The sequence below is a fragment of the Eubalaena glacialis genome, chromosome 17, assembly GCF_028564815.1.
Source record: "Eubalaena glacialis isolate mEubGla1 chromosome 17, mEubGla1.1.hap2.+ XY, whole genome shotgun sequence".
In the NCBI taxonomy this organism is placed as follows: domain Eukaryota; kingdom Metazoa; phylum Chordata; class Mammalia; order Artiodactyla; family Balaenidae; genus Eubalaena; species Eubalaena glacialis.
This window is the reverse complement of record NC_083732.1, coordinates 55,099,095-55,243,273: the sequence shown is the minus strand read 5'-3', so window position 1 is coordinate 55,243,273 and position 144,179 is coordinate 55,099,095. Positions and strand designations below refer to the sequence as shown.

The window sequence follows — 144,179 nt, the reverse complement described above, 5'->3', positions numbered from 1 at the left end:
TCAAGCAGACAAAGAAGCTTTTCTGAGGAGGAGCCAGTGAAGCCTAAAAGACTAGGAGGAACCACCTGGAAGAAAGGGAGGGAGCAGTATTGGGGAAGGTTCTGAAATGGGAAAAAGCTTGACGTGCTCAGGTATCTGAAAGATGAGCAGTGTGGATGCAGCATATGAAGGAGGGAGAAGATGGCTGAGAGTGAGGCCAGGGACAGAAGCAGGAAGGCCTTGTCATGTAAGAGTGAGGAAGAAGAGGGTGAGGAGGGAAGGGAAGGATAGCTGAGATTTACTGGGCACTTGCTATGTGCCAGCACAGTTCCAAGAGTTTTACATTCATGAACTTACAAAAAACTGTAGACAGGAGGTCTGCTATTATAGGCCATGGAAAGGAGTTTGTTTTTATTTTGAGTGCAATGGGAAACCACTGAGAGATTTTAAGCGGGAGAGATACGATCGGTTTTAAATTTTGCAAAGCCCCTGCTGCTGTGTTGAGGAAGGATCAGAGATGAGCAAGAGTAGAAACAAGTCATTACATATCCAGCCACCCTTTTGCTCTTCCCCCATAACTTGACGAGTTGTTGTACATAAAGTGCTTTCCAATGAATGTATAAATTTATTATGGAAAGTTTATTGCAAGTGCAGCAGGAGAGAAAAGCAGAAGTAAAAATGTAACAGCTGCAACATATGATTGTTCTATACCTTGTATACAGCCTTGTGGGTGAAAAGTTTCTATTGAGATAAGAAGTCACGTTTTGAGAGAGTAAAAAAAGGATGATGCTGATTCTTTGGTCTCCTAAGAATGGGACCTTACAGAATAGTAATCAGGTTTACATAAAGAGGGTCAATTGCACTTCTTCTGCAAGTCAGAAAAGAATTTTTTAAATGAGTCAAAGCTGGCTGTATAAGGTGCCTACAATGGCATGAGAATCAGTCTAGTGAAATGTACAGTACTTCCGGGATCTAACGTACAGCATGGTGCCTATGGTTGACAATATTGTATTATATACTTGAAAGTTGCTATGAGAATAGATAGATCTTAAATGTTTTCACCACACCCACACAAAATGGTAATTATGTGAAGTGATGGAGGTGTTAACTAACCTTATTGTGGTAATCATTTTGCAATATATATACGTGTATCAAATTATCACTGTTGTACACCTTAAATTTACACAATGTTATATGTCAATTATATCTCAATAAAGCTGGAAAATAAAATACATTTTTTAAATAGAAAAATAAATAATATAATAAAAAGAAAAAAAAAAAGTGTGGTACTTCCCCAAGTGTGTCAATGCCACCACTGATGGATGGGGCTATCAGGGTGCTGACCAACTTGCTGAGTCTTAGCAGAAGTACCGCTTCATCAGGAGAAATATTAACTTTAATATCTAACACTGGTTCCTTACACATGCATAATCCAATTTAAAGAATTTAATGCGCATGTCTGAGTTAAAATCAAGGACTGACTACATTGAGATTTCATGGTTTACTTTCCTCCCTCCATGCTTGATTTAGCAAATTAGTGACCTTAGAATTGAGAGTATGTCTGCCATCTCTTTTCTACCTTACATAGTGAATTAATTTTTTAAGGCTTAAATAAAAGTTCAAAAGGAATGGTTTTGAAGTTGATTTCTTTGAAGATATGTGAGAATTTGAAGACTCCTTTCTTCTAGATTGTGTTTAAACCTCTTAGTACGGCAGGACCTGGGTCTCTGGTTCTAGCAATCTTCGCAAGGCTCAGGTGATTTTACTGTGTCTAGTGTTTCGATTTGTAATCTTTTACGGTGAGATATAGTACTGGGGGAGACTAGTTAGACCATAGAAAGATCACCATGAATTTAAAGCCTGTTTATTTCCATCTGCTAGAGAATCAGATTTTGCTTTTGTTGTATACAGAGTTAGAGCCAGGCTTACTGTTCTGACTGAGAGGAGGATGATGTCATTTCTCTGCTGACTGCAGTAATTGTTCAGGAATGTATTGATATGGTTTTCTACAGCTGAGTTTATAAGTGTTTGCTTGTAAATGGCAGAGGTGTACAAGGGCATCTTTGCCTAGACAGGCCTTTGCACCCATGGGAAAGCTCTGCTTTTCTTTCTCTCCTGGTCCCTGAGTTGTGCACAAACTCCTTTCCCCCTTCCTTTACCATTTCTTAAGCCCTGTGATCCAATGTCCTGGGATTTATCAGTCAGGATTTAGTTACAGATAACAGAACACTCTTTCACTGGTTTTAGCAGAAAGGGATTTACTACAAAAAATTAGGTTCTTATAGAACTTCTGGAAGGGCTGGAGGGGCAGGGTCTAGGCTAAGCTCCCCAGGGATGAGCTCTAGTTCAGAGCTGACTTGGCCAGGGAATTGCTGTAAAGGAAGAGGAGAAAAAGTTAAGCTCTTGGTCAAAGCTTTTCCCATGAATTTGTCATTGATTAAATATATGGATCAACATCATTGCTTTATTATGGTGACGTTGGGGAAAAAACTGACCTATCTCTTAGGTAGTACAACAGGTCCACAGACCTGTAGCATCAGATCCCTGGGAGCTTGCCACAAATGCAAAATCTTGGGCCTCCACCCCCATTCCTACTGAGTTAGAAGCTCTGGGGTAGCCCAAGAATCTTGCTTAACAAGTCCTCCAGGTGATTCTGATGCAAGGGTGACCCACTGTCCTGGTTTCCCTGGGACTGCTGAAAGGATTCTTGGGACACAGGACTCATATTGCTAAAACTTGAAGAGCCCTGGGCAAGCCAGGACAAACTGGTCACCTCAGATGCAGCTCAGATTTGGGAACTACATCTTAGGCCATCTATGGAGCTGCCTGTAGGCAGGGAATGGGGAGGGTGTTTGTGAGTCATAGATATGAGGCACAATATTATTGAAGCAACGTGACAGCGAAATTCTGCTCTCTCAAAATAACTTCAGTTGAAACAGCAAAACACTCATTTGTCACTCCTTTTCAGACACAATTGAAGAAAGAAGGTGTCAAAATTCTGAGCTGAATGACTTCTGAGTGTGAGATCTGACAAACTGAGAACGTGTGTGTTGCAGATAAATTTTCTCAAGTCATACACTCAGCTATATACATTCCTTTTCCTATAACTGAGCTTAATTTCATCTCAGGTCCCCATTCTGCCTGATGGCAGACCGTAATCCTCGCCATTCCGAAGAAAACTTAGTCAAATCAGAGTTTTCTCATTCAAAGCAGGTGGGTTTTTTTCAGTCAGTTCATGGTTTTCCCCACCACCCCCCATTCTCTGGATTAGGTCTAAATTCCGGGGAGCATTCACAGAGCCACAGTGTTGAAGGAGGGGGAGGCATCTGTCCCTGCCGGCATCTATAGAGATGTACCTCATCCCTGCAGGAAATTTCTAGGACATCTGGGCTCTCCAACTGGTCTCTGGTGGTTAGTCCAGGAAGTTCACCCTGCATCCCTCTCATCTCAATTTCAAAGCATCTTCAGGCCTGCGGGCCTCTCTCGGCTGTTCTTCCCCTCATCACACAGTCCAAAGGATGCTTATCTCATCTGGGGTGAGAAAATTTGCTCTTGCATAACCCTATTCTCTATATTTATGGTTTCAACTTTACACCTTGAGTTCTTCAGGAATGTGGCAGAGATTGCTATTTGCAACATTATATTCATTCTCCCTTTCTACTTCCCTAACACAATATTGATTTTATTTAGATCAGTTTTGTGCCCTACAAAAGATTATATTTTCTAGGCTCCCTTGCAGCTAAGCATGGCCATGTGACTAAATTATGGCAAATGAAATGTAAGTCTAAGTGTTGTGTGGGACTTCTAAAATGGCCATGTAAGTGAGTTGACTCAATGGGAAGGGGCTTTGTCTTTCCCTAGTTCCTATTTCTTCAGATGTGGATATAATGGTCGGAGCTCTAGCAACCATCTTGTACCAGGACGTAATCTTGCAACTGCAAGGAACAAGGACTAGGAGGGAACTGAAATATAGAGGAAGTCTGAGGATCTGATGACAATACCAGCTTTACACTACCAGACTGCTTTCATAAGAAAGAAATAAACTTCCATATTTACTATATTTACGCCTTTTCCATTTTTTTTGTTTGTTTGTTTTTCTGTTTTCTGTTTCATGCAGCTTAACTAACTCTAACAAGGGATTTGGCTTTTGTTCTTGAAAACCCTTTTCTCTCAAGCTACTTTCTCTGTCATTCATTTCAAAGGTCTACATTGAAACTTAAAAGCTAAAATCAGATTCCCTTTGTTTCTTTGCATTTATATTGTAACAACCCTTTCCATAAGGAGGACATCTTCTTGCTGCCGGAAGGAGTAGAGAGAAAGAAGCAAATGTTAATACTTCCAAATGTTATTATCTTCACACATGAAATTTATCCAGACTGTCACCATGTCTCGGATTAAAGCCTGTAATTTAGAGCTTTACAGATCTAAGAGAAACCACAGAGAGAAATGAAAGATTTTCAATAAATTTGATGAGGTCCAAAATTTTCTCAATAAATTTGACAATGTCCAGCTCTACAGGAGTTTGTTTGAAAACAGTGGCTGCAGATGGCATATTCTGACCTGTCACTCCCAGCCACTGCTACTCAAGCCTAAGAGTTCTCCCCTCAACAGTTGAGGAGTCAACATCTGTATCATATTTCTCTGTATCTCCTGCTGAATTTCACAGTGAGCCCTTAGTTCACATTTCCTTATTGATCTGGGGCTTGTCAGTTTGCCCCTTCGTGGCACAGATCACCAACCTCATGAATAACTGCTGCTCCTCTGTGTTGACGAATGTAGCAAATATTCTACTCCTTCTTAAGGAAGTAATGGTTATTCAACCATGGTTAACTAAATTCAGTTTCCTGAAATAGGTATGTATGACAGGGCATGTCTATCATTCTTAATTTTATTTTTCTGCAAGGTTGTGATGAATTTGGTTACCTAAGTTGATGGAATGGATGTTGATTTAGCTCTGGAATCTAGAGAAATAGAATTAATTCCAATAAATATTCAGTTTGTATTAGAACATAGTAAAATAAAAGTAAAGATATTTATGTTTCATCTCCAAGATTATATTCCCCCTTTGAAGGTCTACTCCCCTTCCTTTTTTAGATATTTATATGACCTAACTTCAAGTTTTACAGTATCAATTTACATGAATTAACTTGATTCTTTGATCATGCACCAGCAGCATGACCATGTAGACAAGGAGGCTGTGTGACATTTTTTCAGGACAGTCTTGATTTTTGTTTAATTATTTTATACTCCACCCCATTCCACAAAGAATACGACACCACTCACAAAAGCATACACAATACTACCAATAAAATTCAAATACAGAATCAGGACCAAGGAAAATCAAGTTCAGAACAAAGAAAACTTAAACATATAAAACCCAGGAATCTGAGCCAGCAATTGTCCCATTTGTCTTTGAGCTTCCGGAAAGCCAAAGCAAAAGACAAGGCACAGTAAGTCACATAATTCTCATTATTAGAAAAAAGGAAGCAGACAACTTCCTCAGGAGGTGCATATTTTGTCCTGGAACCAAATTCTCAGAGAAATTTATCTTTTTATTTATTTATTTATTTATTGACTGTGCTGGGTCTTCGTTGCTGCGCGCAGGCTTTCTCTAGTTGTGGCGAGCAGGGGTTACTCTTCATTGCAGCGTGAGGGCTTCTCATTGTGGTGGCTTCTCTTGTTGCGGAGCACAGGCTCTACGCACTCAGGCTTCAGTAGTTGTGGCATGCGGGCTTCAGTAGTTGTGGCGCATGGGCTTAATTGCTCCGCGGCATGTGGGATCTTCCCAGACCAGGGCCCCAACCCATGTCCCCTGCATTGGCAGGCGGATTCTTAACCACTGCACCACCAGGGAAGCCCTGAGAAATTTATCTTCTGGGACTTTATAAGGGGCCCCAAGTCGCATGGTGGACAAAATCCTCAACAATATTCACAAAGTAGCAAATTGTTTGTGACTCATTTTGTTTTACTTTAAAACAAAGCTGAGGAAATAACAGTTAAAATTCTGTGAATGACCTCTCAAATTGATATTCTAGGGAACAATGTTCTGAGAATATTAGTATGAGTGTAACTTAAAAAAAAAAATGTGTTTCACGCTCAAATAAGTTTAGGAAAAACTGAGTTAATCAAAGTCAAGCAGATTTCTTGTTGCAGGATTTCTCACAAGCTTTGATGTGTAGATGTGCGTTGTGGTTCTCAAAAAAAAAAAAAAAAAAAAAAAAAGGACTACACAATGCAGTGGCTCTTATTTTACCATGGAAGCTTTTCTTCTGAGATTCACCTAAGAATAATCCCCAAGTTCTGTGACACATAGTTTGGAAAAGATGAGCCATGGTAAACTGATAGAAATACAATGATGCGAGAGTAGGGCAGCTGCTTTTGTGATTAAGAGCATGTGCATTGGTGTTGGGTAGATTTGGGTACAGATCCTGTCTCTGACATCTACTGGTTGCATGACTTTGAAAAAGTTACCCAAGCTCACTGAGTTTTAGTTTCCCATTTATAAAATGAAGTGCATTAATTAGAAATATGTTTGGCTACAGGAACAAAAAAATCTGTCAGAGTTACTGGGGATTTATTTTTCTGAAATAAAAAGTCCAGGATTGGTCCATCCAAGAACCAATGAAGCTATTAATGAATGTTGTCTTGCTCCAGGTTCACTCTGTCTTTCTGCTTTGACATCCTTAGCATGAAGGCCTCTGTCTTCATGCTTATTGTCTAATGGTTGCAAAATGGCTGCTGTACCCTCATTCTCAAACCAGCATTTCAGTCACGAAAGAGGAAAGGGATGTAAGTTACTTTTGAGTAGCCATTCCACAGGGTCAGCCATAGGGAAATAATAAGAGACTCTCCCTCAAAGAATTATTTTGAGAATTAAGTGAGATAATGAGTATAGAGTGCTTACACAGTGCCTGGCACTAGTTAGTGCTCAATAAACATGAGTTATTAATATTCATATATAGCTTTGGATTCAGTGTGATACAACTCTAGCAATTAGAGTTCTGAGAAGACTGAAGAACACATTCTTCAGCCAGCGACCAGGGACCATCTCTTTTCTCAGTGGGGCTTAATTAGAAGCAAAAGATCAGACTGACACTATCTCTTCTTATAAGGCTCTGGAATACTGGCAGGTAGAGATGCTGTCTGAGAGCAGGTACTCTAGGAAGTAGACAAGCAGGAGGAAAGCTGGCATCCTATTGTACAAACAAGGAACCTACCAGGACTCTCCTTGAGAGGAGACCCATCCATCTTTAAATAGAGGCACGCCATGGGTTTCCTAGGTCAGAATTTGATTAGGAAGCAATTTTGATGACAAAGCTTGGTCAAGTCCAATAAATATCTATAGCACAGTATGTAGTCAGGATGATTTGAGGACGTCTCAATTCTAAATTTTCTGTCCCATTGTCAGACCATGGATATAATGACGAATCCTGACTTTTGGGTCACAAAATAAAGTAACTGTATATAGAGATAACATTTTGAAATATTAACTAACAAATACGTATTGAGCATTTACCGTGAATCCAATATTGTCTCATGGTAATGGGGAACAGATTAACACTTTTTTGAGCCATTTTGGGAAATACTGGGATAAATATAGTACATATTAGGAGAAATTCATTGGCAATTAGAGGGAAAAGAAAGAAAAGTATTACAAAAATAGCTTAACTTGGGGCTAAACATTGTCATAGGTAATGAAATTCAGGCTAGTATGGTGATGAGGAGGAAGAGGGTGATGACATTGATCATAGCTGAGAGCAATGAAGCTGTCTTTTTTTATGATAATGAGATGACTTGGACCACTCCTAAGGATGGGAGCTGGTTGCCAGAGGAACCACCACGTGATTAGAGGGAGGGGCTTTCAGTCTCACCCCTAGATCTACTGCAAAGGGAGAGGGGCTCGAGACTGAGTTCAATCACCAATGGCCAATGATTTTAATCAATCATGCCCATGTGATGAAGCTTCCATAAAAACCCAAAGGATGGGGTTCGGAGAGCTTCTGTGTAGGTGAACACATGGAGATTTGGGGGGAGCAGCAAGCTTGGAGAAGGCGTGGAAACTCCAAGCCCTTTCCCCTTACCTTGCCCTATGCATCTCTTCAATCTGGTTGTTCCTGAATTATATCCTTTTATAATAAACCAGTAATCCAGTAAGTAAAATGTTTCTCTGAGTTCTGTGAGTTGTTCTAGCAAATTAATTGAACCCAAGGAGGGGGTGTTGGGAACCTCTGATCTACAGCAGATCTGTTAGAAGCACAGGTGACAACCTGGACTTCTGGTTGGCCTCTGAAGTGGTGAAGACACTATCTCCAAGTAGATAGTGTCAGAATTGAGTTGAATTGTAGGACACCCAGCTGGCATGGGAGAATTGCTTGGTGGTGTGAAAAAAAACCCCACACGTTGGAGCCAATTACTCCAAAATTTGTATCTCCAGGCCTGACCATGCTCTCCTACCCCCAAGCCACAGACTTGAACACCCAGCTGCCTTTCTGACAATATCTACTCGATATCTAATAAGCATTGAACACTTCAGTCCCCAAACAAACTCTTCATTTCTCTCCCAAACCTGTTCTTCCCTCTATCTTCTCTTTCTCAGTAAATGATAGCATCAACCAGTCGATTGCTCTAACCCAAAACCTAAGAATCACCTTTGATTTCCTCACTATTCTCTGGCCCAATTCTAGGCCCAAAATCAAATTTTGGGGGCTTAACCTCTAAAGTGTATCCAAATCTATCTACTTCTCAAATCAGTAACCAGAGGGACCTTTTAAAAACAACACTCCCCCCACCAATTCCTTGCTACAGCCCATGAGGCTTTGCCAACCTGGCCTCGGCCTTGCTGTCCCGTCTCACCTCCCTCCCTCAGCTCCAGCCACCTGGCCTTTCCTAATCCTCAACCACACTCAGAGCCTTTGCACTTGTCCTTGACTTTGCCTGGACTCCTCTTTGCCCTGATCTCCATGCAGCTGGCTCCCTCTTGTCACTCTGGTATCAGCTCAAACATTCCTTCAGTAGAGAGGCCCACTCTGACCACGCATTCTGTACCGGGACAGATTCTGCCTGGGGAGCGAGAGCTGGGCTGGAGCCCTTTGGACTCCTGCTCAAGAGGACAGCTTGGGAGGGTGATGGGCTGCAACAGAGGGAGTCCATGGAGTGGACCCCTGGAACCAGAGGCAGAGTGGGGAATGGCAGCCACACAGCCCCCAGCACAGGAGTGGCAGTTAGAGAGGCCCAGCAAGGGAGTTTATGAGGACACAGAAAAGTGCTCAGGCAAAAACAACAACAAGGAAACAAGAATTTACAGTGTCAGAAGACCCTGACAACTAAAACAAGCTTTTAACTGTCAAGTAAGAACTCTCGATTCCTTTCCCCTTATTATTCGGCAAATTCTGGAATAGGGGAGTGAGCAGGGAAGTGATGTGAACTGAACAGAACCCCTCCCCTACAGCAGGTTAGCCACTTCCTGCAGGCCCTAGCAAGGGGGAAGGCGAGGAGAAATCTCTGAGTGCAGACTGACTTGTTGATACCTTTGTAGGACTTGCCATTCTGATTTCTGAATTGAGACCAAGTTTACAATCTTCAGTGACTATAGGGCTTTTTCTTACCTAAGAGTGCTCAAAAAAGTCTTAGGACTGCTGGAAGTGGCAGGAGAAAACCTTCCCATTTAGGATACATTTTAAAGGAACGCCATATTGTAATCATGTCCCAGGAGCTGTGCTACCCACTGTGCTGCTTACACTGACAAGCAGCCCAGCCTGGAGCTGAGCCTGGGTCTGTCTGTCTCCCAGGCCCCTGACCTGAGGCTGTTAAATGTGATCAAGGCTTCAATAGTAAATGTAGGGTTACCAGAGTTTCACCCACTCTGCTTTGTCCAGAGGCATTCCCATGTTTCAACCTTGAGACAAAATGAAAGGCAGAGGACTAGGTACCAGGTGAAGGAACAAGATAAAACCCCAGAAAAACAACTAAATGAAGTGGAGATAGGCAACCTTCCAGAAAAAGAATTCAGAATAATGAGAGTGAAGATGATCCAGGACCTCAGAAAAAGAATGGAGGCAAAGATCGAGAAGATGCAAGAAATGTTTAATAAAGACCTAGAAGAATTAAAGAACACCTAGAAAAGTTAAAGAACAAACAGAGATGAACAATACAATAACTGAAATGAAAAATACACTTGAAGGAATCAATAGCAGAATAACTGAGGTAGAAGAACGGATAAGTGACTTGGAAGACAGAATGGTGGAATTTACTGCCGCAGAACAGAATAAAGAAAAAAGAATGAAAAGAAATGAGGACAGCCTAAGAGACCTCTGGGACAACATTAAACACACCAACATTTGCATTATAGGGGTCCCAGAAGGAGAAGAGAGAGAGAAAGGACCCGAGAAAATATTTGAAGAGATTATAGTCGAAAACTTCCCTAACATGGGAAAGGAAATAGCCACCCAAGTCCAGGAAGTGCAGAGAGTCCCAGGCAGGACAAACCCAAGGAGAAACATGCCGAGACCCATAGTAATCAAATTGACAAGAATTAAAGACAAAGAAAAATTATTAAAAGCAACAAGGAAAAAATGACAAATAATATACAAGGGAACTCCCATAAGGTTAACAGCTGATTTCTCAGCAGAAACTCTACAAGCCAGAAGGGAGTGGCACGATATATTTAAAGTGATGAAAGGGAAGAACCTACAACCAAGATTACTCTACCCGGCAAGGACCTCATGCAGATTCGACAGAGAAATCAAAAGCTTTACAGACAAGCAAAATCTAAGAGAATTCAGCATCACCAAACCAGCTCTACAACAAATGCTAAATGAACTTCTCTAAGTGGGAAACACAAGAGAAGAAAAGGACCTACAAAAGCAAACCCCAAACAATTAAGAAAATGGTAATAGGAACATACATGTCAATAATCACCTTAAATGTTAATGGATTAAATGCTCCAACCAAAAGACACAGGCTTGCTGAATGGATACAAAAACAAGACCTGTATATATGCTGTCTACAAGAGACCCACTTCAGACCTAGGGACACATATAGACTGAAAGTGAGGGGATGGAAAAAGATATTCCATGCAAATGGAAATCAAAAGAAAGCTGGAGTAGCAATACTCATTTCAGATAAAATAGACTTTAAAATAAAGAATGTTACAAGAGACAAGGAAGGACACTACATAATGATCAAGGGATCAATCCAAGAAGATATAACAATTATAAATATATACGCATGCAACATAGGAGCACCTCAATACATAAGGCAAATGCTAACAGGTATAAAAGAGGAAATCGACAGTAACACAGTAATAGTGGGGGACTTTTAACTCCTCACATACACCAATGGACAGATTATCCAGACAGGAAATTAATAAGGAAATACAAGCTTAAATGACACAATATACCAGATAGATTTAATTGATATTTATAGGACATTCCATCTGAAAACAGCAGATTACAGTTTCTTCTCGAGTGCACACGGAACATTTTCCAGGATAGATCACATCTTGGGTCACAAATCAATCCTCGGTAAATTTAAGAAAACTGAAATCATATCAAGCATCTTTTCTGACCACAGCGCTATGAGATTAGAAATAAATTACAGGGAAAAAAACTTAAAAAACACAAACACATGGAGCCTAAACAATACGTTACTGAATAACCAAGAGATCACTGAAGAAGTCAAAGAGGAAATCAAAAAATACCTAGAGACAAATGACAATGAAAACACGATGATCCAAAACCCATGGGATGCAGCAAAACAGTTCTCAGAGGGAAGTTTACAGCAATACAATCCTACCTCAAGAAACAAGAAAAATCTCAAATAAACAATCTAAACTTACACTTAAAGGAACTAGAGAAAGAAGAACAAACAAAACCCAAAGTTAGTAGAAGGAAAGAAATCATAAAGATCAGAGCAGAAATAAATGAAATAGAAACAAAGAAAATAATAGCAAAGATCGATAGGACTTCCCTGGTGGTACAGTGGTTAAGAATCCGCCTGCCAATGCAGGGGACACAGGTTCGAGCCCTGGTCTGGGAAGATCCCACATGCCGCGGAGCAACTAAGCCCATGCACCAAAACTACTGAGCCTGCGCTCTAGAGCCCAAGAGCCACAACTACTGAAGCCCATGCACTTAGAGCCCGTGCTCCTCAACAAGAGAAGCCACCTCAACGAGAAGCCCGCGCACCACAACAAAGAGTAGCCCCTGCTCGCCACAGCTAGAGAAAACCCGCGCGCAGCAACGAAGACCCAACGCAGCCAAAAATATAAATAAATAAATAAATTTATTTAAAAAAAAAAGATCGATAAAACTAAAAGCAGGTTCTTTGAGAAGATAAAATTGATAAACCATTAGCCAGACTCATCAAGAAAAAGAGGGAGATGACTCAAATCAATAAAATTAGAAATGAAAAAGGAGAAGTTACAACAGACACCGCAGACATACAAAGCACCATAAGAGACTACTACAAGCAACTCTATGCCAATAAAATGTACAACCTGGAAGAAATGGAAAAATTCTTAGAAAGGTATAACCTTCCAAGACTGAACCAGGAAGAAATAGAAAATATGAACAGACCAATCACAAGTAATGAAATTGAAACTCTGATTAAAAATCTTCCAACAAACAAAAGTCCAGGACCAGATGGCTTCACAGGTGAATTCTATCAAACATTTAGAGAAGAGCTAACACCCATCCTTCTCAAACTCTTCCAAAAAACTGCAGAAGGAACACTCCCAAACACATTCTACGAGGCTACCATCACCCTGATCCAAAAACCAGAGAAAGACACTACAAGAAAGAAAATTACAGACCAATATCACTGAGGAATATAGATGCAAAAAGCCTCAACAAAATACTAGCAAACAGAATCCAACAACACATTAAAAGGATCATACACCATGATCAAGTGGGATTTATCCCAGGGATGCAAGGATTCTTCAGTATACGTAAATCAATCAATGGGATACAGCATATTAACAAATTGAAGAATAAAAACCATATGATCATCTCAATAGATGGAGAAAAAGCTTTTGACAAAATTCAACACCCGTTTATGATAAAGACTCTCCAGAAAGTGGGCATAGAGGGAACCTACCTCAACATAATACAGGCCATATATGACAAACCCACAGCAAACATCATTCTCAATGGTGAAAAACTGAAAGCATATCCTCTAAGATCAGCAATGAGACAAGGATGTCCACTCTTGCCACTATTATTCAACATAGTTTTGGAAGTCCTAGCCAGCAATCAGACAAGAAGAAGAAATAAAAGGAATACAAATTGGAAAAGAAGAAGTAAAACTGTCACTGTTTGCAGATGACATGATACTATACATAGATAATCCTAAAGATGCCACCAGAAAACTACTAAAGCTAAGCAGTGAATCTGGTAAAGTTGCAGGATACAAAATTAATGTACAGAAATCTCTTGCATTCCTATACACTAACAATGAAAGATCAGAAAGAGATATTAAGGAAACAATCCCATTCACCATTGGAACAAAAAGAATAAAATACCTAGGAATAAACAGACCTAAGGAGATAAAAGACCTGCATTCAGACAACTATAAGACACTGATGAAAGAAATCACAGCTGACACAAACAGATGGAGAGATATACCATGTTGTTGGTTTGGAAGAATCAATATTGTGAAAATGAGTATACTACCCAAAGCAATCTACAGATTCAATGCAATCCCTATCAAATTACCAATGGCATTTTTTACAGAACTAGAACAAAAGGTCTTAAAATTTGTATGGAGACACAAAAGACCCAGAATAGCCAAAGCAATCTTGAGGGAAAAAAACGGAGCTGGAGGAATCAGACTCCATGACTTCAGACTATACTACAAAGCTACAGTAATCAAGACAATACACTACTGGCACAAAAACAGAATTATAGATCAATGGAACAGGATAGAAAGCCAAGAAATAAACCCACTCACGTATGGTCAACTAATCTATGACAAAGGAGGCAAGGATATACAATGGAGAAAAGACAGTCTCTTCAATAAGTGGTGCTGGGAAAACTGGACAGCTACATGTAAAAGAATGAAATTAGAACACTGCCTAACACCATACACAAAAATAAACTCAAAATGGATTAAAGACCTAAATATAACGCCAGACACTATAAAACTCTTCGAGGAAAACATAGGAAGAGCACTCTTTGACATAAACCACAGCAAGATCTTTTTTGACCCACCTCCTAGAGTAATGGAAATAAAAACAAAAATAAACAAATGGGAACTAATGAAACTTAAAATCTTTTGCACAGCAAAGGAAACCATAAACAAGACGAAAAGACAACCCTCAGAATGGGAGAAAATATTTGCAAACGAATCAACGGACAAAGAATTAATGTCCAAAATATATAAACAGCCCATGTAGCTCAATATTAAAAAAACAAACAACCCAATCCAAAAATGGGCTGAATACCTAAATAGACATTTCTCCAAAGAAGACACACAGATGGCCAAGAGGCACATAAAAAGCTGCTCAACATCACTAATTATTAGAGAAATGCAAATCAAAACTGCAATGAGGTATCACCTCACACCGGTTAGAATAGGCATCATCAGAAAATCTACAAACAATAAATGCTGGAGAGGGTGTGGAGAAAAGGGACCCTTCTTGCACTGTTGGTGGGAATGTAAATTGATACAGCCACTATGGAGAACAGTGTGGAGGTTCCTTAAAAAACTAAAAATAGAATTACCATATGACCCAGCAATCCCACTACTGGGCATATACCCAGAGAAAACTATAATTCCAAAAGACACATACACCCCAATATTCATTGCAGCACTATTTACAATAGCCAGGTCATGGAAGCAACCTAAATGCCCATCGACAGAGAAATGTATAAAAAAGATTTGGTACATATATACAGTGGAATATTAGCCATAAAAAGGAACGAAATTGGGTCCTTTGTAGAGACGTGGATGGACCTAGAGACTGTCATACAGAGTGAAGTAAGTCAGAAAGAGAAAAACAAATATCGTATATTAACGAATATATGTGGAATCTAGAAAAATGGTACAGATGAACCGGTTTGCAGGGCGGAAATAGAGACACAGATGTAGAGAACAAACGTGTGGACACCAAGTGGGGGAAAGCGGCGGGGGTGGTGGTGGTGGTGGTGGTGGTGGTGTGATGAACTGGGGGATTGGGACTGACATATATACATTAATATGTATAAAATCGATAACTAATAAGAACCTGCTGTATAAAAAAAAAAATTCAAAAAAAAAAAAAGTTAGCCTTGATTTTGCTCAAGAAGTAGTAGGTGAACTGTCCCTATTCTTCTTTTAGAGTTCTCAAAGCTGTTTTAGAAGGATCTTTTCTTTTAAAGGATTAATTTTCTGTGCTCATTCAAGTGATATATTTGAATATACATATTTAGTTGAATCTTTCCTGGTTGTGACAGCCAGGGAGAAAGCTGGGATGTCTTAAGAACAGACAGAAACAAACAGGTCTGCACAGGATCTGCAGGGGTGTTGCCAGCTTTGTCCAGTATGCTGGAATGGGGCATTCTGTCTTCCTAGAGAACAGCATCGCATATTTGATGCCAGCGGCTGGACATTATTAGTGCCAAGGAAAACTGTGGAAACCCCAAATCCATGGCTGTACCACTCCTCACACGGGACTCCTTTACATCTAAAATCATGTCTCACTTGCTAGTTACCAATCTGGGGACGACTACCCTCCGGAGAACTTACCAATGAAAGCTCAGACAAGTTTAAAGGGACAGCATAAAGTTTCCAGAACCCAAAACTAACTAAGCAAGCTTTCTTCCTCTGCATTATCCTGGGTCAGTTCTCCTGCCCAGAGTAAAGCACAGGCTCCTTAGGAAGATTTCTTGAAGATGGTTGCTGTCTTCATCTCATGATGCCCAAGGTACATTTTGTATTGGATAAGAAGTACTTATCTTGGGAAAAAGGTACATTTGTGGTGCATGAGAAGAAACAAAGTACTTAAGTAAGGAGCCAGCTCTCTGGTACATTTACCTTTAAGAGCTGAATTTTATATGTCAGGCCTTGCCCATGTCCTGGAATTTTCAGGGCTGGATAACAGTTCAACAATAATAAACAACCTTGTGTTTATCCTCATATGCTGGGCACTGTGCTAAGAGCTTTACATATATCAATACATCCTTACTAAATCCTCCTGCTATCATTGAGACAGGCTGGGACTTGGGACCATTTGCTGCAGTGCTTGCACCTGAACAAACGTCTGCTGGAGCAACAAAATACAGAGAAACTATAAGGGACTAAAAATAACTGCGTGCACACTCAGTTGGGCCAAATTATGAACAACAAGATACAAAAAGACCAAAGACTTGACTGCCACTTCTGAGGAGCTGGGAGCAAAAGCAGGGGACTGTGCATGCACCCTGCACACAGCACCACCAAGGGGGTGGGCAGACCACCTAAGCTGCCCCTCCCGCCGACCAACCAATCAGCCCCCATCCTCACCCCATTTAAGGGACCAGCTCACCACCCCCACTTCAGGCAGGAAGCAGGGGAACCTGTTACTTGTTCTGGCTCCCCGCTGCTGAAGCAGGAGCCCCAGTAAAGCCTTGCCTGAATTTCTTGTCTGGTCTCTTATCAATTTCTATTGTTTAAGGAGGCCAAGAACCCTGGTCAGTAACACCATGAGATACTCTTAGCTTCATTTTATAAACAGGCAAACAGGAACATGAAGAGCGTAAATGACTTACCCAAGGTCATAAACCTAGTAAGTGGTGAAACCAGGATCCAAACCCAGGGAGTCTGATTTAAGACCCTCTTAGAGAGTTCTGGAGACACTAATTCTGTCTGTGATCTGCTAAGGCACTGGTTCTAAATCCTAAATGCGCGTTAGAACCGTCTTGGGAGTTTTGAAACATCTTGATATACAGGTTGCACCCTAGACCAATTAAATCAGAATCTCTGGGGGAGGGAACAGGCCTGAATAGTCTTTAAAGCTTCCCAGGTGATTCCAATGTGCAGCCATATTGCAAACCTTCAGTGCTAAGCAATCATAATTCTTTCCACCTGCTAAATTTTTTTTTTTTCCACTAGAAACTAATTCTATTCCATTTCATCCCTTTCTATAAGACACAGTGCTGCCCTTTCTCCTGCGGGACCCAGCTAGCCCAGGCCTTCATCTTCCTATTCTAGAACAAAGAGGAAGGAGTGATTACTATGATAGATCTATAATACTTAGGTTTGCAATACATTTTAGAAAGACCCCATAATTTACTAGTATTACCTTCAGAGGAATTTTAATATTGTGGCACAACCAAAAGATGGCTACTGCCTTTGCTGCTGTTAAGAAAAAAGTTTAAAAGAAGCAAAGATGAAATTTCACAGATTTGTATCCAGGGTGCTGTCATTGATCCTGGCATTAACACGGACAACTTGGAGGTGCTGAGACACCGATCCTATAAAAAGGGCTGTGAAGTCACTTGCCATCCATCATGACAGGAGAAGATTAACACATTCTAGGTACTTACTCATGGTGCAGTGGCCAGAGCAGGGGTTTTCCCAGACAGGCAGACATAGGTTCAAATCCCAGCTCTGCCGTTTAGTAGCTGCGTGGCCTTTGACCTTCTAGTCTCCATTCCTTTTATCTGTAAAGGGGGGCTAACAAGGCTCATGTGGCGGACAGCTTTATTGATTACAAATCGTGTGTGTGACACACCAAGCACTGTACCTGGCACAGGGCTGTGATTATTATTACGTGGCACACAGTATGTTATCTACATGTGTTATCTCACTTAATCCTCACAACACACTCTCAGAAAGATGCTATTATTTCCCCTGAGAGTCTCCACCATTTGCCCCGGGGCACAAAGCTGTTAGATGCCAGGTTAGGATTTGTCTCCTGCACCTGAAGCCTGTCTTCTCTGCTTTTCCTGGCTGTCTGGCTGCAGCCCCTTATTTCAGAGGCCATCCCATGGTTGATTTATCTATTAGAACAGAGGGAGACTTTCTCTGGATAATAAAATTTAAAAAGCGAACAAATTCAGCCACCTCCTTGGCACACGGCGATGTTATGAAAACGGCTATTTGGATCAGAAAGGGCAATATTATTTACCCTTTTTCCTGTTAACATGAAGTCCTATCTGGGGAAGGTCTAGTTAAGAAATTAAAACTGCAACGCTCACTCTGGCAATATGTGCCCAGACTTAGCTCTCTGTTGGGTTGCAGTCTGGGTGATCCATTGTCTGATAATGTCAGGATCGTTTCACTGTTCCATATTCCCAAGAGAATTAAGTATACATCCCTTCTGATTCTGGCTTTTATGGTCTTCCATCAGGGATGGTTTTAAGGAACAATTTGAAGTAATTTAAGGAGAATTAAATATTGCTGAAGTAGTTTAGGAACTCACAGCAAGGGAGGCTGGTAAACACGGCCCAGCTGAGAGAACCACCCGCCCTGTCAAAAAACCCAAACAAGTTTTTTCACTTCATCTTATACTATCTTACCAAGAACCCTGTTGATCAAAAAAAACCTTAGGAATCACATTGGTTTGTCCCTTCTCTTCATTTCCTACAACCGATCCACGAGCAAATCTTAATGTTTCTATTTCCAGAATGTACTCAGCATCCATCCACTTCTACCCGTCTTCACAACCATTATTCTGTTCCTTATATCTCTCCCCAGGGCTGCTGCAGTGGCCTCCTAAATGGTCCCTGCTTCCATTCCTGCCTCCCTCCAATCCATTCTCCTGTTAACATTTTTTTTCAGCATTCATCATCACCTTAAATTATCATAATAATTTCTTTCTTTATGTCGTTATTGTCTGTTTTCTCCACTAGAACACCAGCTCCACGAGGGCAGGGTACAAGTCTATTTTATTCCTCACCATATCCCACCTTCCGACCCATTGAACTTCTTGATAAATATGTATGGAGTAAGTGAAAGGGGAAGTGAATATAGAATGTTAACCATTAAATCATGTTTGTAGTTTGCCTACACAGAAAATTCTCCTGAGATTGACTTTCCAGAATGTGGAATGGGGTAAAAGGACCTTCTATATTTTGATGACTCCTAAAAAGAACATGAGAACAATATATTGGGAACACAGTTTGGAGCAGGGGTTGCAAACACAAATGTCTCAGGGCTCCAGCAGGTTAACAAATGGGGAGGCTGCCGTGTGTCAGCCACAATGAGTGGTGGGGGCCCTCACGAGCTGGAGACCCCCAACTTCAGCTAACACAACCTTATCAGCTCCGGCTTACTGTATGTGAGTGACAACAAGGGCCCAAGGATGAAAGGTCTTCCAAGTTTTCAAAAGAAGATAGAAAGTTTGTATATTAATTAGAATTAGGTTTGGCTGTGAGTTATGACCTGAAAAAGCAGCTTAAATGAGGTAGAAGTATTTTTCTCTCTCACAAAAAGAGGTCTGGGATGTATGGTCCTGGGCTCATGGAGACTCAATGGAATCAGGGATCCGGGCTTCTTCTAACTTGTTGCTCAGCGTGGCATGTCTTCCATTTCCAAGGTTACCTCATGATCCTGGGGACTGCTGTGACTCCAGCCATTACCTCCTCATTCCAGGAAGCAGGAGGGAAAAAGGGGAAGAAAGGGCCTGATCATTCTTTTATAAGGAGACTTCCTGGATTCTTCCAAGCCTCACTCATTTCATTGGCCAGAACTTAATAACTTTAAAGGAAGCTAGAAAGTATAATCTTTATTCTAAATGGGCATGTGCCCAGATAAGGAAGAAGAGGAGAATGGATACTGGAGTTCTAAACTAGGCGTCTCTACCAGAGCTGACTTTTTCTGTGACATTCTCAAGCTTTAACACCATAACAGCCAAACAAAGCACGCCTGCCATCTGGTTCAGCAGAGCTAACAGTTTTGTGAACCCTACTTAGGGGAGCAAATAAGGATGGGATACATTTCTGTGGCATGTGTGGCAGCCAGTGAGCAGGGCTGGTGAGGGTTGTAAACAGCAGGGCTTAGACAGGGCGTGGAAGCAGCAGCGTGTTCAGGTGGCCTGGGAGGTGGGGGTCGGGTGGGAGCACTGGGGGGGGGGGGCGACAGCCGGGAAAGGATGAGGAGGTACAGCCCTTCACCTGGGCACTCAGAGAGCGCTCGGGTGTTGCCAGAAGTGGCTGCCCTGGTTTCCATCTCCTTTAGGTCTTAGCAGCTCTTCTGAGGGGGGCAATTTCAATCTCCTCTGAATCCTAAAGTCTCTCCTCTTTCTGACCTTCACTGAAGACGCCTCTCACACTAGGTCAGGGTCACCCTCTCTGGAGGGAGAAGGGAGCCTGGCCAGACCCAAATGCCCCAGGAACTCACCAGCCCTCTCTTGTCATTGCTGTCACCCTCTTAGATTTGTGCCCAGCTTAATCTCAGCTCCGTGGCAATTCCCCTCCAAATGAATCTCCCAGCCACGCTAGACCTTCCTGCTGGGAAAGGCCTCATATTATACAGTAGAAAAAGCACTGGATGTGCCAGCAAACTTCCCTCACTTGAATCCCTGCTCCTCCACTTACTGGATGAGTGGACCATAAATACTTTTTAAACTGTAAATGGGGGCTAATTGTGTTCCCCTTACCTATTTCACAAGGCTTTTTGGAGAATTCACAGGTATCACTTAACGTAAAAGCCCTTTGTTTAAAAGAAACAAAAAATCTAACCAGCTCTACACACAAATTTAAGGTTCCAGTAAAGATTCTCTGTAACTGTCCATGTGTTTGAAATTGATGACTTTACTGACACAAACTTTGCAATAGAAAGTGTTATGCTAATAGGATGGTAAGAATCAGTTCCTGTATCATACACACATGAAAAAGTTGCCAGATGAATTTCCAGTAACATGGTTTAACTTCTGGTCTTGGTGAAATCCAGATTGTTCTGGAGAGGGGAAGATCATATATGCCCTTCATTCTCCTCTCCTCCAGAAGTGAGAAACTGTTTCTATATAAGACAGAGACACCCTCTCAAGTTGATAAATTCCAAACAACAGTGCCGCAGTTAAGTGATGCAAAAGCAAGGTTGCAAAGAGGAACGAGGCTTAGCTGGTGACTGGCTTAGCTGGTGAAGAAACACTCTGCACAAAAACACAGTGCACGTGCCCTGGGACAGCAAGTCCTTGAACTTGCAGGATCAATGCCAAACTCTGGCAGTGGGTGGCTCCTGCTGAATCATACCAGAGGGGTCGTGGAAGTCACAGCTGTTGCTTTATTATTATATTTAAAAGTTTCGGAACATGAAGTTTCCTAAAAGCCCTTTCTCAAAGAATCACAAAATGACAAAGGTTTGGGAAAGTGTAGTTTTGTGCATAGTAAAGGCTTGGACAGTGGTTAGGAGAATGCCCAGATCTGGAGTTTAGGACAGAAACCTATCCTGGCTATAAAATTAAGATTAGACTGCAGAGCAATTCACACCATACACTATACCCCAGCATCTAAGCCAGGCCCCTAGTTATTAAGTTCACTGTCAAATTCAGGATATACAACCATGACTGGCCATATTCCAAATCTCTCAGCATCTGCACGGTGCCTGACACAGGGTTGGCATTTAATGTTTACTGAATAAATATACAATCTATGGAAAGAAGGAAGGAAGGAAGGAAGGAAGGAAGGAAGGAACGGGCATTGCCCACTTGTGTTTGAGGAATAACAGAGTTGGCAGGTAAAGAGGCCAAGTATCTGAATTTTTAACCTTCTCCGGACTATGATAGATAAACACACACCATCAGACTACCTATTTCTGCTAAACATGGAGTTTATTGGTATCATTCGCTACAACTTTAGTCCTACCTTTCCCAATTCCAGGCATGTTAACAGTCCTTTAAAAATCATGCTACATTACTTCGGAGGAAAATACTTCCACCTTAACATGTTTAAAGAAATGCTAGAAAATTTTATTCCTACCGATTTTGTTTTTTTTACTGCCTCAGCTACAGATTTCTAACACAGTGCATGTGGATCTACTGTCCATGTGAACGCACACCAACTAGATACTGACTTTTTAAAGCGATTCCTTTGCAGATACCAAATGACACAGTCCTGGGCTGTGCAGCGAGGCCAAAGGGAAGCCAACATGTTCCAGATTTTCTCCCTCTTGTGAGCCTGGTCTTTGATTAACAACTGCAAATGGCCTTATTGGAGAGAAAAAACTCCCAAGAACACAGGCAAAGGGAAGTGGAAAGCTGGAAAAATGCAATGTCTCCTGAGCCTTGAGGGCGCCGAGGTGACCACTACTGTGATATTACGGTTCAGAAGCTGATGTGGACCCTTGCCCGGGGGGAGGCTGAAGGCAGATGAGAGAGAAATGGGTGTGACTGTATCGCAGAGGCCCTCCCTGGGACACACCATGGGTGTTGGTGGGGTTAGTTTGTGTAAAATTGGATCTGAATCTGTCTCATCCTGAGCTAAGGAAACAAGAGTAACAGAGAGTTTTCCTGTGTCTTGATTCCTCATACATGTGGGTGTAGAGTTGGGTGAAAGCCAACTTTTAAGTGAACACGGTAAGCTTTGAGATGGTGGTATTTCAAAAAGGAAGAATGAAAGAATAAGCTTGCCTGAAACAGTGCGCACAACCATGGCCAGGAGAGCTCAGAACCGACTGTGACTCTTTCAGCCAGGAACCTACTCCTTCTACTTTTCCGTTTCCTAAACTGGCCCGTGCTTTTGCTTGCCACTTTTCCATCAGACCACACTGCAGCAGTTGCAAGGGGCAAACTGAACATACATTTGCAGTTTATTACCCTATGGGAGTACTCTGCCAATATATTTACGTGATAAATAGGAGGCTGAGAACGTCCCAACAGGCTAAGACAGTCTCCCAAGGCACTCAGCAGCGTTCCCACACAGCAAGGGCCACCCACGTCTTCAAGGTTCCGCGATGGGGTCCAGGATGAGAAGGGCACCAAAGAAGTCCCTCTGCCCTTCAACTGGTTGAACACTCTGCTAGTTGACGCAGTTCTTTGTGATTCTTCGACTTCTGTCCACCTGTCGGATGCTGTCTGCGACGTTAATGGTGACTTCTTTTCCAGACGTCCGCTTAGCGTCTCTTTTAGCCTGTTAAAAAGTTTAAACACGTTGAATTGAGTTACTAGGTAATATCCAAAGGTCCTGACATTTGCATTAATCTCTTGAAGTTGTTACACACACACACACACACACACACAGATGCAGGAAGAACGACCCACAAGGATACATACACATATACTCCTTTTCATAGGCTGCTCTGTTGAATCTTTAATACCACCCTAGTGCAGAGCTTGGCATAGAAATGCTCGGTAAAGCACCGTTGAATGAATGGATGAGTGAATTGGCGAAGGTCCATCAAAGGGCAATGTGATTCCATATGTATGAGTCAGCATACGGTATTTGTTTTTCTCTTTCTGACGTACTTCACTCTGTATGACAGACTCTAGGTCCATCCACCTCACTACAAATAACTCAATTTCGTTTCTTTTTATGGCTGAGTAATATTCCATTGTATATATGTGCCACATCTTATTTATCAGGAATAAAGAGGTAGACATAGAAAATGGACTTGAGGACATGGGGTGGGAGGGCGAAGCTGGGGCGAAGTGAGAGTAGCATCGACATATATACACTATGGAATGTAAAATAGTTAGCTAGTGGGAAGCAGCTGCATAGCACAGGGAGATCAGCTCGGTGCTTTGCGATGACCTAGAGGGGTGGGAGAGGGAGGATGCGAGGGAGGCTCAAGAGGGAGGGGATACGGGGACATGTGTATGCATACGGCTGGTTCGCTTTGTTGTGCAACGGAAACTAACACAGTATTGTGAAGCAATTATACTCCAATAAAAATCTATTTTAAAAAAAGGGCAATGTGAGAGGTTTCACAGCTGGCTTTGGTAGAGCAGCTAAGGGTTTGAGCTTTGGAGTCAGACAGACTTTGGTTTGAACACTGACTATATAATTTCACTGTGGGCAAGTTTTTTCTAACCTCTCTAACTCTTAGATGAGTTTCCTCATCCGTAAGATGGAGGATAATTATAGTACCTAACGCATAATGTTACTATAAGGATTACCTAAGGTAATGAATGTAAGGTACTTAGCACAATGCCTGTCATTAATTAAAAATGAGGGGAAAAAAAGACTTGGTAAGTATAATAAGTAAAAAGTAGGATATATTATCCATTTCTTTTTTTCAATTTTTTTATTGAATGAAAGATTCTTTAAATTCCATAGTGCCTTACAATTTTCAGAAGTTTCACCCACATGATTTCATGTAATCCCATAATAACCCTTTTTTCCCCCAACCTTATATTGCCCCTCCCTCCTTACCTCTCCCCACTGGTAACCGCTAGTTTGTTCTCTAAATCTGTAGATTATCCACTTAGAAGTGAAGATAAGTGAGGAAAGTCCAGAATCTATATTAAATACTAAAGTATTGACTAAATTGCAGGTTCTTCAAGCATATGTGCACAATCCTCCCATTCCCCTTCAAGAGAAGACAGCTGGACCAGTGGGGGGTCATTCTGTGCCCGTTCCATTCAGTGATCATGTGCTCGGAGTGAGCCTGAGACTGGCCTCACGAGTTGTCTCCATCGGGGATGGACAGAGATGTGTGCCCCCAACCCCACTCCAGGAAGGCCCTCTGCCCAGCTGCAGGGGGTGCAGCAGGCAAATAGCCTCCAGCTGTCCCTTCAGGGCGGTCTCAGCTGCAGAGAGACCCCTCACCCAGGGCCTTCCCTTCCTAGGTGGCCCAATGCAGGGGTATAAACGCCTGGCCATTTGACCCAAAGCAGGCCAGCTCTGACCTGCCATTTAGCTTCAGAGTTTCCCATGGGGTGGGGTCAGCCGAGGCTGTGGGCGGGCCTGCATTGTGGCTCCACTTCTCCCTCTGCCCGCTCCTGCTTCCGGCCCTCCCTCCCGCAGTGTTGACAGGGCACTTCCCAAAGAACATCTCATATAATGACATCTCAGAGTCAGCTTCCCGGAAAACAGTCAGTCTCAGATCTGTGGGAGCATCTCCCACGGTGTGAGCATCTCCCCATTCTGGGTGTGAGTCTAGTGTTGATAGATGCAGATTTTTCATACAACATGGTCCCTGCACATAAGCCAAGTATCAATACTTCATCTGTAGTGCATCCCAAGAAATGGTGGTCTATCACACCACTGGAGAAAAATAAATTGCTCTATTGTATTTATTAACAAATGATATGCAGGTTTCTAACAGGGCACATATATCCTGTGTAGTAGCTGCTGGTGATACCCCTTTCAGATTCCGTTTACTTGGCTGGTGCATCCATCCCTCAGCTGCTTTGAGTTTTGGCTGCTAATCACTCAGAGCTGCACCCTTCTTTTGAGACTTGCCCTCATCTGATCAGAGCCACCTCATCCAGAAATACCAAAGAGGTTATACCCTAATTTCTGGAGACAGCCTAAAGCCAATGCCTGATTATTGGGAATATAAAAGCTGGTCCTTTTGCTTCAAGGGGGTATACATCTATGATGCCATTCATGCTCTGGAGTTCCCTTTGAGATCAGGCTGAGGCTACACTACAGCTGTTCAGTTGAGCTCACATATTTGCTGAACTCGGTCCTCTGCCCTACCCTGTTTCCCACTACCTTAAGGGTTTCTTTCACCTGAGACTATGCTTTCACTCACTTACTTGCACAAGAACCCTCATCTCAGACTCTGCTTCCAGGGACCCTGACCTAAGATAATACTCTATGGGTAATTTGAGGGATATTTAAGGACCATTTTGACTATATGCAACTTTAGCCTTATCCATTGATTTCATGAGATAGGATTTCATTGTTTTCCTCTTCAAGTTCCCAGTGCCTAGCACAGTCTGAGACCTAAGAGGCCCTCCATTTTTTTTTTAATTGTTATTTTATCCAGTGTTTATTTAGTACCCATATATTTACTGCTTTTTTTGTTCTTCATTCCTTGCTATATTTCTGAGGTTCTATCTGGGATCACTTTCTTTTTGCCTGAAGAACAGTGTTTAAAATTTCCTTTAGTAGGTGTGTGCTGGCAGTATACTCTCTCAGGTTTTGTTGGTCTGAAAACGTCTTCATTTTACTTTCTTTATTGAAATGCATTTTTTCTGGTATAGAATTCTAGAATTCTAAGTTGACGGTTACTTCCTTTTAGCATCTTGTAGATCTCTTTTCACTGTCTACTGGCTCCCAAAGTTGCGAGTGAGAATTCAGCTATCATTCTAATTATTGTTTCTTTTAGGGTAAAAGATCTTGCTTTTCTGGCTACTTTGTTTTTTTTTTTAACATCTTTATTGGAGTATAAGTGCTTTACAATGGTGTGTTAGTTTCTGCTTTATAACAAAGTGAATCGAGGCCTTCTATTTAACTTTGGTTGAATAAATGGATGAATGAATGAATAAACACCATGCATTTCTTAATGCACCCCTGCTTTAACAATCAGAAGTCAATGCTGTCTAAGGACTTATTAACGCTCAGCTCCTCCAAGCCTGAACTGGCACCAGGGCCTAGCAGTGACTTTTATGGGTTTATTTTCCCCTAAAAGCAGAGAACTCATAAAGTCCCACAACCAAGTTTGTTTCCGAAAGAAAACGGTGGCAATCATGAGGCTAATTGCATCTGATTTCCATTTCGGGTGTTATTGCATAAAAGCTTCGAGGACTGGGATGTGGAATAGAGACACAGAGGCCTTATTTGAAATGAGCCAAGTTGAGGGCAGCATTCCCCTCAAACCGGTGGGCAGTGAGAGAGCTTTCCAGAATGGAAATGTAAACTTTCTGAACTGCATAACTGCTTTTCTTTAGAGTTATTGGCAAGATTTCACAAAAAGTTATTAAAGATTCTACACAGAAAGTGCTCTGCTCTATGTTTCAGTCTGCATTCATAAGCTTAAAAATTCAAGCAAACATTCAATAGTTGGATGATTCTTAATTTTTCAGCCTGTTTAAGAATCAAAGGCTACAAAATAGTCATTCCCAGAACAGCCACAGAATATGTATGGTTTGCATCTCAAGTATAGTGGGGCAATCTCTTAAATCTGTGTAGCAAAAGCCTGACAATGGAGATGTTCAGAGGACAAGCTTTGGGGCCAGGCAGACCTGGATTTGGCACAAGGCTTTGCCATTAGTTAGCTGCATGAGACATTGCTTTAACCTCTGAATCTCAGTTCCCTCATCCAAAAGCGGGGATAATGCCTACTTCTTAGTGGGTTTTTTTGTTTGTTTGTTTTTGGGGGGGAGAGAATTAAGCACGTCACTTAGCATTAATAGGGTGATCAACTTCTCCTGGCTTGCCCAATGCTGTCCCGTTTTCAAACAGAAAGTCCCACATTCCAGGAACCGCCTCAGGCCTCTGCAAACCAGGACAGTTAGTTGCCCCAATTATATAATAGCTTTTGACATTAATTCTATTCGCAAAATAATGTCAGTCAAACATACCAAATTTAAATCAAAAACTTTCTTGTTCTACTGAAACCATGACTATTGCTACGACTACTTCTAAAAACCAATAATAATAATAACTCTACAAGATCCACATTTGGATAAAGAACAAACTGGAGTTCTGTATTCTAATCATGGGCACAGAAGGTTCCAAGCCATAAACAAATCCACTTTCAAATAATTACACTGTATTTAATTTGGCAAATTAAACAACCAGAACAACAATGCAATGACTTGAAGGTGTTTTATAAAAGAGAAACTTCCGAGTCCGAGACCTCAGAGAGGCACCCACCCTTTTTATAGCAGCGCGATTATCTAGGAGGTTGGTAGTTGCTGAAATCTAGTCACAACTTGGAAACCTCAGATTTGAAGCCCAAATGAGAGGGACAAAGATGAATGAGAAAGAGAACCACAATGCCAGATAGTTTCTCTAGAAGTTCCAAGAAAGAAGTTGCTTTGCCCTCCTCTGAGAAAAGAGCTATATAGATACACGGAACAATTACACCATTTGTACCTCTGGGACTATGACATTTTGTATGACATAGATATTTTCCCCTCTGATATGGTTTTTAGCCAGCCAAACCTTTTAATTTAGCAGTCAACCCTCTTTATTCAATGACAGGAAAAGAAAATGTGTCCCTATTGCAATTACTGTCTTAAAAAAAAATCTTATACTTCCCAACTCAATGCTGAGAGAAGCCTATTTAGTACCTTTTCCTTTTGCAGCTGTCTGCTAATTTCACTTCTAAAATTCTTGTTTTGTGAGTTTTATCACCATTGATTTTTGTTAATGGGCCACACTCTTGTTTCTCACCTGGTTTTACAGCTTTTCTATTCTTCCCTTGCCTCATTTTAACTTCTGCAGGTTTAGAATCATAGACTTTAGTCCTCTTGATACTGCCTCTTTAATTAAAAGTCATTTATTGGCTGCCATTTCTCAAAGGTAACCAGATTGACTGTGATAACTTCCTGGCAGATGGACATGTTTCTCTTGGGGTTTAGAAGTCAACAACCCAGCTCATTCTCGTGGAAGGAGGCCCGGACCCAAGAGGGCAGCTAAGTCAGCTCACCTTTTCTCATTTTCTCCCAAATGGAAAGAACGATGTTCTCTGCTTTAATTTGACTGCACAAATATACCTAACACAGGGCTGCACCAACCTTTCCACAGTTCCTTGTAGACAACGAAGAAAAAAGGCTTACCGAGTTCATGATTTATCAGACACCAATTTTCTGCATAACTAGTATTTTTAAATTATAGAAATGATACATAATTATGGTAAAAGAAATTCAAAGAGTAGAGAAAAGCACAGTGAGAAGTAACACTTGTTCCCATGCTCTGGCCACGCTGTGTTTTCCCCAGAGGTAATCACGGCCAGTCATTTCCTAGGGAGCGTTGCAGGGATTTTCTAAGCAGACACAGTATGGGGCCGCCTTATTCTCTCTCCCGGTATTCTGTACTTTCTTCTTGGCCTTTAACCAGACTTTGGATTATATATTTATTTGCTTGTTTACTTGCTTATTTCTACATCTTCATCAGATTAAAACTTCAAGGAGGGAGGGACCCAGTCTGTTGTGTTCACCACAGTGTCCTCAGCATCTAACTTAGTGCTCATCACATAATAGACCTGACAAATAATTTGATGAAGAACATGTGTGTGAAGATACATCTTCAGAAAGAAAGAGAAAAAAATCCTGGGGAACAGAACCTGTCTGCATTGCCCTGCCTAAACATTCTAGAACTTTCCTAGGATTTCAATCTTGCTCGTGGATTGATTGTTCCTTGCACCATCCCTGAGACACGGCCAGGAATGTAGCTGTGTTCACTTTTCCCGACGAGGCAACTGAAGTCACTCAGGCTAAAGCAATTTGCTTGAGGCCAATGTCAACAGAGGTGGTGAGTTGAGCTAAAGATGGTGGGAGGCTGGACGTGGGCTGTGGGCCTCACACCCAGCCTCCCACAACCGCCAGTGCTCACACTAAATTCTCCACCGTTTTGCTTCAGGAAATGAGAAGGAAGATCATGAGGTTTAGAGGGAGACAGACCTGGGTTTGAACTCCAACACAGCCAAGTCACTACTCCCTCTGCCACGCTGGCCAAATACTTAACCTTCCCGAGCCTGTTTTCCCAGCTGGGGAATGATGCTACTTACCACTCAGAGCTGTGAGGGTTAAAGAGGATGCCATCTACATAGCGTGTCAGGCTCACAGCAGACACTCTGACAATGTTAGTTCCTTCCTCTCTGCCTTCCTGAAAGATTAAAGCCTGAGCCTTGTCAGCTGCAACTCAAGACATTTTTCTTCTTTTCAGTCAAGTCCCATTAAAAGGAGACACACAATAACAGACTTCGAGCTGTTCCCAAATTCCATGAATTTATTTGCTGCTGCTTCATTGGCATTAATGAGAGGTCATTCAGGAAACATTTGATCTTAGCAACTCCACCAAGGGCCAGGATGCTAGCCTCCAGAGGCAGGGATCAGACTATGCCTCAGGCAAAACTCTCAAGAACTCCCCAAACCTCAAGCAAATCCCGTGCCGATCACAGCCACTTGTACTTATTCAGGCTAACTCAGTCTAGGGGTTTTTATTTATCAGGTATCGGATGCCAAAGGGAGTTGTTGCTTTTCAACTTAAACCTCAGATAGATCAACTTAAACCTCAGATAGATCAAACCCTAGGAGGGCAGTAGAACCTGCTTTAGAAGAGCAGTTGGGCTCCAACAGAACAGTCATCGATCACTAAAGGTGGGGAAGGGGGTGAGTGGGGAGTGGAGCCATGGGAAATTTTTCTAATCTTTTTTTTTTGGCTGCGTCCAGTCTCAGTTGTGGCACACGGGAATCTTCGTTGAGGCCTGTAGGATCTTTTGCTGCGACACATGGGCTCTTCGCTGCGGTGCGCGGGCTTCTCTCTAGTTGTGGCGCGCGGGCTTCTCTCTAGTTGTGGCACCCGGGCTCCAGGGTGCGTGGGCTCAATAGTTTGTGGCACTCAGGCACTCTAGTTGAGGTGTGAGCTCAGTAGTTGTGGCGTTCAGGCTTAGTTGCCCCGGGGCATGTGGGATCTTAGTTCCCTGACCAGGGATTGAACCCGCAGGTGGATTCTTAACCACTGGACCACCAGGGAAGTCCCAATTTTTCTAATCTTAATGAAGTCCTAGGCTGACCTCATTCAATCAACAATCAGTGAGTACATACTAGGTGCATACCCCTGAAGCAGGCTCAGTGGGCAAGGGAAGAATACAAAGAAGAAGGAGGTCTCTGCCCTGAGAGTCTTCTGATCGAATTGGTTTTTCTGCAGACCCTTAGGTGAATACTGAGTTTTGCAATTCTTTGTCTACATAAGGTAACAGCTGATATATAGATGCATTGTGGAAATCACCACACACACACACGCACACACACACACACACACACACACACACACACCACATCTCTATGCTGCTACATTGCTTCCTTTTCCCAGGCTTAAACTAGAATATGCATCAAAGTGTCCTTCTAACAGGTTTCCCTCTCTGGTTGTCCTCAATGGTTTCTTTTTTTCGCTCTCCTTTTTTTTTTTTTTTTTTTTTTTTTAATTTATTTTTATTTATGGCTGTGTTGGGTCTTCGTTTCTGTGTGAGGGCTTTCTCTAGTTGCGGCAGGTGGGGGCCACTCTTAATCGCGGTGCGCGGGCCTCTCACTATCGCGGCCTCTCTTGTTGCGGAGCACAGGCTCCAGATGCGCAGGCTCAGTAGCTGTGGCTCACGGGCCTAGTTGCTCCGCGGCATGTGGGATCTTCCCAGACCAGGGCTCGAACCCGTGTCCCCTGCATTGGCAGGCAGATTCTCAACCACTGCGCCACCAGGGAAGCCCTTGCTCTCCTTTTAATGTCATGTTTTTGCTTCTCTAGGAGAAACTCATATTTACTTTCTAAACTCTCCTCACGGATCTCGTATTACCACCAACCAGGAGAAATTCTGGGCTGGTCCCATCCTCCTTTCTGGATTAGGCCTCTCTCTTTGGTCACATCACGTCTCTGAGGCTTCACCTACCTTTCCTGGACCGCACCAAGCCTTGCTGACAGTCAGACACTGGAGGGGGTGAGGGGGAGGGGTGGGCAGGAAGCACAGAAGGCGGAGGCTACTTAGCTGAGAATCAGTCCAGGCATCAGCTCATTTCTTTGGCAAGGTCCAGCCACTTTGCCAAGAATAATAAAGCAACTAAAAACGATGCAACTTCTGAAGACGTGAAGGCTCACTGGGAGGCCAGCCACAGACTCAGAGCTCCGTCTGCCCCGAGCTACATCCACCATCCACTTTTCTACCTTAGCTGAATACCTGAGGCGATACCTCTGGAGGAGAAAAACAAGAGTCCTAAGCCTGAAGAAACGGCACATTCACGTCGGAGAGTAAATGTCTGGAGGCAGCCCAGAGTTCCTGAGCAATTAATTAGCAGGAGAGAACAAGCAGCTACAGAGCTTCCCCTCGCGTTGTTTGTTGAGCTCAGGGAAGGCGGTGGGGGAGGAGACAGTCGATGATTTATCAGATGCTGCACAGTCAAAAAGGTCCCAAGTGACTGGAGCAAATCAAGGTTTACTAGAGAAAGAGCGCCCCACTGAGACAGTTCCAGTGTGTGAGACATCATTTTGCCACAATCTTTCCGCTAGTTAGCACCTATTAACACTGGGCATGAGACAGGGGCCAGAGGGAGTTGAAAGATGTGGTTTGTTTGGTGAGACAGAGAGTGGAGAAGGGCTCCGAACGCCACTGCTCACAGCTGCTCACAGGCATCAGCAACGTCAGCTGCCCCTCATGGCCCTTTGGAAAGTGATCTGAACTGTGGACCACATCTATGTTAAATCGAGTAGTTGCTATTCCCTTCCAGGGGCCTTTGCTTTCCTTCGCAGCACCATTTCAAATCTATCTTCATTTATTCTGTATTATCTGCCTCCCCAGGCTCAGCGCCATTAAAATTGGCAGCTGCTGGCTTTGCAGGAGCAAAGGGTGTGTACTGAGAAGACTGCAGAAAACAGGGAGACCAAGCACGGTGGAACCAGATGACAGGCAGCATCAAAAAGGACAGACAGAGACATTTGGATTCCGAGGAAGTAGCACCACATTGCTCAACTCCAAAGGCAGCATCCGCATTGCAGGCTGGACTGCCCTGTGCGCACAGTGCAAGGGAGTGGCAGAAGCTGCTTCCTGAAGTTGCACAACAGAGGCCTGAATAGAAGACCCTACACGGTCCCCGTGGTTTCACTGAGCACCTACTATGCACAACATCCTGAGCTGGGCACATGTTCCAGAACCTGGGAGAGTTCAAGGCACATGCTGCTGCTATATCACGTGCCCCTTCGTCCCAACCCTGGTTCACCATTTTCACCTGGCTAGCCCTCCCTCTTCCTTCTCCTGCTCTCAGATATGGCTTCTCTTCCCCCAGAAAGCTTTCTCTGACATCCAGGTTGGGTTTATTCATTCAATCCCTTGACAGACTTTTGTTGCTCCCCTGCTAAGTGCCAGGCGCTGTACTGAGCACACAAGAGGTGCCCCTCCTGGGGGGCTCCCTCAGCATCACATGACCCCCTATATAATAGCACTTACCACACTGTGTTATAATAGTGTATTCACTGCTATGTCTCTTCTACTAGACTGTGAACTCCTTGAGACCAAGGACTCTATTTTATTAAACTGTGCCTTTCTAGAACATCAAAAAAGAAAGAAAATTGGCAACTGCTTCAGAGCAAAGGGCATGTGTGCCTGTTCCATTCTTGGATCCTTGGCATCAGAACAGTGCCTGGCACCCAGATGGCACTCAGTGGACAAACATCAGATGAAGGAATCCAAAGAGTGCTTATAGGACCTGATGAGGAAATTTTCCAGGCCCAGTGAGGACTGGACAAACTTGGTCTATAAATCTGAACGGGAACACTGTGTAGACACGTGCATGAGGATGCATGCTTTATGAACGGGTTCTTCTGGAGAAGGAAAGCTTTTAAAAAAGTGCCCAAGAACCATCAGCCGGTGGCCCGATGATGTCCAGGGGAACGCGGTGAAGTGCTAATAGTTCATCTTGCGGGAAGCAAAGGCAGACCGGAAGAGGTGAGCCAGACACTGCCTGAGCCAGACACAGAAAACGCAGGAAGCTCTAGCCTGGAGTATGAAACAAGCTAGGAAGAGACAGTATGTGAAAGGCCCTGGACGGAATAGGAAGAAAATTATTTTCCTTAGGCAGATTTTAGGCAGCCGAGATCTGTGTTGGTACGAGATAGCTCTGCTGACAGAAGCTTCAATCAGAGGTTGACTTGTCTTGTAAGCTGACACCTTAAGTAGAAACCTTTGCCTTTGAGGAAGTCAGGATGCCTGGTGGCTGGTGAGGTCTCAGGACAGGAAGACCCCTGATGCATTTCAGCAATTGTCTGAAGGCTTAAAACTGAAGCGATCTGCTCCCTGATCTTATTTTGGAAATACATACAACACAGCATTGTTCACTGAATCGTGAAAACAAAATTTCACAATTTTGTTTTGTGGCCAGCTTATCAGTGTGTGACATCTGCCCCCTGGTGCTGTGTTGGTCAGGTGTGTGGTCCTCACTCCCCTGCGACACAGTTTTCACTGTGGCTGGAGCCCCGGGCGGGCTGGCTCCACCCGACCCCATTTTAACTACCACACAAGCTCCCAGAGTGCACGCGTGTGTGGTGTGCGGAGAGCTTTCCTGAGCCGCCTGAGTCTCCATTCTTATCTGTGAACTGGAGACAACAATATCAACACTGTAGAGTCATTGTGAGGATCAAGTGAGATAATACAAGGAAGTGCTTAGCACCCCAGGCGGCACCTAGAAGGCTGCTCTCACGGGCCTAAGAAAGACAGGACTAAGCACGACTTACTTAAATTCTTATGGTCCATAACTGGAACTTATCTGCTGCCGGTTAGCATGTAAAGTGGTATAACCACTTTGGAAAACTGTGTCAGTATCTATTAAAGTCAAATATATCCCCATCCTATGAGCCAGGAATTCTACTCCTGGGTATATACCCCAGAGAAGTGAATGTCCACCCAAGGGTACAAGAATGTTAACAGCTATATTGTTCACAATAGCCCCAAACTGGAAACAACCCATATGTCCTTCAAGTAGAAGGGTTAACTTGTGGTATATTCATTTAATGAGATATACATAGCAATGAAAATGAGGAAATTTTTGCAACTCACCGCAACATGGATGATTCTCACTAGCATAATGTTGAACAAAAGAAGCTGTACACAAAAGAGCAAATACTGTATGATGCCATCTATAAAAGTCAAAAATAAACAAAACTGGTCTATAATGCTAGATGTCAGAAGAGTGGTTATATTGTTGGGGTGTGGAAAGTGACTGGCACACCCCAGTCACCGTGGTGAGGGGCACACAGGGGATTTTTGGAGTAGTGATACTGTTCTGTGTCTCCATATGGAAGATGGTTACATGGGTGCATCACCTTATTAAAATTCATTGAACCTATGACAGACTTGTACATTTTTCTATATATATGTTATATGTGGTAGATTGCACTATTGCCCCTAATCCTTTCCTGTCTCTCAACCGGGGACAGGGTACACTTCCTTGTCCTACTGATGTTGGGTTTGGCCAATAGGAGGTTAGATGGTATGGTGTGAGCAGAGACATGAAATGTGTTTGCCCTCTTGGGTTTCTGCCATAGCCATGATAATATACCTCAGAGAGCTGCTGCTCTTTTAGTTTGATTCACAGAATAAAATACACAGAACAGACTGAGCTAGACCTGGAGCCTGGAGCCTGAAGTCAGGTCTAGCCATTCAAATTGTGGCTGACTGTGAGGAGAAAAAGATGGTTGTTTTAAGCCACTGAATGTTGATTTGCTTTGTCATGCAGCATTATTGTGGCATTAGCTGACTAATACACTATTCTTTGACAAAAAAGTACTTTAAGATCTCTATGCTCCACTTTTCTAAGAGTCACCTGTTTCAATTTAAAGTTACCAACACCCATCTCTAGCACTTATATGACTTGTTCATGTCATCAATCAAGTGCATCTCAGTTTCCTTGTCTCTGAAATGGTATGACGCTTACTTTACATGCTCTTGGGAGGATTCAATGAGCCAGTAGGCCTAAAAGCGCTTTGTAAATTGCAGAACACAACTTTAAAGTGATGGATGATGGAAGTGAGGTTGGAAAGCAAGCATGTGACAGGCAAAGCCACTTCCTCCCATTCATGGAACATCTTGGCTCAAAAGGTGAGGGCACAGTGTGGGGAGGAGGTTAGGGTACAAAAGTCAGGGCCTGCCCTAGAGCAATGACCAAGCTTCTGAGCATAGTTCTGTGGGGCCCAGACTGCCTTGGGAGATGGCAATGATGCTTGGGCCTCTAGAAGGCCAGCTTATGCACAGACAAAGCAGGCAATACAGGACACCAGGAAGGCCACTGCTGCCCTCGGATCTACCCCCCACCCACGACCTTCTACATGGCTGAAGAGCCACCATCAGTGTTTCCTTTAATTGGTTTGTGGTGCTGGGTGCCTTACTGCCTTTCTCACAGCACCTCTCAGTTCACAAAGAACAGGCCCACCTGTTCTCTCATCTTGGTACTATTTCCATTGTGTGGATAAAGAACCTGAGACTCTGGGAGACCGAGTGATACCTGCAAAGCTACTTAGTTAATTGAATTTGCAACAGGTTTTCTGACCAAAGCTTAGAAAGGGAACTCACTGATGTGGGCAAGAATTCCATCATTAGATAACCTGGCTGGATCCTCAGAAAAACAGATGGCGCTGGCCTGAGGGACAGGACCAGTAAGTTTTGACAGGGGAGAGGGGAAAAATGGATTTGGAGTATTGGGTAAGTAGTGGACTTTGAAGGTGGGAGCTAGAGGGGATGGGGAAGATGAGGAAGCGAGAGGGAGGAACGGAGTGGGGAGAGGAGGAGATGGCAGACCGCTGCGCTGGTCTGCTAAGGAGCGGTCAGGGGCAGCAGGGGAAGCACTTCCCAACAACAGCTCTGAGAGAAAAGAAAGAATCAGACAGGATGCCAGCTAGGTCCAGGGACTCCGTAGCCCTGCCTCATCTCCAACAGCAACAGTGTGGGGTGATGCTGTCACCACATTCTGCAACAAGAACCCCCCTTGCAGACCCTCCCACTGCCCACCTGGTTGGAGGGGGTGAGGTAGAACACCAGGCTTGTCTCCTACCACGCTGGTCTTCTTCTCTGCCAACCCCTAAGATGGCCGACTGCCTGGCCTGAGACTAGTTCCCGTAGCCAGTACAGACCTCACTATCGAGATGCTGAGAGCTGCGACAGCAAAGGAGGTCCTTGAACAAAGCTGTATTTAAACAAACACACACTTCCTTTAGAGCGCAAATATCAAGGACCCATTTCCGCTGATTCAACGAAACACAGCAACCCTCAAGGCAGGGGGTGGGGGGTGGAGCCTTGCTATTTTCTTTGCAACAACTTTCACACGGGTGGGTGGAGAATTTCCTTTGGCAAGGTGAGCTGTCTCTTCTCCTTCCCTGGGTGCTGTCTCAGCTTGGCTCTGCCCTGAAGCAACCTTCTCCCCCTGCCTCCGGTCCCAAGTCTGTTCTGGGGCTGCGACCTACCTCTGTGGTCCGGAGGCCATTCTGTTTCTGGGTCAGGAGGCCTGAGCTGAGGCCCTGGGGATTTGGGCACTGGGTCCCACAGCTCATCTTCTTCTCTGGGTTGGATATTCCACTTGGGGCTGTCGATCGGGGCACACTGTTGGAGGACACGCCATCTTCCAGCCCATCTAGGGGAGGGAAGCAGAGGATGCGACTAGAGTCTTGCACATAGCAGTTACTGAAAACAATCTCCAAGAGTGTGGGAAAAAAAGACAGCCAAAAAGAAGAAAAAAAAGTCAAGCAGAAATCCCACCATGCAGAGCTACCATTTTCTATAAGAACATGTGTGGTTATTTTTTTTTTTTTACAAAAATGAGACTGTAAAATAATTTTGTAACCTGAAATTTTTATTTAATAATACATCAATGACATTTTTCCATACCCTTAAATATCCTGCCATATTATTTTTCACATACTTACTCTGTCATTGTATGGATGTGTCACCATTTATTTAACTAAACCCCTCTAATTGGATATTTGTTTTCACTTTTTCATATCAAATGTTACTGTGATGAAACTCCTTGGGGTTAAAGCTTTATTCTTTTTTTTTTTTTTAAACATCTTTATTGAAGTATAATTGCTTTACAATGGTGTGTTAGTTTCTGCTTTATAACAAAGTGAATCAGTTATACATATACATATGTTCCCATATCTCTTCCCTCTTGCATCTCCCTCCCTCCCACCCTCCCTATCCCACCCCTCTATGTGGTCACAAAGCACCGAGCTGATCTCCCTGTGCTATGCGGCTGCTTCGCACTAGCTATCTATTTTACATTTGGTAGTGTATATATGTCCATGACACTCTCTCACCCTGTCACATCTCACCCCTCCCCCTCCCCATATCCTCAATAAAGCTTTATTCTTAATTACTTCCTTAGGATAAATTCCTAGAAGTGGATTACTGGTTTGAAGGTTATATATCATTTTTTACATAATTCCACCTCAAGGTATTGGACTGAGCATGTGTTCCTTCCATGAAATGCCAAGAAATGACAGAATGAAGTTTAAATATAGCCTCATTGAAAAGCAAGAGGAGGGAATTCCCTGGCAGTCCAGTGGTTAGGACTCTGCACTTACAATGCCAAGGGCACGGGTTCAACCCCTGGTCTGGTCAAGGAACTGAGATCCCACAAGCCATGTGGCATGGCCAAAAAAAAAAAAAAGAAAAGCAAGAGGAGGACTACAGAGAGAAATTCATGGATAACGAGTATCTGATTGAAAAGATAAAAGGCGGCCCAGGGAGCATGAGGGCGAGTGCCAAGTGGGAGACGAGAAGCCAGCAGAGGCTCTGTCATGGCCACAGGGAGGCCAAGGGCAGCCAGGTAGGTCAGTCATTCTACTCCTCCACCAGCTGAGGCCAGTCAGCAATGACGGAGCAGTCTGTGAGGGTAGGACATTGTGATATAAAAAGAAATATATATTTGGTCTTTGTCCCCAGTTCCTGGCATAGAGTTCCTAAATCTCTTGCCATTTCCTGAGTAATAGGGGTGACAGCAGCATCTTTTGTTACAACATTTGGTATTTGCTCGCACTTCATGACACAGAGCTCCCAAATTCCTTGGAATTTCATGAGTGATAGGACAGAGAGGGCACTATTTGTTATAACAAGGCAACTCCTGGTGGCCCCCTAGATAGCTTCAGATGGGGGCTGGTTGCCAGGAAGACCTAACCTTGATTAGGAGCTTGGAACTTTCAGCCCCTCCTTCCAACCTCTGGGGAGGGGAGAGGGGCTGGAGATTGAGTTAGTAATTGATGATGCCTCATGATGAAACCTCCATAAAAATCCCTAAGTGATAACGTTTGGGGGAGCTTCCAGGTTGGTGAAAGCATATATGTGCTGGGAGGGTGGCACATGCCAACTCCACAGCATCAGAAGCTTGTCAGAAGCTCCTGCACTTGGAAATCTTTTGGAGTTCTATGTACCTCTTTATCTGGCTGTTCATTTGTATCATTTATAATATCTTTTACAATAATCTGGTATACATAAGTAAAGTGTTCCTGAGTTCTGTGAGTCATTCTAACATATTACTGAACCTGAGGAGGGGGTATGAGAACCCTGATTTATAGCCAGCTGGTCAGAAGTTCAGGTGGCAGCCTGGGACTTGCAACTGGTGTCTGAAGTGGGGGAGAGGCAGTCTTGCGGGACTGGGCCCTTAACCTGTGGGTCTGTGCTAACCCCAGATAGTTAGTGTCAGAATTGAATTGAGTAGTAGGACACCCAGTTGGTGTCTGGAGAGTTGGAGAATTGGTTGATTTGGGGGATAAAAACCCACACATTTGGTGTCAGAAGTATAGTGAGTAGAAACAGCACAGAGAGGGCCTTTGCTCAGAGAGAAGGGCAGTGCTCTCAGGGGCTAGTGACACCTGAGAGAAAGAGAAAAGGCATGCCAAGAAGGCTGGCTTTCTGAAAACAGTACCAGTAGAGTAAGCCAATAGTTGTTTTCATCCTTGCCTTCCAAGCTGTCTTCTTAAATAGATGCAGCTGATGTTCTAACAGGAAATTTCAGTGACAGAAATTAGTACAAAAATAAGAATATACAAACAGTTGGAGAAGGTCAACACCAAAAAAGAGAGACAACAAACTCTATAATGGAGACCTCAAAGGAAATGGAATTAATACAGGATGTAGCACAGAATTTTAAGTAAGTGTATTTAATCTGCTCAGAAAAATAAGGGAAGATAATATGAGGACAAGAGTGACCAAAAAGGTTCAATCAGAAATATTTGGAATAATATTTCTTTTTTTAAAATATTTATTTATTTGTTTATTTTTGGCTCTGTTGGGTCTTTGTTGCTGCGCGTGGGCTTTCTCTAGTTGCGGGGAGCGGGGGCTACTCTTCGTTGTGGTGCACGGGCTTCTCATTGCGGTGGCTTCTCTTGTTGCAGGACACAGGCTCTAGGTGCGCAGGCTTCAGTAGTTGTGGCTCGCGGGTTCTAGAGCACAGGCTCAGTAGCTGTGGCGCACGGGCTTAGTTGCTCCGTGGCATGTGGGATCTTCCCGGACCAGGGATTGAACCCGTGTCCCCTGCATCGGCAGGCAGATTCTTAACCACTGCGCCACCAGGGAAGTCCCTGAAATAATAGTTTTAACTGTTGTAATGAATTTTAAAAACTCAATAGAGAAGCTGAATAGCAGGACAGACACAGTTAAAGAGCAATTTGGTGAACTGGAAGAGCAAGCCAAGGAATTCTCCTGGAAGGGGTAAGTGAACGTATGAAAAACACATTAGGAAACACAGAATAGAAATCCAGAAATTACAACCTTAATCTAAGAGGAGTTCCAGAAAGAAGGAGCAGAAAAAAATTGAGCAGAAGCAATACTCACAGAAATAATACTAAGTATTTCTCAGAACTGAAGAAAGACATGAAAGCCCAAATTGAAATAGCCTACCAAGGGAATGTAAATTGGTGCGGCCATTATGAAAAATAGTATGGCGGTTCCTCAAAAAACTAAAAATAGAGTTGCCATGTGATCCAGCAATCCCAATCTTGGGCATATACCCAGACAAAACTATAATTCAAAAAGATACATGCACTCTTATGTTCACAGCGGCACTATTTATAATAGCCAAGACATGGAAACAACCTAAATGTCCATCGACAGATGAATAGATAAAGAAGATGTGACATATATATATATATATATACAGTGGGATGTCACTCAGCCATAAAAAAGAATGAAATAATGGCAACATGGATGGACCTAGAGATTATCATACTTAGTGAAGTCAGAAAGAGAAAGACAAATATCATACAATATCACTTATATGTGGAATCTAAAATACCCCACAAGTGAACATATCTATGAAACAGAAACCGACTCACAGACATAGAGAACAGTCGTGTGATTGCCAAGGGGGAGGAGAGGTGGGGGAAGGAAGGATTGGGAGTTTGGGATTAGCAGATGCAAACTAGTATATATAGAATGGATAAACAACAAGGTCCTACTCTATAGCACAGGGAACTATATTCAACATCCTGTGATCAACCATAATGGAAAAGAATATGAAAAAGAATATATATGTATAACTGAGTCATTTTGCTGTACAGCAGAAATTAACACAACATTGTAAATCAACTATACTTCAATAAAATTTAAAAAGTATGTATGAAATAGCCTACCAAGCACTTGGCAGGACAAGTAAAAAGAAAAACGCAACCCAGACAGATCTTAGTGAAATTTCAGAATGTCATTGATAACAAGAAAAGTTTCAGAAGAGGGAAAAAAATCAAGAATGAGATTGACATCAGGCTTTTCATCAGCAACTAACAGATGTAAGGAAACTATGCAACAATGTCTTCAAGATTTCAAAAGATATACACATTTTAAAGTCTTTTGCAATTCATGGCCAGATTTCTCTCTATAAGTCTTTCTCCAATCACCCTATTGCCCTTCTGCTAACAGTATATGAAATGGCAATGTTCCCAAAACCCTCACAAACACTGAAGGTTTTCTTGCTGCTTATCTTTGCCAATTTAAGAGGCAAAATAAATTATCTCATTGCTTTGGTTTATACTTCTTGATTTACTAGAGATATTATTTATGTGCCTATTGGCTAATTGCGTGTATGTGTTTTTTAATTGTCAAGTCATTTGCCTATCTTACTTTTGGGGTGTTAGCCTAGGTTTGCTTTCAATCAAACTTAAGGAAAACAAACAAAATCCTTTCCCAGAGTGTTGAGCAATTATTTACCATGAGGCAGGCACAGTGTGTCTGATATACTAAGGGAGGGAGGAGCAGAACTGATGAGGCTGCAGTCCCAACGCAGCGGAGGGGGTAATGATCCAAAGGACACACATGTCCACATGTCACCCACCTGCTCTGCAAAGTGCAGGCTCTCGACCATGGCCATGGGATAGAAATCAGAATTCAAAGCATTGTAAGTCACAATAGAAGATGCCTGGTCCAAAGTTTCCTGACTGGCATGCACTGTGATTAAGTTCCAGATGTGCAGAGAAATGGATTCCTTCAGCTGGGCTCGCCCCAAATCTTTGTGCCCCTCTTCCTCCACCAGCTGGCAGCCTGCCCCCCTTCTCTTCCCATCCTCCCACCATCCTGTATCAACAGCGCCTCAAATGCATGTGTATAGACACCCCAGCACACATACTCAATCTCCATCCCCACTGCTCCTGCAAACAGCTGTCCCTTGGCCTAGGGAGTGCAAACCCGGAGAATGGATCGGGTGAAGAGGCCCATGAAGACCCTGGAAGCAGGTCTGGTGTGATTTGGGCTGGTAATTCCAGGGTCCTGGCACCCACAGAAGAGTCTAAAACAAAGCTTTGGGACTTCCCTAATGGTCCAGTGGTTAGGACTCAGTGCTTTCACTGCTGTGGGCCCGGGTTCAGTCCCTGCTCTGGGAACTAAGACCCCGCAAGCCATGCAGCATGGCATGCATAAATAGATAGATAGATAGATAGATAGATAGATAGATAGATAGATAGATAGATAGATAAATATAAATAAAATAGAGCTTCTCATTGTGGTCCAGGCAAACTGTTGTTACCGGTCTGCTGTGGGATAAGTATAAAAACTGAACACAAGCATTTGGAAATATCTATGGCAATCTGACATTGCTGGAACACCCAAGATTGAACTTGTCTGATCGAAGAGGGTATAAGACCAGTACCAGTGTTGTCAAACTCACATGGTGAGTCACAAGTGCTGTGAGCTGTGTATTAATCACGCACATAGGATCACATATTTGTCTGTGATGGACTGGGGGAAAAAAGGCAACTGGTTCTGAAGGAGGGATGGAGGCTTTGGTAGGTATGATCCCTTGGCCCCTGGATAACTTGCCCTGTATGGAAGGGTGGAGCCTGGGGGCGGTGGGCAGAAAGGCGGGCCTCTAAAGCACAAGACCAAGGCAGATACCTTGCTTACCTAAGTGTAGGGTGCTTCCTGCCCTTGGGGCTGCTGAGTGGGATTCAACATTGGCCAGTACTGCCTTGACTGTTTACCGCAAGGGGCCATATGGATGTTACCATTTTCTCTGTGGGTCATAACCTGGTACCTGGGTTGAGGGCAGGTAAGAGGCCCTACCGAGCCATCCACTGAATGCACCATGGTGCTTCCAGCTTGTGTCCAGATGACCCCCACTCTGTCCCACCCTAAGACACTTCAAGATGCAAACCTGACCCCAGTCCTCCCCTTGCCCATGGCCAGGTCCCTAAGGGGGTTAGAGGACATGGATCACAGCTCCCTTCCCCCTTCCCCCACAAGGTAACCCAGTTGTTGACCCAGGAGGAAGGTGGCAAGGCAGGAAGGGGAGGCTGAGGGCACCAGGGGCCAAGAGAAGACAGTGGAGAACACATCGAGGGAAGCAGAGAGGCAACAGGAAGTGGGACCAGGCATGATTTAGAGCTCCAAGCCCCTGGCACATGTGCCATTGTTCCATAGTATTTCACATACAAAACACAAATTCAAAGACAAAATTATTAAGAATTTCAAGATGGCGACTGCAGAGCATTAAATCCTAGGCACAGGCCCCTTCTGAGCCCGGCAGGCCCTGTGGGGCTGCACTGGTTGCACACCCATGAAGGCAGTCCTGACAACACTTAAAAGAGATCAAGGCAGAGCTGCTGTGGCTGAAGTACAAATAGGCAGTCCTTCCCTCTAAGCAGCCCAGTTATTCCCTGGGCATCTCTACTGAGCCTCAGGGCTTCTAGAAACACCGCTGGAAAGTCACTCATTTGGTCTAGTGTTTTCAGTTTTCATTGGTAACTGAACAAAAGTTAGAACTCTGTTTCCTTTTTTTTAATATTAATTTTTATTGGAGTATAGTTGTTTTACAATGTTGTGTTAGTTTCTGCTGTACAGCAAAGTGAATCAGCTACACGTATACATATATCTCCTCTTTTTTGGATTTCCTTCCCATTTAGGTCACCACAGAGCACTGAGTAGAGTTCCCTGTGCTGTACAGTAGGTTCTCATTAGTCACCTATTTTACAGATAGTAGTGTATATATGTCAGTCCCCATCTTCCAGTTCATCCCACCCTCCCTCCCCCGCTTGGTATCCATACATTTGTTCTCTACGCCTGTGTCTCTATTTCTGCTTGACAAATAAAGAACTCTGGTTTCTTAATCCCCAATCTAGGGACTTCCTCATTGATTAAATGGGAAGAACAATTCCTACTTCACGGGCAGTTGTAAGGATTAAACAAGACAATGTATATTAAGGTTCTAACGTGTTTGGCACATACATTGTACTTATTATTACTTATGGTCCAACACCAGCTGCCTCGTCTCCTCATGGCATCTCGCTCCATTAGCCATATTAGTTACATTCTTGATTTATGAGTCACACAAGCAGGCCCTGTGAAGTGCTAAAAGACTGGCCCACTGAGGGTGATACACAAGCAGGAAAGCTCTGACCATAAGCAGGGAGACAGGGCCAGGCTTGGGGCTGGCATTGCCAGCGAGCAGGAACATCTGCTCAGTGTGGTCAAGAGTTCACTGCAGGGGGTCAGGAATATGGGGTCATTTACTGTTACTTCTGCCTGCAATAAATCAGGTGGTTTTGCTGCATGGATTTAATTTGACGTGTATTTTCTAGTTCCAAAAATAATAAACTCAATATTAGAAAACCTGTAAACTATAAAAGCGCACAAAGGAAAAATAATTTTTACCTCATCATGCAGAGATAACAAGGAGGTGATGTCCTTCTGACAGATGCTATTGGTGCCCCCGCCAAGGTTCACTTACCCGACCCCCTGCACGCATCCCCCAGCTGTGGTGGATGCTGGTGGCTGATAGCTCAGGCCTGCCCTCTTCTCCTAAGGCTTGTCCTTGGCCAAAGGAGGCCCCCTCACGGGCAGAGGCTTGGCTGATTATGTCAGGTACAGCCCATGGCCCATAAGTGTCTAAAAGTGTGTGGGTGGGATAGGTGGGGGAGAGGTGTGTGTACGACAGCCCAGCCCCCTTGCCCCCGGGGCAGGACAATTTCTACAAAGCAACTTTTCTCCAGAGTAACTCAGGGGATCAGGCCGGGGCTAGACTGATCCTGAAACTGCATCTTTGCCCAGCTCCCGCCCCTGGCCCATCCTGCTTCCCTTGTTCCCTCCCTCACACGGTTCTCCTCCAAGGAGCATCTCCAGGAGTCACTCGCATAAAATGCCCATGTCGGGCTCTGCTTCTAGAGAACCAAACCTAAGACAGCATATATACCCTTCATGCTGGATACGTTCTGTCTGCCCCTCCACACTCACTCTCCCCTCCTCTTCACCCTGCTCCAGGTCCCAGAACACTGACTTGAAAGCACCATATTAACAGGCTCCCTTGCCCACTGGCTTCTAGTTGGGTTTGCCAGTGGGCATCACTAGCTACTGAGGTGGAGGCTCTTCAGCAGCATTCTGAGGTCAGGTCTTTATTTTCTTAGCTCCCTCCGGCAGGGTTTCCACCAGTGCACCGTGTCCTCTATACACTCCTCCACCAGAAAAGGGTAGAGAACCAAGAAAATCCAGGGAGGTTGTGCCATTAGGAGGTTCCTGAGGACTTCAAGGAGAGCTCACAGGAGTGGTGGGAAGAGAGAACAGATGGTAAGTTGCTGAGTAGGGAGGTACAGATGCTGTATCAGTCAGAGTGCATAGCTGCAAGCAACAAAATTGACACTGGTGAATTAAAGTAGAAAAGTGGCTCATTTAAATGATCTGAGGTGCTCAAAGAACATCTGGAAGGGCTAGAGGTTGAGACACAGAGGCTATCAATCAAGGAACAATGTCCCACATCCTTCTATGGAGCTTGTCCCACCAACCCCTGGACCCTGGAAACTCACCTCAGCATTGCTGCCACACTTATACTAAAACACTGTTGTTGTTTTTCTGAAATTCAAGTTTAATTGGGTGTCCTGAATTTTATCTGGCAACCCTACTGGGTGCCAAGTGCCCCAGACTGGGGGGGACATTGTTGTGAAAGTTGCATTGTACTAGACCCCGAGCTCCATCTGCATCTCTACTCCACACCACCCCTCTCATGCCTAGTGCGTGGAGGAGTGACCCTTATTTTATAGGAGAGAAAAACTGAAGTTTAACTCAGGTTACGTATAATTCCAAAGTTTGTGGTCTTAGTAAGTATTCACATTTACTTTGAGGCAAAACTCCCAAGCAGGCAGTTCTCAAATTTTAGTGTGCATGAGAGCCACCTGAAGTGTCTTTTAAAATACAGGTCCTTACATCTAATCCCCAGAACTCCTGATTCAGTAGGGGCCCAGGAACATGCACTTTAACAAGTTCTTTCCATCCTTCTTCACCTCCAGTGATTCTGAAGCAGGGAATTCTAAAGACTACACTTTTAGGCTCCTGACATAGAGATCAACACTCCTACTGGTTTTGAAGGTTGCCTGAAAAATGTCCATCTCTATTTCTTTCCACAGTGGTAGTAAATTGAGGGACATTTGTGTGCCCCTAGGGTATGTCTTTTTTGGACACCCTTCACAAAATGTTCATTCCACCCAGAAGACAAGCCAAATCACTGACTTTGCCAAAAGATGGGAAACAGCTGTGTCCAAAGCTTGATTGATAAATTGCAGCCAAGGACTTCTTGCCAGTTTCTTGCTGTTTTGGAAATGGAGCTGGGAGAGGGGCAGAGCATAGAAGTTAAAGATGATAGCCAGAAGCCATGTGGGGAGCAGGACAAGGGGCAATTCCTCCTTAGCCCTCAGTGAAGGTGATCACAGATTTCAGTCACTAAAACCACCTGCAAGTCATTCCCTCAATGATCAAAATCCAAAGTATAAGTCATCAGCAGTCTGTTTGGGAAGAATCTCCTAATGTCACATCAGATAAAATTCCGGCTCATCAAACACTATCTGGGCTCAGGCTCGGAACACATAGGTGATGGTAATTCTGTGTGAACTGAGTTACAAATTAAATAAACTGCAACTACCCAGCCACTTACTGAGAATCTGTTTCCTCATTTTTCAAAATGAACTAGAATAGGAAGGTGTCTGTCATTTCTTCAATCTGATGAGTAATTTTTGAACATACACAATGTGTAAGAGGCTTATACAAAACTTTTTGTATGGCTAGTATAAGAAAATCCTTAAAAATGGTGAGCAACCCTTACATTTACTGTCAATTGATTTTGGGCAAGGGTGCCAAAGCAATTCAATGGGGAAAGAACTGTTTTTTTCCAGTGTGTAGGATAACTGAATATCTACACGCAAAAGATTGAAATTGGAACCCCACCTCGCAATATATACAAAAGTTAACCCAAAGTGGATCAAAGATCTAAATGTAATTGCTTAAACTATTAAACACTTAAAAGAAAACATAGGCATAAATTTTCACGGCCTTGGATTAGGCAATGGTTGCTTAAAAATGACCCCAAAAGCATAAGCAACAAGAACAAAAAGTAGATAAACTGCAGATCATCAAAATTTAAAACTTTTGTACTTCAGAGGACACCATGAGTAAAGTGAGACGACAGTTCACAGAACAGGAGAACAATTTTTGAAATTATGTATCTGGTAAGGGATTCTTACTCCCCAAAACTCATACAACTCAACAATAAAAAGACAAATAACCCAATTAAAACATAGGCAAAGGAGGTGAATAGACATTTCTCCAAAAAAGATATGCAAATAGTTAATAAGCACATGAAAATATGTTCAACAGCACTAGCTATCACAAAGATACAAATCAAAATCACAATGAGATATCACTTCACAACCACTGGAATGGCTACAAAAGAGACAGATAATAAGTGTTCACGAAGACGTGGAGGATTTGGAACCCTCATACACTGCTGGTGGGAATGTAAAATGGTGCAGCCACTTTAGAAATCAGCCTGGCAGATCCTTCAAAGATTAGACATAGATACCATACGACCCAGAAATTCCACTCCTAAGTATATACCCAAGAGAAATGAAAACCTACGTCCACACAAAGACGTGCACATGAATGTTCATAGCAGCATTATTCATAATAGCCAAAAAGTTGAAATACCCTAAATATCCACCAATTGATGGATGGATAAATAAAATAGGTATATACCTACAGTAGACTATTATTTGGCAGCAAACAAAATGAAATACTGATACATGTTGCAACATTGGGAAACCTTGAAAACATTATGCTAAGTGAAAGAAGCCAGTTACAGAAGGCCACGTATGGTATGATTCCATTTACGTGAAACGTTCAGAAAGAGGCAAATCTACAGACAGAAACGTGAATTAGTGGTTGCCTGGAGCTGGGGTGGTTGGGGGTGGGGATGAGGAGCGACTGTTAATAGACACAGGATTTCTTTTTAAGGTGATAAAAATGTGCTCAAATTGTGGGGATGGTTTCAGAGCTCTGAGACTATACGAAAAACCATTTAATTGTACACTTGAAATAGGTCAATTGTATGGTATGTGAATTATAGCTCAATGAAGCTGTAATTTAAAAAATGGTGAGCAACTCATTTTGGAATGTTATACTGTCTAGAGAGAATGAAGCACATTTGGATTTGAACAGCAATAGTCAGGGAGAGGGACTGACCAGTGGATTTCAAATCTATACGGACACCTGCAGTACTAGCCTCACACTCCCCAAAGGTCACGGGTCCTGACTAGGAGGGCACTGGAGATGAATCACCAGCCTGTCACATCTGCCCTTGGCCGTGGGGCTTGGTGCTGGAAATGGCTCCGCCACCGTGGTACCCAGCAGCGTGCAAGAAAGACGCCTGCTGAGAGCAACAGCTGGAACGGAAAGGACCACGAGAAGGAAGGGAAGTCCCATCTGTCCTTGGTGAAATCAGGCTTGACTTCTTCTCTCCCCAAAGAGACACCCAGGAGGCAGCCCAAAAGGAAAACTCAAAACCTCACTTTTCTTCTCCCTACTGATGCCCTTACAACCTGTCAGTCTTACCCTTCCCTCTCTCTTTGATCCCCTCAGTGGCACCTCCCTTCCTTGTGGCTTCCACCTCTGCTCTGAGATCGTTACAGAGCAGATTCTCCAGGGTGGGTGAGGGCCATATCTCTGCGTTAATTACCATGCGGATGTCTCGAATCTGTAATGAAAACTCAGTTCTCCCTCCCATCAAAGATCTTATTGCTTTTCTCTTCTGACTTACTTCACTCTGTATGACAGGCTCTAGGTCCGTATATGTATAGCTGATTCACTTTGTTATACAGGAGAAACTAACACACCATTGTAAAGCAATTATACTCCAATAAAGATGTTAAAAAAAAAATCTTATTGTTTCTAAGGTAGGCAATACTGCTATGACCATAACAATACCTTATGCTTTTCTGAAGCCTTCCTCCCAAATTGCTCAAAACACTTCTCTGATGTCCTTCCCTGTCCTCTTTGTCTTTCCTTGAACAATTCTCTTTTTTTTTTTGGTGGCTATAAGGTTACAGGTTATTTTTGTTTGTATTGAAGAAATATTTTTTAATTGAAGTATAGTTGCAGTACAATATTATAAAAGTTACAGGTATATTGAATAATTATCTTAGACTTTAAAAATGTCTACCTTGTGTATTAGTTTGCTAGGGCTGCCACAACAAAGTACCACAGGCTGGGTGGTTTAAACAACAGAAATTTATTTTCTCACAGCTCTGGAGGCTAGAAGTCCTAGATCAAGGTGTCAACAAGGCTGGTTTCTTCTTCTTCTTTTTTTTTTTTTTTACATCTTTATTGGAGTATATGCTTCACAATGTTGTGTCAGTTTCTGCTTTATAACAAAGTGAATCAGCTATACATATACATATATCCCCATATCTCCTCCCTCTTGCTTCTCCCTCCCACCCTCCCTATCCCACCCCTCTAGGTGGTCACAAAGCACTGAGCTGATCTCCCTGTGCTATGCGGCTGCTTCCCACTAGCTATCTATTTTACATTTGGTAGTGTATATATGTCCATGTCACTCTCTCACTTCGTCCCAGCTTCCCCTTCCCCCTCCCCGTGTCCTCAAGTCCATTTTCTACGTCTGCGTCTTTATTCCTATCTTGCCCCTAGGTTCTTCAGAACCATTTTTTTTTTGTTTTGTTTTTTTGTTTTTTTAGATTCCATATATATGTGTTAGCATATGGTATTTGTTTTTCTCTTTCTGACTTACTTCACTCTGTATGACAGACGCTAGGTCCATCCACCTCACTACAAATAACTCAATTTCGTTCCTTTTTAAGGGCTGGTTTCTTCTTAGATCTCTCTCCTCGGCTTGTAGATGGCTGTCTTCTCCCTGTGTCATCCCTTTGTCTATCTGTATCCTAATCACCTATTCTTTGAAGGACACCAATCATACTGGATTAGGACCCATCCAAATGACCTAATTTTACCTTAATTACTTCTTTAAAGGGTCTATCTCCAAATCTAATCACATTCTGAGGGTACTGGTTGTTACATCAATATCCCAATTTTGAGGGGACACAGTTCAGCCTGTAACACCTTGCTTTTCCTTTTATAAAATAATGTTTCTATTTTGCTGATATAAGAAATAGATGTTTCATGTAGAAAACTTGACTATATTGGTAAGAAAAATATAAGAAAATGAAAATTATTCATAATCCCACCAACCAGGGATAGCTGTTAGTTGATGTTTTCCCTACTATGTCCTCAAACATTTTTCACTGCATTGACACACATAGTTTTTAAGAAATGAGATTATACCCTAAGCCTGTTCCATTTTCCCCCTTATCTATCACACCATTTCTACTCAGGCTCATTCCTCCTTCATCTGTTTCTTCCTCTTCATAGATCACTTACTCTTTTATCATCCGTCTTTCAATTATCCCAACATTTGAAAAATATTTATTCAGTGCCTGCTATGTGCCAGGCGCTATGCTGGGTGCTGGGCTTATACCTGCGACTGAGAGTCCAGTAGGGCTGCAGTCTCTCAGCTCAATCCTCCCCCCACCCACCTTCCTTTTCCTCCTGCCTCTCCCGGTCTCTTCTAAGTCCCCGAGTTCCACACCAGAGAGGATCCCGAGGATAGAGGGAAAGATTGAATTCTCATTGATGGGAGAAGGAAGACAAGAATTTGAAATGGTGTTGACACAATTCTCTGTGAGAGATGGAGGGCGAGGCAAGGCAGAGGACACTTAGAAGACAATAAATCAGATCCATCATGTATCTGACTCTGCCTTCCTCATCCACGTGGCCCAGTCTGGAGCCCACCTTCTTATTCAGGCTGAAACTGCCTCTCCAGGGAACTGTTCACCTGAGCAACTGCAGGCACCTTGACAAGCGGTGTCCTTCCCATGGAACACTCTCTCAGGGAGATGCACTGATGCCTCAGAAGAAAGTCCCACGAGTCGGGTGGGAGAAGGATGCTCCTCCAGTGGCTGGGGCAGTCCTTGGCCACGGCCCTGCCCCTCGTGATCCCATTTCTTGGTAAGTAAGCTTGAATGGGGAGGCTTACTTTGATCTTTTTTTCTTACCTCATTTCCTTATGTGTCCAGACAGGCATCCTGCTTGTGGCCTGGCTTCTTTCTACAAAGTCTGCCGATCTAATCAGTCAGGGATTTAAAAACACCTGGGGGGCTTACACCTCACACTGCTCCAAAGGTGGCTGGCTCCATGCGAGTCTCCATGGCCTGCCCTAGACTCTTGCTTAGTCAGTGAAACTTGTCCTCAGGGAAAAAGTCTTCCAATGCAATTTTCTTTTTGCCTTGGTTCAATCACTTTTGGGGTGGTTAGCCCTTTAAGGAAGTGGCAGCTGGCTTCCTGTTTTTTGTTTTAAACTCCTTGACATTTTCTAAGTTTAGTACAACCAGCTTCATCAGCAGGCTCTTTCCAGGCCAGCTGTAGCTGGTACTAAATTGTTCTCTTAGGTGGACATTAGAAATTTCGTGATAAAGCCTTCTTAGATGTAAGAAGTATATTTGGGTCAATCAGAATTAGGAGATTTAGGTCAATTGAATTGAAATTTTAATTCTTGAACATTTAAAATCATCCAAAGCAATCTATCAGTCCTCTAGCATCTCTGAGTGCCTCCCCTGTGCCTACTGGCACTGGGCTGTCCTTAGGGGATATAAAAGACTTGCCTGCCTAGATCCTTCCTGCTTCTGTAATTTAATTGGAAATTTAATAGCTTATTTAAGAATTACTGGAAAATAGAGCCATGCAAACTTTAAATAACAAGGTATCATTTCTTACCCATCAGAGTGGCAAAAGTTAAGAAGTCTGATAATATTAAATGTTGAAAGGGTGTCGGTGAATGAGTTCTCTCATATATTACTGGTGGGAGGGCAAACAGAACTATATATTTTGGAGGACAATTGGTAGAATCTACGCAAGTGTAAAATGTGTGCACATCATGACTCAGCAATTTCAATCGTCAGTATCTACTGTAGAAAAGCACTTACCAGAGGCCTGTCAAGGATGTTCTTTACACCCCCATAACAGTAAAAAATGGAATCAACGTAGCCATTCATCAGTTGGATAATTACTAAATTAACTGTGTTTTATCTATACAGTGGAATTCTATACAATAATTTAAAAGTATACGGATTTATGTAGATAGAAGTCCAGTATATAATAACGAATGGAATAAAGCAGTAGAGGATAAATATGTACAAATGACAGCTTTTGTGTAGGAAAGAAAAAACTATATTACATACTGTGTTATTATTATTTTTTTGCATAATGATACATACACACATATAGATGTGTATAAATATCTATCTATATGTATATACGTGTGTGTGTGTGTGTGTGCGTGTGCATGTGTGTGTGTGGTGTGTATACACCCAACAAACTGATAACAATGTTTGTCTCTAGGGAAAAGACAGGGGACCAAGATCAGAGGGTGGTTATGGGGACTTATCTATTACAGTTCTACTTTTTAAATATATTACTTGTGAAATAAAAATGATTTTTAAAAAACTAGAGCTAGGTCATATTCTGTCTTTTCTCCTTGGTAATGGCTTGGGACCCACCCAGAATATTTGGCTATTTGGCTATTTGTTTATTTATTGGCTGCTGCTCAGCTTGCAGGATCTCAGTTCCCCCACCAGGGCCTGAACCTGGGCCACGGCAGTGAAAGCACCAAATCCTAACCACTAGGCCACCAGGGAACTCCCAGAATATTTGGCTATTTAATTTTTAGTTGTTAGATTACATTTAATCATCAAATATGCTATCAAAAATGGTAATCAAATATAACGACGCCCAAGAACAAGGACGATACACAAGAATTACTGCATTGCTATTAGCCTATTCTATAAAGGCAGTTCAACCACTTTAAAATCAAGGGGTGAGGGACTTCCCTGGTGGTCCAGTGGTTAAGAATCCACCTTCCAATGCAGGGGATGCAAGTTCAATCCCTGGTTGGGGAACTAAGATCCCACGTGCTGCGGGGCAATTAAGACCGCGCTCTAAAGCCGGCGCGCGGCAACAAAGATCCCACGTGCCGCAACTAAGACCTGATGCAGCCAAATAAATAAATTTTTAAAAAATATTAAAAAAATAAATAAATAAAATAAAATCAAGGGATGAGATGTCTGACTCTCTGTGGGGCAGTCAGACAGTTCACTGAGGCACCCTGACAGTAAATGTGGATAGAGCAAATTATAGATATTGGTAAGAACCTGGGGATTACTCATGTGACTGAGTTCAGATGTGGTTAGTCCTCACAGGAGAGAGGATTCTTGAGCAGTGTTTAAAAGGAAAGACTGGGCGGTTTTGGCATGAAGGGTAATAGAAGAAATGAAACAAAATTCACATTTGTGGGCTCCCAATAAGTGCCAGCCCCATGCTCAGAGCTAAAGATATAAAGATGGAAAGACTCCTGAAATAACTGGTAGCTAAGAGCATAGGTCTGGAATTTGATTCCCAGCTCCACTTCACTATCGCACCAAGCTTCAGAGTAGGTGTTATGATCCTCCCCCCTCCTTTTTTTTTTTTTCCAGAAGAGGAAACTGAAGTTCAAGGAGGTTAAGTAACCTGCTTGAGGTCAATACCAGGCTTCTACCCAATGTCAGTCAGACTCTAGAACCTTTGCTTTCACATGCATTTGTGTTTACTCACATCATTTAAAAAAATCTACAACGAATCATATTCTCCCTTTTCAGTGCTAGGCAATAACAAGGAGATGTATGGTGCCATCGAATTAAATGAAAGGCTTTTTGTTTGTTGTTTTATAGATAATCCACAGCTCAGAGAGGTCTTACTCCTCCAGGGTGGAGCAGGTCTTTGGAATACTTCAGAATACAAGTAACTTGCCAGCAGAATCAAGGTCACACTGAAGCACAGACAGCGAGGAGATGAGTATATTTAATTAAACCACCTTTGTGCATTTTCTACCCGTCGGACTCCTGATACTGTCCTCTTGCCAGGTGCACAGCCCTCTGGTCCCCCATGGAAAATTCAGCGTCTATTCCCTAACACTCATTTTCTACACTCAGCACCTCCCGTTTCAGGGATGCAGCCAGTTGGCCTTGGACAATCTCTACTCCAGGTGGGAACATGACTACTTGCTTGGGGATGGAAAATAATTCCAGGGACGCTCACAAAGCCAGGGTGTTGCAGGCATCTGGTGATCCAAGCAACAGGGCAGAGAGAAGCAGCCAAACAAGGAGGAGAAGGGATGGTGGCCTGTGGATCCATTCCTCACCAGGCAGCCGGAACAATCTTTTAGAACCACGAATCTAATCCCGGCCTACCCCTCCACTGACTTCTCACCGCCTTTAGGCGAAAGACCCCAATCCCTACATGCCCACAAGGCTCTTGGTGAGTTCTCCTGGCTCCTTGGGCTTCACGGGTTCATGTGTGCTATGCTCCTGCCCTGTTGTATGCAAAAGGTGCCTCACCCCCTATACACGCTCTCCCTTCTACTCACAATGCTCTTCCCTCGGCCTGGCTGATTCTCTGTCTCAACCTGAGCGTCACTTCCTCGGGGGGCCTTCCCAGACTCCTCCCTCACACTGACTTGGGTTCCCCTGTTTCCCTCCCAAAGCACCCTGTACGTCTTTGAAGCATTCATCACTGTTGGAATTTTTTGTTCCAGACCTCCCTGCCCCACTAGTGTGGTTGCTCCACGAAGCCAAGGACCATGCCTATCTTGTTCATGACCAGGCCTGGTATGTATTAGGTATTCGAGAAATGTCTGTTGGAAGAGTGGTGAACCACTGAGCAGGTTGCCAGAGCTGGTATCATCACTCAAGAAGAAGCTGCCATATAGACCTCTGTGTATTTAGTGTTTTCTCCCTTAGTGTACTGAACAGCTGAAATTCCAAAGAAAGCAAGTGCAAACGTGTAACATGCCAGCAGTTCCAATGACTGTGGAGGTATCAGGGAATAGAGGAAAGAGCTCACATAAACAGTATAATCAGCCCCCAGGACAGACGTGTCAAATGCTGCCAGCCACTCACCCCACACTCCTCTTCAGGTTACTGTGACTCCCAGGGGCTCCCAAGGCTGCCGTCTTTCCAGGATTTGGGGCTGCGTGCAAACCCAAAGGCAGTACTGTAGGTCTCCCCAGATTCCATTTGCCCTCTGGGGGCTCGTGCTGCAGGAAGGAGGGATGGCTTCCCCTTATCATGAATGTCACAGCCCTCTGGCAAAAGCAGTTCTCCCACAACCTCAGCCCAGTAAGGTCACCCTGTACCCACCTACAGGAAGGGCTGGTGACCAGACTGGGCAATGCTGCCTGGGGGCTGGCGACGGTACAGGCGAGAGGTGAGTCACACCAGCTTTTCCTTTCCCCTCTCTACAGATGGCTGCCTCACTGCTGGGAAGGGGAGTTTTGATGGTGGGGCCTGGGAAAGGTGCCAAGGGCCTGACCCCTGGGCCTTTTGAGTCCAGGCAGGAAGGTCTACAGGGCCAGCTTTGTACAGAAGAAGAAGAACCCCCCAGCCTCCAAAGTGCTCCCTCTTTTCCACCGATGCTTGAAATTCCTTACCCAGGGGACAGTATCGTTTATACTATGATTAGTGCTAAGGTTTAAATTTTAGTTCCAGGAGAGAGAGCATGGTAACCTAAATTCACCTCTCTCCAACTCTCCCAATCTTTTAAAAGCAGAGAGGACTCTTGCATGCTAGAATGACCTCATGGCTTGCTTCTGAGTTGAAGAATCCAGGTAATTAACGGGTAGAAAGGAAATCAAAGAACAAGAAGACATTAAGTTGATTTACTTATTAGGGTCTAGGCGGAGAAGGAGCAAGAAGCAGAAAAGCCATGTCAGGGACAGAAAGAGGAAGGAGAGAGATTTAGGGAGAAGGGAGCCACTGCCTGGTTTGTAAAAAATGTCTGAGTCAGAGGATTTCAAAGAGGTTTGGCTGTGCATAAAAAGTAAACTCCTTCCAAAATCCTGCCATTTGTGACAACATGGATGAACCTGGAGGGCATTTTGCTTAGTGAAATAAGCCAGACAGAGAAAGACAAATACTGCATGGTATCACTTATATGTGGAATCTTAACAATAATAACAAAAAGTTAAACTCATGGAAATAGAGAGTAGAAAAGTGGTTACCAGGAGCTGAGGATGGGGGAAATAGGGAGAGTTTGGTAAAAGGGTACCGACTATCAGCTGTAAGATGAATAAGGTCTGAGGATCTAATGTATAACACGGTGACTGTTATAATCACCATATAATACTTTATGGGTGGGTGATAGTATTATAGTGGGTGATAATACCATATTGTATAATTGAAATTTGCTGAGAGTAGAACTTAAGTGATGGGTATGTGTTAATTAATTTGATGGGGGGAAATTCCTTCACAATGTATGCATATATCAAGTCATGTTGTACACTTTTAATATCTTACAGTGTTATTTGTCAATTATACCTCAGCAAAGCTGAAAAAAATAAAAAACTCCTTCTTTTGTGATACTTTTCTTGTAAGATAGAGCAGGACTTGAATTGCTTTTTTTCCCTTCATTCCATATCTCTGAATCTGCCTCCATTTTGAGACTGAACTTCTTGGGGCCCTAAGTGCCTGTGAGCTGAATGACTTAAGTTCATAGTCATTCAGCAAGCGTCACTGGTGGCCTGCTGTACGTCCAGGACACGCGTGCTACAGTGGGGCAGCATTGGAGCCAGGCAGGCCTGGGTTCAAATCCCAGCTCTGCCCCTTACAAGCTGTGTGACCTTTCCAAAGTGACTTAATAATAACGTTCACCTTTTTTTCCTTTTTAGGCCTACCAAGTATCAAACTCTCTGCTATAACTATTTCCATTTTACAGACTAGGACACTGCCTCGGAGAAGCCACGAAACTTGCTCAAAGACAAACAGCCTGCCAATGGCGGAACCAAGACTCAATACTCAGATCTGTGTGACTCCAAAGACATCTTGTTCCCATCTTCTGTCTGTGTCATTGCCCCACTACTTAGCATCACTAAGCCTCAATTTCCTTGGGTAAAGGATGAGAATTATGATATCTGCATCAAAGATTGGTGATCAAAGGGAAAAAGGGTAGGTGAGCCTCGCTCTGGGCCTGGCACACAATCAGGGTTGATTTCTCAACTTCCCACCCCCAGGCACAACAAGAGCTGATATCAGATCTTTTCTTAAGAATAAAGGGATGCGGGGGTACTAGGTGGGTGAAAGAAAATGGAGAAAAGAGATGGGGAGAAGAGAGTATTATCAAAGATCAACTGTGCCAATTCTACAACTTTGTCCCAGATCCGGTCAGGGCACAGCAACTCCTGAAGGGTGTAGGACCCAGAGACTACAGGGCCCCAGGAAGCCCATCAAGAGGTCAGAAGGTTGAGCTAATGCAGGAGCCCCAGATTACAGAGCTGACTGGTACATTAGGGTCTCTTTACTATATGTTATCAGAGGGCTGATATGTGACACATGTGACAGGGATAAAAGATAAAACACAGTATCCACAAGCCCTCACTGGGCCTCACCTTCTTTAGAAGGACAGATCATTTGGTGTGTGGCCAGCTATGGGCCTTTGTTGTGCTGAAGAGAAATGCACAGAGCCAGAGAAAACAGGTCATGGACCAGCGGTTCATGAATATTTACTGCACTTTTCCGACGTGCCAGGCTCTGCTCTAGGGCTGGAACTCAGCAGAGAAGGAGAGAGAGACTCAGTCCTTGCCCTTTGGTGGAGATGTTCAGGATGCAGGCAAGAAAGATGTCCAAGAGGTATTGTTGGTGGCAAAGGACAAAAACAAGCCAAAGAGAGGCAGAGGCCAAATCATGGGTGGTCATAGATACCTTGTCAAGGAGTTTGGACAGTGTCCTGTGGGCAATAGCAGCCTGAGAACAGTGTGGAGGACCCACTGGAAGGGCTTGAGCCCGGAGGCAGGGAGTCCAACACGGAGAGCCTTGCCTTTGGGGCTCTGCCCCCTTCTGGAGACTCCCTTAGCCCTCTGAATGCATTTTTAAGGTGATTATCTTCCCAGCTGGAGTCACCAAATTGGAAACCACTCTCAGAAGGCTGCGACTGGTAATTATGCCACTTCAGAAAGATGCCTTTTGCCGAAATACACAACTGACAAGTGCAATTGAATATTTAGAAAGAAAGGGGCAGAAAAGGAAAACAATAGTAAATTAATTAGGATAATCAACTGTAACCACAGTCTAGATGAAAAGGTTTTCAGTAACAATTTCAAAAGGACACAGCCAGAATGGACAGGATTAAGCTTCACAAGCCATTTTCTACAGCTCACTATGAATGTTTAAGTAGTTGGTGAGATCTAGAATCCCTCTGCAGCAGTCACATAAGACAGATACCATGAGATTTCTATCAGAAGCAGAACTAAAAACTCCAGTGGGGCTGCTTTGATTTTGTATTTCTAAAATGCACTAATTGGCTCTTATATCCCCAGTTCCTGTCTCTGATCTTTCCCTGGATAGTTTTAAAAGCAGGTTTAAGCTTAATTTTTTCTTCTTTGAAGTCAAGTTCAAGCTTCCCACCCTCAACAAGTTCCTGCAAGGTTCCAGGAGTAGGTGCAGTTGGCTTTGCTATAAATCACATTACCATTCTCGATATTTACAGACGGAGGTGGCTCTTCCAGTGGAAGGGTTTGGCCCACGTTACCTGTAAAGTCAGTAACCTGCTTGTGTGACCTGATTCCATCCCAAATGCACGGATTCCATTTTGAAACAGGTTCTGCTGAGTTTGGTCTAATAGAACCAAGGGATGTGAAGCCTGAGAAAAATCAAAATCCCTTCTAGGGATTTTCTTCATTGTAAAACAATAGCAAAACTGATTTTTCTCCAAGCTTCCCAAAGTATCTGGATCAGACCTCAGGAACATACCAGAAGGTAGGTAGCCCTGTGGGAAAACTTCATGAGCCCAAGGTCAGGCAGGGACTTAGACAGATGCAGTCCTGGGACTGGCATACTCAGGCCACTACTGACCCCTGGCTCTGTTGTTGCTGTCCAAAAAAATCAGCACATGGTGGCTCATACTTCACTGAGAAGATGGAAACTCTAAAAATCCTTTCCGGGGTGGAGCCCGTGCAGGGTGGCAGGGCGCCAAGGCCCGAGCCATGGGACCTGATCGAAGGCGGCGCTGAGGCCGCTGGGCCCCAGCGGGCCGACCTAGCCGCTGCCACGGGCATCAAATTTTTACAAGTTATCAAACCTTTCTGGGCTGGTCTAACCAGAAATTCAGAAACAAAAGGAAAATCCAGTTTAGAGAGAAGGTACTACGGACTGCTATAACCTTCTTCATCTTCTTACTATGTTGTCAGATGCCACTATTTGGAATCATGTCATCAGATTCTGCAGATCCTTTCTACTGGATGAGGGTTATTCTTGCATCCAACAGAGGAACTTTAATGGAATTGGGTGTCTCCCCAGTTGTAACATCTGGTTTGATTATGCAGTTTTTAGCAGGAGCCAAAATCACTGAAGTTGGAGATACACGCAAAGATAGAGCCCGATTCCATGGAGCCCAGACACGTGAGCATCAACACCATTAAAGAGCGTTTTCCAAATTTGAGAAAAAAAAAAAAATCTTTTCCCTGTTCTGTTATAATATATTCCTCTCTCAGAGACTACCTCCATCTTCACCTTCAATTTCAACTTCATCTTCAACTGAGTTAAACTTCAGTTTAACTCACATCTGATATCCAACCCTCTGCTGCTATCTGTTCACCTCAACCAGTACCTGCTGAACCCAATACATGCCAGACATTTCACCAGACCCTGGTGCCTCACAGAGACACAGTTACAGTCTTCACCCAACTGGTACTCACATTGAGTGAGAGAGTCAGATATGGAAATCACTGCAGTCCTTATGTATCAAGTCATCCTTGTGCTCCAGTCTCAGAATGACATCAGACTGAAGGAAACCACGTTCAACACTCCTAAATTATTAGAAAATAATCTAAATCCTTTACTTGCTTTTCTCAGAGATAAGCAAAAGGAGTTCCAGTCATAATCTACTGCAACACTTTATAATATCCCTAGATCCATACTGAATTAGTAATTTGGGAAACCAAATTATGGGCATAGTGGAAATATGAGGAAAAGTTCAACGACACGGAAGATGATGGATTAAAGAGGATGAGACTGGAGGAAGGAAACTTGGTTAGGACTATTACACTCTCTGGAGCCAGGAGGGGATGAGGACTTCAACTCAAACAGTGGGGTGGGGAGTGGGTTGAACGGGATGGATTCAAAAGATAGTTAGGGGAAACGAGAGGGTGAGACTCAGGAGGAGATGCCCACGGTCCTGCAGAACCAGCTGCAGTCCAACTTTTCTACATGGAAGTCCCTCAGGTCACGTTAGACTCAGCATATACAAAGTGAGCTTACCATATTACCTTCGATCTAGTTCCCTTCCTGACTCTCTCATGTATGTCAGTTATGCCATGAATTTTCTATTTCTAGCCTCTGGTCTTAAAAGCTTGTGAGTTATTTCCGTTCTCTTTTTCTTCTTCCCTATCATCAAGTCTGACACTAAGCTTTGTCATTTCTTTCTTTTATGCATCTTCCCAAATAGCTCTTGACTCTCCTTTTGCTCCCATTGGAGAGGTCCGGCTCACCTCTCCTCTAGATTACTGCAAGAGCTGACAGCTGGCCTCCTTGATTCCAGTCTCTCTCCACTGTCCAGAACATCTATATCATGACAGAAAGACGAATCTTCCCAAAGCCTGGCTTTCCTCCTCATGCCATATTGCCACACTGCATCAGATCCAAACACCTCTGCCCTGCTCTAAAGAGCTCCATTGTGTGGGCTCACTGTCATTACACAGCTTGGTTCTAACTACACCCCTTACCCTCCAGGCAGGCTGGCGTCCTTATATTCCCCAGAAGTGCCAAGCTCACGCCGACCTCGGTAACACTGCTCAGGGTGATCTCTTCCCTGCAGGGCTCTCCTTCCCTCCTTCACCTTTCCAACCTGGTGAGGGACAACACGGACCAGTGCTTGCTCAACAACATCCACACCTGTCATCAACATCCCCCAGTTCAGCACTAAATGATTCCTTGTTTATTCCAAGTGCCAAGGTATTCTCTCCCTAGCTACGATGTTCCTTCCCTAGGGAATAAAGTCTGTCACTTTGCCCAGCTACTTCTGCTAACCTAAGAAGAAGAAAGATCTCAAGGGAGCTTTGGCATTTTAGTTTTGCTCTCATTTTAAGAAAAAAACACTATGTTTTTCTTAAATAAAGCATGGGGAATATAACAATAATTTTGGAACAAATTTGCACACAATTTGTTCTCTAATTCATTTTTAATTATTAAATTACATATTTTATTTAAAATGAAACTATAACATAGGTTTAAGTCTTATAACCTCTTAGAAAACATGAATATCACCATCTCTACAAACTATAGTGGATATAGTCCATTTTTTTTCCTTCATCAGAATTTTTAATGGTCCCAAAAAGAATCAGAAGGGAGTTTCTATTTATAGAGAGCCTATTACATGTCAGGTACTGACTAGTTGCTTTCTTTTAAGCCTCCCTACTATACTGAGACAGGTACAAAGGCATTTTTTTCTTTAAAATTGACTTTTATTTAAAAGATATGCTTAAAAATAGCACTTGGGTATGAAGTTGAAGAAATGCAGTTTAAAGTCTAATGGAAATTAAAAGTACTTCAATTGCCACATTTTAAAAAAAATTAATTAATTAATTTATTTTTGGCTGCATTGGGTCTTCGTTGCTGCGTGCAGGCTCTCTCCAGTTGCGGTGAGCAGGGTCCACTCACCCCCACGGTGCACAGGCCTCTCACTGCAGTGGCCTCTCCTGCTGCGGAGCACGGGCCTCAGTAGTTGTGGCACACAGGCTCAGTAGTTGTGGCGCACGGGCTTAGCTGCTCCGCGGCATGTGGGATCTTCCCAGACCAGGGCTTGAACCCGTGTCCCCTGCATTGGCAGGCGGATTCGGAACCACTGCGCCACCAGGGAAGCCCCAATTGCCACAGTTTGACTTTTCAAAGAAAATAATGAAACATTGTTTTAGAAAGTTGCCTAATAAAATAAAGATGTGAGATTTCACAAGAAATTTTAAGAAAAACATTTTTTAAGCATGAATAAATTAAGATATAGAAAAATATAAGTGTTCATCACAGTTGAATACATTGTGGCATATTATCAAGCAAATATCAAACAAAGTGTTTATACATTTCATGTATTGAAAGGTTGAGGCAGGGGAGGGTGTGTCAAATGCAGGGACTCTATAAAGAGCATAACTGGAGGAACATGCAGGCAATACTTCCTTTCCATCAGAGGTTCCTTTAAACTCCCTGCACCTTCCCAGAACCCATGCTCCCCACACTGTGCAGTCCAGTTTGCTTAAGCATAAAATTATCAATCCTTTCTCATTTTAAAATGATATATTCTTCATTAGAGATTCTCTCCCTGATCTCTGTAGTAATCCCACAGCCCCTTTGATAGAACCTAAGATTATAAACCACGGCAGTCGGCTTGTCCCCCACGGCTACAGTATCTTTTTCCCAGTAACCTCACCCTCCCACCTTCTGACTGGGTCATCTGAGTTGGAGCATGTGACCAAGGGCAAAGCCAATCAACACTCTGCATTCTCAGGGACCATGGGATTGGCTCAGGGGTATCACATGACCCAAGCCAGAAACTCTCAGGACCTCTGCAGGAGCTAATGGAAGAGGCTCTCTTTCCCACTGGACTTGAATCTGGGAGCTTTGAGGTGGGGTTGTGGCAGTGCGAGGGAAGACCCTTTCTGAGAATGGAGCCCACACAGAATAAGGGGCTTGAGAGACGGAGAGGGAGACATGGGGTCCCTGACATCATGTAAGCCTTGAACCCAGTCTCACCGCAAGGCAGTCCTACACCTGGCCTTTCTGTTACCTGAGCCAATTACCGTCCCTTTTTTGCTTAGAGTTTTATCTTGGTGGATATTGATCTGTTTGTTTATTACTTGCCACCAAAAGAGTCCTAACTGACTCACAGTGTAGATCTTCAATAGCACTCATCCAAGTTTTGTTCTGAGTTGACTGGACATCAACTCACAAAAGATTCTCTCAAGTTCGAGCTTAAGCTGGGACCGGCACTGGAGTTCAGACATGTCAGGGCCAACTGGTGGGAGCTAGCAGCATATTTGCATTAGCCTCCCCCAAATAACTCACCCTAAGGGAAGAGGAGCCAGGCCCAGCAGGCCTCACCCAGTAAGGAGAGCCAAGCCTCAAGGTCGGAGGGGAGGAGCAGTTTTAAAGAGAATCAGCCTTTAGCCCCGAGATCTGTCTTCTGTCCACAACCTGACCCAAGGGAGCATAAGCAAAAATTCAGAAAGCTGCTTGTCAAAAATTTATCTAAGTCATAGGGTACAAACAACACCACTGGGGGACCCCGCTAAGATTACAGCATAACACAGAAATGGGAGAGAAGTCTTCTTTCCTACTTGATAATATAACTCTGCTCATTCTGGACATCCCGGGCCTAGAGCAGGGTTTCTCGGCCTCAGCGCTATTGACATTCGGGGATGGATAATTCTTTGCTGGGGTGACTGTCCTGAGCATTGCCGGAGGTTTGGCAGCACCCTGGCCTCTACCCACTAGATGCCTACAGCACCGCCCCCGAGTTGTGACAACCCAAAATGTCTCCAGACCTTGCCAAATGTCCCCTAGGGGGCAAAACTGCCTAGTTGAGAACCTCTTCTTTACAGTCTTAGTGGTTGTGGCCATAACTAAGAGGGGACCTCAGTGCCCACTGGAAGTGGTGGTGATGCCCAGTTGCAAAAATAAAGGTACTTGGAAGATATGCCAGTGCCCGGGATATGGGTGTGGGGAGTGAGGACAGCAAGTGAGGGGGAAGTTTCTAAAACAGAAGGTTAAAAAAAAAAAAAACCCCAAAAGCAAAAACAGGACCCCAAGCTAGCAGAACAGCAGCTGGCCAGCCCCACCTTGGGGACACCCTGAAATACTTTGGGAGACTGCAAAGGGCTAGGGGACCGAGAAAACAAGTAAGCAGTGGTGAGAAACAGTGAAACATGCTCTTTGTTTTTCCTGTGAGCTCCTCTGTACCCAGAGGCCAGTGAGACCTGAGGCTCTTTGGATTAAACCTGGAAAATTCCATAACTTTGAACCATACCAAATAGTTTTGGCTCAAGATTACCCACTGCTATTCTCTCGGTCACAAGTCAATTTACCCACAGCCAAAGGGGAATAAACTCCAGACTCTATTTCTGGGGTGTGGACATTCCAGTATGTGCACTGGCAGACAGAGAACGCAAGAAGGTGTTTCCTAGGCAAAATTAATCAAGAGTCTCCAGGGCAGCAGGAAGATTAGCTTGGGTGAAGAGGAGGCATTGAGACAGAAAACAATCCCTGGGCAATGGAAGTGAAGCTTGGTGACAAGAAGCAAGGCCCCTTGGAATTTTCAAAAGGAACCAGATTCATTGACTCACCACATTTTCCTTGGCCTCTTATGTCTGATGCTGAGGTGCTACAGTGTCATGAGAATTGGCTTTACTGTCAGACAGAGATGGAGTCCAAGCCCTTCAACGTCACCTATTTGTTAAATGATCTTGAGCAAGTTACTTCTCTAAGTGTCAGTTTCCTCATCTAATAAAGCAGCTAGAGCAGGCCTGACACTAGAGCAGGTACCTTACGACATGCTAGCTGACTTTCCCCAAAGGGAAGCAGGAGGTGACTCCTGGACATTCCTTCAGTGGATAGTGATCACTGGGTGCTGTTACTTGATGGACCCTGTGGGGGAATCACAGGCCAATGAGGCTTGGTCCCTGCCCTGAAGGGGCTTGACATCTCATTCTTCAATCCCACTGAACAAACATTTAAATTATGTGCAAGTATAGGAGTGGGCATGTGGGCTACAGTGAGTGCTAACACAAGACCCTGGCAACAAGCAGAGGAAAGAAAAGAGGACTCATATAAAAAGGAAATGGAGGGTGGGCCCCACTCTCCAGGCATGTAGTAAGTGGGGAAGGAGACAAAGTAGTGAACCCAAGCTTCCCACAAGTGTCCACTCCCATGGTGCCTTGTATTTCAAGTTCAAAGCCCTTTACACACTTGTGACTATTTTATTAATGACTTGGCTACTGTTTGTCTCCAGTGTTAGAGAATACGCCCCATGAGGACAGGGACTGTGTCCAACTTGCTCTACACTATACTCTTAGCACCAGCACTTAGAAGATACTCAGAAATAGTGTACATCTTGATATGATACTATGCATAGAAAATCCTAAAAAAGCCCCTGGAAAACTACTACAGCTCATCAATGAATTCAGTAAAGTTGCAGAATACAAAATTAATACACAAAAATCTGTTGCCTTTCTATACACTAACAATGAACTATCAGAAAGAGAAATTAAGGAAACAATCCCATTCACCATCACATCAAAAAGAATAAAATACCTAGAAATAAACCTACCTAAGAAGGTAAAAGACCTGTACTCAAAAAACTATAAGACAATGATGAAAGAAATTGAAAATGACACAAACAAATGGAAAGATATACCATGTTCTTAGATTAGAAGAATTAATATTGTTAAAAGAAGACCTAAATAGACATTTCTCCAAAGAAGACATAAAGATGGCCAATTGGCACATGAAAAGATGCTCATCATTGCTAATTATTAGAGAAATGCGAATCAAAACTACAAGGAGGTACCACCTCACGTGGGTCAGAATGGCCATCATTAAAAAGTCTACAAGGCTTCCCTGGTGGTGCAGTGGTTGAGAATCTGCCTGCCAATGCAGGGGACACGGGTTCGAGCCCTGGTCTGGGAAGATCCCACATGCCGCGGAGCAACTGGGCCCGTGAGCCACAACTACTGAGCCTGCGCGTCTGGAGCCTGTGCTCCGCAACAAGAGAGGCCGCGATAGTGAGAGGCCCGCGCACCGCGATGAAGAGTGGCCCCCGCTTGCCGCAACTAGAGAAAGCCCTCACACAGAAACGAAGACCCAACACAGCCAAAACTAAATAAATAAATTAATTAATTAAAAAAAAAAAAAAGTCTACAAATAACAAATGTTGGAGAGGGTGTGGAGAAAAGGGAACCCTCTTACACTTTGGTGGGAATGTAAATTGGTGCATCTATTATGGAAAACAGTATGGAGGTTCCTCAAAAAATTAAAAATAGACTTGCCAGATGATCCAGCAATCCTGGTCCTGGGCATATACCCAGACAAAACTATAATTTGAAAAGATACATTCACCCCTATGTTCATAGCAGCACTATTTACAATAGCCAAGACATGGAAACAACCTAAATGTTCACTGACAGATGAATGGCTAAAAAACATGCAGTATGGGAATCCCCTGGAGGTCCAGTGGTTAGGGCTCCATGCTTCCACTGCAGGGGGCACGGGTTCGATCCCTGGTTAGGGACCTAAGATCCCACAAGCCACATAGTGCAGCAAAAAAAAAAAAAAAAAAGAAGAAGATGGGGCATATATATATACACACACACACACACACACACACACACACACACAATGGAATATTAGCCATAAAAAATGAAATAATGCCATTTGCAGCAATATGGATGGACACAGAGACTATCATACTTAGTGAAGTAAGTCAGAAAGAGAAAGGCAAATACCATATGATATCACCTATATGTGGAATCTAAAATACAACACAAATGAACATATCTATGAAACAGAAACAGACTCACAGACATAGAGGACAAACTTGTGCTTGCCAAGGGGGAGGGGTGGTGGGGAAGGGAAAGACTGGGAGTTTGGGACTAGCAGATAGATGCAAACTAATATATATAGGATGGATAAACGACAAGGTCCTACTGTACAGCACAGGGAACTATATTCACTATCCTGTGACAAACAATAATGGAAAAGACTATGAAAAAGAATATATATATATATATATAAAACTGAATCACTTTGCTGTACAGCAGAAATTAACACAACATTGTAAATCAACTATACTTCAATAAAAATTTTTTTAAGAAGTATGGTACTGGCACAAAAACAGTGACACAGATCAATGGAACAGGATAGAGAGCCCAGTAATAAACCCACACACTTATGGTCAATTAATCTCTGACAAAGGAGGCAAGAATATACAATGGAGAAAAGACAGTCTCTTCAATAAGTGGTGCTGGGAAAACTGGACAACTACATGTAAAAGAATGAAATTATTATAGAACATTCTCTAACACCATATACAAAAACAGTCTCAAAATGGATTAAAGACCTAAATATAAGACCAGAAACCATAAAACTCCTAGAGAAAAACATAGGCAGAACACTGACATAAATCATAGCAATATTTTTCTGGATCTGTCTCCTAAAGCAAAGGAAATAAAAGCAAAATAAACAAATAGGACCTAATTAACCTTAAAAGCTTTTGCAAAGCAAAGGAAATCATCGACAGAATGAAAAGACAACCTATTGAATGGGAGAAAATATTTGCAAATGATATGACCCATAAGGGGTTAATATCCAAAATATATAAACAGCTTATACAATTCAACATCAAAAAACCAAAATCCTCAACTGAAAAATGGACAGAAGACCTGAACAGACATTTTTCCAAAGAGGAAATGCAGATGGTCAACAGGCATATGAAAAGATGGTCAACATCACTAATCGACAGGGAAATGCAAATCCAAACCACAAAGAGGTTATCACTTCACACTTGTCAGAATGGCTATCACCAAAAAGAACACAAATAACAAATGTTGGCAAGGAGGTGGAGAAAAGGAAACCATCGTACACTGCTGGTGGGAATGTAAATTGGTGTAGCCACTGTGGAAAACAGTATGGAGGTTTCTCAAAAAACTAAAAATAGGACTTCCCTGGTGGTGCAGTGGTTAAGAATCCGCTGGCCAATGCAGGGGACACGGGTTCGAGCCCTGGTCCAGGAAGATCCCACATGCCATAGAGCAACTAAGCCCGTGCGCCACAACTACCGAGCCTGCGCTCTAGAGCCCATGAGCCACAACTACTGAGCCTGCATGCCACAACTACCGAAGCCCGTGAGCCTAGAGCCCATGCTCCACAACTAGAGAAGCCACTGCAATGAGAAGCCCGCACACCACAGTGAAGAGTAGCCCCCACTCGCCGCAACTAGAGAAAGCCCGCGCACAGCAACGAAGACCCAACACAGCAGAAATTAAATAAAAAAATAAATAAATAAACATTTAAAAATAAATGGGGCTTCCCTGGTGGTGCAGTGGTTAAGAATCCGCCTGCCAATGCAGGGGACCCAGGTTCAAGCCCTGGTCTGGGAAGATCCCACATGCCACGGAGGAACGAACCCCATGAGCCACAACTACTGAGCCCGCGCGCTTAGAGCCCGTGCTCCGCAACAAGAGAAGCCACCGCAATGAGAAGCCCGTGCACCACAACGAAGAGTAGCCCCCGCTCACGGCAACTAGAGAAAAGCCCGCGTGCAGCAACAAAGACCCAATGCAGCCAAAAATAAAATAAATAAATTTTTTAAAAAACACCAAAAAAAATTAAAAATAAAAATAGAACTACGACATGACCCAGCAATTCCACTCCTGGGTATATATCCGAAAAAAACAAAAACACTAATTCGAAAAGATACATGCACCCCAATGTTCATAGCTGCATTTACAATTGCCAAGATATGGAAGCAACCTAAGTGTCCATCAACAGATGAATGGATAAAGATGTGGTATATATATACAATGCAATACTACTCAGTCACAAAAAAGAATGAAATTTTGCCATTTGCAGCAACACGAATGGACTTGGAGGGCATCATGCTAAGTGAAATAAATCAGAGAAAGACAAATACCATATGATATCACTTATATGTGGAATCTAAAGAATACAACAAGCTAGTAAATATAACAAAAAAGAAACAGACTCACAGATATAGAAAACAAACTAGCGGCTACCAGTGGGGAGAAGGAAGTGGGGAGAGGTAATAAATATAGGGGATTAAGAGGTACTGTTATGTATAAAATAAGCTACAAAGACATATTGCCCAATACAGGGAATATAGCCAATATTTTATAATAACTATAAATGGAGTATAACCTTTAAAAATTGTGAATCACTATATTGTATACCTGGAACATATAATATTGTACATCAACTATACTTCAATTAAAACCAAAAGGAAATAGTGTACATCTTGAATTCCAAACAGCATATTTTTGTTTCTGATATTAGAGTATATTTTTAAATTGATGCCATATTTTATCCTCTCAGTGTTTTCCCCTCTTAAAAGCTGTTAAGCTCATCTCACAACCTGCAGAGTTCTTAGAACTGCAGAAAGGTGTTTCCTAGCTAACTGAACAGTGCAAGCAGGGAGCGGTAAACTGCTCCAATCTCCTCTCCTCCCTTCAGAGGTGAGGGATGGGTTTCCATTCCAGTTCTAGTGCCCCCCAAAATTCAGCGATTGAGATGCCCCACCATTCAACCATTTCTAAGAAAGACATTGTTTCCCACAGGTGTATTTGGGAAGGAGAAACAAACAAACACAAATTTAAGGCAGGTGCACCTGATAAAATAGACCTCTAGGTCAGCACATATGGCACCTTTGGAATTGCAATACCAAGCTATTCCTTGGAGGTAAGATGTGTTCCATGGAAACGCAGCTGACCTTCAAGAACAGAGTCCCAGCGCTGGAAGGATGCACACCTGGCTCTTGGTAAAAGGCACACTGGTTTCTGTTTTCCCAGACCACGTATGAGGCAGTAATGCAGGCCAGCTGGGTCGAGAAGCCCTGGCATAAACTAAAGTATAATGCTTTATTAGGGGGAAAGATAGTCTCTTAAGTAAATGATGTTGGGAAAACTGGATATCCACACGCAAAAGAATGAAACTAGACCCCTGTCTTATACCACTCACAAAAACTGGAAATGGATTAAAGCCTTCAGTGTAAGACCTAAAATTGTATAACTCCTAGAAGAAAATACAGAAGGAAAGCTCCTTGACACGAGTCTTAGTGATGATTTTTTGCATTTGACAGCAAAAGCACAAGCAGTAAAAGCAAAAATAAAGAAGTGAGACTACATCAAGCTAAAATTCTTCTGCACAGTGAAGGAAACCATGAGCAAAATGAAAAGGCAACCTACAGAATGAGAGAAAATATTTGCAAATCATGCATCTGACAAGGGGTTAATATCTAAAATATATAAGGAATTCACATAACTCAACAGAAAAAACAAACAACCCAATTTGAAAATGGGCAAAAGATCTAAATAGACATTTTTCCAAAGAAGATATACAAATGGCCAACAGGTAAATGAAAAGGTGCTCAACATCACTAATTATCAGGGAAATGCAAATCAAAACCACAATGAGATATCACCTCACACCTGTTAGATATTTAAGAGAGAAATGAGCGTTGGCGAGGATGTAGAAAAAGGGAACACATGTGCACTGTTGGTGGGAATATAAATTGGTACAGCCATTATGGAAAACAGTATGGAGGTTCCTCAAAAAAATTAAAACTAGAACTACCATATTATCTAACAATTCCACTTATGGGTATATTTGAAGGAAATTAAATCACCATCTTGAAGAGATATCTGCACCCCCTGTTCACTGAAGCATTATTCACAATAGCCAAGATACAGAAACAGCCTAAATGTCCATTGGTGGATGAATGGATAAAGAAAATATAGTATGTACACAGACATACATAATGGAATATTATTCAGCCATAAAAAGAAAAAATTCCTACCATTTGTGACAACATGTATGAGTCTTGAGGGCATTATGCTAAAGGAAATAAGTCAGACAGAGAAAGACAAATACTGTATGATCTCATTTACATGTGGAATCTAAAAAAACTGAACTCATAGAAACAGAGTAGATGGGTGGTTGTCATGGGTGGGCGTGGGGAGTGAATGTGGTCAAACTTCCAGTTATAAGATGAATAAGTTCTGGGGATTTAATGTATTGACACATCTTAATGACTATAGTTAACAATACTGGATTATATACTTGAGAGTTGCTAACAGAGCAGACCATAAACATTCTCACCACAAAAAAAAGGTAACTATATGAGGTGTTGGATGTGTTAACTTACCTTATTGTGGTGATCACTTTGCAATATACATATATCAAATCATCATGTTGTACACCTTAAACTTACATGCTATATGTAAAGTTTATATTATATGTCACTTATATCTCAATAAAGCTGGAAAAAAATAAAGTATGCTTCATTAGTACCATGGAGGTTAAACCCTTATGTTCAAAAGTACCCTTCAGATATGGATTTTTTCACAAATGCATTAGAAAGGATTAGTATACTTATTATAGTTAAACTTATTAGGTTTATTAGTATACTTACTCTATTAGTACAATGAGTTGAATTGTGTCCCCCCCCCAAAATTCATATATTGAAGTCCTAATCCCCAGGACCTCAGAATGTGACCTTATTTGGAGGTTGTTGTAGATGTAATTAGTTAACTTAGTTAAGATGAGGTAATTGTCCTGATCCATGATAACTGGTATCCTTATAAAAAGGAGAAATTTGGACACAAACATACATAGGGAGAAACCATATAAAGGCAGAAGTCAAGTTGATGCTTCTACAAGCCAAGGAACCCTAAACATTGCCAGCAAACTACCAGAAGCTAAGAAAGGCATGGAACAGGTTCTCCCTCACAGCCCATAGAAGGAACCACCCTGCCGACACCGTGATCTTGGACTTCTAGCCCCCAGAATAGGGAGAGAATAAACTCTTGTTGTTTTAAGCCGTCCCATCTGTGGTACTTTGTTGCAGCAGCCCTAGAAAACTAACACACTTAGTATCAAAGAGAAAGAACTGGCAGAAATCAGAGCTGGTGACAGGTGACTGAATCCTTTCTCGAATGGCCCTGCTTGGGGGAGGAAAGATACACGATATCAACAGACTCCAGTTTACAAACTCCCCAGATCACTCACTGAGGTGTCTTTGGTCACAAGTTTCATCACTTAACTTTGAGGCCTGGGACAGAGCCCCACGTGTTACTCTCAAGCACCAGTGTCTTTTTTTTTTTTTTTTATAGGAAGGAATTAAGCTCACACAGGAACAAGGAAAGGTATTTATAAACTTCAGATTTTGATAAATTAAATGTACATGTTACAACTTTAGGATAACCACTAGAATAGAGAGAGATTGCGAAAATTCCAAACTAGAATGGGGGAAAACATCAGAAAGGAGAAAAACAACAACAATCCAGAAGCTGAAAACAGAGGGAAAAAAATAGAAAAGTTTGGAGAAGAAAATTTGAAGAATTTCATTGGTCCATTTCTCAGCAGAAGTAGGAGGTGCAATGCTCCCGAGAGGAAGGGGCCAGTGATGGGAATGGGGGTCTGCAGGGCGGTGAAGGTTTGGAGAGTCAATGAAAGGAATGAGAGACGAGGCCAATCTAGATTGAGTCAAATGGTCGACTTGCAGTAATCAGGGCCTGGCTAAGGATTAAAATCACGGTTTTGCAGGACAGCCAATTAGCTATAAAAGACCAAATCAGGCAGAAAGTTGCTTGGTGAGTACAGAACAGAGCACAAAGAATGAGAAGCTTTTGAGGCTATTCCAGCCAGGCTTTGGAGTGGTGAAGCCCAGGACAGGAAGATTGCTCTACTCTCTGTCATGACACTTGTGCCCTCCCTTTACAGAGGGCTGGATAAAAAACTGAGACATTCTATGACACAGATCCTGCTTTCAATAGACTCCAAAGGTAGCCCTACATCAGGCAAGTTATAAATCTACAAAGTAAATGACAGCCCTCTGTGCTCTAGTCCAGATAGGTCTCCCGAGCCTACGCCCCACCCCCCCCATGGCCTTCTGTTGTCTGCAGTCGAATAGTCACCAATTCTCTTTGGATGAGTCACCGCTTCTGGTTGCCCCTCTCATCTACGTTAAGTTGATTCTCCTTGGCTTCAAGTTCAGAGGTGACTTCTTACTGTGTTTTTGTCTATCAACCCCACATATACTTACATTTTGAAGCCTCCGGGCCTGTTTGGGAGGAGCAAAGGGTAGCAGAAGGCAGCACGGACTAGAGGACATACAGACTGAATTCCACAGTCACCAGCTGTGTGACTAAACCTCTGTGAGCCAGCATTTTCTCACTTGTAAATAAGGGCTTGAATGTTGACAGATTAAATGAGATAATTTATAAAGCACCTACTTTACCGTCTGACACACAAAAGACACTCAATGAATGGCAGATCTCAAGGTTTCGAGCACAACTCTGACTGGGGACATGGTGTGGCAGGCAGAAATAATGCCCTTCCACACATACCACAAATGTCTGCTCCTAATCCCCAGAACCTGTGACTGTATTAGGTTACATGGCAAAGGGGAATTAAGGTTGCAGATGTAATTAAGGTTGCTAATTCCAATTAAGGTTGCTATTTTAAGCTGACTTTAAAATAGATTATCCTGGATTATCCAGTGTAATCACACGAGTCCTTAAAAGTAGAAGAGGGAGGCAGAAGAATAAGACTCAAAGGGTGACGTGGCTACAAAAGGAAGGCATGGAGAGATGCAATTTCGCTCGTTGGCTTTGTGGAGGAAGAGGCCATAAACCAAGAAGTGTGAGCAGCCTCTAGAAGCCAGACAGAGCAAGGAAATGAATTCTCCCCTACAGCATCCAGAAAGGAAAGCAGCCCTGCTGACACCTTAGCCCAGTGAGACCGCATCAGGCTTCTAGCCTACAGACTGGAAGGTAATAAATTGTGTTGGTTAAGCCACTACATTTGTGGTAATTGGTTACAACAGCAACAGGAAACTAATATACCTGGCATCATGGAAGTTTTCCCCTCCTGCTTTCAGGGACCACACATGGGAATTCGGTTAGTACCTAACAGCGCTCTGCAAACTTAGGTATTCCAACGACACAACCATGACTTCTATGCCTGGGACCAATTTGAGTAATTATACACCTAGGTTCGTGGGGCAGTATGCAGCAGGGGTGATGGGGCTGGGTAGGTGCAGTACTCACCCCAAGCTCTGTGCTGGAAAAGTACTGACCACTGCTAGTGATTCTGTGGCAGCTGTGCTGAAGCCTAAATGGTCCACCTACTGCAGGAACCTCCTGACACCTGGGGCAGGGTGGCTCTCCCACTGGTGCCTATTTTCTAGTTTACTTCTCTCTGGACCCTGTAGTGAGTCACGAGGAAGGACGGAAGATCTTGAAAGATGCTGAAGTTGGAACCCTCTTCCTTGAACTGCTACTGTGTGTGAGGTTGACGCCCTGCATCTAAAATATCTTGGAAGCAGACCCTGTGCCAGCCAGGCCTGGATTCTGCCAAGATTTTTTGGAGGTTAGCATTCAAACCCCAGTTCCAGAGGCCGTATCTTCCCCGTGGCCAAGCGCATGAGCCCTGGTGCAGGCAGCCTGGAAGACCCGGATTCAGGTTCCCGTGCAGTCAGCTCCCTGAGGACCGATGATGACTAGTAACAACGAGCCACTGGCACTGCTGGGTTCTGAACACTGTGCGGTTGCTGCCTCTGCCTTGGGCTCCACTGTCTTCCGTTCTCCATCTTGGAACTGTGTTCCTCCCACTAGCCCGCTCTGTCCTACCTTTGCCCTTATCTCTTAGCTATAAATCTGCTCCTTTCTCTCCCTTGTTCTTCACAGCTCCCCAGTTCCGCATCCCCCTCTCTTATCATTCTCTCCTGGGCTGCCAGGAATCCCAGGACCTGGCCTGGGCCTCGCATTCCCTCTGGCCGGGAGCAACAACTCAGGGCTCCAGCAGTGGGTACAGCCACCCCTCCTTGATCAGGAACTGGGAATTCTAGTCCTCATTACACATCCCTAAGCCCTGAGACCCTAAGGCCACCATGACCCTCGACTACCCCCATCCACCTCAGTACCATTTCCAGTACATCAGCACATAACTGATGCTCACAAAGTTGTAATGACTCCACAGTGACTGCCTCAAATCCATTTTGGAACAAGAGAGAGCTTAACTGAATGCACTCGGCCAGGAACTAGCTGTCTGCCTTTAGAGAAGCCATCTCCACTCACAGCTGGAAAATGAGGAGGCTGGACCAGACCTAGGGAATGTCTGAAGCGCCTGTTCTGCTGAAAGTCTGTGACTCTTGGTGGAGCTCATTGTGCTTCTGTCCAGCACAGTGACCCTGTAATTGGTAGTTTTATTTGTGAAGAACAATTACCCAAAAGCTGGAAGAGATGATAAATGTCATGCTAGGAACACTTCCTAACAAGCTCACCTAAAGGTCTTCAGGCTCCATGGACCCTGAGAGTCTAATACCGTGGTTCTTAACCAGGATGACGTTACCTGCTAAAGACATCTGGAGACGTTTTGGTTGTCAACTGGGGGGCAGCTACTGGCATCTAGTGGGTAGAGGTCAGGGATGCTGCTAAACGTCGTACAATGCACCGGACAGCCTCCCACAACAAAGAATTTTCCAGGCCCAAAATGTCAGTAGTGTTGAGGTTGAGAAACCCTGTTCTAGAGTATGCAACTTTGTTCACACATTTGGTCATGACCCAAATATTTTATAATTCTGGGAACTGATAATGTGTTTCTTTTCACTTGCTAGAGAGGATAACCCCAAAGACTATGGTTTTTATTCTTTTTTGCCCCATAGGATATAACGAGTTTTATATTTAATTTACTATCTTTATTTCAGCTTCCTTCTTTCCACCGCCTGTTAGAAAAAAAAAAAGTGTCTCATATTTTTTTCTGAGCTATATTTTGTTTTTAAATTAAACTTCTTATTTGTGTAGATTCACATACAGTTGTAAGAAATAATGCAGAGAGCTCTGTGTGTCCTTTACCAGTTTCACACAGAACTATATACAAGATCCCATCCAGGGTGCTGACATGGGTACAATCCATCCATCTTACTCAGATTTCCCCAGCTGTGCTTGTATTCATTTGTGCATCTGTATTTAGTCCCATCCAGTTTCACACATATGTAGGTTCATGTAGCCATCACCACAGTCAAGATACAGAACAGTTTCATCACCACTAGGATCCCTGTTGCCCTTTTAATAACCACACCCGCATATTCTCTTTTGACCTGGCTTTATCATCCTGCTGTGACCCTTATTAATGAGTTAAAGAGTGACATCTGCTCACTATTTGTGTGAGAATTAAGGTTTTAACACTTTGAGAAATACACTTTGACATATTCCTTTGCCATTACAAAATTACCCTACTAAGTAGCAGCTCCAGGCTGAGCTCTGATGACAATGGTAGACCAGATGGTTCCTAATTTCTCCACCATTGAGTATACTAATGAAAACCATCACTCTATGTGCCAGGAACACAGAATGACCGTAAGAAAGCTGCTTCTCTTCTCTGTGATTCAGTTTCTTCTTCTGAAAAATGGGAACAATAATAGCTCCTATTTCAAAAAGGTCATGGAGAATTCAACAAGTTAATACATACAAAGCGGGGGCTTCCCTGGTGGCGCAGTGGTTAAGAATCTGCCTGCCAATGCAGGGGACACGGGTTCGAGCCCTGGTCTGGGAAGATCCCACATGCCGCAGAGCAACTAAGCCCGTGAGCCACAACTACTGAGCCTGTGCATCTGGAGCCTGTGCTCTGCAACGGGAGAGGCCGCAACAGTGAAAGGCCCGCGCACCGCGATGAAGAGCGGCCCCCGCTCGCCGCAACTGGAGAAAGCCCTCGCACAGAAACGAAGACCCAACACAGCCAAAAATAAACATAAGTAAATAAATAAATTTATTAAAAAAAAATACATACAAAAGCACTTGGAATATTGTGTGGCACATAATAAATTCTCAATAAATTTTAGTTACGGTATGTTCTCTCATTTGATACCCACAACTACCCTACTAGGTAAGTGCTCTTATTATCCCAGGACAACAGATAAGAAAACCAGGGCTCAGAAAGTTCAAGTAACTTTCCCAGAGTCTTAATCTAGTAAGAGACAAAGTCAGGATTAGAACTCTGGACTCCGTGACTCCAAGTATCACCTTTGCCCTACTCACTTCGTGGGAATATTAGGCAGCTGTACGCAGAGTAAAAACCAGAAACTCAGGTTCCAGAGGAACACAGGTTGTTGAGGAGGTGGGGAATTTTGTATGGGATAGGTGGCTATCAAAAGAAACTGAAATTCTGAGATCGAAATATCCCCACCATCTTATTTCTAGAGTTTGAGGACTATCCATCTGAACAACAGAAACCCAAAGGAAAACCTTTGTAAAATGAGTAAAAGAATATTTTGTCTAAACTTTCTTCCCACACAAGGCTGGAAACACATGGGGAAAAGAAACAAGTACTCATCAGCTCAAACGCATTCAAGCCTAGCAAAGGGACAGCAGTCAGTAGAAAGGGAGGACAGGGTCCCAGAGCCTCCACCCTCAAAAAACAAAAGTTTTTGATCCACAATTCTTCCTTTGAAATATTGATTTACACTGAAGCATACTGAAAAACTTCCTGGATCATGACTTAAGCAAGATAAAACCCCAGCCAATTGGTAGCCTAGGAATTGAAAGCCCACAGTTGGAAAAGACTGGAAGGAAACCAATCATAAGCAGAGATTGAACCATCCTCACCAGCCCCTCCCATCTCAACTTCTTTGGAGCTGAGACAGCACAGGGCAGAGGTTCCCAATGCTGGGTCACAGGGATGAGATCCCCAGTGTGCTGCACAATGAGAAAAATGAGTAACTGAAGAGGGTAAAACAGTCTGCCACATTCTGACCGGCTCTGTCCTGTATAATTGCATGCATGGAGATGGAAGTGGGGAAGCCTCCTTCAGCAGTGGTTCCCATATTTTTAAAATGATCTGAAAAAATTGGGGGAATCATGGCCAGACTGCTAGCTGCCATCTAATGCTAATCCTTTGCTTTTGCCTTAGTAACAGAATCTTGGTTTTTAGCTTGGCATGTTGCCACTCAGCTAAAAGACTTTTCCCAGCTTCCCTTGCAGCTAGATGTGGTCATGTGACTAAGTTCTGGCCAATAAGATATAAGTGATATAGGATACTACCAGGAAGTTTCCTTAAAGGAAGGAGGCAGGTCCTTCTCCTTTCTCTTCCCCTATCTTGATATCTAGAATGTGAATGTTATGCCTGGACCGTAAGTTTAAAGGCCACCTGAGCATGGCAGGGCAGTAAGCTCATGGCAGAGCAGTGAGCTAGAGGAAGCCTGGGTTCCTGAGGACTTAAGAGCTGCCATACTGGCCCTGGAGGGAAATAAACACTCATCTTGTTTTAAATCACTACTTTTCAGGTTTCTTCTTCACAATGAAACCGAAGCCTAATTGATACAGGAAACAAAACAGGGTTTTGGACTTTTTATTTTGCTAAATAAAGCTTGAAAAAATCAAAGTACTGTATACCATCACACTAAGAAATATCAGAATAAAGAATTGTCTTTTCAATTGACTAATTTTTTCATTCGCTCAATAAACTGAACATTCACTATGTGGCAGACACTGTACTAGGGGCTAAGGATACAGCAGTGACCATATGAAGAAGACATGGCCCCTACCCTTGTAGGGCTAACACTTCAGTGACACTGTGAAAATCACACTAAACTGGCTCTGTTTCTCGTTTTGCTGCAAGCCAGTAATAACTTGGTCAGGACTGATACTGGTCCATATGCCATATTTGGGAACCACTGCCCAGGTGGGTTATGGTAAAGTCTGCAAATTCAAGTACATATTAAGCATTGCCTATAGCTTGAAAAAATGCTATGTCTCACATGTTAACTACTGTTTTCCAAATGTAGGTGAACTCAAAAAAGGAAATTCATTTAAAAGCATTACTGAATTCATAATAGCTTTTTGTCAATTGGGGGGGCAATTTTTCTCAATTTTTAAAAAATTAATTTATTTATTTTATTTATTTATTTTTATTATTTTTGGCCGCATTGGGTCTTCGTTGCTGCGCGCGGGCTTTCTCTAGTTGTGGCGAGCAGGGGCTACTCTTCATTGCGGAGCGCGGGCTTCTTATTGCGGTGGCTTCTCTTGTTGCGGAGCACAGGCTCTAGGCGTGTGGGCTTCGGTAGTTGTAGCACGCGGGCTCAGTAGTTGTGGCTCACGGGCTCTAGAGCTCAGGCTCAGTAGTTGTGGCGCACGGGCTTAGTTGCTCCGCGGCATGTGGGATCTTCCCGGACCAGGGCTCGAACCCGCGTCCCCTGCATTGGCAGGCAGACTTGCAACCACTGCACCACCAGGGAAGCCCTCAATTATTGAATATTGAAAGTTTTGGACATTATACTGAATACTGACATTTTTGACATTATAAAACAATCCTTGTACTAAGAATGGTGAAAACTGTGCTAGAACAAACAAGCAATTTTTTTCTTCTTATGACCATTTTTTTCCTAACCAAGGATTGTGAAAGATCACTGATTCCTGTTTCCATAGTTTTCCATGTTAGCCCTGAGAAAAGACTCTCCCCTTTAAAATTCTTGGCTTAGAGACCCTGATAGTTTCTCCCCATTAAGGGTACACTTTCTAATCTATTTACAAAGTGCCTTGTCCCTTAAGGATTCCCCTGAGACACTGCCCTTGGTGAGATCTAATGGCATTAACCCATGGGGGTTGGAATGGAGTTGAGGAAAGGCTAAATAGGTAATCAAAACCTCTGCCCTCGTATCCCATAAAATGGTGTTAAAAGGGACAAGCTGCTGAGCAGGTGATGCAGAAATCCTCTGCCAAAGTCCAACTGTGGGTGTAGAACCCCATCCCGAGAAAGCAACACCATATTGGAGCTTGGGACCACACAGTCCTTTGAAGTGGTCACCTCCAGGCAAAGAGTTGAAAGCAATGCAGGTGATACCTAAGAACAGTCTGAGCACTGAATTTAATAGGGAATGTAAGACCACGTGAAACCCTCTGTCTAGTTTCCGTTCCCCGGCATCCTGACATTCTTTGTGCAGTCCAGCCTTAGAAAGAGGATTCCCCCTACAAAACTACCTTGGGAGAGACTGCAACAACACTTATGAAGCAAAGATGTCAGGCACATCTGTGAGAGCATTTATGACCCGTGTAACAGGTAGAACTGTCAGAAGGATCTGAATGTTACACCTCACAGATGTGAAACAGTACAAACAGATAAGATGGTAAGAGGCAGCAAGAAATACAAGGTGCCCTTTCTGATAGGGGGACCAAAGAAAAGCACGTGGCGTGGCCTGCAGTTGTGGCCAGTCTGTGGACTCCAGTAACCTCAGGATGGACCCAGACTTGTAAATTTCCTCAGTGACACCACTATGATTCAGACATTCGTGAATTCATCTCAAATGATGTTTCCCAGAGTGAATTCTTTGGAGCATTAAGTTTCCAGAATGATAACTGGGTATTCTGTTATGGTAAGTTTGGGCAACTCTGCATTAAACAAAGACGTATTTGTTTCCTGTGGCTACTGTAATAAAGTACTGCAACCTTGATGGCTAAAACAAGAGACCTTTATTCTCTCACAGTTCTGAGGCCAGAAGTACAAATTCAAGGTGTCAGCAGGGCGGGCCACCTCTCTCTGGCCTTCCTTGCCTCATCTAGTTTCTGGTGGCTGCTGACATTCCTTGGTATTCCTTGGCTTGTGGCTGCATCCAATCTCCGCCTCTGTCTCCATGTGGCCTTCTTTCTCTGTGTGTGGTATAGTGTTGAAACTCCCTCTGCCTCTCTCTTCTAAGGTTGCACATTGTTGCATTTAGAGCCCATCCTGATAATCCAGGATAAGCTACTACTCTCAAGATCCTTAACTTAATCATATCTTTTGTCATATGAGATAATATTCACCTTTTTCCCATATAAAGTAATATTTACAGGTTCTGGGGATTAGGACTGGTGACCTGGCTTTGGGGCCACCATTCAGGTAAACAGGTTTATTTACTGTAGGATTTCTCATAGCCCTTAATATGCTCATGTACATTGTGACTCTAAGAGGAGTTCACAGCGTGGAGCATTTCCCAAGCTTATGCAACCAAAGGGCACAGCCCAGGCGCCTTCCTAGAGTGAATCTAAAGAAGTGGGTTTCTGTATCCTCAGGTCTCTTCCAGGTCCAAATATCTACGAATTATCCTTTGTACATCATACATTTCCAAACACACTCATCTAGGGTTTCCTCTGACCCTCATCCACATCTTTGTACTGCATAAAGTGAGCCCAGAAAATCAGCTAGCTGATATCCCCAGAGCAGACACCCAAGGTCTGGGAAGGGCAGCAGCGGTGCCATGAGCACCACGGAGGAAGCCCTGCCCAGGTCTTGGCCCGAAGTTTGCTTTGCTGCTGGGCCCCTGGCTCTGCCTGACATGAGAAGCTGTGGTCTTGTTTCAGTTTGTTCTCATCAAACACACAAATGACTTTCTCCTTTATTTCCAGAACACACTGGCACTTTTTTGAGGGGTGATATGCCAGAGGGGTTTCCCTGACAACCAAGTTGGAATTTGTGTATTTGTCCTTTCCTGCAAGAAGTCCATCTTGATGCAGGAGACTTGAGGAGTAGCTTCAGGATCTAGTCCCTCTTCAGAATCTAATGAGCCATCAGCTTCTGGGGTTCAAATCCTCCAAAAGCTGTACTGTGTCCTGACTGTGTAATTTTCATTCTCAGGGTTGTTTACAGGGCAAGGCCATTTTTTTAAAGGTGTGACTTTTATAAGGACTTTTTGAGGATGTACATGGTTTTGTGTATTTTCTAGCAGAGAGAAAGCAACGTTTAGGCATCTGGTGTGTATCTGGGGACATCTGGCATGGAATCAGGGTGTCTGGTGTTGGCCCCAAGGTGTCCAGCATGAGCCCCAGGGTGTCTAGCATAGATCCTAGGGACATCTGGTGTGGATCCAGGGCATCTGGCATGACCCCGGAGTGTCTGGTGTGGATCAGGGTGTACAGCATGACCCTGGGGTATCTGGCATGGGCCCTGGGGTGTCCAGCACAGATCCCAGGGATCCAGTATGGATTGAGGTATCTGGCATGGGCCCCAGAGTATCTCTGCTAGGATAACTCTTGCTCATTGTGAAAATGGTTTCCTTTTCGTAGCCTCTTCCTTCTTTATGTGATAGGTTTGAAAAATAATTTCTCAAGGGCCTTCTGGTTCCTATGAAAATTGCACGACTGGGGCAAGGACCATAACTAGTTTTGCATTCTGCACTTCATGTTACACACTTCCGGCACCACTGTTACCAGTTACTTAGATTCAAATTCAACTTTGTTAAAGTTTGAGTAATGTTTTCCCTGATCCTTTTTAAATTTTTTGAAACATGGCATCATTGATACCCAGTTGATTTAACTTTAAATACACAGGTTGGAAATCTCTGGCCTTAGTGGATGGTTTTGGCATAAATATCATTAAAACTTTCCTTCACCAAGTGACTACTACATGCTGGATGCTTTCTTACATCTGGGTTAATGTGCCTAAAGATGCAGGGATCAGCAAACTCCTGGGGGGACTGAGGTTATATTCTTGTGCTTCCATTTGGATGATAATTGTGAAAAAAAAATTATTATATGCATATTTGTGATCATCCGGATGACTTCAACTTAGAATTCCATGATTTGATGCCCATGTTTGCATTATTTTTAAGGCTGTGTTGGCACCAACTCCTTTAATAGTCTTGAAGTATGAAGAAAGGAGTGTATAAACGGGACCTCTGCACTATGAAGGGGAAATGGCTTCATGGATAAAGACTTCTGAGTTATTTAAGTAGAGAAAAGGTAAGAGACTTGTGTCATCACCCAACACAAGGAAACAGAGGGCACTGAGCTGGAAACAACGGTACCCCATTGTAAGCAGATGTGGTGTACAGTTCCCATCCTTAGAGGAACCGACCTGCAGTAAGTGTAATGGATGGTGAAAATTGGCATCATTGTTAAAATGAAAAATAACAGTGATAATGACAATGACGCAAATGATGGTCCACCACTGTGTTCCAAAATCAAAAGCATCAAGTGGGGCTACCCTGGTGGCGCAGTGGTTAAGAATCCACCTGCCAGTGCAGGGGACATGGGTTCGAGCCGTGGTCTGGGAAGATCCCACATTGCCACGGAGCAACTAAGCATGTGCGCCACAACTACTGAGCCTGTGCTCTAGAGCCTGTGAGCCACAACTACTGAGCCCGTGTGCCACAACTACTGAAGACTGCGTGCCTAGAGCCCGTGCTCCACAACAAGAGAAGCCACTGCAATGAGAAGCCTGCACACCGCAATGAAGAGTAGCCTCCGCTCGCCGCAACTAGAGAAAGCCCGCGTGCAGCAACGAAGACCCAACGCAGCCAAATAAATAAATAAATAAAATTTCCTTAAAAAAAAAAAAAGCATCAAGTGGACAAAAGTGAAATAGAAAATAAATAAACTTATCTTTCTACCACTAAAACTAACAGTTGCAATTCAGTTTCTACAAAACAAAATTACCTGTTAAATTAATGCTATTATTCAGAATGCAAATTAATAATAATTACTAATTAATTATTAAGAAAATAACTAATTATCAGCTATTCTTCAGGCTTTCTTGTTTGTGGGTTTCCCCTTTGTAAATTATTCTTTGTTTTATGACTGTTTATGAGCTGTTAGGAGTGGCTTTTCCTAATTCAATGTGTACGTTCTTAAGCAAATTTTAAATTTAAGTTATCTGTGGGTCAATTAATCTTTACACCTGTGAAGCTGGCATTATTTTTTTCAACTTCCTAATTTATCCTTCCCCCCACCTCTCCCCTTTGGTAACCATAAGTTTGTTTTCTAAGTTTGTGAGTCTGTTTCTGTTTTGTAAATAAGTTCATTTGCACCATTTTTTTACATGCCACATATAAGTAGTATCATATGATATTTGCCTTTCTCTGTCTGATTTGCTTCACTTAGTATGATAATCTCTAGGTCCATCCATGTTGCTGCAAATGGCATTATTTCATTCTTTTTTATGACTGAGTAGTATTCCATTGTATATATACACCACATCTTCTTCATCCATTCATCTATCGACGGACATTTAGGTTGCTTCCATGTCCTGGCTATTGTAAATAGTGTTGCAACGAACAGTGGGGTGCATGTATCTCTTTGAATTATGGTTTTCTCCAGGTATATGCCCAGGAGTGGAATTGCTGGATCATATGGTAGCTATATTTTTAGTTTTTTAAGGAACCTCCAGACTGTTCTCCATAGTGGCTGTACCAATTTACATTTCCACCGACAGTGTAGGAGGGTTCCCTTTTCTCTACACCCTCTCCAGCATATACTGTTTGTAGACTTTTTGATGATGGCCATTCTGACCGGTGTGAGGTGATACCTCATTGTATCGGTAATTTTGATTTGCATTTCTCTAATAATTAGTGATGTTGAGCATCTTTTCATATGCTTTTTGGCCATCAGAGTTGGCATTATTTTCCCCATTTTTACAGGGAAACTGGTGCTTAGAAGGTCTACAAATTAGTCTCAGCAAATAAGAAGCAAGCCAGAATAGAATGCAGGCTACATAATTCTCACAACCTTCTACTGACTTCTTAAAGCAAAACATGCTTCCTTGGATAGGATGTTTGGCCTCTGGATCATTTTGTCAAAAAATAATTCACCCAAAGGCAACTCATTGAAAGACCAATTTGCCAAAAGCTAATTAGTCAAATACTCTTTTCACTGGAAAAAAAAAAGCCAATCAATCCCCAAAGCACTATCAGACAATTACTTTTTTAATAAATTTATGTATTTATTTATTTATTTTTGTCTGCATTGGGTCTTCGTTGCTGTGTGCGGGCTTTCTCTAGTTGCGGCGAGCGGGGGCCACTCTTCTTTGTGGTGCGTGGGCTTCTCATTGCGGTGGCTCCTCTTGTTGCGGAGCATGCGCTCTAGGCGTGCGGGCTTCAGTAGTTGTGGCATGTGGGCTCAGTAGTTGTGGTGCACGGGCTTGGTTGCTCCGCGGCATGTGGGATCTTCCCGGACCAGGGCTCGAACCCGTGTCCCCTGCATTGGCTGGCGGATTTCTAACCACTGCGCCACCAGGGAAGTCCCCAGACAATTATTTTAAAGGCAGTCTAGAAAAGTCTGCTGGAACTATACACTGTCCCATGCAGGTGCAGAAGGAGACAAGGACAGGGGCAGGGGTTAGAAAAGGGACAGAAGCAGAGGAGAAGTCCAAAGAGAGAGTAAGGACAGCAAAAATGGATTTAAAGGAAAGCCTAGTCATTCACACTTAAAAGAATCCTGGAGTAACAATTCCAAGATAAAGCAGCTGCAGCAAAGTTGAGGCAGAACCCAAACTTGGGTGCTACATAATGACAATTTTATAGTGTTCAAGAAAAATTAAGACATATACTAAATGAAACTTCCAGATAACAAATGGTGTAGAGAACAAATTCCTGTTTCAGGGAAAATCACCTTCCGTTTCTCAAAGCACATTTCATTTCTAAGAACACTAAGTTACATAACAATATTCATCTGTGTTAGTTTCTGGGGGCTGCCATTAACAAAGTACCACAAACTGGGTGGCTTAAAATAACAGAAATTTATTTTCTCACAGTTCTGGAGGCTGGAAGTCTGAAATGAAGATGTTGGCAGAGTTGGTTCTTTCTGGAGGTGCCGAGAGAGAGAGTCTGTCCTATGCCTTTCTCCTGGCTTCTGGTGGCTGCTGGCAATTCTTGGTGTTCCTTGGTTGGTAAATGCATCACTCCAACCTCTGCCTCTGTCTTCACATGGTGTTTTCCTCTTTGTGTCTGTGTCCAAATTTCCTTCTTATAAAGACATTAGTCATTGGATTAGGGTTTACCTTAATCCAGTATAACCTCATTTTAACTTGACTACATCTGCAAAGACTCTATTACCACATAAGACCAAATTCAGAGGTTAGGGTCACTGGGCGGGGAGGGGGGCGGGCAGCGGTTAGGACTTGAACATATCTTTCTGGGAGACACAATTCTATCCACTACCTCATCCAATACAAAACCGCCAGAACCATCAAATCCTTTTTCTCTACTATAACCAAGGTTTTATTTTATTTTAAGCAGGCTCACTGAACTCCAATTTTTAAATGGAAAATTTTAAAATTGCAATTGCAGTTAGCTCTATTCTACTCCCAAGTCCCACTAAAACAAATGTAAGGGATTTTTTTTTAATGGAATAAACCCACAAGGACAAAGAGAAGAGGAGAGAAAACAATACAAAATTTTGGAAGCTGGAAAGGAGATGAGCATGTGGTTACTGGCTTAGCCGTCTAAAAAAAGATGAATCCTAAGCAGAAGATGGGAAAGCTGAGAAGCATGAACATGGTTCATATCCTTTAATTAGAGACAGGAATTAGAGACAATGGAGACTTTTGGAAGTGGGAGAGAAGGAATTTGTGGGAAATCAGGTTAAGAAGCAGTTAGAATCCCAGGTTCTCTCCCCAACATAGTAGATCTGAATGACTGACCCTCCTCCACCCTGAAGGAGGTTGTAGTGTTATTTTCTGGTGAAAATTTCTGGACTAAGGATCACTTAGAACAATGGTGGTCAGGGCTGTTAAACTGAAAATAGGGAGCACGAGACACCAGACTTCTTCCCCAACTCAAACAGGCAGATACCCTCCATGCAGGAAACTGGAAGAATCTGCCCAGTGGAATCTGATCACCCCCTCCTTTCAAAAAGGCCTAAAAATACAAACATCAAGAGTTCCTCAATGGAATGACCCAGCCAGATACTCCACAGTGAAAAGGACAGACTTCTAGCCCCAACTTTGTGCATGGAGCTTCCAAAATCTTAGTGGTCTCTCCTTATATATGAGCAAACAGCCAAGGGCTGAAAACTTCCAAATGAACAACAGGCAGAAAAACAAACAAGGGAAAAATAAACGGGAAGAAACGAAGACTGTAGGGGAAACAACCTAATTAAAATCATCACCAAAAAGCTACTACATGTAAAAAATGAGAATGGATGCTACAAAAAAGCAACATTCAGAAAACCGAGAGGTTTTAGAAATTAAAAATAAGGTAGGAAAAATGAAAATTCCACAGAAAAGTCGGAAGATAATGTTGAGGAAATCTCCCAAAAAGTAGAGCAAAAAACCAAAGAGAACCTTCTAATTTCATTCTTTCACATGTAGCTGTCCAGTTTTCCCAGCACCACTTATTGAAGAGGCTGTCTTTTCTCCATTGTATATTCTTACCTCCTTTGTCGTAAATTAATTGACCATAAGTGCGTGGGTTTATTTCTGGGCTTCCTATCCTGTTCCATTGATCTATGCGTCTGTTTTTGTCCTCTAACACCATAAACAAAATAGACTCAAAATGGATTAAAGACCTAAATGTAAGACCGGATACTATAAAACTCCTAGAGAAAAACATAGGCAGAACACTCTTTGACATAAATCGCAGCAATATTTTTTTGGGTCCGTCTCCTAAAGTAAAGGAAATAAAAGCAAAAGTAAACAAACAGGACCTAATTAAACTTAAACGCTTTTGCACAGCAAAGGAAACCACTGACAAAAAGAAAAGACAGCTTACTAAAGGGAAGAAAATTTTTGCATATGATATGACTGAGAGGGGTTACTTTCCAAAATATACAAACAGCTCATACAGCTCAATATAAAAAACACCCAATTAAAAATGGGCAGAAGACCTGAATGGACATTCTTCCAAAGAGGAAATGTGATGGCAAACAGGCATATGAAAAAATTCTCAGCATCATTAATCATCAGGGAAATATAAATTAAAACCACAATGAGATATCTCTTCTACACCTGTCAAAATGCCTATCATCAAAAATAACACAAATGACAAATGTTGGCAAGGATCTGGGGAAAAGGAAACCACCGTACACTGTTGGTGGGAATGTCAATTGGTGCAGCCACTGTGGAAAACTGTATGGAGGTTTCTCAAAAAACTAAAAATAGAACTACCATATGATCCAGCAATTCCACTCCTGGATATATATCTGAAAAAACCAAAAACACTAATTCAAAAAGATACATGCACCCCAATGTTCAGAGCAGCACTATTTACAATAGCTAAGACATGGAAGCAACCTAAGTGTCGATCGACAGAAGAATGGATAAAGAAGCTGTGGTATACATATATATACAATGGAATGCTACTCAGCCATAAAAAAGAATGAAATTTTGCCATTTGCAGCAACAGGAATAGACTTGGAGGGCATCATGCTGAGTGAAATAAGTCAGACAGAGAAAGACAAGTATCATATGATATCACTTATATGTGGAATCTAAAAATTACAACTAGCTAGTAAATATAACAAAAAAGAAACAGACTCACAGACATAGAGAACAAACTAGTGGTTACCACTGGGGGTGGAATATCAGGTTGGGGGAATGCGAGGTACAAACTATTGGATGTAAGATAGGCTGCAAGGATGTATTGTGCAATGTGGGTAATTTAGTCAATATTTTGTAATGACTGTAAATGACTGTATCCTTTAAAAATTGTATAAAAAATTAAAAATTAAAAAAACCCAATGGAAAAATAAAACAAAACAGAAAAACCCCAAAGAGATGTAAACTAGGAAAGAAAAGATAAGAAAAACAGAGGACCCGTCTACGAGAAAAAATAACTTGAGAAAATGTTTCCATAATTGAAAGCTCTTAGGTTCCAGATTTTTAAAAATGTCTCGCAGGAGGGAGGAAAGAGTATGCAGGGGGATGGGGGCAGGATGGGGAGGGTAGGGATGGGGGAGGATGCCAAATTTCATATGAATGATCACAAATCAGAATGACATCAGATTTCTCAACAGCAACTTCGGCACCTAAGGAATGTGATTTCCATCCTAGACTTTTATATCCAGCCAAGCTATCAATTAAATAGAGAAGGCATAAAGAGATGTTTGAAATGCAAGGTCTCAAAAAACATTACCTCTCTGTAGATCAACTATATTTCAATAAAAATAAATCAATTAATTAAAAAAAAAGTTACTTCCCACTTAGGAAGGTACTTGAAGATGTTTCGGGCCAAAATAAAAGAACCAGCCAAGAAAGAAGACACAGGATTCAGGAATTCCACACAAAAGAGAGGCCAAGGGGATCCTCAGATTAATGGTGAAGGCAGATTCTGAACCAAGAGCTGTGCCACTCTCCTGGAGAGCAACTAGCCCAGGACTGCAGCAGGTCAGAAAGTTCCAAGGGCAATTTCTTCAAAAAGAAAATAACTGAAAGAATTCCTAATGTGCTTGAACATGTTGAAAGGAGATTTGCACAACCGGAGGACAGTTTAATGTGAATTAGTGATGAGTTCAAATTAAAAAAAAAAAATTCTTAGCGCAGCGAAAAAAAAATTGTGTGAAAGGAAAAGTAATCACAGTATATTACATGGTTCAGCTGTAAACAGTGTTAACAAGATGTACCAGTAGAAACAATGAACACTGATCTAACCAAACTATGTACAACTATATTGGGAGTGGTGCAGGTGGGGGTGAAAGAGAGAAATCCTCACCTTCCATGTGGATAATTAATAGATCCAGCCTTAAACTGAAGCATCAAGACAAGATCTGCATATTATTTAGAGACAAGTAAATACCAAGAGAATCAGTTGAAAGAGGTGAAAATAATGTCCCCTTGGGAATTGAAAAACTAGGAAGTATTAACAGGGGGCTGTTGATTTTCATAACAAGCCTTACAGAAATGACCGACTCTGAAGTATGCACATGGATAACTGAAAAATATTTTAAAAATTTTAAAATGTAATTGGATCAAGTTACTCTCCTGGTCATAACAATTCCAAGGCTTCTCACTGCTGTTCGGGTGACATCTCAGATCCTTATTACAGTGGACAGGGTTCTGTGTGATCCAGCCCTGCCTGCTCCTCTCACTCACTGCTCTCAAGATGCTCCAACTGCACTGCACTGGTTGGAGGCCTGCCCCAGGCCTTTGCACATGCTGTTCCTTTCGCTAAAAATGTTCCCATGTCAACCCAAACCTGGTGAATCCCAAGCACTCTTCAGTTTTTAACACAAACATCGATATCTCAGAGGAATCTTAGCCGACCCTTAGATTAGGCTACATTTCTGAGTTTTATTTTCCCATAGTACCTGGCTTCTCCTGTAGCACTTACAATGATTGTAATTCATTAGCTGTGTGAATCAGTTAATCTACCTCTTCTTCTACCTGTGTTTTCCAATACAACAGCCACTAGCTACAATGAGCTATGTAAATTTAAATTGACATTAAAGAATATAAAAAATTCAGCTGCACTAGCCCCATTCCAAACGACCCATAGCTGTCGCTACTGTATCGGACAATGCAGACATAGAACCTTCCATCATCACAGGAAGTTCTATTGGACAGAGTTGCTCTGACTGTAAACTCCACAAGGGCTCTTCATAGATCTATCCTGAGTGCTTAGGACCATGTCTTGCACTTTGTCAGGGCTCCCTAAATAACTGTTGAATAAATTAATTCATTCATTTTTTAAGGTAAAAAGTAGGGACACTTCGATGACTAGGAGGATGTCAATATTTGGTCCGCCTTAGTCTCAAGCCCTTCAGTAATGTCTATTTCTATATCATCCCAATAGCAAAACCTGCACCAAAGAAAATTAAAACTTAGGTAACAAAATAAATAAATATTCATGACATCATTTGAGGCATAATTGTGGAGTCAAGTGATTCATAAAGGCAAAAGGATTACATTTCATCCAGAACTAGATTCTCGATTTGTCTTATGAACCAACCATTCGAATTAGCCTGTAAGACATGTATTTTCAGAGTCCATTTGGATGTAAGCATCCTAATGTATCTGTGACTGTAGTAAGCGAAGTCACTTTGGGCATTGTGGAGTATAAATCCACTTTAGATGCTGTATTCAGCATTACACACAGAGAAAGGGATTAAATAGATATGATTTTCTCTTAAGAGGATTATTACCAGGCTTTCAAAGATGCCCAAGCACCTCATTAATGGTTAATGTGTTCACTGGGTTTGAACAAATTCAACAAACCAGAGACACATTCAAATATATTTATCTGAATAAACCACTCTGGAGATTTAAAAAATAAAATTGGATCTTTCTGGACAACAATAAATCACTAGCTCCCTCTCCCCAACCTGCTGGCTATGGCAGAACCCGCTTGCCAGTGTCCTGCCCATATTTCAAAACATGGAATCTGTCTTCAGGTGCTCCCCTGTGACAACATCTTCATTTCAAGCCCTGATTCAAGGAGGTCCCTGGCAACCAAGAAAGTATTCCTGAGGCCTGAAAAAAGCAGTCTGGGAAAGCAGGGCTCTCTCTTTAGTGATGAATATGTAGTTTCTACCTCCTTTTTTATCTGCCTCCCTCGCCTCTTGTTCTCTCACTTTCTGAACAAAAACAACCACAGGGTAGCCCTGAGCGTTTCAGGAGCAGAGACTGATACAAACAAGTGCTTCTGTAATTACAGAAGCAAGTGGATTCTAAGAACCAAGCATGACACGGAGTGGCAGAAGTTTAAATTCTGGGTCCCTAAAGGAACTTGTGAAAAGATGACCTCCTCTCCCAAGATGTATCTGTGTCCTGTACCCACAATGTGTGTCGTTTCAGGGAAAAAACAATGGCGGCCCTACTCGGATGACAGAACTAGGACCTCTGAAGTTGAAATTGTATAACCTAGAGGAGGGAAGGACATGGGGAGGAGCACAGGGGGACAAAGTCACAGCCATAATGAATGATGGCTAGCGTTTACTGAGCACTACTGAGAGCTGAGTCTTCGACATATTACACCATTCTATCCTCCCCACAACATTCTGGAGGTGCGTTGTATTATTTTTTAAAAGTGGCATAAAGAAAGTAAGTGCTGTGTGGCCTCATCTGCAAAGTGGGTGTAATCTGACCTCATAGGGTTGCTACAAATATTCAGTGAGTTTTGTTATGTGGTTAGAACAGTATCTGGCCCAAAGTAAGTAAAATACACAAGTATTTGTTATATAAAAACAAGTCGGGACTTCCCTGGCAGACCAGTAGTTAGGACTCTGTGCTTCCACTGATGGGGGCCCGGGTTCGATCCCTGGTTGGGGAACTAAGATCCCGCAAGCCTCACAGCGCGGCCAAAACAAAAAAAGTAAATCCCTATTTTACAGATCACAGATTTTAAAAATGCTTTCCAGTTTGGGTCCTGTGGCTGACAAGCTGTGGGACTTCAGGCAAGGCCCTTAAGCTCGCAGGTCTTGATTATCTCATAAAGACTTCAGGACTTGTGCTTAACAATTATGTGGATCCCTTTCAGCTCTAAGCTTTTTCTGATGAGTACAATTTCTTTGTAACTTTTCCTTCACCTTACTCCCCTGTCCTCATGATCTAGCGGTCTTAACAGGTGCGGAGAGGGGGAGTATGGAAAGGCACGGGGGTGTTTTGGGTTGTCTTGATGATGAGAACCATACTGCAATTTGGTGGCAGGGTCAAGGGATGCTTAATGGTTATGCCTGCATGCAGCAGCCCCACCCCAAATGCCAACGGCTTCCCTATGGAAAACCCAACCAACCTCAGAACGTTGGTAGAAATCTTGATGCAATTCATAGAAAAGCAAAGGGAAGTTTTTCTGTCAAAGCAATGGAACCACATGGCCATGCAGCCACACAGCCATATAGTAAAGTGGCTGGCCAGCCATGCAGCTGTGCAAATTGTGGCCGGATAGCTATGCTTCCATATACACATGCAGCTAAACAACTGTACAGCCATGCAATCATGCAGTTATGTGGTCATGTAGCAAAGCAGTCATGAGGTCACTGCAGCACACAGTTATGTGACCGTGCAACCACACAGCTAAATGCCCGTGGAGCCGTGCCCAAAACCCCACTGCGTTACAGCCAAGCAACAGCCCATCATCTTCTTCAACTGCAAGATAGAATAACAGACTGGTGTTTGCCTATCTTGTCAATCTCACAAAACATTAATGGAGCTCCTATTTCTCAGACAATGAGCAGTACAAAATTTCTGCCCCCAGGAAGCCCTCATTCCTGCAGAAGGACGGACCTGTGCACATGCACCCAAGGCTGACCAGAGAGCAGTGGAAATAATGATTAGAAGAAAAATAGGGAAATAGGGAAACAGAGATTGGTTCTACCTGGGGAGAACCTAGGGCGGTTAGGAGGTTTTGCAGAGGGCGTGGCTTTGGGGTTGGATTTGTGCGATGAGCAAATGTGAAGGTAAAATGTTCCATCTGAGCAAGCAAGACTAAAGACATAAAGAAGAAAGGAAAGGGCAGGCCTAGGAAGCAGTGAGGGCCAAGAGTGTGGAGCTGGTAGGGATAGAAGGTTCAAGCCAGAGGGCCAAGGGCCTAGAAGGCCATGCTGAAAATTTTCTTCATTTGTCCAGTGGGAAACAGGGCTCATGAAACATTTGGGGGTCTGAGTGACAGGATCACATCCATGCTCCAGAAAGATCCTGGCAGGAGTGTGAGGAATGACTGAAGAAAGGAAAGGTCAGTGCCTAAACGAGAGGCTCAGCGCCTCCATGGGGGTAATCCCAGCCCTGCTTCCCACTGCCCCGGGAACGAAGTCCACACTCCTGCCCATCACCCACAAGGTGCTACTACATATTCCATCCCTACACATATCCTCTCCTACTATCCCCCTCTCTCAGTTCACTCCAATCACTGTGGCCTCATTCTGTGCCTCCATCACATCAAGCTCATTCCAGCCTCAGGGCCTTTGCACTTCCTGGTGGCTGTCTAGGAGCACTCGGGCCCGTAATGTTCACAAGGCCAGCCCTGCTTTTCACTCACAGTTTAACTCACATACCACTTCCTCAAAGAGGTCTACCCCGACCACACAATCTGTTGGCCCTCACCCTATCCCAAGCTCCATCTATTTCATTACCTTGGTTTTTTTCATGGTGCTTACAAATATCTGGAAATACTTTGGTGATTTACTTCTCTGCCCATCACCATTACACCCAACCTGAATGTAAGCTCCAAGAGCAGAGCCTTGTCTGTCTCGTTTTCTGCTACAATATCTAAAACAGTGCCTCCTACCGCCCACAGTGGGTGCTGAAGAATATTCGTGGAAAGGAAAGAAGGGAGAAAAGAAGGTTGTTCACTGGCTGAGAAATCCAAAAAATTCAGCTGAGCCTGTGGTTTGTGGAGAGACAAGTATGGGGCAACGAGAGAGGAGGCGAATGCCTGCCTCACCATCACGACGCCCCACATGCAGGAAGGTCAATGGGAGGCTGTTCAAAGGTGAGCATTAAGGAGGCCCTGAGCTAGGGCACTGGTCCTGGGGCCTGAAGACAACTATTCATTCCAAGAGACATTTCAGACACAGTCTGTGGGATTTGGTGCCCCATCAGATGTGCAGAAAAAGAGAGAGAATGATGGGAGTAAAACAAAAATAACTTTGAAGACTTGCACCCAATCAGAGGATGACTGTGGTAAACTGAGAGGGAATGCACAGTAGGAGGGGCAGGTGTGTGGAAGAAGAGATGAATTTGGTTTTGGGAAAACTGAATTTGAGGCACCTGGTTGACAGCAGCCAGATGTCTTTCGAGCAGTTGGAAATGTGATGATTCCCCAGGAGTGAGCATGCTGAATGAGGAAAGGGAGCCAGGACAGGGCATGAAGAGCCACATACCTATGGGAGGGGGGTGAGGGGAAACCAGGAAAGAGGAGTCAAAAAGGGAGAATGAGGCAGAGAAGATATAATCAGAGGTAGAAGGGAAACTCACCAGTGGCGGGGACGGGAAAACTCAGGGAGAAGGTTGATTTCCAAAGTGGGGAGGAAGGTGTGGGCAGAGGAGATTAGCCAGATCAATGCAGTGCTGAAAGCTGCAGAGAGGTCAAGGGCAATGAGCGCTGACTCTGCATTTACAATATCGCTCTTTGGGAGAAGAGCTTCAGTGGATTCGTAGGCACAGGAATCTCCTGTAACGCAATCTACTGTGTGTGCAGGAATCTGTACCCATCTGCGTCACCCCTGTGAGACTTGGGGAAAAAGGGAACTGATGCAAATGCTAACTCGCATGAGGCTTGCTGCGCCATAGTGATCAAGTCCTCTGTTTCTGACCCAGGAGTCTCATGTCTTACCAACTTCCAAGACACTGTCATAGGCCAACTTGTCAGGTAAAATCTCAGACCCTTAACAGTTCTTAAAACTGCCATGCTCTTCTAGAACCCTGCTGTTCTTTCATCAAGGGATGGTGTCTAATTCCCTCCCTTTGAATCTGGGCAGGTTTGTGACTCACTTGTAAGCAATCGAAGGCAGGAGAAATGACACCACGTGACTTCCAAGGCTAGGTCATGAGAGGTAATACAGCTTCTGCCTTTTTAGCTGGGACACGTGCTGGAGCTCGGAGTAGTTATGTAAACAGTCTGACTGCTCCGAGGTCACCATGCTGTGAGGAAGCCCAAACTAGCTCATGCAGAAAGACCATATGGAGAAGCCCTGGGACTGTGCTCATAAGGAAAGATGCTCAGCCAGCCCCAGCTACTCCACCTGAGAGCAAACACCCAACAATTTCATTCACCAAATAACTTAGGGACTTTTTGCTCTTCAAAATATCTCAGTCATCCTCAAAGGATGAAGATTCCCAACTACTGAATATGGTCAAAAGACTAGGCCTAGAGATGTAAACAGATTGTATACACCTAGGAAAAAGGCAATTTGCCCATAATCATATGAAAAGACAGTGACCTCACTCACAGTGATGCACATTAAAACTAAGTGACAATTTCTTACCCATTAAAGGGACAAAACCCCCTAAATTGGACAATGTACTCCGTTGGCAAGGCTATGGGACAACAGGCACTCTCAGACACTGCTGATGGGAATGCAACATAGTACAAGTGCTGTGGATGGGAATTTGGCAGTACCTGCTTACATTCAGCCTTTGGCCTAGTCATCCCACTTTTAAGAATCTACCTAGGGCTTCCCTGGTGGCGCAGTGGTTGAGAATCTGCCTGCCAATGCAGGGGACATGGGTTCGAGCCCTGGTCTGGGAAGATCCCACATGTCGCGGAGCAACTGGGCCCGTGAGCCACAACTACTGAGCCTGCGCGTCTGGAGCCTGTTCTCCGCAACAACAGAGGCCGCGATAGTGAGAGACCCGCGCACCGCGATGAAGACTGGCCCCCGCTCGCCGCAACTAGAGAAAGCCCTCGCACAGAAACGAAGACCCAACACAGCAAAAATAAATAAATTTATAAAAAAAAAAGAATCTACCTAAAGATACACTGGCAAAAGTGAGAAAACACATGGACAAAAGTCTAGAAACAACCCCAATGAACTATGACATATCCACACAATTGAGCATATGTAGTTATGAAAAGAAATGAAAAATTTATCTATATACTGCTCTGAAGTGATCTCTGGAATATACTAAGTGAAAAGGCCAACATACAGAAAAAACAGAGGGTACAGTACGCTACCTTTTATCTTTAAAAGGGAGCATGTGAATGTATGTGTATGTGTGTTGTGTGTGTGTGTGTGTGTGTGTGTACGTATATATTGTATAAATATATGAAAAGATAACCAAAACTAGAGGAGGACAAAGGGAACAGAGTAGATGGGGCAGAAATAAAAGTTAGACTTCTTAAATGTAGCTTGTTTTGTAGATTTGTCATTGGACCCATGTAAATTTTTTACCTAAATATAAAACAAAATTAAACTGAAATTTTAAAAAGCAACAATTTGGCCACAAAATAAAACAAATAACCTACCTCTATGGCAAGTTGATAGCTTAACGATACAGCAAGAAATTATTTCAAGTTACTGTAAAACATAGCAATCTAACTGTATATTTCTATTGTGCTACACCCTAAGGACAAAACCCCATAAAAATCTAAAAATATTTTCAGTAACATATTGTTAGATATATAAAAAGTAAATAAGTAATTCTAATGTTGTTAGGAACCAAGATTTTCAGCACCTAAAAAAAAGAACAAATACAAAAATAAAAAAAATAAGAAAAGTCCTACAATTGAAAATTTTGAATTGATAATATCAATACAAATATATCATCTCTTTAAAAAAGAAAATAACTCCTAGCTCTGTCCTCTGAAAAGGTCTATAAACAACAACCAACCCGGGCTTCCCTGGTGGCACAGTGGTTGAGAATCTGCCTGCCAATGCAGGGGACACAGGTTCGAGCCCTGGTCTGGGAAGATCCCACGTGCCGCGGAGCAGCTAGGCCCATGAGCCACTATTACTGAGCCTGCGCGTCTGGAGCCTGTGCTCTGCAACAAGAGAGGCCGCGATAGAGAGAGGCCCGCGCACCGCGATAAAGAGTGGCCCCCGCTTGCCACATCTAGAGAAAGCCCTTGCACAGAAATGAAAACCCAACACAGCCATAAATAAATTAAAAAAAATAAACAAACAACAACCAACCCAATAGCAATGAGCACCCCAGGTGCCCAGGCTGTAGTCTCTAAATATCATATTTCAATTAAAGGAATCAGGACTCCTTAGAGAAATGGTTAATTCCAAGTCTAGCACAGGAAAAATACAACATAAGTCTAGAAAAAACATCATACCAGAAAGCAAGGACTATCAAAGACTACTGGAGTTGTGTAAAAAGGAATCAAACCAAGGGGCTTCCATTAGTCAAAAATGGAACAGTTTAGGCACACACAAATAATAATAAGTGCAATGAATTAAAACTCATCAAATAGAGGGGAGACCTTCAAGATGGCAGAGGAGTAAGATGTGGAGATCACCTTCCTCCCCACAAATACATCAAAAATACATCTACATGTGGAACAGCTCCTACAGAACACCTACTGAACGCTGGCAGAAGACCTCAGACTTCCCAAAAGGCAAGAAAATCCCCACATACCTGGGTAGGGCAAAAGAAAAAGAAAAAACAAAGACAAAAGAATAGGGACGGGACCTGCACCTCTGGGAGGGAGCTGTGAAGGAGGAAAAGTTTCCACACACTAGGAAGCCCCTTCACTGGCAGAGACGGGGGGTGGGCAGGGGGGAAGCTTTGGAGCCACAGAGGAGAGCGCAGCAACAGGGGTGCAGAGGGCAAAGCGGAGAGATTCCCGCACAGAGGATCGGTGCCAACCAGCACTCACCAGCCTGAGAGGCTTGCCTGCTCACCTGCCGGGGTGGGTGGGGGCTGGGAGCTGAGGCTCAGGTTGCAGAGGTCAGATCCCAGGGAGAGGAGTGGGGTTGGCTGCATGAACACAGCCTGAAGGGGGGCTAGTGCGCCACGGCTAGCCGGGAGGGAGTCCAGGAAAAAGTCTGGAGCTGCCGAAGAGGAAAGAGACCACTGCTTCGGGGTGCTCAAGGAGAGGGGATTCCTTCCCTGTCTGCCCACAGAAGGCAGAGCACCGCCTAAATGAGCTCCAGAGACGGGCGCGAGCCGTGGCTATCAGCTCGGACACCAGAGACAGGCATGAAACGCTAACACTGCTGCTGCAGCCACCAAGAATCCTGTGTGCAAGCACAGGTCACTTATCCACACACTGCCCCCCCCACCCCCGTCCTGGGAGCCTGTGCAGCCCGCCACTGCCAGGGTCCCGTGATCCAGGGACAACTTCCCCAACAGAACACACGGCACGCCTCAGGCTGTTGCAACGTCACGCTGGCCTCTGCCGCCACAGGCTCGCCCCACATTCCGTACCTCTCCCTCCCCCCAGCCTAAATGAGCCACAGCCCCCTAATCAGCCGCTGCTTTCACCCTGTCATGTCTGGGCAAGAACAGAAGCCTGAGGGCAACCTACACCCAGAGGTGGGGCCAAAACCAAAGCTGAACCCCAGGAGCTGTGCGAACAAAGAAGAGAAAGGGAAATCTCTCCATGCAGCATCAGGAGCAGCGGATTAAATGCCCACAATCAACTTGAGGTACCCTGCATCTGTGGAAAACCTGAATAGACAACGAATCAACCCAAAATTGAGGCGGTGGACTTTGGAAGCAACTGCGGACTTTTGCTGTCTGCGACTGACTTGTTTCTGATTTTTATGTTTATCTTAGTATAGTTTTTAGCGCTTGTTATCATTGGTGGATTTGTTTATTGGTTTAGTTGCTCTCTTCTGTTTTTCTTTTTCTGTTACATTTAAATTTTTTATTTTAATAATTTTTTTATTTTAATTATTTTATTTTATAATTTTTTTTTCTTTTTTTCTCCCTTTTCTTCTGAGCCATGGGGCTGACAGGGTCTTGGTGCTCTGGTTGGTGTCAAGCCTGAGCCTCTGAGGTGGGAGAGCTGAGTTCAGGACACTGGACCACCAGAGACCTCCCGGCCCCATGCAACATCAATCAGCGAGAGCTCTCCCAGAGATCTCCATCTCAACGCTAAGACCCAGCTTCACCCAACAGCCAGCAAGCTTCAGTGCTGGATGCCCCATGCCAAACAACTAGCAAGACAGGAACACAACCCCACCTGTTAGCAGAGAGGCTGCCTAAAATCATAGTAAGTTCACAGACACCCCAAAACACACCACCGGACGCAGCCCTGCCCACCAGAAAAACAAGATCCAGCCCCACCCACCACAACACAGGCACCAGTCCCCTCCACCAGGAAGCCTACACAAGCCACCCCCTGGGGGCAGACACCAAAAACAAGGGGAACTACAAACCTGCAGCCTGTGAAAAGGAGACCCCAAACACAGTAAGTTAAGAAAAATGGGAAAACAGAGAGATATGCAGCAGATGAAGGAGCAAGGTAAAAACCCACCAGACCAAACAAATGAAGAGGAAATAAGAAGTCCACCTGAAAGAATTCAGAGTAATGGTAGTAAAGATGATCCAAAATCTTGGAAACAGAATGGAGAAAATACAAGAAACGTTTAACAAGGACCTAGAAGAACTAAACAGCAAACAAACAATGAAGAACAACACGATAAATGAAATTAAAAATTCTCTAGAGGGAATCAATAGCAGAATAACTGAGGCAGAAGAATGGGTAAGTGACCTGGAAGGTAAAATAGTGGAAATAACTACTGCAGAGCAGAATAAAGAAAAAAGAATGAAAAGAATGGAGGACAGTCTCATAGACCTCTGGGACAACATTAAACACACCAACATTCGAATTATAGGGGTCCCAGAAGAAGAAGAGAAAAAGAAAGGGTCTGAGAAAATATTTGAAGAGGTTATAGTTGAAAACTTCCCTAACACGGGAAAGGAAATAGTCAATCAACTCCAGGAAGCACAGAGAGTCCCATACAGGATAAATCCAAGGAGAAACACGCCAAGACACATATTAATCAAACTATCAAAAATTAAATACAAAGAAAAAATATCAAAAGCAGCAAGGGAAAAGCAACAAATAACATACAAGGGACTCCCCAAAAGGTTAACAGCTGATCTTTCAGCAGAAACTCTACAAGCCAGAAGGGAGTGGCGGGACATATTTAAAGTGATGAAAGGGAAGAACCTACAACCAAGATTACTTTACCCAGCAAGGATCTCATTCAGATTCAACGGAGAAATTAAAACCTTTACAGACAAGCAAAAGTTAAGAGAATTCAGCACCACCAAACCAGCTTTACAACAAATGCTAAAGGAACTTCTCTAGGCAGGAAACGCAAGAGAAGGAAAAGACCTATGAAAACAAATCCAAAACAATTAAGAAAATGGCAATAGGAAGATATATATAGATAATTACCTTAAATGTAACTGGATTAAATGCTCCAACCAAAAGACATAGACTGGCTGAATGGATACAAAAACAAGACCCATATATATGCTGTCTACAAGAGACCCACTTCAGACCTAGGGACACATACAGACTGAAAGTGAGGGGATGGAAAAAAGATGTTCCATGCAAATGGAAATCAAAAGAAAGCTGGAGTAGCAATACTCATGTCAGACAAAATAGACTTTAAAATAAAGACTATTACAAGAGACAAAGAAGGACACTACATAATGTTCAAGGGATCAATCCAAGAAGAAGATATAACACTTGTAAATATTTATGCACCCAACATAGGAGCACCTCAATACATAAGGCAAATGCTAACAGCCATAAAAGGGGAAATCGACAGTAGCACAATAATAGTAGGGGACTTTAACACCCCACTTTCACCAATGGACAGATCAACCAGAATGAAAATGAATAAGGAAACACAAGCTTTAAATGATACATTAACAAGATGGACTAATTGATACTTACAGGACATCCCATCCAAACACAACAAATACACTTTCTTCTCAAGTGCTCATGGAACATTCTCCAGGACAGATCATATCTTGGGTCACAAATCAAGCCCTGGTAAATTTAAGAAACCTGAAATCATATCAGGTATTTTTTCTGATCACAACACTATGAGACTAGATATCAATTACAGGAAGAAATCTGTAAAAAATACAAACACATGGAGGCTAAACAATACACTACTAAATAACCAAGAGATCACTGAAGAAATCAAAGAGGAAATCAAAATATACCTAGAGACAAATGACAATGAAAACACAACGGCCCAAAACCTATGGGACGCAGCAAAAGCAGTTCTAAGAGGGAAGCTTATAGCAATACAATCCTACCTCAAGAAACACCTCAAATAAACAACCTAACTTTACACCTAAAGCAATTAGAGAAGGCAGAACAAAAAATAAATACCAAAGTTAGCAGAAGGAAAGAAATCATAAAGATCAGATCAGAAATAAATGAAAAAGAAATGAAGAAAACAATAGCAAAGATCAATAAAACTAAAAGCTGGTTCCTTGAGAAGGTAAAAAAATTGATAAACCACTAGCCAGACTCATCAAGAAAAAAAGGGAGAAGACTCAAACCAACAGAATTAGAAATGAAAACGGAGAAGTAACAACTGACACTGCAGAAATACAAAGAATCATGATGGATTACTACAAGCAATTATATGCCAATAAAATGGGCAACCTGGAAGAAATGGACAAATTCTTAGAAAAGCACAACCTTCCAAGACTGAACCAGGAAGAAATAGAAAATATAAACAGAGCAATCACAAGCACTGAAATTGAAACTGTGATTAAAAAGCTTCCAACATACAAAAGCCCAGGACCAGATGGCTTCACAGGCGAATTCTATGAAACATTTGGAGAAGAGCTAACACCTAGACTTCTCAAACTCTTCCAAAATATAGCAGAGGGAGGAACACTCCCAAACTCATTCTACAAGGCCAGCATCACTCTGATACCAAAACCAGACAAAGATGTCACAAAGAAAGAAAACTACAGGCCAATATCACTGATGAACATAGATGCAAAAATCCTCAACAAAATACTAGCAAACAGAATCCAACAGCACATTAAAAGGATCATACACTATGATCAAGTGGGGTTTATCCCAGGAATGCAAGGATTCTTCAATATATGCAAATCAATCAACGTGATACACCATATTAACAAATTGAAGGAGAAAAACCATATGATCATCTCAATAGATGCAGAGAAAGCTTTCGACAAAATCCAACACCTATTTATGATAAAAACCCTCCAGAAAGTAGGCATAGAGGGAACTTTCCTCAACATAATAAAGGCCATATATGACAAACCCACAGCCAACATCATCCTCAATGGGGAAAAACTGAAACCATTTCCACTAAGATCAGGAACAAGACAAGGTTGCCCACTCTCACCACTATTATTCAACATAATTTTGGAAGTTTTAGCCACAGCAATCAGAGAAGAAAAAGAAATAAAAGGAATCCAAATCGGAAAAGAAGAAGTAAAGCTGTCACTGTTTGCAGATGACATGATACTATACTATAGGATTTAGAGAATCCTAAAGATGCTACCAGAAAACTACTAGAGCTAATCAATGAATTTGGTAAAGTAGCAGGATACAAAATTAATGCACAGAAATCTCTTGTATTCCTATACACTAATGATGAAAAATCTGAAAGTGAAATTAAGAAAACACTCCCATTTACCACTGCAACAAAAAGAATAAAATATCTAGGAATAAACCTACCTAAGGAGACAAAAGACCTGTAGGCAGAAAATTATAAGACACTGATGAAAGAAATTAAAGATGATACAAATAGATGGAGAAATATACTATGTTCTTGGATTGGAAGAATCAACATTGTGAAAATGACTCTACTACCCAAAGCAATCTACAGATTCAATGCAATCCCTATCAAACTACCACTGGCATTTTTCACAGAACTAGAACAAAAAATTTCACAATTTGTATGGAAACACAAAGGACCCCAAATAGCCAAAGCAATCTTGAGAAAGAAAAACGGAGCTGGAGGAATCAGGCTCCCTGACTTCAGACTATACTACAAAGCTACAGTAATCAAGACAGTATGGTACTGGCACAAAAACAAAAATATAGATCAATGGAACAAGATAGAAAGCCCAGAGATAAACCCACGCACATATGGTCACCTTATCTTTGATAAAGGAGGCAAGCATATACACTGGAGAAAAGACAGCCTCTTCAATAAGTGGTGCTGGGAAAATTGGACAGGTACATGTAAAACTATGAAATTAGAACACTCCCTGACACCATACACAAAAATAAACTCAAAATGGATTAAAGACCTAAGTGTAAGGCCAGGCACTATCAAACTCTTAGAGGAAAACATAGGCAGAACACTCTATGACATAAATCACAGCAAGATTCTTTTTGACCCAGCTCCTAGACAAATGGAAATAAAAACACAAATAAACAAATGGGACCTAATGAAACTTAAAAGCTTTTGCACAGCAAAGGAAACCATAAACAAGACCAAAAGACAACCCTCAGAATGGGAGAAAATATTTGCAAATGAAGCAACTGACAAAGGATTAATCTCCAAAACATACAAGCAACTCATGCAGCTCAATATCAAAAAAACAAACAGCCACTCATTTATGTATCTTTTCTCATGGCTGCTTTGGTGCTAAAAACAGCAAAGTTGAGTAGTTCCAACAGAGGTCAGTGGCCCATGTAGCCTGAAATATTTACCATCCGGGCCTTTACAGAAAAGTTTTGCGAGGCTCTGATCTAGGACCTCCCTTCTCTACGAGAGATCCAAGCATCACTTGAGAGCTTGTTAGAAATGCAGAATCTTGGCTCCACCACAGACAGAGGGAATGCCTCTCAGTGTTGACCTAAAGAAGCTGTTAAAAATGCAGGAGTTCCGGCCCCACCCACCTACCATATTTGAAGCCCCAGGTTTGGGGTGCAGACTTTATTTTAGGTTCCCCAAGAGAACCTGATGTGCAGCCCTTGTGCAAGGTACCTCACCTCCCTGACTTCCCCCAATCTGTAAAATGGGGGTAACAGAATTAGATACTGAATACGCAAGTCCTGGCACGTGCTGGGCACTCAGTTAACAGAAGCCATGCTCACGAGGCAGTGGCTATGTTCCTTAGTGTTGGCACACACATCACTTATCTCCCCAGCAAGCAAATCTGAACCTGGCTGCTATGAAGACTGTCCTTGAAAAGTGGCTCTTGGACGTAATAATTTATGAACGCCTCGTTGTCAAACACAACTGTTGTTTATGGAGGTGTTTAAACCTGAATTGCCCCTCCTGTGAAGGGCGCGGGCCATCCCCACTTCCCTTGTAACTGCTGCTGTGCTGTGCCCTGTTGTTATGGCGACCAGTTTCCCAAACAGCCCTGCTATTTTCTACAAATCCTTTCGGTTTCCCCGTGCCCTAAAGTCCACCAGACCTAGAGACAATAGCAGGGTGATTTTTTTTAAACTTTCACAGGAAATACTGTCAACTCTTTAAATCAGACAATTGGCTGTCTGCTGCTTCTCCAGCAGAAGCCCCCAGCCCGGGCATCAGAGCGACCCTGCACAGTGAACCTGCACAAATGTTCCCACTAATTGGAAATCGGTACCACAGAGGATCAGCTGGCACATCAGTTTCCGGCTGACATGAACTTTGCAAGAAAATGAAGCGGAAAACAAGGAAATGTCCACCACGCGTCGCGTGTACACAGCACAGAGTCTGATGTCAAAAGACCATTTTAAAAGATTTCAGTTTGGGCTATTGCTGCAGTATTTCTGAGATTAGTTCAATATTGGCACATGTAACTTTTTCAGCAAATATTCACCTTTATGAATTCACTTGACACATGGGAAAGCTAAAAACACACAATTATTATTATTATATATTATTATTACAGCAAAATCTTAATAGTAGTAATTATGTTGTCTTGGTTTCTGGCAGACCTATGCCTCCCCCCCTCTCTACTTCCTTTTCTCCTTTCCCCTGACTCCTGCTAGTTTTCTCTCCTCTGACATAGTCTTAGGATGAAAGGTACATGCACCTGCCTGCAGCCTACCCAATATCTGTTCTCCCCGTTTTTTCTTTGCAAAAGGACCCATTACTTTCAGGGTGTCATGAGCCCAGCTAAAAGTCTTGATTTCCTAGGCTCTTGAAGCCTGTGATAGCCATGTAACACGGTTCTGGCCAGTGTGACATGCAAGCAAAGTTTACTGGATTCTGGGAAAGCTATTGTTTTACAGATTAAAAAAAAAAACTTAGGTGGAATGCTTCTTTCTACCTTTCCCCCTTCTTCCTATCTAAAATAAGATGCCACAGCAACTTGCAACTATGAGGATGAAATCCACACAACAAGGATGGCAAAACAATAAGCTCAAAGAGCCCAGGTCCTTGATAGCGGCCCTGAGCAGCATGGCTACCAATCTCCAGACTTTTTGTTAAGTGCAGAAAAAAAATGGAACCATCTGTGATGGCCCCATCTATTGTTACAACAAGGAACAACCTAGAATCCAAACAGGCAGATCTGAGGAGAGAGGATGGCTAAAGATGTTTAAAAACTCTGAGGTGGCAAGAAGGATATACAATAGGTGATTGGAGGAAAAGATGAGAGAACTCACAGAAAGTCTTCCATTTTTTTAGTATTCAGAGGGCAAGAACAGAATAATATCGGGAGTATTACATGGGGACTAAAACAGCATATTAATAAGGAACTAACAGAACTGCCGAGAACTGGTAAGGACACTGAGCTTCTAGGAATGAATCACTACTGGATGCAATTGCCAACACTCATGACTTTCAACAGCAATGCCAAGCAACTCAGAAACAGAGGAGGGGTGACCCTGGGTTTGCGACTGGCGAGATGAGTCCAGGGCGAGATTGAGGAGGCGAGGGGATCCTGGGTGCGAGGATGGGCAGCACTGAAACACTACGCCCTTATTCTGCTTTATTACCTTTAAGGAAGAGGAACCAGTGAAGAAGATAATGGAAAAGAAATACCACAATGTTGGTCTTAGTAAATGTGAGATAAAAGTAGCTATGTCGAAGGAACATCATCAGCAACAGCAACAGTGCGGATCCAGAGGCGGATCTGCAGGAAGAGCTCGTGCAAGAGGTGGGGACCAGCACGGTGGTTATGGGAAAGTATCCAGGTGAGGTGGTCATCAAAATAGCTACAAACCATACTAAATTGTTCCATTTGTAACTTATCCCCAACAGGTGGTGAAGCAGTATTTTCCAAATTCAAGATTCACTTAAAGGCGGCCCCTGCCACCTGCTGATAGCCGTTCAAATTAAATTTTTTGTATCAAGTCCCCGAACTGGAAGTATGATGTTGGGTCCCTCTGGAGTTTAATTCTGAGTTCTCATTAAAAGAAATTTGCTTTCATTGCTTTATTTCTTAATTGCTATGCTTCAGAATCAATTTGTGTTTTATGCCCTGCCCTCCCCAGTATTGTAGAGCAAGTCTTGTGTTAAAAGCCCATGTGACAGTGTCATGATGTAGTAGGGTCTTACTGGTTTTTTAATAAATCCTTTTGTATAAAAAGAAGAAAGAAACACTATGCCCTTCATATTTGTGAGTACATGAATTCTGCAATGACTCCCATCTTACAATGTGGAAACTGAAACCCAGAAAAGCTAAGAAACTTGCTCAAGGTCACACAGCTGGTAAATGTCTGTTGTTAAAGTCTAATTCCTTAACCACTGAACTATACTATCTCCAAGCAAAATAACAAGGAAGATGATGATGATGATGATGATGATGATGATGATGATGATGATGATGATGATGAAGAGAAAAGTTAGGACATGGTCACATGAGAAGGAGATTGTAAACAGAGAGATCAGATCTGGCTGAGTGGTCCCGTAGGTGTGGCTGTCTGACAGCTGTGGGTGCAGTGGCTTGGAGGAAAAGGTCTAGAGGCTCTGGGTTGGACTTCCAGGCTGAAGGGTATCTAGCTAGTAGCCGCTGACTCAGCCTTGCCCAAATGCCCATTAAAATGCCTATGAAGACAGAAAAAGACCAAGACCCACAACATTACCCAAAGTAAGGACTAATAGACAACCTAATCCCGGAATCTGGGAAAAATTGGCACTATTCGTAAAGCAGATAGAGCTAGACTAAGGAACATCTACTCAGGCTTCTGGCTTTGCTTCATTACACAGAAGCCACATGGCAAGATGTAGGCAGACACTCCATATCTATCCCGTCTGACACAGAGACCCAGAGCTGCAGTGTATGGGGTTGTAGCAACCCCAATGCTGGGCAGCCAACCTGCACGACCTCATGGGCATTTGAGACTCAGACAGAGAGCTGGTACACGTACACACACGGGCACCCACACACACACACACACACACCATGTTTCTACATCCATAAAGCAACTCTAAACCCCAGCAAACAGCTAGGCAGAATATTAAACAGCATCCTCAGCCCGAGCCAATTGTGGGGGATGGAAGGGAGGTGAAAGGGGGAGGTGGAGGGGTTACACACAATGGACTCACACTACGCATTAGCCTAGGATATAACTTACCTGAATTCAACTACGTGTGCTTAGTACTGAAAGAAAACAGGGAGAAAAATCCCTTTGCTGATCCACGGTCTTTGCCCCCTGCTCTACCCCCAGTCAAACTAGACTTTGGTTGCCACCACCTCTAAATATTTTCCTGAACACAAAGAGAAACAAAAAAGTTTTTTTTCTTGGCCTTTGAGCTTCCAAGCAATTTGAGGGATTTTTTTCCCATGTCCCCTCAAACTTTAAACATAAACCCTACAGAAGATACAATGTGCACCATATACACCTAGATGTAGGACCTTAAGGACAAAACCTAAATGTTACAGAGGCATTATTTCCTTCTGTGTGCTTCTCTGCACTTTCTAGATTTTCTTGAGGAACACCCATTTCATTTGAAACCAGAAAAAAGTATTATTCTGCCCAAAGACTATTCCTTCTTTAACGAGCCCATCAGGTGAGTGGGATGCAGGTGATTTTCTGAGCAGCCCCGGCAGCCCTGCTTGGGGACACTCAGCACAGGCAGGGGGTGGCATTAGTGTCACAGAGCTGCACGTGTCTCTTCAAAGACTCCTGTCCTCATCCTTGAGAATGCTGGCAGGAGACTCCCACTCCAAGTGGCTCATATTTTCAAAAAAGCCAAACCAGATGGGGTGGAGGAGGGCCCTAAATTTGTGCTTAGTCGTTAGCACTGCCCTGCATTTAGAAACTAGAGGACTGGATTCTGAGCTGGGTGCTTCCACTTCCTGGATGGGTGACCCCGCTCAATCTCTTTTATTATTAGTATTGTTATTTTAAAATTTTTATCGTAGTTGATTTACAGTGTTGTGTTTAAACCGCTCAATCTCTTAATTTCACTGAACCTCATTTCCTCATCTGGTGGATGGTGATAGCAATGATTTCTGAGGTTATTTTAGAGAGTTATGTAAACTAACATCCCAAGAGAAAAATTCTCACCTATAGTAGATGCTCAATAAATGCTATCTGAATATAAATGACAAGGAAAGAGACCCAATCTCTGAAGGAAGTGTGAGGTAGTGACCACAGAAATCCTCTCTCTTATTATTTCCAAATGTTTAGTGTCTGTGCTCATAAATACATGTTCATTAATCTTCTGTAGCTGCTGTAACAAAGTACCACAAACCAGTTGGCTTAACAGAAATGCATCGTCTCACAGTTCCGGAGGCTAGAAGTCTGAGATCAAGGTGCTGGTGGGGTTGGTTCCTTCTGAGGCTGTGAGGGAGAATCTGTTTCATGCCTCTCCTGTAGCTTCTGCTGCTTGGCTGGCCATCTTTGGCCTTCCTTGGCCGTTCAATCTCTGCGTTCATCTTCACATGGCATTCTCCCTGAGTGTCTGTCTGTCTGTGTGTTCACATTTCCCTTTTCATATGGACACCAGTCACATTAGATTGGAGCCCACTGTAATGACCTCATTTTAACTTGATTACCTCTGTAAGTACCCTATCTCCAAAGAATGTCACATTCTAGAAAAGAACATAGGCAAAACGTTCTCTGACATAAATCGTACCAATGCTTTCTTAGGTCAGTCTCCCAAGGCAATAGAAATAAAAACAAAAATAAACAAATGGGCCTTATCAAACATAAGCTTTTGCTTCTATAAAATGAAAGGTTTTGCATAAACAAAATGAAAAAACATCCTATGGACTGGGAAAAAATATTTGCAAACAATGAGACCGACAAGGGCATAATTTCCAAAACATACAAAGAGCTCATACAACTCAATAACAAAAAAGCAAACAACCCAATTAAAAAAATGGGCAAAAGACCTAAGTAGACATTTCTCCAAAGAAGACATACAGATGGCCAATAGACACGTGAAAAGATGCTCATCATCGCTAATTATTAGAGAAATGCAAATCAAAACCACAGTGAGGTACCACCTCACACCCGTCAGAATGGCCATCATTAAAAAGTCTACAAATAACAAACGCTGGAGAGGTTATGGAGAACAGGGAACCCTCTTGCACTGTTGGTGGGAATGTAAATTGGTGCAGCCACTATGGAGAACAGTATGGAGGTTCCTCAAAAAATTAAAAATAGAGTTGCCATATGATCCAGCAATCCCACTCCTGGGCATATATCCACAGAAAACTCTAATTTGAAAAGATACATGCACCTCCATGTTCATAGCAGCGCTATTTACAATAGCCAAGACATGGAAACAACCTAAATGTCCATCAACAGATGAATAAAGAGAGAAGATGTGGCACATATATACAATGGAATACTACTCAGCCGTAAAAAAGAATGAAATAATGCCACTTGCAGCAACATGGATGAACCTAGAGATTATCATACCAAATGAAGTAAGTCAGAGGGAGAAAGGCAAATACCATATGATATCACTTATATGTAGAATCTAAAATGTGACACAAATGAACTTATTTACAAAACTGAAACAGACTCATAGACATAGAAAAGAAACTTATGGTTACCAAAGGGGAAAGAGGGTGGGGGAAGGATAAATTAGGAGTTTGAGATTAGCAGATACAAACTACTATATATAAAATAAACAACAAGGTCCTACTGTATAGCACAGGGAACTATATTCAATATCTTGTAATAAACCACAATGGAAAAGAATATGAAAAATAATATGCATATATATGTATAACTGAATCACTTTGCTATATACCAGAAACTAATACAACATTGTAAATTGAATTCAATAAAAATAAAATAAAAACAAAAACCAAAAAATGTCACATTCTGGAGGTTAGGACTTCAACATATACACTTGATGGGACACAGTTCAGCCCACAGCAACATTCTGAAAGAGCTTTATCTCTGGAGAGAAGGAGGCAGTTAGGCGGGGGGCAGAGTGGGAGGGGAGCACGTGAGGAAGTGAACTCTGCTGGTGGCTGAGCTGGAAGGGGCTGAACCACAATATGGCTCAGGGTTCACCCGCCCAGTCTCCTCTACAGACGGAAGCAAAGGTGGCATTGGGACCAGCCAGAGAGCCTCTGTAGGAGTCCTGGCAGGGTCAAATAGTCTTCTGGGAGGGGCTAGAGGCCATGGGCCTGTCACAGAAGGGCTCCTGGGATGAAAGCCCAGGCACCATGGGTAAGGAACAACAGGTTCAGACTCCCAGCTTCACTAAAGGACAGAATGGTCTTATCTGCGGGAAGGGGCTGAGGGTCGCATGTGCACAGATCCCAGGGTGAAGGCAGGACCTCCAGGGGTTGGGGGATTGCTGAGTACAGGAAAAGACTCCCTGCTGATTGAGAGGGGACTCTCTTCCTCGCATTGGGGCCCAAGCCTGGAGCTTTAAATTCATTTCTGATCAGAGCCAGAATAGCTTTATCTAGTGTCCAATGAAGACACGGTTCACTGGACTAATGTCCAAGACAAAATCATCTAAGATAGGACTCAGGAAAGAGGGTACAAGACAGACAGACAAAACTCACTTGCCTAGCTGGATCATTCATCCATCTAGGTATTTTTATAGTCATTCAACACACATGTGGTAGATGCCAGGCATGCAAATGCCAATCATGCAGTCCGCAACCTGGCAGAGCTCACAGGCTAGCCCGAGACACAGACGGGAACAAGCCCGGCAGTGCAGTGTGACCGCTGCTCTCACTGGGCTGGACAAAGCACCTGGAGAGCCTGGGGCAGGACGGGTGACTGCTCAAGAGACTGGGGCCATGAGAGGTGAGACTTCCTAGATGTTGATGAACTGCCCGGGTTTGCTGCCACCTGTTTCTTGAAGTGATTTTTGCAAAACCACCCTTATAACAAAGGGGCTTGTGTTTGGCAAAGGGCGTAGAGAGGTGGGGATATTTTCTTACTATACAACCCACCAGGTAGACAAGAACCCGAAAAGGACGAGCAGATGGAACTTTTGAGGAAAGAAAACATCATCTCTGGGCACTGCAGGAAGAACGAAATGGACACAGAGAAGTCTTAGGAGATGTATTCATTCAAGAGAGATCGCTTGAAGTCCTACTATAGCCAGGCCCAGCGTTAGGCACAGGACTACAATGGCCAGTGGAAAGACACCTTACCTAACTATCAGAGCAAGTCATTCCCACGGGGGCAGACCTTAGTCAGTAATTGTTTGAATATCTTGTCATAACCTATAATGGAAAAGAATCTGAAAAATTATATATATATATATATATATATATAATCACTTTGCTGTACACTTAAAACTAACACAACATTGTAAATTAACTGTACTTCAATTTAAAAAATTGTTTGAAAATATAACCAAGTGGTAACAGGTATATAGAGAGAGCTGGGGGAAGCGGGGAGGCTTATCCACCAGGAAGCCCCTGGTGGGTTCTGCACAGGTGCCCTCACTCAGGGAGGGAATCAGGGTAACTGGCTGTGCAGGTCTGCAGGAGCAGTCCTGCTTCCTTCTGCAGGGAAGGCTCCTGCAGGGGTCTGTACACACTGGCCCCTCCCCAGGCAAAATGAACTACTCAGTCCTCTGCACTCCCCCAGCACCCTTCCTTCATGCTGTTCCAGTGTGCACCATGCTGACCTGAAGTGTGTCCACCTGTGTCCCCTATACTATTAACTTCTTCAGGTCGAGGAACATATCTCACTCATCTTTGTGCCAGCGGTATATTGAATAAACAAACGAGCAAATAAATGTCCTTTATCTTTAGACTTCCAACATAGGGCAACGAAGACCTAGACTACTGTCTTCATGGCACAATCAAAATGAGTCAAGGTCAGTAAGTTTAAACATTAAACTGAAACCAACAAGATTAGTTTTAACAAGAAGAAATATAAAAATCCCAAATTTGGGATATGGAAATCAATAGTACAAACGTAGGATTCATTAGGGAAAAAAATTCACTCATTCCACAAACATTTATTGAGTGTCACCTATATTCTAGACACTGTTCCAGGTACTGGGTATGTAGAGTGAAAACCAGACAATGTCACTGATGTCATAGAACTTAAATGTGACTAGAAAGAAAGATCTAAGGGTTTTAACTAATTGCAAGCTTCATGTGAGTCATCAAGGTAATATGGCAACAACAACAGCAGGAAAACAAACAAATCCTAACCTGGTTTTAGCTGCATCGGGAAAGGGTCAGTGTCCACATCATAACAGACCTCATATTTCCTTCTGCTGTTCAGCCGACGTCAGCAGCTTGGAGGTAACCATAGGTCCCTTGTATCAAGAGGGACTTCGACAAACCAAACAGTGCATTTGTAGGGATATGGTCAGTCCCACAGAAGTCTGAGAAGTGACTGAAGGAATTGCATGTGTTTGGCCTGGAGGACCAACAGTGAGAGAAAATACAACAGCAATCTTCAAATGTTGAAGGAACGATCTATGCGAGACCAGGTGGAAATTACAAGGCAGCAGGAAGAGTTTCTTGCAAGGGAAACTGCTCGACAAAGGTATGGGGAGACCTCCTTCCCTAGGGAAGAGATATCCCTTCCTCAGAGATGCTGCAGGAGAAAACTGTGCTGAGACCAGACTAGACTACCAAGAGATCACACTAGACTTTGAGTTCCATCCACTGTCAAATCAAGAATTCTATAGTTGATCCCCCCATTTATCAGGAAGGCAGGATTTAGGAGTGCGGGCTTTGGATTCAGAAAAAGCTGGATTCGAGTCTTGGATCGGGAAAAGTTACTGCACACTCTAAGCCTCATTCCCTCACTTGCAAAAGAAGGATAGCAATAGTTCTACCTCATCCCCCCTTGTGAGGATTAAGCGAGATGATCTACATAAAGTGCTACTAACTACAGCGCCTGGCCCTTGGTAAGATATCAATAAATGTTAGCTAATGGTAATATTAAGTGCTCTTCATTTCACCTGACATATTTCAATTGATTTAGATAAATCATTTTGCTGTGAGTCTAATTCTGCAATCTTCCATCTTGCATTCACTAAAGCACTTACTATAGCAATTTAAAACTATAAAGTAGAAGCATTTTAGAGAAATTTGAAATGTTTTATTCTCTAGAGACATTAGAAAAATACTAACAGTAGAAAAGGGGAGGGACCTGCCAATGCAGGGGACACAGGTTTGATCCCTGGTCCGGGAAGATCCCACATGCCGTGGAGCAACTAAGCCCGTGCGCCACAACTAATGAGCCCACGTACCACAACTACTGAAGCCCATGCACCTAGAGCCTGTGCTCCACAACAAGAGAAGCCAACGCAAGGAGAAGTCCATGCACCACAACAAAGAGTAGCCCCCGCTTGCAACTAGAGAAAGCCCGCGCGCATCAACGAAGACCCAACCCACTGCAGCCAAAAAAAAAAAATCTATAGATTCTCTAAAATAGTCTATGTCCTATACTAGGTTTAAAAAAAAAAGAAAGAAAAGGGGATCTTTAAGGATGTAACTTAAGGGACTCGTGATTAAATTGAGGTGAAGCTAGGAAGTTATTCATGTATGGAATGGCTGAGCTAGGCTGGGGCAGAGCAACCTCAGAGACCCCCTTTCTCCATAGGAGACCTCCATCAGACCACAGAGGTAAAAATCAATCCAGCAAACTGATTTTATGAGAACTAAATCACACCAGACCAATTTAATTTCCTCCTGTGACAGAGAGACAGGCTTCGATGACACAGAGAAGCAATGGATATCAGATACTGTGGCTTCAGTTAGGTCTTTAATTCCAGCCTACATAATAGCCAAATCTAAAAATCGAATTCTGCTGGCAAGTGGAAGTGATCCCCAAACACAGAGATCAAAGGCTCAGGATCATGTAAGGATCCTGTAAGTAAGGAGAAGAAGGAAAGAAACTCTCTCCTTTGTGGAACTGGCAGAAAAACATGCCTCCTTCCTGCTGTGAAATGCAGAATTCACTCAACAAATACTGAACACTTGTCATGTGACGTGACCTCAATCTGGACTGGACTAAGAGAAATAGAAATGAGGTTTACAAGCAGATGTGCTTAAATAGGGCTTTTTGGTAGATATGGGTGTGGAGTTGAGGTTGAGGGGTGGTGGCGCTACAGAAGAAATGGCATCTTTGAGCTGGGTCAGGGGTTTCAATGGGGTAGGGTAAAGCTGGGGGCACTTGTTAAAGAAAAGCTGTGGGCTCAGAAAGACACTTGGAGGAATCTAGGTTAAACTCATTCAAGTGGGAAAACATCAGCAGCAAGGGATGCAAGGCAGAGCAAAGGGGGAGGGAATCTAGGAAGAGCTGACAGGGGAGGGTAGGTTTAAACGGAGAGCCTACTCATTCAAGAAAATCCCAGCCGGGGGCTCCACAGTGTAACTGGCTCAGCACAAGATATAAAGATGCCTTAGTCCGCTCCCTGCCCTCAGAGCTCCTGAGGTTGGGATGGCCAGAAGAAAAGTGGCTTCAATTTGCTACTAACGGAGAGTGACCAGGGGCCCAGAAAGAAAGGACTCTTGAGGACTGAGGGAGCGGGGGGTTAGAACTGTGAAAGCACTGGGAGGCTGTGCAGTGCAGACTGGGGCAACTTAACTGAATCCCATCTGCCTTCAACAGATGACCTTCAGAGAGCCTCTCCAGCTCTAGAGTTCTAGTCATGAAGCCATTAGTGATGATTTTACAATCTGAATTACCCTGAATCCAGCTTTTCCTTTTGTCCCCCCATCAGAAAAGAGTTGATGGAAACAGGAAAAAGTGGCATTCTGGCTTCTTATCACCACACAGTCACTGCGGGCCAGTGGGTGCCCCCCAGGAGACTGGAACTGAATTCACAGGTGGTGTACTGGCAGCAGGTGGGTGAGGCTGGGGGAGCAGGAGGGAAGAAAAGAATAAAGGATGCTGGCTAATCTCGCAGGGTGGCTGAAACCCAGGAGAACTGTAGCTTTCTCCAATGACCCACGCTGACCAAAGATGACCAGTTGCTAGTCTGAAAAATCCACAAGAATCAAGAAGGCATTTTTCTAAAGGCTCTAAAGGGAATGCCAGTGGATTTCCAGGGACGGCTTGAGTCCATCTTGATCTTCAGAAATGTTCCTCTCCTCTGAGGCTGATGGAAATTTCTAGGGAATTGAAATGATCCTGCCCATCTAAGTGTCTTGCCAATTTCAGGGCGCTGTTCTGAGACTGGAGCCGAGCCCTTCCTGTGAATGATTCAGGTCTTCAGGACCACTTGCCTGGCAGGGCTGTCCCATGTTTGGTAGGGTACCACAAATGAGCATGCTTGTCCCAGACCCCACCTGTTGCGGGAACCAGATCTCACGATGCATGATGGGACGTGACTCAGGATGGCAGAGTAATAAATGAATAAGCATGGGAAACAAATAAATATGTACCTATTTAGCCATCCCATAATAACTCTCCCACACTCGTACACATGTACACACACACACCATATACTTCCAGTCACCAAGGCAACCATTCCCTGAAGCTGTACTTTGTTCTTTTCCACGTTAGATATTTTTAACCTTATTTCCTTGGAGTGCAGCTCTGGTCTTTTTGAGTGTCTCCTGAGAGGTACCATACCTCCTCAGGAAATGCTGTTACATCTAACATTTACCAGGTCTATTTTGAAGGCTCATGCCTTATCTTCATTCTGACACTGAATTCAACCAACACCATTTGAAAGCGTGCTGAAAGCATCAGCAATACGAAATAACCATTATGATTGCTACTGTGAGTCAGAAAAATTAGAGACAAATGAAGTATTATGCCTTGCACAATTTTCACTGACGGTTCTCGCTTAAAAACAAAATCACAAAGTTCATGTGAAAAAGGACCCAGCTTGGTCCTAAAAGATGGAGACAGAGTCTCAGGATTAAAGTGACAGCTCTGGGGCTTCCCTGGTGGCGCAGTGGTTGAGAATCTGCCTGCCAATTCAGGGTACACGGGTTCGAGCCCTGGTCTGGGAAGATCCCACATGCCGCGGAGCAACTAGGCCCAGGAGCCACAATTACTGAGCCTGCGCGTCTGGAGCCTGTGCTCTGCAACAAGAGAGGCCGCGATAATGAGGCCCGCGCACCGCGATGAAGAGTGGCCCCCACTTGCCACAACTAGAGAAAGCCCTCGCACAGAAACGAAGACCCAACACAGCCATAAATAAATAAATAAATAAATAAAAATTAAACTTAAAAAAAAAAAGTGACAGCTCTTATTTAGGAGGCAGGAATTTAGGACTACTGATGTGTTAGGAGTAGTTGACATTTCTCTCCTCCTTATAATATATGCTATTTTTCAAATTAACCTCATTTTCTATTTTAGATTTCAATATTCAAAAATGCCAGCAACATACAGGGAAATAGTTAAAACATTCTTATACAAATATTGATCTGGCTTCTGACAACATCCATGTAATAAGCAGTGAGGTTTTTTCCGTTTAACGTCACTAACAAGTTTATGATTAAAGGTCAGTCTGTGGCAACAGTCTGTTTTCATCTCTACGTTACAATTATTACTGTCTGCTTTAAAGGAAAAAAAAATCTGATTTGCGACTGGTCCAGAAAGTTCTTTGCATATCCTTCTATCAGATTTCTGCCAGAATGGTAAGAGTATTTAATTTATAGTCGTAATCCGCTTTCATGCCCTGCCTCATATAAAGCATCGAGGCACCGTGGGGTAAAGACGAAGTCCTTGCTATGAAACAACTGCTTGAAAAGTAAGCTGAAGTGCAGAACTAGTGATGGGGCGGCCGTTGTTTATTTTGCCCTGAACGAGGATTCTGGTTTTCAAAACCCGAGACACGGGAGAAAAGGGGGAAGCCACGAGGAAGAAACCACCCAGGTAATCTGGGCCAGTCTATAAATCAAGGGGGAGAGGGGCCAGGCTGCCAGTGGATGGAGTGGCCCGGCTGGGTGCCCAGGCGGCCAGAGGAGGAAACGGGCCAAAATCCAGCGGAGGCGAGTCCAAGCGGGCGAGAAGCCTGGGTGGGCGGCGGGATAGGTGTGCGAGCCGCGCGGGCTGTCCTCCCACCCCACCCGTCCCCGGCCAACGAGCAGGCACGGGCGGAGGCCAAGAGGTGCGGGGTTTCCGCGAGGCCCAGGGGATTAGCTCAGCCTTTTGTAGGGGTCTCTGGTTGGCCCTGCTCCCTGGGCCTGGGTCGGTCTGTCAGCAGGCAGGTGCTGTCTGTCTGTCTCCCGCCTTCCCCCTCCCCCGGCCCCAACACCACCAACACCATTCCGCACAGAATTCTCTGGGGGACTGGGCTGCCCCGGCGCCCCGCGTCCCTCCCGCTTCCCCCTCCCGTGCCCCGCCTCCCAGCGCTGGGGGTCTGCGGGAGCCAGGCGCACTCACCTGCGTGCAGGCCGCCCGCCTCGGGGCCGCTGTCCGGGGTGGCGTTGCTGGGCGACGCGTCCGAGTCGGTGTAGGTGAGCCATGTGGACTCCGTCTCGCGAGTCCAGCTCTCGTAGTAGCGGGGCTCAATGGCATCCGCCCGGCTGCCGCCGCAGCCCATCCTCCCGCGCTGCTGGCGCGCCCAGCGGCCGCTCGGTTCGCGGTTCTAGCGGCGGCTCAGCCCCGGCGGCGCAGCCCGGGCCGGCGAGGAGGCGGAGGCGGCGGCGGCATCGCGTCCCTCGACCCGCCCGCCCGCCCGCGCCGCAGCCAGGCGCCCAGCTCCCGCGGCGCCAGCCGCCCCCTCCGCCGCGCCCGCTCCCCGAGCGCCCCTCCTCTCCTCCTCCTCCAAGGCCCTCCCCTTCCCCACCTCTCCTCCCCCACCTCCCCTCGCCCTTGCTGCCCTACCCCCAACCCCGTGCCAAGTCAAACGCTGCCCCGCATGCTCCCTCGGTGCGCCCCAGCCGGACGTGGGACGCAAGAGCGGCGGCCTGAGAATAGGAGGAGGGCGGGATGGGGGTGGGTGGATTCCGCGAGGGGTTCAGCCTCGCCGGCTACGGTTACCCCTTTATTTATCCGTCTCTCCCAACCTCCCTCCCTCCCTCCCTTCCTTCCTTTCTTCCTTCCACCTTCGTTCCATTCATCCATCCTGGGGGCTTTGGAAGGTACCCCAAGCTTTCCGGCCACTTGTTCCAAACCAGTGAAGCTGGTGACAGCCCAGAAACAGGGGAGGAACTATTGCTACTAAGAATTAAGGAGCAGTCAGACCCCCTGCCTGTCCCAGTTGGTTTGAGGAGCAGGGAGTAGGGCCTATAATTTCTGAGAGAGTTGGGCTGGACTCTCTTTCACTAACACCCTTTCCAGTTCTGTGACTTCGAACTTTGTTCTCAAGAAAGCAAAAGAGGATCAGGAATCGCAGGGCAGCCGGAACACTCTCTCTGGATGGGGCTGGGAGGTGTGGCTGGCTTCCCTCCAAACCCACTGAGGGCCTTGATATTCCAGGTGCACACTCAGCTCTGCGTGCTCCATGTGAGCACACTTAGAGCTCAGACTTGGGTAAGCCAAAGAATTCGCCTGTCCCAAAGGAGCCAGGACACGTGGTAAAAGAAGGAAACTGCCTTAAAGAGACAGCTAAGAAAGAAGGGTTGAAAGAATAAATCCTCAATGACCAGGCTCTGTCAGAATGTCATAGTGTTGAGTAAGTATTGTTTTCATTTATTCAAGATTATATATACACTTTTAATTGAAATATATTTGATGTACAATACTGTGTTAGTTTCAGGTGTACTACATAGTATTTGACGTTAGTATCCATTATGAAATGATCACCATGATAATTCTAGTAACATCTGTCCCCATAAAGTTATTACAATATTATTGACCATATTCCTTATTCTGTATATTACATCCTCGTGGCTTATTTATTATATAACTGAAGGTTTGTACCTCTTAATCCCCTTCACCTATCTCACCCACCTTCCCACCTTCCTCCCCTCTGGCAACCATTCTTTTGTTCTCTGTACCTATGAGTCTGTTTTCAGCTTGTTTTGGTTGTTTGGTTTGGTTTTTAGATTCCACATGTAAGTGATATCATACAGTATTTGTCTTTCTCTGTCTGACTTACTTCACTTACCACAATACTCTCTAGATCCATCCACTTTGTTGCAAATGGCAAGGTTTCATTTCTTTTTTAATGGCTGAGTAATATTCCATTGTCTATATACCACATCTTCTTTATCCATTTTTCTGTTGATGGACACTTACGTTGCTTCCATATCTTGGGTATTGTAAATAATGCTGCAACGAACACTGGGGTGCATATATCTTTTCAAATGAGTAGTTTTGTTTTCTTCTGGTAAATACTCAGAAGTAAAATTGCTGGATCATATGGTAGTTCTACTTTTAATTTTTTGAGGAAACTCCATACCGTTTTCCATAGTGGCTATACCAAACTTACATTCCCACCAACAGTTCCTGAGGGTTCCCTTTTCTCCACATCCTCACCAACACTTGTTATTTGTTGTCTTTCTGATGATAGCTATTCTGGCAGATATGAGGTGGTATCATTGTGGGTTTGATTTGCATTTCCCTGATGATTAGTGATGTTGAGCATCTTTTCATATGCCTGTTGGCCATCTGTTTGTCTTCTTTGGAAGAATGTCTATTCAGATCCTCTGCCCATTTTAAAATTAAAAAAATTTTTTTGATGTTAAGTTGTATGAGTTCTCTGCATATCTTGGATATTGGAATTGTTTGCAAATATCTTCTCCTATTCAGTAGGTTGCTTTTTTATTTTGTTGGTAGTTTCCTTTGCTGTGCAAAAGCTTTTTAATTTTATGTAGTCCCATTTGTTTATTTTTGCTTTTTTTCCCCTTGCTGAGGAGACAGATCCAAAAAAATATTGCTAAGACCAATGTCAAAGAGCATACTGCCTATGTTTTCTTCTAGGAGTTTTATGGTTTCAGGTCTTACATTGAAGTCTTTAATTCATTTCGAGTTTATTTTTGTATATGGTTTGAGAAAGTAGTCCAGTTTCATTCTTTTGCATCCAGCTGTCCAGTTTTCCCAACACTATTTATTGAAGAAACTGTCTTTTCCCCATTTTCTGTTCCTGGCTTCTTTGTCATAGATTAATTGACCATATAAGCATGGGTTTATTTCTGGGCTCTCTAGTCTGTTCCACTGATCTATGGGTCTGCTTTGTGTCAGTACCATACGGTTTTGATTACTGTAGCTTTGTAGTATAGTTTGAAATCAGGGCGCATGATACTTCCAGCTTTGTTCTTTCTCAAGATTGTTTTGGCTATTGGGGTCTTTTGTGTTTCCATACAAACTTTAGAATTATTTGTTCTAGCTCTGTGAAAAATGCCATTGGTATTTTGATAGGGATTGCATTGAATCTGTAGATTGCCTTGCAGAGTACGGTCATTTTAACAGTATTAATTCTTCCAAACCATGAGTGCAGTATATCTTTCCATTTATTTGTGTCATCTTCAATTTCTTTCATCAATGTCTAGTTTTCCAAGTCTTTTACCTCTTTGATTAGAATCATTCCTAAGTGTTTTGTTCTTTTTGATACAATTGTAAATGGGATTATTTTCCTAATTTCTCTTTCTGAAAGTTTATTTTTAGTGAATAGAAGTACAACAGATTTCTGTATATTAATTTTGTATCCTGCAACTTTACTGAATTCATTTATTAGTTCTAATAGTTTTTTGGTGGGGTCTTTAGGATTTTCTATATATATTATCATACCATCTGCAAACAGTGACAATTCTACTTCTTCCTTTCCAATTTGGATTCCTTTTATTTCTTTTTCTTGTCTGATTGCTGTGGCTAGGACTTCCACTGCTGTGTTGAATAAAAGTGGTGAGAATGGGCATCCTTGTCTTGTTCCTGATCTTAGAGGAAATGCTTTCAGCTTTTCACCAGTGAGTATGATACTAGCTGTGGGTTTGTCATATATGGCCTTTATTATGTTGAGGTATGTTCCCTCATTCAACATATATTTACTAAATACCTATTATGGCAAAACACTGTGAGTACATATAATACCCATCTAATACATTTTGTTTATTACCAATTGTATATATACTGTAATGTTATTATATCTTATAAAGTATACAGAATATAGGTATAGTATTCATTATATCCTATATAATGGATAGAATGTAGACTAGGTTACATGGTCTATAGCACTCAGTATGTAGCATCTAGTAGGTAGGCCAAGTCCAGGGCATTCCTGGCACATAGTAGGAATGAGTAATGTGGGCTAAAGAAGATCTAGTTTAGCACAGAGCTGTTAGACGTCCCTCCAGCAGGTACTAATCAGGATCCATAATGCAGAAGTGAGCAAAGACTCACTGAGCCAAGATCAGGAGCTTCTCCTCCTCACGCTGAGCCCAGAGCCTGCCAAACCCCAGGGCCCAGGCTGGCCATTCCTCTGTAGGCTTTGCTTCTCCTTTTAAGAGGCCCCAGCAGGTCTTCTCAACCTTGTTTCAGCTGATAGAGCATTGTGAGCAAAGGAAATGAGATGAGCATGAGAGGAGGTGCAGGAGTAGTCTGGGCCAGCCCAGGCATGGAAAGGACTATAGAAAGGGATTTAGACTTCATCCTAAAAGCAATGGGAAACACTGGAAAGCTTGAAGCCACGGACTGCCAGCATCAGATCTGCTTTAGTGAACTGTCACTCTGGAGGTAGGTGGAGAATGGGTGGCAGAGAGGGCAGACTGGGTCCTGGGAGAGCATTAGGAGGCTCTCAGAGAGAGATAATGATGTGGAAGGATGCGAGGAGTTGGGTGGATAGGATTGCCAGTTACTGAGAAGAGGAATCCTAGAGGCAAACTAGTATTGTATCTGCATGGAGAGGTCTGGAAATGGCAGGTAGATGAGGAATACTGTTTTGGTTGAATTTGCAATGCCTCTGAGACATGAGTTCACATAGGTAAAGCACTTAGCTTAGTTGCCAGAATATAGTAAAAGTGGCTTTATAAGTGCTAGTTCTCCTTATCACATGGCTCTAAGTCTAGAAATCAGGAGAGAGGTCTCAGCTAGAAAATTAATTTAGGAGGCATCAGCATATGAAATATACCTGAAGAAATGTCTCTCTCCCCAAATAGCTTGGCCTTCCCTGTTCTTGTTTTCTAGTGTTCAACCTCCCCAGCTCCTGCCTCCCGCCCCCAACCCCTTGCAGCTCAATCTCTCCTGTCCCCCATCTTGCTCCCTTTCTTATGAGAAGCAACTTACCTCTGTCCCAGCATCTGACTCCTCGTTTGATATTTCAACCACAGCTTAACACTTTCTTCAGGCGTATCAAAGACCTGGAAGGACGAAGATATTGTCCACACTCAGCTTTGACAGATCCTCCATTACCAGGCAGTGGAGGATCATAAATAACAATCATTTTTTCTTGTCACATATTCAGATTCTAAATAAGGTATCTAATACATGTACCAATTGGGAATAGGGCCAATTGACATTTTGCCAGTGACCGGAGACAGGAATGGAAAACTGCGTAAACTGGCATCATGTTTCTGATTGATTCCAGCGATGTTTCAGTGCCCATGTGGATTAACGCCTCAGAAAGGTACTCTGCCAACCCAGCTTCCTGAGGCTCTAGGAGGAGGCTAAGCTGGAGTGGTGAGTGTGAAAAGAGGTAGGAATGGGGGTCATCAGAGTCAGATTAGGGAGCAGGTGCAGTGAAATTGTGATCTCGTTGACTTCGAGCTGCCCAGGTGACATATGTAGGAAGATGTCAAGTTGGCAGTTAGATAAATACAAAGCTGGAGTCCAGAAGAGAGGTCCAGGCTGGGACCATAGGAGTCAGTGAGATCCTAGGGAGGTAGCATGGGAAGAGAAGTCTGGTAGTGAGCACGGAGGATGTTCAACATTTGGAGAGTGAGTGGAGGGAAAGAGCCAGCAAAGCCCTTTGAGGGGAAATCGTAGAGGAGAGTGGCACGTCAACGATCTTGAGAGAGGAGAGAGTTCTGACTGTGCATCTACAAAAGGCAGATTGCATCATACGGAGACCGAGAAGCGGACTGTGAGATCTAACATCAGGGAGGTCAAGTTCAGTGGAATGTTGGCAGTGGAGGCCAAATTGAAGTGGGTTCAAGAGTAAAGGAGAGGCGAGGGATGAGACAGCAATGTAGCAGCTGGAGGGAAAGTCCACATTAGAATTCTTTTTCTAATTGAAGAAACTAGAGCGTGTTTAGGGCTAGAGGAGGAGGTGAGGATACTGAAACCTGGGGGTAGGAGGGGGAGAGCCACAGAAGTGCGATGGGATTGCCCCCGTGGGAGGAGGGCACCTCTATCTGCACTATTGTAACAGGAGTGCAGGAGGAGGGCTGGGAGGATTTCAGATTTGGCACTAGGATGTTGAGGGTTCTCCAAAGGGATGGGGTTTATCTTCTCTGTGAAGTAAGAAGCAAGGTTAGCCACTGAGAGTGGGGTGGAGGAGGATTTCAGAGACTGAGAAAAATAGAGAAGGATTCCATCATTATTACAGAGACTGGAAGACTGAGCTGTAAGTTTTGGGGGGCAGTCGTCAGCCCAGTTGAGGCTACTGATTGCGGAGATTCCTCAGCAGAGTTCAGCTACCCGGGTGCAAGTTCCAGATGAGTGAGGGTTCAGCCAAGCCTGGGAAGAGGTAATGTGCAAGGACAGAGGGACCAGGAAGTGACTGAAATAGTGGCACATGGAACCCACTGTGTGGGAGGGAGCCGATGGGGGAGGAGAACGAGGTGAGGCCCCATGGTGGCCAAGAAGCTTCTACTGTAGGGCCCTTAGGTAGCCAGTTGGGAGAAGAGGGGGTTGATGGTAGAGACAGCAGCAGCAGGACTTTGAAACCCCATGTAGAAGGACCCCTAAAAAGTGCTGAGATCAGACAACTGCCCATTCAAAACCTGTGCACAGGCTAAGGGGCCTGGGTAAGAGTATAAATGGAAACCCTCATACCATATATCGACACTTTAAAGGTTTATAAACCAAGTTAGCACACTTAGGGAAAATATGTTCTATCCTCTTATCTCAACAAGTTATCTTCATAACGACCTGAAAGGCCAGGTTCTAAAGTAGAATTTTCGGAGTCTTTGAAGTTCTGCGCTGAACATGGCAGAGCAGGCCAAGCTGACCCAGTCTGTGACTCCTCTCCCTGCCTCCAAGTCAGTCCTGCTCTGCAAGAGTCCTTGTGGACACATGTCCCTGTAAACCCACAAGTCCACGTTCCATCTACACTCTCTTCCTACAAATCGCTGCCTTTGGCCACCCCGCTGGCTGAGGAGTCTGTGGCTGGGGGATGCAATCTGCCCTCCAGGGGCTTGCTTCCAATGCAGGCTCTGGAAGTAGGGTCAGGGCCTTGGGGGCAGGGAACTGCAAGGTCCCAGATACCCAGAAGGGAGGTTAGAAGAGGCTGGGGCCCAGACTCCAGGTGGATGCAGCCCATGGCCCCTGGATTCCTTGCCCCTAGAGAAAACCAGAGTAGGGCCTCTAGAACAGAGGCCTGGAGCAGGGCTCCCTCTTGCCAGGTACTGTCCACTGATTTGAATGGAATTGCAAACACTTCCAGAAAACAGGAGATAGTTGTAAAGTTCTCGGATTGAGTGTGGTCACTGATTGCACACACATTTCTAAACATCTACCATGTATATTTTAAGCTTCTCAAGGACAAGGATGTTGTCTCATTTAGCTTGGAATCCTTAAGAAAGATTAATTCAATGCCTTCATGTAGTCAATGCTCATCAAATATTTGCTTAATGAATGAATGACAAGAGGCAGTATGGGGATGTGGTCAAGAATATAGATTCTAGAGCCCAACTGTCTGACTGTGGAGCTTAACGCTGCCACTTACCAACTGGATAGCCTTGGACAAGTTACTATCACCTATGCCTCAGTTTTCTCATCTGTAAATGGGGATAATGAATTGTGCGTGTAGGTGTAAAGGCTTGGAAGAGTGCCTGGCACATAGAAAGCGCTCATCAATGTTAGCTATCATTGCACTTTGGGGGAAAGGAGAAACAATGGCATCTCTCTCCCTTACAGAGGAAATCTCTGAAATTATGTATTTTCACGTGAGACAATGTCTGTGAATTTGCTTAGCACACAGCAAAAGTTTGGTAAATGGTAGCCTTTTTTCTTTTCCTTCCTTCCCTTTTCCTTCCCTTTATGATGTTACTACTATCAACCTTCCTGAAAACAAAATTTCTTACCACCATCCCTACCAAATCATTATCACAGAGCAACAGTCGATTTTTTTCATGGGATCTCTTCTGGCTATTATGTAGTGCCATAAATTCAGAGAAATTTTGAACCCAGAAAAACCTAGAGATCAGCTGATCCAGTCCTTCGATTTTACCAACTAGGAAATCACAGCTCAGAGAGGTTTGTGGAATCACCCGAAGTCACAGAAGAAGGTGCTGTCTCTGGTAGAGCTGAAGTTTCAGTAGGGGCTTGGAGCCTCTGCTTGGCTCTGTGCTCCTTTAATTACGACTCTCTAGCTGGTATTGAATTTTCTCCCAAAACTTTAAGGATAAGTGTAATAAATTAAACGTAATATGTAAAGTGTAATAAATTATGTTAAACCACCTGTTCAGAATCTAGAACTCGACTGGCACGGATTAGTCATCTTTTTCCATCAAGTTGAAAAACAAACAAAAGAATGAATTATTTTAAAGTGGGGATGGTTGCAACTTTGGAAAGCCTTAGCCAAAGTCATCCAGAGCAATGACGTCGATTATGCCTTTCAAAACTATTGCTGAATGTGATATCATCTCACACCGGTCAGAATGGCCATCATCAAAAAATCTACAAACAAATGCTGGAGAGGGTGTGGAGAAAAGGGAACCCTCATACACTGTTGGTGGGAATGTAAATTGATACAGCCACTATGGAGAACAGTATGGAGGTTCCTTAAAAAACTAAAAATAGAACTACCATACGACCCAGCAATCCCACTACTGGGCATATACCCTGGGAAAACCATAATTCAGAAAGAGTCATGTACCAAAATATTCATTGCAGCTCTGTTTACAATAGCCAGGACATGGAAGCAACCTAAGTGTCCATCAACAGATGAATGGATAAAGAAGATGTGGCACATATATACAATGGAATATTACTCAGCCATAAAAAGAAACAAAATTGAGTTATTTGTAGTGAGGTAGATGGACCTAGAGTCTGTCATACAGAGTGAAGTAAGTCAGAAAGAGAAAAACAAATACCGTATGCTAACACATATATATGGAATCTAAAAAAAAAAAAAAATTGTCATGAAGAACGTAGGGGCAAGACGGGAATAAAGATGCAGACCTACTAGAGAATGGACTTGAGGACACGGGGAGAGGGAAGGGTAAGCTGGGACGAAGTGAGAGAGTGGTAGTATATATATGGACATATATACACTACCAAATGTGAAATAGCTAGCTAGTGGGAAGCAGTCGCATAGCACAGGGAGATCAGCTCGGTGCTTTGTGACCAGCTAGAAGCGTGGGATAGGGAGAGTGGGAGGGAGGGAGACACAAGAGGGAAGAGATATGGGGATATATCTATATGTATAACTGATTCACTCTGTTATAAAGCAGAAACTAACACACCATTGTAAAGCAATTATACTCCAATAAAAATGTTAAAAAAAAATAAAACAGGGATACAAGCTAATATTAAAAATATAAATATAGACTTAGATTATAGAAGGAAGATGGGAAAAATATATAATAATAATTAATAATGCATTTAAGTCCTTCATTTAAAGAGAAGGCTTTTCAGATTGGATTAATAAATAAATAATATTGGACTACATACTTTTATGAAATACCCACTAATGCCAGGTGATACAGAAAGTTTTTTTAAAAATAAGTATTAGCCACGATATGCCAGATAGATAATGGTCAATATATTAAAATTTAAAAAATACCTGAATATGTGGCAAAAACCATTGTATGGCGTACAGGCTTTTTTTTTTTTTTTTTCTTTTTTTTAAGGAGGAGACAGTACAAAATAAAACTTTTACACCTTTAAAAAAAAAACAAATTATTGCTGAGTAGTATTTGTTACGTGATGGGATTCTCAAAATAACGTATCTGAGGCTTTAGCACCCCTTGTGGTGGGTACCACCCCTGACTCATTTCTATGGAAACTGGAGCACTGGGCTTGGCTCTGCCCAAACTATGGTGAGCCAGGGAAAGGAGACCTTCGGTGAGGCCGTCAGGGTTCAGAACAGAAGCTCCACAGGACCCCAAACCTGCCGTCAGTATCAGTCATCTGAAAATGAGTAAAGACAGATTCACTGCCTTATAAGTTTCAATTTTTCCAAGTGAAAAAAAGTAATACAAAGGAAAAGCAATAGCAGCAGTAATTGTGGCCTCCAGGGGCGGACCCCAAGTACGTCTCTTTAGTCCTGAATGCCAACCCTCAGCAAGGACTCCACTGCTCCAGATTCAGCGGAGCAAACCAGAACCGTAGCCCCTACCCTCCCTCTGGAGGATGTTAAAGCAGCTTCCACGGAGCACCCCTCCCAGTCCCCAGTCTTGGCTAGCTGACAGGTCCTCATTATTCTACAAATTGTAATTTTGTCGTAAAGGAAGAGCTTGAGGTTAGCGCCCCAAAGGACAAAATCTGATACCATTCTCTGCATCTGGGTAAAAAAAGTCAGCAAGTGCCATCTGACGTGGGCCCATTCATGCATCTCTCGCCTTTGAAGAATGACTCCGTGCCCCGGGGGAAATGTACGATGCACCTGGACTTCAGGTGATGCAGATAGATGGGGTAAACGTGACAACCAGGGTGGAAACAAGAAAGGGAAACTGAAATATCAATATTAAAATGGCAAAAGGGGAAATGAGTTTTTGACTTGGTTGAGGAGGTTAGAAAATGTGAAAAAAGGGAATTTTGGAAAAAAAAGTAATTAAATATGATACCACAAAACATTTATATAGGAAATGAAATTTAAATGTGAAATGAAACACTGTAAATTCTCCCTCCACTAATCTTTAAACCAAATAATTCTCATGAGAAGAGAGGTCTGCTCCTTTGGGTTAATTCTAAAGAAATTCAGCAAGTTCTTTCAATAACTTCAAAATCTATCTCAGTGCCTGAATTAATGTCCTGTGGCACTTTATCATACCCCGAATAAAAACCCGGGACAAAGCAGTTGCGGATATTTCCGAGTTTCTGATTTCATTATGCTTCCTTTTTGTGTAGCACTGCTCATTAGTAAGATGTAAGGAATAACCAGTTTGTTCTCTCACAAAGGAATATGAGCCACATTCTACTGGAAATGGCCTGGAGAGGAAAATCTGGTGATGATGAGGTGGACGGGTGAGTTTTTTAATTGTCAGAACAACTTCAAATTGTAGATTGTGATAGTTGGAAAAGAGGGGTACTGAATTAGAGGTGAGAATAGATCCAGAAAGGCATATTCACACAGAACTAATTCCAAAGAGAATTCTGAAAACCCAGAGAAGGTCTTGATAAAATACCCACATAGCATTACATATTCTTAAGAACCTTTAGAGTCATCATTATCTATGTCTTCTAACATTGTACTGGCTGAATTAATAATATCGTCCTCTGCACTTCCTCTTCACCTAGAATGAGGAAAGGTTCGGCAGATAATCTGATGAAAAGAGAAGAACTGAAATAGAGGGAATACAGTTTGGCTGATGCTTTCGAACACAGGTTGCTAGTTTACAATGTCAGGAGCCCAGAGCACGGGGCTTGCGTTTCTAAGGCAAAGCTCAAGATGTGGAACAGAATGTTCTCCTCACCTCTGACCGTGGCCTGGAAAATGGAGGCAACTTGTTTCTTGGGGCTCTTGAAGGTTCTCAGAAATGTTCACGTAGCACAGAGTAGGCTAGATAATTGAGATTCTTTCTCTGAAAGAAAAGAAAGCACTTTCAGACCATGTTTGTTTGCTGTTTGCTTAATCATATGACAGTTAACCTGGACTTCTGATCATTAAAGAGAGGTGGTGTGTCTTATTCATTTCCCTTTGCAAAGAGTTGCTTGGCTCTTCAGGCAGAGCAAATAAAAATGAGTCCCAGGCAAGTGAAAAAATACAAATTGATTTTCATATTTATTACACTTCTCCTTCAGGCGAGGCAGACCGTTAACTAGACCTAAGTATAAAGTTAGATCACACCACAGCAGAGCTCAGGGCAGCAGATGGCAACTTTCATTCATCATTTCCCAGGTGAGGGGAAAAGGACCACAGTCACTTACACTGTCAGTGCCATTTCGGTGGTGGCTGTTGTGATTGACGCCTTCATCAGATAAGGAATAGATCTAGAAGAGAGGGCGTGAGACCCTGGGAAGTCAGGCCATCTCTCAATCCTCTCCCCATAAATTAATGTAGAAATGAGGCTCAGTTTGCTTTCTGCTAGTCTTCAGTCAGCAGAAAAGTAATTGCCTTATCCTAAATGAAAAACATGACTTCCTGATTATAATAAATAGGGGAAGGAAAAAAAAAGAGCAGGACAGACAATCAGGTCTTTCATTTGTAATAATCCAGTGAAAGCGCTGCCTCGGCAGAGAGCTGGCAGCTCAGGAGCTGATGAAAAGAAGCCGAGAGAGCCCACGGGGCATTTTGAAGGCAGAATTTGTCCAGATGCATGAAGCTCCCGGTGCACTGTCCATTAGGGAGGTTCACCCGACTCTGCCTGTATTGGGGGGTAGGTAAACCAAGGATTGAGAATGTTTTGTGCATTTTCCCCCTCAAACAAACCTGTGTTCAAATTTTGGCTCTGACACTAACTGTGAGACCACAAGCATGTTTCTGTGCCTTGGTCTCATCTATGACATGGAAATAAGCATGGTGCCTGCCTCACAGTGTTGTTGGAAAGAGGGCACGGTGCTTGGAAAGTTCTGAACACAAGTTCTAACACAGAGCAAGTCTTCAATAGATGGCAGCTATGATTTTAATCCTTAAAAATGTTTTATTCTTGTCACTGTTGTTCCTTGACTGACTGGGACAGCCGGGTCTTCTTTCTGTCCAGTTTTTGACATTGCTGGGCTGCCTGGACCTGCTCTCTCACAGTGTCCTTAAAGCCCTGGCATCCTCAGAGCAAAACAAAGAGTGGGGACAAACTAAGTTAACCCCCAATGGGGCTCTGAAAGTACAGAGGCCCCTCTCCCTTTCTTGGTGTCTCCACTTCTGGCCAGAGAGGCAGAGAGCTCATAGACAGGTACAAGTTTCTGCCCAGAGGCAGCTGCCTTTTACACCCAGAGGTGACCATGGAAACTGACCGGGCCTACTGGATGGTGTCCATCCCCGCAAGAACACCTTTCTGATAGATGGGGGATCAGATGGCCCTTGGCTGCACACAGATGGCTTCCAGGCTGGAACACGTATACTCGGGGGAACAGCAGTCCTTCACCCAGCTCCTGTGACTAATGATAGCCAACATTTACAGAGCACTTATATGTCCCAGTCTCTGTATAATAAGCACTTTGAACATGGATTAGCTCATTTACTCTTCACAGCAACGTTAAGAGGTAGGTGCCATTAAAAGCCCCATTGTCATGATGAGAACACTGAGACCTAGGGGGGCTAAGTGACTTATCCAATGTCAACCATAACACCAAAGCCAAGAGTTAAACCCAGGTCTTTATGACCAAAGTCCACGCACTCATTGATCACAATGCTGATCTCCCACTTGAGAGCTGTTCCCCTGGGCTGGCGACCTGCAAACATCTAAGTAGCTGCGTATGTCGTGGCTCCAGGGTGGAGAGCCTGCAAGGTCTTCTCCAAGGGCAACCCCACTGCGGGAAAGCTACGTGTGTTCTCCTACTGTTCACAGGAGAAAAATGAAGATTAATAAAGGCCGTGGGAGAAATTTTCCAGTTCCAAGCAGTGTCTATGCTGTGAGTAATCCTATCTAGGATTGAGAAAAATAGAACAGTTACTGGAAATAGGGTGAAAAATACTCCTTCCACAGTTTAGAACTCCCTCATAAACAACCATGAGACCAAATCCAGGAACAAGCCACAAATATGAGAGCGATAATTTGATTTTGTTTATTATCTATGTTGCATAGGGTGTTATCCTGGCAGCGCTGGGGAGAAATGAGCTAGCAAAAAATTATGTGTGGGCTGGTAGAATGTTTGAATTATCTGCATTATTGATTTTACCTCCTGCTAGATTCTTTCATAAGGCTGAATGAATTGATGTGAATTTCAGGTTCTCAGCTACCAGCAAGCAACTCACTTATGAATCTCAGAGAATTGCTGCTATCACACAGGCCAGAGAGCAGGTGTTTTCACTCTTAACAAAGCATCTCAAATAAGAATAGAACTTCAGGATTTTTGTAGGTGCATTTACTAATAAGCCCCATACAGAAAGAACAGTGTATTTCTTTTGGTCCCTCGAGAATGTATGCAGATATTTTAGGGGGAAAAGGCAGGGCCTGGAGTGATTACAGAATTTTTGAAAAGCAGATGATTGTGGTGGGGAACAGTGTAAAGCTAAATGGTTCAAATATATCTAAATCTATCTAGACATAGGCTTGGGTGGCTCTATTTGCTTGAGAGGCTGAGAAGCCTCTTGGGAGGACGATTTGGGGAAAGCAAGCTGGCTCAAAGAGCAAGGTCTTTGCTATCAGAAAGAGGGATGGCTCCTAGTGCCTCCCAGTGCTGTTATTAAGAGTCACCTCTTGCCCTCCTCATGCCCCTGGTCTCCCAAACTCCCCTCCTCTGTGAACTTGTGTCCAAATCCTATAGAAAGGAGGAGGCTGTAAGCAAAACTAGACAATAGTTTCACTCAAAAGATGTTTGCTGTTAGGGCATAGAGTTCCCTCCCTTGCACTCAACCAACCAGATGAAACGTACACAAAAATAGGAGAGATATGTGCTTTGGCACCTCTAGGGCTCCAATGTCCTGGCAGGAGACTTGGTACCCAGAAGAAGTAGATGCACCCAGAGAAATAACAGGTGCCCAGTAGAAAAACCATGGTGTCTGCTGTAGACCATGGTAAGAAGTTTGGATTTTAAGAGCAATGCAAAGTATTTTTATCAGAAGAGAGAATAACCTTTGGTTTTTAAAAGATCACCTGTGTGGGGGACAGATTTTAGAGAGCCAAGAGAAAAAGTAGGGAGACTAGTTTGGACACTGTTGCAAGAGTCAAGGCAAGAGATGATAGTGGCTTGTAGACTAAGGTGGTAGCAATGAGGATGGAGAAAATGGATCAATTTGAGACACATTACGGAGGAAGAGTTAAGAAAGCTGGCTGATGCTTTGGATGTCGGGGTAAGGAAGAGGGAGAAAACAAGAACGACTCTTTGATTTCTGCTTGCATATTTGGGTAGATGTGGAAGACTATAACAGGAAAGAAACTTTGTATTCTATTACAAGTTAATCACTAAAGGGATGTTGCCTATGAACTTAAATTGTACTTAATAGCCCATCTCTGGGAACCCTGCCTCCCAGATAATGAGCATTAAGCTAAAATACCTTTGTTTAGCTCACAGGAAACACTCTGGCCAGTCCTACCAGGAATGGCTGCATGAAGGAAGAGATTAATACATCCCCTCCGGAGTCTGGCTGGAACCAGGACTTTACTCCCTCCCCTTTTAGTGTGAAAGAAGCCTGAATTCTAACTCGGGGAAGATGGTTCTCTGGGATATTAGTCTACCATCTTCTTGGTCTGCTGGCTTTCCAAATAAAGTCGCTCTTCCTTGCCCCAGCAGCTCATCTCTCGATTTATTGGCCTGTCGTGCAATGAGCAGTATGAACTTGAACTTGGTAACAAGACTTGATGAGGAATAAATTTAGAGAAAAATATCAGGAATTCTGCTTTGCAAATCAACAAAATTATCGACGTAAAAGGAGACATTACAACTGACATCACAGAAAAACAAAGGATCATATGAATAACTATATATCAACAAACTGGACGACCTGGAAGAATTGGAAAAATTCTTAGAACTATACAACCTACCAAGACTGAGTCAGGAAGAAATAGAAAATCTGAATAGACCAATTACTAGTAAATAGATTGAATCAGTAATCAAAAATCTCCCAATGAAAGAGTTCCGTTTTGGCTCCTTTGAACTTAAACATGCTTGGGAGATAAATAGGCAACTGGATAGAGAAGATGGGAAGTCAGAGGAAGGTGGGTGTCGGAGCCAAGAACAAAAGTGAGAGATTCCCTGAGTGTAGAGGGGGAAAAGAGAGGATGCCCTGGGATCAAACCTTGAAGAAACCACTCTGTAGAGGATGGGTAGAGGAAAAGGAACTTGAGAAGAAAGTTGAGAAGAGAGCAGAGAGTGGGAGGAAAACCAAACAGGTGTGGTGTCCCAGAAGCCGAGAGAAGAGAACCTGCAGCACATGGCAAGTGATACTCAAATATTTCCTCTCTGGATATCTCCATGTGGCAATGAGCAGCTTGGGGTTGCTGAAGTGAAAGTTCGTGTCTGAGGACCTTCAGTTTCTGGACTAAATCTCTCTCATCTCTCTGGGCAGGAAGCTCCTCATCTTCCATGGAGCCCTCACTGGGCAGTGGTGGCAGCTGGCTGGGCTCCTTTAGTTGGCAGTGGTGGTTCATGATGTGGTGTAACCATGGGTCTGTAAACTGAGTTGTTTGGTTATCCTGATCTACAAAATATATTCTCCCGGAAACTGTACTTTGGACTTCCCGACCGGGTGGCAGTGGTCCAAGTTCATCACAGTTCACGCTGTTGAGGTCTCCGGGTATCCTGGGGTCATGCCGCCTGCTAACTCCAGTCTGCATGTGCAGGAAGTAAGAGAGTATTCAGTTTTGACTAAGGCTGCTGAGAGGCTAAGTCAAGGGTGAAAGACAGCCCACCGCATTTGAGAAGGGGAGGTCACTGGTGAACTTGGTACAAGTGACATCAGTGGAGGGGTGGAGTCAGAGCCAGAGTAGAGGGTTAATGAGAGAGAGAACACAGGCATCTCATTTTACTCCTGGAAACCCAAAAAACAACAATGAAGCAATTGTATTTAACGTAAACCTGTAAGGATGGTGAGAAGGGGAGAGGACAAAACCACAAAATTTTGAGAGCTGGAAACCAATTAGATTAGTTTTAACTGATCGAGCAGACTGAAGAAAGCTGAATTTGAAGTCAGCAGTGAGGAAATGTAAAACCAACACAGTTTACACCTTCAAAGTCTCAGTAATTGGTGGCACCAGGAAATTTTAACCGTGGAGGTAAGGCAAGGGGGCTGGGAATTGGCATTAAAACAAGGAGAATTGGTTGAAAGCAGTTTGAAAAGTAAGTACATCTGCAGGATCACCACCATACCCTGAACAGTCTTTGAACTGCTCTTCCCCCACCTGGCAGAAGACTGGATTTATTCTCTAGGAAGATAAAACACTGAGTCCCTAGACTGGGGTACCAAGCGGGAAGACTGAGAGACAGTGCCAAGACTCCTCAGGGATCTTCCCCTCCTCACCTTCCAGAATACAGACAGGGAGCCTTCTCTGGGGAAATGAACCAGTCCAGAGGAAAGATAACTTATATCAGGGTCACCCAAGGAAACAGCCTAGCCAGACTGCCCTCCTATGACGCTCACAATTGATAAGCTCCACTCATGTGAACAAAGCTTCAAATCAGCTATTTGATCCCCACTGTCAAGTATAAGCAGACAGCAAGTATTACAAAATATCTGAAGAGAGCCTTTAATATGAAAGACCTACTTGGAGAGAACTGAGACTATACAAGAGGAAGAAAACTCCCCCCCAAGTTATTAATATCCCCCAGATATCAGAGGGATATTGCAACCTCAAAAAAAACAACAACCCAGAATGCAAGTAAAATAGGAGTTCAGAGAACAAACAACAACTAAAACCCCTAAGGTACAAACTTCCAATTATAAGATAAAGAAGTACTAAAGATGTACAACACGACTAACATAATTAATACTGCTGTATGCGATATACGAAAGTTTTTTCTTTCTTTTTTCCTTTAACATCTTTATTGGAGTATAATTGCTTTACAATGGTGTGTTAGTTTCTGCTTTATAACAAAGTGAATAAGCAATACATATACATATATCCCCATATCCCCTCCCTCTTGCGTCTCCCTCCCACCCTCCCCTTCCCACCCCTCTAGGTGGTCACAAAGCACTGAGCTGACCTCCCTGTGCTATGCGGCTGCTTCCCACTAGCTATCTATTTTACATTTGGTAGTGTATATATGTCCATGCCACTCTCTCACTTCGTCCCAGCTTACCCTTTCCCCTCCCTGTATCCTCAAGTCCATTCTCTACATCTGTGTCTTTATTCCTGTCCTGCCCCTAGGTTCATCAGAACCTTTTTTTTTTTTTTAGATTCCATATATATGTGTTAGCATACGGTATTTGTTTTTCTCTTTCTAAGTTACTTCACTCTGTATGACCGACTCTAGGTCCATCCACCTTACTACAAATAACTCAGTTTCGTTTCTTTTTATGGCCGAGTAATATTCCATTGTATATATGTGCCACATCTTCTTTATCCATTCATCTGTCAATGGACACTTAGGTTGCTTCCATGTCCTGGCTATTGTAAATAGAGCTGCAGTGAACATTGTGGTACATGACTCTTTTTGAATTATGGTTTCCTCAGGGTATATGCCCAGTAGTGAGATTGCTGGGTCATATGGTAGTTCTATTTTTAGTTTTTTAAGGAATCTCCATACTGTTCTCCATAGTGGCTGTGCCAATATACATTCCCACCAACAGTGCAAGAGGGTTCCCTTTTCTCCACACCCTCTCCAGCATTTATTGTTTGTAGATTTTTTGATGATGGCTATTCTGACTGGTGTGAGGTGATACCTCATTGTGGTTTATTTGCATTTCTCTAATGATTAGTGATGTTGAGCATCTTTTCATGTCTTTGTTGGCAATCTGTATATCTTCTTTGGATAAATCTCTATTTAGGTCTTCTGCCCATTTATGGATTGGGTTATTTGTTTTTTTGATATAGAGCTGCATGAGCTGCTTGTATATTTTGGAGATTAATCCTTTGTCAGTTGCTTCATTAGCAAATATTTTCTCCCATTCTGAGGGTTGTCTTTTCGTCTTGTTTCTGGTTTCCTTTGCTGTGCAAAAGCTTTTAAGTTTCATTAGGTCCCATTTGTTTATTTTTGTTTTTATTTCCACTTCTCTAGGAGGTGGGTCAGAAAGGATCTTGCTGTGATTTATGTCAAAGAGTGTTCTTCCTATGCTTTCCTCTAAGAGTTTTATAGTGTCTGGCATTACATTTAGGTCTTTAATCCATTTTGAGTTTATTTTTGTGTATGGTGTTAGGAAGTGTTCTAATATCATTCTTTTACATGTAGCTGTATAGTTTTCCCAGCACCAATTATTGAAGAGGCAGTATTTCCTCCATTGTATACTGTATCCTCCTTTACCAAAGATAAGGTGACCATATGTGTTTAGGTTTATCCCTGGGCTTCTATCCTGTTCAATTGATCTATATTTCTGTTTTTGTGCCAGTACCATACTGTCTTACTGTAGTTACTGTACAATGTACATGGAATGTATATACAATGGAATATTACTCAGAATATTACTGTAGTTTCATAGTATAGTCTGAAGTCAAGGAGCCTGATTCCTCCAGCTCCGTTTTTCTTTCTCAAGATAGCTTTGGCTATTCAGGGTCTTCTGTGTTTCCATACAAATTGTGAAATATTTTGTCCTAGTTTTGTGAAAAATGCCATTGGTAGTTTGATAGGGATTGCACTGAATCTGTAGATTGCTTTGGGTAGTATAGTCATTTTCACAATGTTGATTCTTCCAATCCAAGAACATGGTATATCTCTCCATCTGTTGGTATCATCTTTAATTTCTTTCATCAGTGTCTTATAGTTTTCTGCATACAAGTCTTTTGTCTCCTTAGGTAGGTTTATTCCTAGGTATTTTTTTCTTTTTGTTGCAATGGTAAATGGGAGTGTTCCTTAATTTCTCCTTCAGATTTTTCATCATTAGTGTACAGGAATGCAAGAGATTTCTGTGCATTAATTTTGTATCCTGCTACTCTACCAAATTCATTGATTAGCTCTAGCAGTTTTCTGGTAGCATCTTTAGGGTTCTCTATATATAGTATCATGTCATCTGCAAACAGTGACAGCTTTACTTCTTCTTTTCCGATTTGGATTCCTTTTATTTCTTTTTCTTCTCTGATTGCTGTGGCTAAAACTTCCAAAATTATGTTGAATAATAGTGGTGAGAGTGGACAACCTTGTCTTGTTCCTGATCTTAGAGGAAATGGTTTCAGTTTTTCACCATTGAGAACGGTGTTGGCTGTGAGTTTGTCATATATGGCCTTTATTATGTTGAGGTAGGTTCCCTCTATGCCCACTTTCTGGAGAGTTTTTATCATAAATGGATGTTGAATTTTGTCAAAAGCTTATTCTGCATCTATTGAGATTATCATATGGTTTTTATCCTTCATTTTCTTAATATGGTGTATCACATTGATTGATTTGCGTATATTGAAGAATTGTTGCACTCCTGGGATAAACCCCACTTGATCATGGTGTATGATACTTTAAATGTGCTGTTGGATTCTGTTTGCTAGTATTTTGTTAAGAAGTTTTGCATCTATGTTCATCAGAAATATTGACCTGTAGTTTTCTTTTTTTGTAGTGTCTTTGTCTGGTTTTGGTATCAGGGTGATGGTGGCCATGTTCTTGGATTGGAAGAATCAATATTGTGAAAATGACTATACTACCCAAAGCAATCTACAGATTCAATGCAATCCCTATCAAATTACCAATGGCATTTTTTACAGAACTAGAACAAAAAAATCTTAAAATTTGTATGGAGACACAAAAGACCCCGAATAGCCAAAGCAGTCTTGAGGGAAAAAAATGAAGCTGGAGGAATCAGACTCCCTGACTTCAGACTATACTACAGAGCTACAGTAATCAAGATAATATGGTACTGGCACAAAAACAGAAATATAGATCAATGGAACAGGATAGAAAGCCCAGAGATAAACCCATGCACCTATGGTCAACTAATCTATGACAAAGGAGGCAAGGATATACAATGGAGAAAAGACAGTGTATTCAATAAGTGGTGCTGGGAAAACTGGACAGCTACATGTAAAAGAATGAAATTAGAACACTCCCTAACACCATACACAAAAATAAACTCAAAATGGATTAGAGACCTAAATGTGAGACTGGACACTATAAAACTCTTAGAGGAAAACATAGGAAGAACACTCTTTGACATAAATCACAGCAAGATCTTTTTTGATCCACCTCCTAGAGTAATGGAAATAAAAACAAAAATAAACAAATGGGACCTAGTGAAACTTAAAAGCTTTTGCACAGCAAAGGAAACTACAAACAAGACGAAAAGATAACCCTCAGAATGGGAGAAAATATTTGCAAACGAATCAACGGACAAAGGATTAATCTCCAAAATATATAAACAGCTCATGCAGCTCAATATTAAAAAAACAAACAGCCCAATCCATAAATGGGCACTTAAGACCTAAATAGAGATTTCTCCAAAGAAGACATACAGATGGCCAAGAAGCACATGAAAAGCTGCTCAACATCACCAGTTATTAGAGAAATGAAAATCAAAACTACAATAAGGTATCACCTCACACCAGTTAGAATGGGCATCATCAGAAAATCTACAAACAACAATTGCTGGAGAGGGTGTGTAGAAAAGGGAACCCTCTTGCACTGTTGGTAGGAATGTAAATTGATACAGCCTCTATGGAGAACAGTGTGGAGGTTCTTTAAAAAACTAAAAATAGAAGTACCATATGACCCAGCAATCCCACTACTGGGCATATACCCAGAGAAAACCGTAATTCAAAAAGACACATGCACCCCAATGTTCATTGCAGCACTATTTACAATAGCCAGGTCATGGAAGCAACCTAAATGCCCATCAACAGATGAATGGATAAAGCAGATGTGGTATATATATACAATGGAATATTACTCAGCCATAAAAAGGAACGAAATTGGGTCGTTTGTAGAGACGTGGATGGACCTAGAGACTGTTATACAGAGTGAGGTAAGTCAGAAACAGAAAAACAAATATCATATATTAACGCATATATGTGGAACCTAGAAAAATGGTACAGATGAACCGGTTTGCAGGGCAGAAACTGAGACAGATGTAGAGAACAAATGTATGGACACCAAGGGGGGGAATGTGGCGGGGGGGGGGGTCTGTGGTGGTGCCGTGATGAATTGGGAGATTGGGACTGACATGTATACACTAATATGTATAAAATGGATAACTAATAACCTGCTGTATAAAAAAAATAAAATTTTTAAAAATTAGAAAAATAAAAGATTTATTAGGAAAAATAAAAATATAAAAGTATCAACAACAATGAATCAACAAGGTAAAACAGAATCCCAATCTAAAAGAGGAAAAAAAAAAAAAAAGCCTTGGCTACGCGGGCGGAATTTAGGTGGGGCTGGAACTTAGGCAGGGGCGGGGTTTGGGGGGCAGGACCTAGGCGGGTGGGGAGTGATGTTTGAGTGTGGGGCGGGGCCTAGGCGGGGCGACGTTCGAGCGTGGGGCGGGGCCTCTGCTTAGGACCTGCGCAGAAGGGGGGAGGCAGCACGTGGAAAGGAGGGGCTCTGGAGTGTGGGGTTCTGGAGTTAGGAGGTAGGGCCCTGAGTGAGGGTGTGTGGGTGGGATTTAGACCCAGCTCGTTAGAGGGGGTCTCCAAGTGTAGAGGTGGGGCCCTGGGTGGGGTGTAGGGGCGGGGCTTGGGCTCTGCGCAGCAAGAGGAAGGCTCCGAGGGCAGAGGATTAGGCCCAGGAGCCCAACAGGCTTCCCGGTGCCTAAGTGGACAGGGAAGGCACTGGCCTCGTTCCCTTCCGTTCCTTCATGCCCCTCCCCCACCGTCTCCCCCAGGGTCTCCCCCGTCACCGCTGGACCCCCTAACCGTGGGTGGGTCCCGCTGGGTACAGGAACTCCTCTCCTCCCCCAGCCACCCCTCAGGGGTGCAGGTCCCGGAGGTCCAGCCTTTACTTTTGCTCTCCCTTCCCTCCCTCCCACTCCCTCAGGACCCTTGCGGCTGGACCTCCTCAGTGGGCAGAGGATCAGGCCCGGGATCTCAGCAGGTTCCTGGGGGCCCAAGTGGGCAGGGGAAACCTGGCCACGCTCCCTTTTGATCCTCTGCCCTCCCAGTGGTTCCCCAATTTCCCCCTTCGGGCGTGGGATCCCTTCCCCTCACCCAGCCGCCCCTCAGGGGTGCCAGTCTCGTCCCGCCTCCACTTCTCCTCCCCCTTCACTCCCCCCATGCCCCACGTCCTACCCGGTCGCTGGGGGTTCCTCCCGTCCCCTTAGGTGTCCGTGGTCCCCCACTGGTGCCTAGTAGGTGCCCTAGTTGTGAGGAGACGCGAATTCCGCGTCCTCCTAGTACGCCATCTTGACTCCGCCCCTCCAAAAGTTTTTGAGAGTAAATCCTGAGTTCTCATCACAAGGAAAAATGTTTTTTTCTATTTCTTTAATGTTGTATCTATATGAGATGATGGGTCTTCACTAAACTTACTGTGATAATCGTTTCATGATGTATGTAAGTCAAATCATTATGCTGTACAACTTAAACGTATACAGTGCTGTGTGTCAATTACATCTCAATAAAATTAGAAAAAATTCTGAAGAAGTTATTTTTGTCTAGATTTTTAAAATTCCCAACAGTCGATTAAATGTTAGAATAAAGGCAGTTTCACTTGCAAGCTCTCGAAATTTTACCTCTCATACACTCTTCTCAAGAAGGAGAAAACAAAAATAGGAAAGATGAAGAGTTTGAATTCAGGCCCCAAGAAAAAGATGAAGAGAATCCCTAGGATGACAGGGAAGGGACCTCCCAGGAGACAGTGCTCCACCGGGTCTGAAGGGTGGACTGGAAAAGATCTAAACTGGCAAAGGTCTGAAGGCTCTGGAAGAGACTTCTTCAAGAGGATAGAATTGATAGCAAAATCTAAACATTTTGAGGGGAGAGTTAAACAACGACAGTTTGAAGTTGAACTGCTGATAAATACATAGAAAACTAAACAAAGAAAGTTATTCCTAAGGGAAATGAAAAGTTGTATAAGAAAAAGTAATCTAGACTTACTACATGGCTCCGTTCTCAGTATCACTATGTAATCGATAAACACTGATTATCAAACTAAACAAAATTATGATGTAACCATACGGGCAGGGTCCACGTGTGTGCTGTGGGAAGAGAAAAGAATGGAGTTAAAGTCTCATCTTCTCTAAGGGAAGGTCAGTAGATACTGCTTAAAACTGAGGGATCAAGAAGTAGCAAAATACTAGCATTTTTTGAAAAACCCAGAGTTAAATGCCAAAAAACAAAAAAAAATCAGCTAAAAGAGTTGTAAGTAGTTGTCTGTGATAGAGGAAGCAGAATAGGGGACTGCTGTTTTTCACAAGTCTTGTGGAACTACTTGAATACATCTGTGGGGACTTCCCTGGTGGCGCAGTGGTTAAGAATCCGCCTGCCAATGCAGGGGACACGGGTTCGATCCCTGGTCTGGGAAGATCCCACATGCCACGGAGCAACTAAGCCCACGTGCCACAACTCCTGAGCCTGAGCTCTAGGGCTTGTGAGCCACAACTACTGAGCCCGCGTGCTGCAGCTACTGAAGCCCACGTGCCTAGAGCCCATGCTCTGCAACAAGAGAAGCCACCGCCACGAGAAGCCCGCGCACCTGAACGAAGACTAGCGCTCGCTCGCCACAACTAGAGAAAGCCCGTGCACAGCAACGAAGACCCAATGCAGCATAAATAAATAAATATTAAAATAAAATGTCTGTGAATCACCTTGATAAAAATAGAAACCAAATAAAAACAGAGGTAAGTGGCAAGTGAAGAGGTGACAGTGGCAGGTACAGACAAATGTTTTAAGATACTTGGTTCGAAAGCGGAATAGGAAAGTGGGATAGGGTAGCTTGGGTCAAGGGTGGGTTTTTTAAAGATGGGAAATAGAGCACATTTGAGATGAGGATTATCTCCCTGGGAGGGAGAGACTGATGGTGCTGCAGAGGGAGGATTCCAAAGGGAGCAAAGTCCCTAAGAAGATTAGAGGCACGGGATCCAAAACCACGTGGTAGGGATGAACTTTGAGATGGCAGGAACACCTCCTTCACAGAAATGAGAGGGGAGAAAAAGATAGATGCAGACGCAAATAGAACTGTAGGGTTTGCCACGACCCTGCTTCTCGTCTTATCAGGCCTCAACGAGACACCCAGAGCAGAACACAATGCAATACACTGGCAGTTATCTGAGAAGTAGCCCACAAACTATAACCAGGCGTGTTCCTTCAACTCTCCTACGGTGTAGAGTGCCAAACTGCCTGTGCTTGATGAATAACTCTCACAATGAATGTGTTACCCTTTTACCTCACAGAAATAAGAACCTCTACATTTGAAAATAAAAAGACTTTCACTGCTAATATGTTGGATTCAATCTTCTGGTGGGCCCTCCCAGCAACCTCCTGCTGCAAAACAACTACATCGTAGGTAAAGCATACTTACTAATGCAATGTTGGGCTTGTAGGAAATGGGGGACATTGCCAAGGGACCCCCTCCCCACAAAAAGGAGCAAACTATAAGCGGAAGTTCAAGCAAGGAGGAACAGAATTGCCAAGGAGCAAATGATATCAGCAGTGTGGTGATCCAGACACTAACCCTTGGGCCAGCAGCAAGGAGTGGGAGCCGAAATAGAACCTTCCATTAAGCCAGAATTCTGGAAGAGGTCTAAGTGGTTCCAGGTTGGCAGTGCCCCTGGCTCTTGGCAAAAGCAGATGCAAACCTTCCCTGAAGAGCTCGCCTCCAGTTTAAGCCTGGAAGAGTTCCCTAGATGTAGCTCTAACAAACAGAGATCAACAGGCCTACCAACAGGGCAACGCCACCGTGAGTCACAGATAACATTTTAAAGAAAAGATAGGAAAAGGAGATTAAAAAACCAATTTGTTGCTTTCCCAGTTCTGCCCTTTGGAACACAGGTACCACTATCACCTGAGTGCTCACTAACATGCACTTTCTCAGTTCCCTTCCAAACCTACTGAGCCTGGGCTCTGGGGGTTGAGCCTGGGAATCTGCATTAACACTCACTCCCCACAGAGAGAAAACCAGACAGCTGATCACACAGACTCAGCTTTTCCTCCCACAGTCATATTCCCGTAACCTTTCCCGTCCACTCCAGATGTGAACGCAGCAGGCCCAACCAAAGGCTAAAGCAAAAAACAACAACAAAGGCTACAGCAGAAGTAACAAAATAGCTAAACAAGATAGCACCCATAGTGCTGCCAAGACACAGGGACCGACCTGGCTTGGGTGCTGTCTGCCTCCTGTCAGAGCAGAGTATGGCCTTACCTGTCCAGCCCCTGAGCCCTGGAAACATCGCTGTGCTGGACTCCTGGTCACACTTCAGTGACTGCAGTGCACAAGATACTGTGGTTGAAGATGATGGGAAGTGGAGGCCATAATAATTACTAATGTTATAATAGCTTAACGTAGACTGTGTTCATCGGGAATTTAGAAGTGCTTAAAGAATCCCTGAGGTGGCCTGTCGGGAGACTCTTTGCAGGCGGGACCAAGGAGGGGCTGGGAGAGAGTCAGGCATAAGCTGGGTCCAAAGACAATGAGCCCATTTCACATAGAAGAGTTGATCTGGGTACAGCAGAGGCTGATTCTAATTTACCAGAGCCAATCCCCAATGGCCCTTATTCTAGAGAGTGTTGGAAAAACAGAAGAGCAAACATGCAAACAAAAGTGCCGCTTTGAAGTTTTGTAGCTTAAGAAGCATGGGACAGGCTAAGAGGAAAATGGAAAATCCCTTGTGGGGAAATTGGCAATGACACCAATAGCCA

General features: G+C 43.2%; 1 protein-coding gene across 1 annotated transcript; it reads right to left on the bottom strand.

Moving 5' to 3' along the window:
* Window positions 1-22,668: 22,668 nt before the first annotated feature.
* Window positions 22,669-118,123, bottom strand: BAALC (BAALC binder of MAP3K1 and KLF4). Its single transcript, XM_061171543.1, has 3 exons — window positions 117,841-118,123; window positions 36,930-37,096; window positions 22,669-23,006 (listed from the first exon to the last, which is right to left on the bottom strand). The coding sequence occupies exons 1-3, from the start codon at window positions 117,998-118,000 to the stop codon at window positions 22,896-22,898; spliced, it is 438 nt and encodes a 145-aa protein (XP_061027526.1). The 5' UTR covers window positions 118,001-118,123; the 3' UTR covers window positions 22,669-22,895.
* Between the last annotated feature and the right edge of the window lie 26,056 nt (window positions 118,124-144,179).

What these genes read in the sequence shown, in the direction of transcription:
- BAALC (XM_061171543.1), bottom strand. Translation starts at nt 118,000, where the DNA reads ATGGGCTGCGGCGGCAGCCGGGCGGATGCCATTGAGCCCCGCTACTAC. An exon ending in GGCGGGCGGCCTGCACGCAG is followed by an intron (nt 37,097 to 117,840) that starts GTGAGTGCGCCT and finishes TCCCTCCCCTAG; the next exon opens with ATGGGCTGGAAGATGGCGTG. An exon ending in ATGGCCTCCGGACCACAGAG is followed by an intron (nt 23,007 to 36,929) that starts GTAGGTCGCAGC and finishes ACTTTTTAACAG; the next exon opens with GCTAAAAGAGACGCTAAGCG.